The sequence below is a fragment of the Agelaius phoeniceus genome, chromosome 5 (genome assembly GCF_051311805.1).
Source record: "Agelaius phoeniceus isolate bAgePho1 chromosome 5, bAgePho1.hap1, whole genome shotgun sequence".
NCBI lineage: Eukaryota > Metazoa > Chordata > Aves > Passeriformes > Icteridae > Agelaius > Agelaius phoeniceus.
The window spans coordinates 28,824,646-28,934,501 of NC_135269.1; the positions used below are offsets into that span (position 1 = coordinate 28,824,646).

Sequence of the window (109,856 nt, forward strand, 5' to 3'; positions counted from 1 at the left end):
TCATTACAACTGTTAACTGTGAAGCCTTAGTTCTGTCCTCAAGCTATGAAAATCTGAGGGTTTAGCTTTGGAAATTGTTGTTCCTTGCTCAGATTTGGTCCAGACAACAGCTGTTGTACTCCCAAAGGACTAAGTTTAACTGAGACAGCTCCCTTCAACCAGTAAGGCAGGTTACTGCTGCTGAAAGTCCTAATCTGATGGGTTCAGGCAATCCTTGAACAAACATATGCACCCAGGATGTCTCTGTTTACCTAGAGACAGTGTGATTTGTAAGAGAGCCTGTATTTATAAACCACTCCTGCTGAAAAAATTGCCCCAAAGCATTCCTAAGAATAGTGACTATAATTCTGCCTCATTTTATTAGATTACATCAATTAAGAAACCAGGCTTTGTCTGTCTTTTCAGATTGTTTCTCCTGCATTTTTAAACTGTTCATAAATCTCATGTGCTGCTGTAATTAAACAATCTGAGAGAAGGAAACAAAAAAGTAAAGGTAGATTTGCTGTCCTCTAGATCTCTGTTTAAAGCTCTTCAGGCTGAGACTCATAAAGGGGTTGGCCTAGGTTTTAGTCTAATTTCACTCTGAGCCTTGAGTCCCTCCATAATAAAATTATTAAATTAAATTATATAATTGTAATGTCACTTTGTGGTACACAATTTTCCTTAAGTGTACATAGATGCTTATAATCACATGTAATTATCAAGAACAAAGTTGAAAGCAGTTAGAAAAAATTGTTGTTTCATTTAATATTTTAAGTGCTAATATATTTAATGAATGTATACATTGTTTCATCTTCTCTATGATTTTTTTATTTCTTTCTAGATTATAGGCTCTGCAGTGAAGAGGCTTCAGATTTGTGTCTGCCTTTAGGACAACAAACGCAATAGTTCTGTGGGAGAAACACTCCTAACCATTCTCCTCTCTTATTTTCTAGCAATTCTAACTTGGATAACCACCTGACAGGTTACAGGAGGCTTTCCAGGGAATTTTGGAAACTGGGTAAATAAAAACAAATTGCCTGAGCTGAAATGACAGTCTAATTCATGTAAGACTCTTGGTTGCCGTTCACAACATATTATTTAAATGTTTTGCAAATGTTTCATCAATACTGATGAATGTTGCTCTAGGAGGTTTGGCTTTTCTCTTTCACACTCGCCTGTAGCTGAACCAGCACAGGCTTTAGAGCCAACAACTTCATTCTTGCAAAAAGCCCTGGGGGATCCACACTGCTCACAAAGTGGTCAGATCCTCAGTTTTATCTCATCTCACTGGCAGCTTCACTGGCAGGAAAAGTGCTGTGTGCAATACTGTAGCTCCAGCATATAACACTGACTCTAAATCCATGGAAACTCAAGGGACAAGGTTGCACAGTGTTTCCCACAAGCATTTCTTCCTGGGCTTTTTGCTGAGCTATCTAGAGTAAAATTGTGGGCTTTAGAAGAGGTGATGGCAGACATCAACCGAACTGTGCTTGTTCTTGAGAAACCTCTTGTTCAAAGTTGGTTCAGATTAGTGGGAAAAAATTTGCATGTTGCCATCAAAAGCTTCAAAACTTAATGTCACGTTTTCTGAAACAAAGAAATCCTGCAAGTTTTAACCTAAAATATTTCCTGTCAGAGTCAGGAGAAGGGCTAAGTGCTTCTTTACACTGTGAAACAAGTATACTGTACAGATGGTAGGACTTAGGCAGGGAAGCAGGAGCCTCTTCTGTCTTCCCAGGGACTTCTTTTTCCCTTAGGGAGCATGGTCTAGTCCCTCGTGACTGTCTGTGAATGAGAGTTATTGTTAGGTTGCAGTTAGAAATCTGCCTTCAGTCTTAAGAGAATGATGTTTTAGAGACCCCAAGGTTTTCCTCTTCTCCCCTGTCCACCCCCGGAAGGCTGTGGTGCTTGATCAGGAAGGAGTGTTTGAGGGAAATGACTGCTTTTACACTCCTCTTCCTCTGGCACATGTTGCTTTCCTGAATGTTTTGCTTTCCCTGTGTGCTGAGGAAGAAAGCACATGACCCAACATGTTTCAAGTAAAAGCATCATTGCGTGTGCAATTTCATTAGGTTTGCCTTCTTAGTGAAAGGTTTATAAGGAATTACATCCTGTGTGCAGTGTAATTGCCTATGATTTTTTTGTCATTTAAGGAATGTGGTGTCACTCTGTATTGAAGGAGCCTAGAGCATCTAATGAGCAACCCATGAAAACAAGGAAAGAGGATTCCATGAATCTCTGACTAACCATGAAGTCTAATCTAACTGCAAAGATTAACTATTTCAGGTTTCTCTTAAATCTTCCAATCTTTTCTACAGCAATTTCTTTTCCAGCTAATTAATTAAAGGTCTGAGCTGGAACTATAGCTGCATTTTACTGGTCTCTTCCCCCCCTCCATTTCCCATATGTCTATTTTATCCTAATCTCTAAATATAAGGGATACAAGGTAATTCTACTGACAAATATCACCATAGCGTCTGAACATAATTAAACTGCTTTTACTGCTCTCAAATGCTTTTGGTCAACTGGAGCACAACTCACTGCCACTTCTGGTCAGCTCACACTAATTCTAAAATTTTTAAATGGTGGATGAAATCGAATATATTTTATCTTCAACATGTGACCTTACAGTTTTATGTTTCCCACTATGACACACACTTTGGGACACAGGTCTACTTCAAAATTTCAGATAGGTGAAAATTACAACAATTAAACAATTTGTTTATCTTCTAATTACTGTGTATTTTATGATAATGTTCCAATTAATGTATTTTTGTATTTTATAGTTACAAAGTTAATTATGCATGTTCTTGGTGATGTGCATTTTCTAATATAATAACTGATGTTTTCTTAAAGCCCTTCCTGTTCTCATACTCCATAGCCATAATTATAAACCTCATATAAAAGACACTTTGGAAAAGCAAAGTCTTCAAAAATGTTCAGTTTTTAGAAGTCAAAACTAATCCTTTACCCAGTCATTGGTGCAGACCATAAAGTACACAGATTATGTGTTTCTTATGGGAAATGATGGCTATTAGCATAATTGTAGCTCCATTCTGCTTGCTAGAAAATCCTTTTTTTAAGTCATGTTACACAAAAAAGTGTTTAAAATTTAATGTGTCTTAATACCTTTACTTTGCATGTTCATGTGCACTCCTTTTTCTTGAATGGTAATGGAGAAAGATTTTGGAAAATAATTCAAGGCATGTAATTTATGACCCTGGTATGAATGCTCCAGGGTGCCTGCTTCTCCCTACTGACCATGCAGGGATCCTGGAAAGCTTCTCTAGATAACTCAGCCACCCTAACTATGTGCTTAGGGTTAGAAGACATTGGTAAATCTTTGTTTCGTATTCTGCCTTCTGTACAGCTGAAATGTGGAATCACTTTTCAGCTGTTAATGCGGAGATTTCATTTGCTATGCATTTTAACTACAAGTATGAAAGGTTTTCAGTGTAGACAAACTCACATCTAAGTAATTTTAAAGTGACAGCATTTTGATCCTTCTGAAAACTCAGGTAATGTAGGTTTGCAATGCAAACTTGATCTTGTTCCTCAAAAAAATTCCCAGTTGATACATCTTTCATATACTCCCTTGCTCTGTAATAGACCATGACTACTGTCCTACCTGTACCTGAAACAGGCACACTGAAAAGCTGATACCCATTATCCCAGCTGGTACCCTATCATCACATGCTTGTGGTAGTTGCAGTTCTAAGAGAATTGAGGATGTGCAGCCAAATCTACAGTTGTATGAATATTGCCTTGGGTCTTTTGTGCTCCTGACTGGGCGCTGTCAAAAGATGCCCCATTTATATGGCAAGCTCTTTTGATGCAAACCATAGACTCCTTCCTAGCCAGACTTAGCAAAAAGCCATAAACACAAGCCAAAGTCCATAATTACTAAACAAATTCTTAGGAGCTAGCCACGTGCTCTGTGTTTTGCTTAACACAAAATGTATTCAAGCAACAACATGTTGAGGAATGCATTTAATGCAGGTGGCTCAGGGTGCAGCTGCAGCAGAGCTGTGGGTTGAGCTCTGGGTGGCTGGAGCCCCAGGGTGCATTACAAAGGGACCAGAGGCTGGGAGATGCAGCAGGAACCGACGACCCTCAGGCTTCTCAGGCTGCGAGGGGATAAAGGCAAAGGGGCTCCTTTTTCGGGGTCCCTCCTCAGAGATGCCAGCTGGAGTTGGTGTTTTGTTAGTTAGCTATTGTACCACGATTAAATTATTTTAAGGATTAAATTATTTTAAGGATCGTCTGAGACTCTGCCAAAGGAAATGTGGGGTCCAGCTGGTGTGTGTGTGGAGAGTGAGGCTGGGAAGGGGCTTCAGTCCCAGCTCAGGAGGTACAAGCATCACTGCCAGGGTGGCTCCTGGATGCTCAGACAGGGACCTTCCTGTACATACAAGCCTGTGGGAACAGCTAACATGCATGTATCCCACCAATGGCACCATCCCACCGTGGCTGCTGCAGGTGATAGGACAGGTCTTTGTGTAAACCCTCTCATACATATTTCAGCTGCCTGCAACGCTAGATTGAGGCACGCTCTTAAATTTTGCTGAAGTAAGATTCCATCCTGCTGGAGAAGGTGTTGAAGTTATGTTAGGTTTCTTTTGACTGTGATGGATTTCAGTCAGGGGTCCATTGAGGAAGTGGTCTTCAGGGGGACTTAGGTTAAACACCCAGTTTCTTCAAAGTTCTGCATAGATTGTAGTAAAAACTTGTTAGTCTGACATGAATTCTCCAACAATTCATGTCCATCTTAACTTGCTCATTCTGTTAAAAAGAGGATGCTGTCCCAAATAGATTATTGCATATGTTACTCTTATAAAGCTTTCACAATTCATCTTAAAAATTGCTTTGAGATATTATCGCAATTAATATTATAAGAGAAATTGTAAAAATGCTTACACATACAAATGTGTAGTAAACTATGCTGTAATGTAACTGTCCTAAAACATTTTAAAAGAAGAAGGAAATGTTATAAAGTGTTGGTAAATTTTTTGGATACTCTTTATGTTTGAACTTTTCTGTTTTCCTGTAGTAACTTCCGTATCCTCTTCCTGTGTCCCTACAAAGTTTTGTACAATGCAGAACAAGAAATGCTACAGGGATTGTGCTCCACCTTTCTCCTTCCTGCTGGGATATCCTTTCTGTAGAGAAATGTAAAGTATGTAATATTCAAGTAAAAATGTTTTGTAATTCTTTATCTCAGTAATTTTCTGTAATCTACAACACATCAAGCTGAGTGGCAGAAGTGCACCGCTATTTTTATGTTTTTATGACATATTAATTTGTCAGCCAAAGGTAGCTAAAATCTATTACAAAGTTTCTTGTTTTCCAGAGTCTTATCAAGGGTTCATGTCTAAGCCAAACAAGACAAGGGTGGGTTGCGTTTTTCTCTTCATTGTTTCGACTGAATTAACAGGAAGGGGGGAGTGCTTTACCTGTCTGACACTGGAGCAATATTCATTAGCTCCCACTTTGCACTTGTCTGTCTGTCCAGACTGTCTGCATCCTTGTGGGAATTGTAGGGGAATTTCCTAACTCCCAGTAATAAATAAAGAAATTAGTAAAGGCCTTTATCCAAGTTCCACTTTTAATTCATTCTAAAAGTTAATGCTTACAATAAAATAGAGGAACAGGACTTTAAAAGTGTAGGCAATGCTAATGGATAATGTTCCTGAGCAGTCAATGTAGGCTTTAACCATTGTACTCTTCCTCTGTATGTTGGAAACCTGTTTTATAACCCTACACACATATAAATGCAGATGTATATATTTATGTTTCTCATTTGGATCATTCAGCAGTTCCTTCCTAGCCATAGCAATAAGGCATGATGCTGGGTATGATGGAAGAGAATTTTTCCATCATCTGGTAGACAGGGAAGATCAGAAAACAAACATTTAAACTGAAGTACATGTATGTTAAATAATAAAAAATCCATGGGGCTGCCAAGCTAAAAACAATGTAAAAAGGCATAAACTTTAAAAAATATGTGAAGGTTTCAGACAATTTGTTGAAACACATAGCAAACAGTAAGTAGATGGTTTGCAATTTACTTTTAAAATAATACAAAACCCCTACCTCTGCATGCATAAAATCTGCTGAGTTAAGTTCCCTATAGCTATCAGTCTTTTATTTTCTCTCCATCTTTTCTGATAAGGCTTATATTTTATTGGGGAGCTTATCTTTCTTCTTCTGCTAAGTACAAAAACCAAGCAGAAAAAAGGGAAATGTTTTGACTTGCAGGAAATAATTAGCATGAAGAGCAAAATAACGATGTAAGCAGCAAAATTCATTATTTCATGTTTGTGTCCTTGCTTATTATACATGATTCAGAAGTATACATCAATTTAACCTTTATTTTATTTGCCATACCTATTTATATGATAATGTTCTTGTCTGGTCTTTACTTCTATAAAAATTATGCCTTTAATAATAAGCAATTTAGCAGAAGGATAATACATGGCAAGGAATGGTCCCTAAAAAACCCTTTTGCTTAAAACTGATAAAACGACACTGTAAATTTGGGAGTGGGTTTTTTTCTAATCAAACACAAGATCACAGTTAGCAGTGGGAAGTGTAGTTTTGCATGTGGCAAATATTTATGATTGTGTTAGAGCATTCTGCTTCTGTGGATAATGGATTTGATTCCAACTCCTGTTCTGCCCAGGCTCCCTCACGTCTAAATTAACAGAACACTACTAAAATCATTGGTGTTACTCTGAATTTTCATTGAGCTAATTACAAACAATTTCAGAGCTCTGTTGATGTTTCAGAAATAAATACTGGCTTCCCAGTCCCAAAGAGACTGAAATAACTTTAACCCTTTTTTTTTAATGAGTCTTCTCTGAACATAGACTATGTGAGTGCAAGTTAGAGAGCCAACATGTGTGTGGCTGATTTGCACACTTTGAGGAGTTTGCATGGTGTCTGTCAGTTCTCCCTGCTAGCAGGTAACCCATGCTTCCCACTTCAGCCAACCCAACCAACATTAGGTTCATAGAATCATAGAATGGTTTGGGTTGGAAGGGACCTAAAGATCATGTAGTTCCAACTCCCTGCCAAAGACAGGGACACCTCCCACTAGACCACGTTGCTCAAAGTCCCATCCAGCCTGGCCTTGAACCCTTCCAGGGACAGCGCATCCACAGCTTCTCTGGGCAGCCTGTGCCAGTGCCTTACTGCCCTCAGAGTAAATTCTTAGTAACGAATCTTTTCCTAACATCTAATCTAAAGCTACTCTCAGTTTGAAGCCATGCCTCCTTGTCCTGTCACTACTGCTCCTGATAAAGATTTCCTTTCTAACTTCCCCACAGGCCCCCTTCAGATCCTGGAAGGTTGCTATGAGGTCTCCACTCAATCTTCTCTTCTCCAGACTGCACAGCCCCAAATTTCGCAGCCTCTCTTCATAGGGAAGGTGTTCTGGTCCCCTGATCATCTTCGTTCCTTCCTCTGGACTTTCTCCAACAATTCATGTCCTGCTTATGTTAGGGGCCCAGAGCTGCGTGCAGCACTCCAGGTGAGGTCTCTCCAGAGTGGAGCAGAGGGGCAGAATCCCCTTCCTTGACCTGCTGCCCATGCTCCTTTTGATGCAGTCCAGGATTCCACTGGCTTTCTGGGCTGCAAGCTCACAATGCCCAGTCATGCTGAGTTTTTTGGCAGCCATCACCCCAAGTCCTTCTCTGCAGGGTTGCTCTCAATCATTTCTCCATCCAGCCTACAGGTTTTTCTGGGATTGCCCCAACACACCTACAGGTTGGGCAGAGATGAACATTACTTTAAACTCCATCAAAAATCTGTGAAACTTAGTTCTTAGGAAGAAGACCCTGTTAGTGCTACAATCAGGAGGAAATGTAATTGAACTCAACAAGTCACAGACACCAATGAGTCCACATGATGATAAGGTATAAATGCCTTCATCATGTGATTAGAGTCAATTGGAGTTTGCACTTATTAGGCAACAAAGAACCCCAGTCAGAAAAGGTAAAGCCATATGAAGCCAGACATCACTTTCTCTTCCTTTCTGGAACAACTTGGTTTTTTGCACAGCTCCACAGAGATATAAATTCCTCTCTTCTTGTCTAACCCACACAAGAGGCTATTAGGGAAGACCAGACTGTCCTCAGGACCAATGTTACGCCAGTTAAACATAGACAATCTTTAACCACCGCCTTCTTTGGTCTTTCTGGTTGTCTTGCTAATCTTGGTTTGCCTATCAGAGCCTCAGGAAACCTCATATCAGAGGGTTCAGATAACTTTAGTCTGCTCTCTGGATTAAGCCTAAAACCAGTGCAAATTGTTCAATACCTTCCCCTAGAGGTTGCAGGCATCTTTTTTCCTTGAGAGCACCAGAGTAAAATCCCACATGTGATTCTAACAAGAAAAAGTTTTATTAAAAAAAAGGTGAAAACTCATAGAAATGTGTCTTTTACCCTAATTTATTAGTTACATTTCTGATCAGCTTTATTAGATGAGACAGATAAGACCTGGGCTCCATGTAAATAGAAAGGGGCTGCTCTAGTGAAAGACTTACTGAAGGTAAAGAACACTGTCTTGAATGTTTAATAACTATTTCAGAGCCTGCATTTTCAGGTATATTTGTTTGTTTGAACCACATTATAAGCAATTCTGAACAATTATTTCTTCACCCCAGAAAAACTGTTTCATCACTTGATTCAATTAAACAAAAAGGCGTGTGTTTCTATGAGGAGCTTATTGAGGTAAAGACAAAGGAAAGATGAGTGCTCTGTGTAATTCTGGAAACTGTGAAGTCAGAATCATGACCTGTGTCTCCTGTGCAAGGTATCCAAGTTGGGCATTTACCATGATGCTAAAAGACTTTCTTTCCCCTTCCCTGTGCTTTCTCAAGTAGTATGGTCAGCAAGACCTCCATGCACTCAAGGGGCCACATCATTAAATCATGGCTCTAAATCATATTTAAAGCAGGGCTGTCTCTGCCCCTTCAAGTTCCACAGTCTTCCCTTCTCTCCCACAGCAAAAACCTTCCTTTAAGGCTGATACTTTCCCTACTTGAGCAGAACGCTGCCAAGGGAGTTTATGTTTGTGAAAAAACAAAAATGAGTCACAGGCAGAAGATTAATTTAATAATCCAGAAACAGATGCCCTCAAGGATGTGTGGTATGGAAGAGGAAACAGCAACTTCCATGATGCCTGTCTTTCTCCCAGCAAGAATCACCTCTGTCTTTCCTCATTGCAGCTTTGCCAGCTACTTTTAAGGTAGGACTTGTAGCTTAGAGATGTCTACACACAAAGCAAATCTGGAATTGCAGCATTTTGGCCCATCTTAATGAGTTTTTCCTCTCACAAGACTGCTTCATTTTCATGGAACTGTCTGGAAATAGAGGTGGTGTCTTTTTCCAAGGTGCTTGTTGTTTCATTGCCTCTCTTCAAAGTTCTGCATAACGTTTGAGTGGGTTGAAACAGGAAACTGAGATGTTCTGGGTCTCTTGGCAAGGGTTCCAGGAAGTGATAAACAGTTATTGATAATGATCCTTTGCTTCAGGAAGGGAGAACTAACTTAGCTGTTTCAAGATCTTTGCCGATTGTGAGAGTATTTTATATCTTTCAGGAAATATTACCTTGCAGTGAGTTGTATTGTCAGCCTTCTGAGGTCTGGAGAAAAAGGTAGGTCATCTGTCTGGAAAATATCTGTTTGAGAAGGTAGAGCCCCAGATGTTGAATCTAAGGCTTCTGGCATTAGCTGGGGGAGTTTTGGGTGAAATTGCAAACTCTGCAGGTAAGATATCAATCACACTGTCACCCTGCAACAGGTATTTGCTATTTAAGTGACTTCAAGCAAGGCTTACACAGAGTCATCTGTCTGGAGATGACAAGGAGTCATCTGTCTGTGAGGTGAGGACTGGATTCTTTCAGGGTATGGAAGAGAAGAAATAACAAAGATGGAAAGGAGACTAAAGACATTTCATCTAGTATCAAATGCAGAATGAAAAATGTCTACTCCAGAGAGCTGTAAAGCAAACAGCACATGGGCAGGGGAGGGGAGGGGATATACACTCAGTGGATATTCTATGTGCTCACTAACATTAATGCTAATGTACAGGGTTGCTCTGTACTGATTGTGCTATTGTATGAGATTACAGTGCATTACTGGTCTAACATTAGAAGTTGCAGAAAACTGTTGGTCTGTGAGATATGAACTGAAGAAATTTTAAAAGTGTCTGCTTTGGGCTGTCATCATTGCTTAGGAAGTTTCATAAAGACATTGCACTGATGTCCTAATTTTAAAAGTTTGGGGGGTTTTTTGTCAATTGTTCTAATAAAATTTCTGCAAGTAAAATGATAACTGTTGTAGCTTTGTTTTCCATTTTTTGGCAGTTGATATCTTGCATGTTATCAACCAAATTAATTTAAAGAATTAGAATCTGTACCTGTGTGCACAACATCCTACATATCTTAAAATTATGAAGAAGAAAATCAACCAAATCTCTGTTTTCTGTCAGACACATACTTGGAATTTTTGAGTGAGCCTGTATTTTAAACATAAAAAATTCACTGAGGATGAGGATTCATCTCCTAGCGGGAATAAAGATTGTAGCTGTTTGTGCTAAGTGTTCAACAGATATGGATGAAGCCTCTAACCCCACAATTTTTCAGGTGTGGCTTTTACTGTTCTTCCTCAAAATAGTGAGAAAATTAACAGTTTATGTTATTATATTAAATTGATTAACTTACAGAACTGCCTGGGATGAATTTTCTCCTTAGGAGTTCAGTTGTACATCTTTCTAAACCTTTCAGCCTGGAAACAACCCACACACCGCAAGGGAGTGTACGTGGTGTTACTGTCTGGAAACTTCAAAGTAGCCTTGGTCTCTGATTTATAGAAAATAAACAAACATCCTTTTAAGTAGCATGCAGAAATTATTTACTACAGCCTGTTTAGGGTAAGAATTTAGGAAATTCCTGGTGAAGATAATGGACCATCTTTTGAAGTGTCATCTTTCCAATTTTTTTTCGGCTATCATGCAGAGACTATCTTTTCCTAGGTAGGATTATTTTATTTGCTCTCCTCCAGTCCTGTCAGCATTTATTTGGCTTGTCCAAATCCTTACTCACTTTGTTCTTTTCATTGATTTTGGTTTTTAGGCCTATAATGCTGTATTTTCACCTTTTCACTTTTCCAAGTAAGTTGTTTCCATATCTTAATGATATGTAAAAAAAAAAAAAAAAGTATTTACAGGTCTGGCTTTTCTTTTGTATTCACATTTAAGTTTTTTCACATCTGTTTCTTTTTTTGCAAGTATTCTGAGGGAACCACTTTTCTTGATTTTTTTTTTCATTAAAATAGATCTCCAATTCTGTTCCTATGGATTTTAAATATTTTCATATTCAGTTATCTGCAAAATAAAATTAGTCTTCAACTCAATATTCTTTCAAAATAAAAAAGACCATGGCTTTAGGAGGCAGACAGGAAGTTATGCCCTTTTCACCCAAAGAACTAAGAAGAAGGTTGGGAGGAAGATGATAAAGAAAAAGCAAAGGAGAATACAATTTGTATGCACTGGTCATGGATGTCAAAAGTTTTAAATTATCCCAGTAGGAGGTACTTGGGGAGCAACCCCAGGCAGAACATGGAAGCATGTTGTAGTGCACCACACTGTATTGACTTTTTCTCCTTGTTCCCTGGAATTGTAACTTGGATATAGCTATTTCCAGACACCTCACAAAAGACTGGGTTTTTGTGATCCTTTCAACTGGTTATGTATGAAATCAGTGTTTATGAGGACAAATTACTCCTGCACAGTATTGTCAATCTAGGAAGTGCACATTACTGTGGAAGTGAAAGCCTCAGCTATGCAAATATTTGGGATCATGATTTCTTTTCTGTAACGTTGTTTTTTTTCTCTTTCTTATTTCTTACTTTTTTTCCTTTTTCCCCCCTGTATTCTTCTCTGGTTTGCAGGTTTTTATCTTTTGTTTTTAATCTGTTTTTCCTAAACTATTTATATTTATGCTTTTTTACATCCCCCAGCCCTCCTCATAATTTTTCAGTGCCTGTGGGAAAGGAAAATGGGGCAAGGTTTATCTTTTTCCATTCTGCAGATGAAAATCCAGAGGTTGCATACAGAGAGATTCAGAGAGATAGGGGAAGGAGTGAATGAGTGCTGTTGCTATGGGAGTCTTCTTTGCTTCCTCTCTTCTGCAAGAGCTTATCCTTAGTGAGTCCAGGGGACTCGAGACAGGAAAGGGCTCTGAAATTCTTGCCAGAAATAGAAAACAGGTAACTTGATCCTCCTTTTATCCCGCAGAAACCTGAGGACAAATGGGTGTGCCCAGTAAGAGTGACAGCAAGGCAAGAAATTAGAAACAGTCCTGTGGATAAGCAGGCTAAAAGAGAAGAATGGGCAGAGATGCCAGGACCGCGAATTTGACATCTTCTTGGCATGTCAAAGGACAGGGGAAGGCAAAGAATTGCTCTGACACCCTGTTGCAACATGTCCAGGGGGATGGTGGCATAAAGCCAACATGTACAGCTGGATGGTGAGATAAATTGCTCCCAGAGCCAAGCAGATGAGTCTCACTGTCAGTGTGCCCCAGTGCTCCTCCTGGCCTGGGGCAGCTGAATGCAGAGTCCTCCTGGAACCTCGAATCAGGCAGAAGGGTGTAGCTAGTAAAGCAAAGTGGCAAATGTAGATGGACATTTCTGGTAAACTTGGCAATATTTTCAACATCTGTGTCGTGACATTTTATGCTTTGCCATAGATACGTGTCAAACACCTTGTACTAGCAAATCATTAGCTGCTGCACAGTGCAAAGCTTATCTTTAATTAAATGGTAATCCACACATACTGAACATTTGAATTTGTCACCCTTACATTTATTAAAACAAACGTTCTTACATCTGTTGGGTTCGAGTGTTATTGGAGCTTATGTTTTCAGGCACTTACACCAGGCAAATCTGAGCTTAATAAATGTCTGAAGACTGATGAAATTGTGACAGAGAAGAATTTGGTCCAGTCTCTTCAAAATCAGGATATCTATAGATGGGTGTAATAGCCCTGCTTCATTTTTGCATGGAGAGATGTACACGAGTTTCTCTTAAGTTTAATTACTTCATTGTCTTTATAATATTTGGAAACTTTTACATACACTTGTCCTCTTAATATCTTTCCATTATATCTAAAAATGAGTAAGATGTAAAGCTGCTGATAAGCTGAATTGCATGTTTCCACTTAAATCTGCATTCCTTTTGGAGATATTTCCTTTTTTTTTTTTCTAAAAATGTCCCAATATTCTGCCTACCACATTTCCAGTATACCTGTACTTAATGCTCTTTCATTTCCTTTGTCTAGCACAAGATGATGTTATTCCACAAAGTCCCATGGAGAGTAGGGAAGAAAAAAAAAAAAAGAGAGAGAGAGAAAAATGTTAATTTAGGAAGTAAATCTGCTCAGTGCTTTATCCCAGCATCCTCTCCTCCTACTGCTTTTCATATGACCTTTTTCAATGCTCAGAATTCATCACTATTGTAACAACCATGGTTATGTTTCTTAAAAATTTTCAAGAAATCCAAGCCCTATTTAGAGTAGATGGGATTCACAAATGTCAAATCATGGTCTTTTTGAAATCCTTTTCCTTCTGGAGCAGCTCCAGAAGTTTGCTAATTAGACCCACTAAACCAAAACACCACATCAACAATGCTGCGTAGAAGGAAAGAGAAGACATCATTATCACTCTTTTATTTACCATTTCACTTCAGAACAGCACAGGAGCCCTAATCAGCTCACAACTACGTTGTGTCAGGTGCTGTACACAATAAATAGCAGTTCCTGCTTCAGGAAATGTGAAATTTGTGAATATATTTGTAGCCAGGCTTGTGGCCCCCTGGTAACTCCTTTCATGGTTACCTGTACAAACACTAGTGTTGGAATCCAGAAATGTTTGCTGCAGGATACAAACACCTGTGGTTTTCTTCAGGCTGAAGCCCAGTATAGTTTCACTTCCATGGAAGAGTAAAAGCACCTTAGTGTAAACAGAGAGGAATAAAATCCAAGGCACTTTGTGCTCTTTAAATGAAATATGCTTTATACATAGATATGTTCACTGAAAGGCCTTCCAATGAGGCATAATTCCATGGGCATCTTTGTAATATACCTGGGTCAATGCTAGTGTTAGAAAGTTCTTATTCTGTGGGTCAGCATTGCTGCTGTTTGCAGCCCTGACCTGTTAGTCTGTAATGAATCAATCTGCAGAAGAACTAGAATAACCTGTATGTGTCTCAGCTTTCTTAATTGCAGACCACAAACACTGATAGAACCTAACATGATTGCTGAGTCTAGACTGAGCAGGGAAGTGAAGGAGCACATTGAATGTGCCCTTTGGGAGCACCTTCAGATCCTTTTAAGGAGGCAAAGTCTACCTATGCCATCAGAAATTCAAACTGCATACCAAAGCAATAAGTGCTAATAAATGGCTCCTTAAAAATAATTTAAATTAATACAAAATAATCAGGCTTGTGTGTGTTAAAGTTTGGGAGTGCATTTAGCATCTCTGGAAAGTGCTGGCTAGACTGTCCACCACAAATACAAGCAACAGGTGAGACATTGCCAGCTCCCTTGTCCCATCCTGGAGGGGACAGGTTGTTTGCTTGCTGAAACGACCCCAGAGCTGCAAAGGGTGGAATCAGAGACACATAAAGTCATCCTGTCCCCAGTGTCCCTTCCTGCACCTCCAGCTGCTGCAAGGAGAGGCGTGCAGGAAGAGCCATCCCAGCTGACTGGCCAACAGAGGTGAACCCACGACCTGAACCTGTGATCACATCACCACCACGAGGTGTGCTCCTGCAGACAGGCAGGAATGCAATCCTCCAGAGAACAGGGTGAGAAGAGCCCTCTGGGCTGCAGTGGGACAGGGCTGTGGCTTCTCTCTGCTGGGAATCTGGGCACTCCATTTTACTGCAGCTCCATTAAAAATGGCAGCCGAGGCCAAGTTCTGGGATATTCACAATCCAAGCAGTGGGAAGTGTGCTGCCTTGTTGAAAATGAGGCGTGCCTGGAGCTGAGGTTGCTCATGGTTTTGCCTGGCATCCAGCTTGGGCACATATTTTGGCATGGAGACACACCTCTGGCCACCTGTCCTTTTTCCTGTGATTTCCACATGGGGGACCTTGAAAGCCTTTCTAAGAGTCCTCAGAGCAGTTGTTTCAGGGCAGCACCAGCAGCAGTGGGAAAGCACCTTGATGGGAGCATTACACTCAAAGCAGGAAGCCTGGAAGAAGGATCCTTGCAGTCCTGATGCTCCCATCTGTGCCAGCCACCAGCACTAGCCACTATGGGGGCCCCTCATGCTGCAGCGAAGCTGGAAGCCAAAGGCAGGAATTCCTGACTTGTCCTGAATCCAAAAATCTAAGATTTAAAATAAAAAAAAAAAAATTAAAAAGCGGTTAGCTCATCTCAATTGAGTTAATAATTGATGCATTTTCCAGGCTTGTCTCATCTGTCAGAGCGCAGGAAGCAATGTCCCTGAAAACTTCAATTTTCACGTGTTACCTTGGCCCATGGGGGTTACAGAAACAGCCTTCCACCTGGGATAACCCAGGGCTGCTCATCCTGTGCAAACACGAGCAGCCAGCTCCCCTGTGTCCCTCTGCAGCGCCTGGGCTCCATAGGCTTCACTCTGGAGAAGGCTTTAAAGGGTTACCAGGCAGTGAGAGGGAAGGGTGGGGAGCGGAAGGAGCAGGAAGGCGCAGGGGAGCCGCAGTTCTCCTACAATCATCAGATCAAGTCACAGGGTGGAGGAGGATTTTCCAGATCCTCTGACCTTAAGGTTGGGGAGTGAAAGGAAGAGGAAGCACATTTGCACAGATCCTCTGTCAGAGCTTCCTCAGGGAGGGGATCGGCCCTTCTGGCCCTTTGCTACATGCAGGGCCATGCACACACATACTCACAGCTAAATAAACACAGGAGTGAAGTTCAAAGTAGGCCCATGAGAGAAAACATAATCCGTGGGAACCTGTAATTAACCCTTGTGCTCACCAGCCCTTCAATTCATAAACATTAAGTGTGTAAACATAAAAGAAGATTTTTGCTGGGTAGCGGGAGTACCTTGCGGTCCTGCAGCACTTCCTAGGATCTTACAACCACCTTGTGAGCCATTAAGCCTGACTATGCCTTTGGGCAGAAACTTTAGCAGAAAAGGAAAACTGAGGCATAAAGCACAAATTAATTGCTGGGATCACTTGGAAGTCCTGTGGTAGAGTTGGACAGGTGGCAGAAACCCCACAGTTCCCCACCACCTACTTTGTGCCTGATTCAATGCCTGTTGAAAACACCAGGAGATTTTTATTGACTTTCATTTGTTTGGCTTAATCTCCTCTGCCACAAAGACACGATCATTTGTGTTTTATTAGGCACCTGTCCTGCAGATATCTGAGTCCTCAGCATGGGTTTCTGAGACAGTAAGACATACTAGAAATAGACCTGAGAAAATCTTTTTTCTCAAAAACTGATCATCAAAACCAGCAATTCAAAGGTTTGTTAATAATACAACCAAATCTCTCCTATGTTTTTCTCCTTTTTCTCCTCTTGGCCATGTTTTATTTTTTTCCCTCTTCATTTTGTTTTCAAGCTACAGGAAGTTTTAGTATGGACCATTTTAGATTAGACACAGGATTCAGTGGGTGAGACCTTCCCTTCAGCAGATTTTGAAGAATGTTATCACTGTGAAGAGGCAGTCAGAGCTGCAAAATTGACCAGTAGTTTCTGTTTCCTAATCCTGAATAATTCCCCTCCTGAAGAACATAAAAAATAATAACTGAGCATGCAAGCAATTCATCTTCTTACAGTGGCAAATGAGCTGCCCAAAGTGTGAAATTCAGTAAGAGTTCTTTTCAACAAGTTTTTTTTTTTTCTGTTCCACACATCATAATTGTGTGTGAATGTCTGCAGCAGTGTGGTCTACTGGTAAGTGAGCCAGCTGAGGTAGCTGGAATGTTTTCTGGAGTCACTAAGATAGCTTACTAAAGGTAGCAGCCATGTTGGCATCTCCACTGATTCTGTGGCTGGATTTTCATCTTAAGTGGGAAGGCAGTTCAGCATCCTTTACTGTTAGTCTGATCACTTCTCGGCATTTGCTCATTGGTTGTCAGTCTTTTTTTGACACCTCTAAGCCATTTTGTTCCTAACCACCTGTACTCCCACATCTCTTTCTTTTATTGCTCCTAAGATGGTGGTACAAGAAGATAATAGAACTCTTCTAGCGACCACATATTTTAATCTTTTGGCACTGGGTGATGTTTTCACAGCATTTTGTTCACCATACTAGGGAAGAAACAGACCTTTAAACAGTGATTTACAAACCCTTCAATCTGTCATTTTTATATCCAAGAACCACTGGTTCTGACAAATGAGCCAACACATATGAACATTGGTACATTCTGTATTTTTGATGTTTCTTTTCTTCCAATCATTAGCTTTGATTTAGACTATGTATTTTTTCCCTCTTTATTTTGAGTACTTTACTCCTGTGAAATAGATAATGATATCCATTGACTATTACCTTCTGGAAGTCTAAATTTTTTTTCCCACAAGCTAACAAAGATGGCAATACATCAGTTGTGATTACATATCACCTCTTCCCATTATCCCAGAAAAAAATGCACAATTTGCACAGATAAAGGGACCTAGACAGAAGGAGAGCATTGAATGCTGTCTCCTTCAGAGACAGCTAAAATCTCTTGCTTTTCTGGTTTACAACTGAAAGGGCTTTGCCATTAGGAGGTCTGCTGGTACGGAAACCCAGGTGCCAGCACACCCTGCTCACTGCTGGATTTCTGTGAGCCATGGTGTTGATAAAGCACTTGAAACGCTGGTGAGTGGCCTCTTCCAGGTCATCCCATCCACGTGGGGATCTTGCAGCAAGTCTCCAGGGTGTTCAGTACAGGTCACCTACAGGAGGCTCCAGAATGAGGAAAAAATGGCAGGAATTGGCTATTTTAGACTGAACTCAATGCATGAATGGTGACATTCACACAATCTGCCTGGAATATGCAGCACAAAAATTCATCATCATCTCCCAATTTCTGATAATGCCTTGATGCCATCATGATAAATGTTGTACATATGACCTGAGTATCTATTATTGAATGTCAACCTATTTAGACTCCTGGATTCTTCTGAATAACCCCAATATTCAAGACAGCTAAAACTTCATGTTCACTTTGTAGCTGCTGAGAAAATTGCAGCCCTGTAATATTCTGACAGCTGGTCTTCTGGACACAGTGTCAGAACATCTTTAGCACCAGCAATTCATCCAGTAGGTGCAATTTGTTGTAGGTGTACCTGTACTTGCACAATGGTAAAAAAGCTCCCTTCAGTCCTTCCTGATCAGGTCCTTCCCTTCTGTCTGTAACATCACCCGGCTTTAACATTTGCATCCTCTTGGAGCACCAATGTTATTTCCAATAGGAGGAAAGAGCCAGGACTAGATTAAACCATACCCCTGACTACACCAGAGACAGGAACAACTACAGGGTTTGCAGGAGGAAACCAAAGGCAAATCTAATTTCTTTAACTCAACATTCCTTTAGTGGCATTTTGGGCATAGAACAGGGAATTTCAAGCAGTAATACCTCATTGCATACTCCAAAGTTTAGTCCTACAGGTGAGGGGAGGAGGAAGAAGGTCTTTTTTTCTGGAGGTTGGTATTCCTCCTGCCTTCTCCTGGGGAGGCTTTCCTGAACCTGGTGTCACAGGCTCTGCCATCAGCAGCCTCTGCAATGATGCTGGTGACAGCTTCCTCTCCCATCTCCATTCCCACCTGGGAGGGGACACAGCAGGATGGGGTTCTCACAGGAGGACTTTGTGATGTGAACAATCTGCTGTGAAAAGCGAAAACCTTAATTTTTAAATGCAAAGCTAAAAGGAGCTCAGTGCTTTCTCTGCAAAGTGAGGAAGAAAAGCTTCCAACATGTCAGTTGCATGTTTTTGCTCTGCCTTGTGTGAATAGAGTAGTCATATTGGTCTTGCTCAAAGGCTCCCAAGAGAGGCCAAAACTAAGTTACAACCAATTTTTACATTTCAGGAAGGACAGGTGGATTTTCTAGGAGACAAATAAACAGTGCTGCTGTTCACATCTTGAGCTGCCACTGGAGCAACATGGCAATGTCTTTTCATAAACCAGCCTCTCTTTACTTACTAAGTGGACCAGTGCTCTCACAGGAAATCAGACATCTTGTGCATTGGGCTCTGTGAAGCTTGCACAACTACCCCATCTTGTCACCTGCCAAAAGCACTCCACTGAATATGGTCACGGTTCCTCTGCATGGGGTCCTTTACTTTCTACCAGTTCATGAGGATTTTAATGCTATGCAGGCAGAGATTTGAGGCAAAATCCCACATCACATTTTAGAAATTATTTGTTTGCCACTCCAGCGTCAGATGTCTGCTGCTACCTGAGCATTTTGAGTTACAAAAAGTGGTGGATATGGCTTAGAGGGCTTGTGTTTTTAAATAATTAGCAAAAATACTATTATGGTATTGAAATTTTTTTTCAATGCTTTCTGCTTTCCACTTGATTCCCATATGACCTATCTCAGGAGGGTATAGAGCAATCTTCTAATAATGAGGTAAAAATTGAATAGTATGGTCAAATCTTCTAGTAGTCCAAGCTCTGTCATAGTGGTGTACAATCAATTGTAGCTATCAATATGGATATCTGAGATAAGCCTTAACATTAATTTGGGCATAATTTCTGAGAGGAAGAGGGAAGTGTCTGGGGAAATTCATCTCTGTGAATCCTCATTACTCCTAAATTTTCTATTCTTCTTATAAAGAAGTATTGTGACCTGGACTTGACAACAATTTTGATTTTCAAATTTCCATTCCTAGTAGAACACCTGGCTAGTGGCTTACTTTTCAGGAGAGGCTGGAAGCATTTAAAGCTGTTCCTGATGAAGGAGCAGTGCCTGGCACCCATGTCAGTGGGTAGAACTGGTTGGAGGGTGCCAGCAGAGGTGCAGAGGAGGGACACAGGCCAGCCCCACTGCTTGGGCTCGCTGCTGGGTGCACTCACACCTAAGTAGGAGAAGGCAGCAGCAGCCCCAAACTGGGAGTGCGCTGGCAGACTGTTTTCCTGCCCAGCTCCTGGAAAGGTGGATGTGATGAAGCAAACTATCCTGCTCATTAGACCCACTGGTATAACAATTGCAGAGTGAAGGTCAGCCTGAGCCACAAAGGTGGGACACTTGGATGTCATGGATTTGTTTACCTCATCACGGGAGTGGAGGATAATGTTAAAATTTGAAGTGTACTAGTCTCTGCAAACATTACAGTTCTTAGCTTGTGATTTCCATTAAAAATATCTTTCATCCTCCTATTGTTAGTTCATTGATTTGGGTTTTTAACAGATGGGAGCACTTGTATACTGGCATTGGAAAGGACAGGGAATTATCCTGTAGCAAGAGCCAATAATGAATGAATTGATCAATTTTTCTTTTGGAGAGGAGGGAACAGAGGGTAGGGAAACATGGGAGGAAGCGCTATATGTTCAATTAATCAAATGAACTAGGAGGTCAACTTTGGGGAGTGTTTTATATTATATATTACCATTCAATTAAATGGCAGTATGGTGTGTTTTGGGTTATGTCAAATTCAATTTAATTTCCTGTAAGCAGTCGTGATGAAAATGAAGGCAAAAGCTGATTCTATTGATCTCTCTTGCTCTAACTGGACTGCTCTCTTGTCTACTGGACAGCTCCTCAGTGGAAAAATGACAGTTTTCCTTAGGATAGGTATATATGAACATCATCTAAACTTAAACACTGTGAGGTAATGACTTGATAGTGTAAATGGCTTCACTGCATGCCTTTGGAACATGTTTAGGATGTCATCTGAGTGCATGCACAGTGTATATAACTTACTGTGTGATGCTGAATTTTTGTTGCTCTTTGGTTTTGTTCTTCTTTTCTTTTAGTATTGCCAAAATCCATGATGATGACTGGTATTTTTCCAAATGCAGAAGTGAGTCACTTTTTAAAGTGGTTGAAAACTAAAGATGGGGTGGGGGTGTATGTGGGTGTGGGAGAAATTAGCGCTGCAGGCTTAAACAGGTTCATTTTACCACTTTGTAACAGTTCAGTCACTAACACACCCCTCATCTGAGGACTGAATCTTACAATCACATTCCCCTAAAGCATAAACAACTAATATGGTTGTGCGAATGAGGGGGCTTGAGCTAACATAGGAATGCATTGCAAAGTAGGGATGTACCTAAGTATATTCTAAAATGCTTACAGCTTTAATGAAATTCTTGATTGTTGGCCAGTTACTACAGCAATGAAGTATTATTACTTCATATTCCTCTCATTATAGGAAACTTAAGTGGGTTCACTTGCCTTAAATTACACAAAGTGAGTAATTCTTCAGTTCTTGTAGTATCTTAGTTTCTGTAGTGCACCACCCCTGTCAGTCTGGAAAGGAGCATAACCTGGAGAAGGGAAGGAGCACAGCAGGTCAGGGCTGAGCTGAGAAGAGCTGGAACAAAGACTACTCGAGATACACTGAGACCACATTAGCTCCTACTCACTGACATTAATTTGTAATTTTCATGAGTGCTATGATCAAATAAATTTACAAAAATATAATCCAGATTGCTGGGGCAGAGGAGCACTGAACACAGGGCTGTTCAAACATCCTGTGTATTATTGGCCCAGAGCCATTGCCAGCTGCAACATTTTTCTGTTAGAGAGATGAAATTGCTGCTCCTGAATGCACACAAATGTTTAAACAACCAACACAATATAAAGCAATGGATATAAAGATGTAAAAGTAAACCAGCCTTTTGGCAATATATCTTGACAGGAGAGCAACAACCTAGTAAATCCCATCTAACTTTTGGCAGAGCCTTAGTCCTAATGCTGGCCTCTAAAAATACATTTGTGCATAGATTTGATAGCAATCCCAACATCTTGGGTCTTGGTTTTCCTTTCACCAAGTTATTACTAACACGGCACATTTCACATTTTGTCCAAGACCTGCAAAATCAAGATTCTCTTCCATTTACATTGAGTAATACCTAGAAATAATTTACATTTACAGCACCTTCTCTTGAAAACTGAAAGCACTTCATAAGTAGGAGGATCGGAGCCCTTTAATACTTCTGAGAGGCAGTGTATTATTTTCCCTATTCAAAACTACAGAAGCTATTGCAGAGAAAGTGTCACATTTGGTGTTACGGCTGAAAGAGAAGGGCAGAGCCTTGAGGAGATGTTGAGCCCCTTGAGTGCTTTTGCTACAAAACCTCCCAGCAGTAGATGAGAAAACTGCACGCACCATAAAAAGCGCAGTCACTCTGAATGAAGTCAGTGGCAGTACCTCTGAAATACTAAGCCATATTAGAGTCAAAGGATTCTTATGGCACCTGTTCATTTGAAGTACTTCTCATGAGGCATTTTGTGTCAGATTCAGCCGCTAAACAGAGGGAAAAAGCGCTAACTCACATTAAGGGAAAGGTCAAAACTGCACAGAGTAGCAAATGTGGGAAATAACCAGGCTGTCTACAGCTCAACCCAAGGAATGTTGATAACAGCAGACCGCAGTCCTCCCACCCCGTGTGCCTCAGCAGACTCCTGCTGACTTGATGCTCCTCACAGTGGCAAAGATCTTCTCTCACAAGGGCATTTATGGCCCCAAAGTGTTCACAAGGCTCCCTCTTCTGCCCCAGGAGGGTGGAGGGAGCCGGGCTGATGCGGAGCTGGGTCTGTGCCGTCTCTGTGTCTTGTGACGGGAACCACAGCAGTACGTTGCCTAGTAATGTTCTTTCCAGGGACTCAAAGGCTTTATAAATTTTTAATGCTCCAAATTCATTTTCTGATAGCCTTAATACAGGTTTATGATTTCAGTCTGTGAAACAATAGCTGGTGCATGTTCCCATTTATTAAGGTCCTACATTTTTTGTTTGATTTTCAGTAGTGTCTCTATTTTGTGTGAAGTCGCTTTTTTAGCAAGAGACTTGGCAAGTTTTGTCAATCTCAGCTCACTGGCCACAACACAGGGTGATTCAGGTCTTGTGCAAATGAATTTTAGAGAGGGTTTAACTTCTGAGCTCACTGTGGAGTGGCTCCTCCTTTACACCACAGTAAGTGCAGGATAAGGATCAGGCTATTGATATTTACAATTTATATTCCCTAGGAAGCGTGCACCAGAGTCTGCCTCTGTGATATGGGTAGTGAATATATCCATTCTGCTCCACTCATAGGCATTCATTTCCTGTAATATAATTTTTAAGATAGTTCAGTGAAAAGAGATTTTTTTATTTTCTTTCTGATCTCTCTTAAAGCCCTATTACTACTTCTAGTTACTGTTGTTTAATTTTCAAGGACAGAAGGCAGACTGGTTGAGCTGCTTAAGTCTCTTATTAATCACTCCAAGTTAGCACAGCTTGTGTCAGCTGCGAGCCTAATGCAGAAGAGGGCACCAGAGGCAGGCACCAGGCATCTACCCACGTGTCTCTTTGTGGCATGCTTGTACCTCCTCTTCCCAGGGTTTTTGTCATTTTAGCCCTGCTCCCATTGCATCATGGACTCACTGGCACCATAAGGTCTGCAAAATCAAGAGTCTTTGCCTCTGTCTGTGGCATGTCAAGACTCCAGGCCCCCACCATGACCCACATGGGCCAAGTGAGCAAAGTTAGATACAGTGCCAGAGAACAGAGCACACAGGAGCAACAGAGTACACAGGTGGGGAAAAAAAGGGCTTGTCTTCACCTGCCTGGCTGCAGAAAGCTGTGAAGTGGGTAAGAACACTGGGAGAGCATTGGTGCTGCATGTTTGCAGCACAGCAGGTTTGCTGCTGCCTCCTACACAAATCACGTGTGGTGACAGTTTTCCCTCTGTCACCAACAGCCTCTGGTCATCATGGATGAAAACTCCTTCTATTCCCCAAGGAGGAGCAGTTTGGATACTCTGCCATGGGCAATAAAATGCTCATGGAGATGATTGGTCTTCTCCTATCTGAAGGGCATACATTGGGGTGCCCTCTGCAGCTTTCCTTTTCCTTTACACTTCTTTTTTTACATCTCTTCCTTTCTCCTCATAAGAAAACTTTACAGAGGAAAATATATGTGTTAGGCAACTGCTTATTTCCATCAGTGCTTCTGAAAGAGCTCAATCTTCCTTGTTATTTATCTGGTTTGTGTAAATTACAATGTGGCACTTGTGTTTGAATGGAGAGAACAAAATAAGTAACATTATGATGTGTTAGGCAGTTTTTCCTCTTGAAGACACAAGGAGGCTGTTTACTGCTGGGTCATTGTTTCTTATTGCAAGCTCTGTTGTAAAACCTCTTGCTGCCACCATCAGGACATCAAAATATAAAATACTTCCTTTTTTTTTTAATACATTTAAGCATCAAATAAGTCAGTAGAACCAATAAAAATGTCACTGAAATATAAATCTTTGAATGTACACAATAACGTATACTGGATTGTTGTCTCTCTGGGGAGACATCCATAAGGAAAAGTGTATGTGTCTCAGGGGTATGTCTATAATTTGTGTAATAGTCCTCTGATAAATAAAAATATAATAACTTGCATTGCACATATTTATGGAATGAATTAGAGGGATATTTAATTATAACATTGTAAAAATATTAAGAATATTTTTGCCTGCACTTCAGTACATCATTTATGACTCATTGAATACTGTCTTCTTTCCATGTTGATACCAACAGCATTCACGAATAATCAGAGAGCTTTTGCCTACAACGCAGAAATCTAAATTCCTAAAATATTCTTTCTGCCACTATTCAAATTCAGTCACCATTTTCTATGAAATATTCAACTATCTGACAGCAAATATAGCTAGGAAGTACCATGTCTACATGGTATCACATGCCTATCATCAGGAAGTGTTGCTGGAGGCTGGGCTGGGCAGGATGTCAGGAGATGGAAATGGTCTCCTTCTAACATGATGCATCTAGCAGAGAATGTGGTATTCTCTGGATAGGCTTGTATAGTAGCTTTGTGTAGTCCAAACAAAGAACCACTAATACAACAATAAATAGTAAAGGCATTTCTGAGAACATTGCAGTGCAACACACCAGACAGCTTTTGCAGCCAAACATGTGGAACAGCATGTGCTCTACTGCCCCACCTGCATTAAATTTTTGTTTACTTCTATTCACTAATAAATTATATCTCAATCCGTATGAATATGGTTTGGGTGTTTTCAATTAAAATTATTAACAGCAGTAAATCAAACTGTCTTCCCTGAAGAAGTTAAGCTACTGTCCTTCAATATCAGTAGCTCTCTGCCTACCATGCAGTTGCTCCAGTCCACTGCTGTGCTCTTGCTGCTGTGGCTAAGGACTCCAGGACCCCCACGGGTGTGCAAGCAAAGCAAATACATAAAGAATTTACAGGCACACTAAAGGTAAGTAGATATTTACTGTCAGCAATTATTTGCATATCTGCATCCTCACTGTCTGATGACATCACAGGAAGGAATGCCCTCCTGCATTCTCAGGAAAGCCCTCCTGACTTTACTGCTTTAATGCTTTAACCCAGCACCAAAAAATATGTAGGAAGAACCTTAGCTTTCCTGAATGAAGATGGCCTAGTCTTAGATAGCAAATTGTTTTGGGACAAGTTTGTTCTTTGATGACTGTCTCAAAAAGAACTTTCTGTAATTCTCAGTAATTCCTTTAAAAGGAGAGGTGCATTAAAGCAGAAAGCAGTGGGAGTGGAAGAGCCAGGAGAGTGAAGAGCCACTGGCAGAGGTATTCCAGTCTTAGGAATGGGGCAGGAAGGTTCCTGGGTAGGGAACTCTTATAGCAGAATTCTAACTTTGGAAGAACAAAGGAGCATAAGGCACAACAGCAACTTCCCTGCCTGCTTAGGACAGCTGATTCAAACGTGGAAACAAGGCATGATATCAGTTAGGTGAGTGTTACTGCACACCAGCAAGGACCATCAGGCTGCTGGGAGGGTGGTGTTGCACAGCTGCAGTCATGCTGAAATTTACTTGTGTTCTGGATGAACATTTACAGACTTTCAGGAAAAATACTTCCAATTATCTGAGTTTCCATGGAGGTCTGTAGAGGAAGACGTGGTCCTTCAAGACCAGCCTCTAAACCATTTACCATCCATCCACTTCTACACAGTGCTAACAGCTCAGATTACATCCAGATGGGCACATGGTGTGGCTGTGCCATTCCTGCAGCCACTTCTCCCCACTGTGGAAACATGCTCTGCTTGTGCTCTGCTGCTGGAACAGGTGACTGGCTTTGCTGCATTGTCACTTACACTTGCACCAGACATGGTCTGTTCAGTAACTAAATGCAGGAGGAGTAGTTTTGTGTGAGGTAGACCTATGAAGGTCTGGTACTGTCTCATGTTTGAATTATCTGGAATCTAAGGACACATGAACTCTAGCAAATTATTTTCCTCTACTTGAGAAGAAACGTTTCTTCTCCATGATGCCTAAAGAGGGCAAAATGTCACAGCCTTGCCCTCAGTAGAGGCACTAGCAGGATTTTTCTTCCCTCCCCAGTTACTTATTTTCAGTTAATTGTACTAAGCATCATTTTTTCAACTCACAGTAGCTGGGCTAAACATAGTTGGTTGCTACTCCCCTGCTTGTGACTGGTCTCAGACACACTGAGAGTGGTTTCATCTTGTGGGTGCTCACCTCCAAAACAAACAATAAATCTGTCTGCCTGCAGCATAGCATCTGCTAGCCTTCCAGCAAAGAGATAGCAGAAGTCAAGATTAGAAGAAAGCTGCATTCCTGATATAGCTGAGTAACAAGAGCTGGAAGCAGGTGTTTGTGACCCTCTAAGGATGCTCTTGGCAGGAAAGGCACCCACGTCATCAGAGTACTGGGGGTCCTACTCTCAGCTCTGGAGAACATGTTGGGAGTAAGGCTTTGGAAAGCTGCTATTCTCTGCTCCAAGAGCAATACAGGACAGCCTGAAACAAAATTTTAGTGGGAACAACCACTCTTGTTTTGTGCTTTCCAGAACCAGAGGCAAAAATGCCTCTTTCTTTTATTAATGCACTGGGTATGTGGATAGTTCCCTTTGCTCTCTTTCCACATTTCAGGTATGTTTGTAGTTTGTATTACAATTACATGAAAATGGATTTGATAGGGACAGATTCCAGACCTGAATATTTAAATAGACAGATTAGATTGATGTATATCTTTGTGCAAAGATGAGATTCTCTTTTTTTTTTTTTATAAGCAAAGACACAGAAGGCCAGGGGGGAAAGCAAAGGGGAATGCAGGAAAGGCATGAAAAATGAGGAAAAAGGCACCTGGAAAGGGCAAAGGGAAATGGAAAGTGCTCCACACACAAGCCTTCTTTGGCTCATGAATTTAACATGTGTGTAATGTTTCTTATAAGGAGTCATGTGAGCAATTTAAACTAGCCCCTAGGCAAGCCTAATCTGAACAAGCTGCTCTGAGACAAGCTACAAATTGCAGGATTTAATAAAAAGGGTTAGCAGAACAGAGGATAACACAGGAAGGGAAAGGCTAGTATAATATCAGGACTAGAAATGAAGTCTCTATGAGCAGATCTTAAAAATACATTACATTGAGGTAGCCAAGGCTGAAAAAGAGATATTGCATCAAAATTCTACACAGTTGGAGGTGTAAATTGCATAAAGTATCCTGCCATTGACTTCCTGTCCATGAAGAGTGACACAGTTCTTTTATCTCATTTTCATCCCTGCTGTGTACTTGTCTCACACTGTGTCACTACCATTAGGTGTCACCACTCCACAGCAGCAGATTCTGAGGAGGTAAACCAGAAACTCTCATCTAATATGCCAGATGCAGTCTTTCTTTCTTAAGAAAGAAAGGGCTCCTCTACTCCTACAAAAGGATTTTCCTGGCTAACAAGCAGAATTACTGCAGCAGACAGCAAGAGTGGCACTGGCTGAAACTGAGCAGATCCTGCAAGTCCCTAGCATTGTTGGAAGTGTTTGATTTCAGGCTCCTAATATTGAGGTTCAACTTCTGTGTAGGTTCAGCCTCAACACTGCAAAGCAAGGCTCCCACCTGGCCTTCCCAATGCCTCACTTGCCTTGCTCGGGACTCATTTGGCTGGAATGAGATGGGTCTGAGCCTTTGCCACTGCAGCTGCACGTGGTGCACCCAGCTTCACATCACCCATGCTTGTCCTACAGGCCCAGAGGCTGTCTGTGGGTTCACAGCAGCCACAGTGGCAATGGGGCTAAGCTGGCTAATTGTGTTTCAAGAGGAAAAAAGAGCTGGAAATGTGTTCTTTCCTCTCTGCCTCACATATCATAGTGCCCTACACCTTCCCCATGCGAAGAGATTGTACAAAAGGGGATTGAACACTGGTACAACACTGCTCCTGGGACATACAAGTGTGTGTCTGTATGTACATCTGCTTGGCAAAACAGATTTTGGAAATGCCAAAATTATTTGTTAACTGGTCACAATTACAGGGATAGCCAGCAAACTTCACCAAAGTTTTCATGGAGTTAACTGTTTAAGCAGAAGTTTTTATAATAAACTGTTAGCAGTAGCTGAAATGTCTAGTTCAACCAGATTAGGTATGTGCTTGGCTTCCAAGCAAATCCCCAAACAAAGACAATAAGTTTTTGGCTCCTACAGCTGCTGCCTAAGCCCATTCCTCAAAGAGTGGGAAGACTCCAGGCCCCTGAGCACAGTGGCCACAGCAGGGCATGAATTGCCAGACTGCAACAGCAACATCTTACCAATAAATTCAATACCTTCAAAAAAACCAAAAATTGTTTTGGAAATTGAAGGTTCAACTTTTCTCCTGTAACTGATACTTACTTAGCAACATAAACAAGTGACTGAATGAGAGAACATGAGTCACAATGTGAAATTAATACTATTTGTAATTTTTGCTGACAGGTGAGTGCTCTGTTACACTGACTGCCACTGCCAAGTTCATTTTGGCTGGAGACCATGCAGCCCCATTCCTTGGATGTGACAACCTCTTCTGTTCTATTAGGAGAGTAACACCAACTGAGCCAGGTGTGAGGGCCCTATGGCAATAACCTTCTTTTCCTACCTTTCACCCTTCTCCCATCAGGGGAGAAGCTAGAGGGGTCTCTTTCCTTTACATGTTCTCTTGCTCCTATATTAAGTTGCATCCAAAGAGGTTACAGGGACTCTATGATGATAGGCCCTGCAACCATATGCCTTCCCCAAAAAAGCTTTGTAGTCAAAATCACAAGAGAGATGAAGGGGAAACTACTATCATTTAGCAAAAGTTTTTAAATTAGTCACACAAAGAGCCTGTGGCAGAGCCCAGAGGAGCTTGATATGATTTTCTCTGAAATCCCAGTCAGGGTCTGCGACAGGATCCGCACTGAGCAGACCCATACCCTTCCAGTCAGACACTACACTCCTGAGCAGGACATATGGCTTGCCAGGGACAAAAATTATATATCTAATCAGGAGTACAATTGATTAAGAAAGTCCAGAAGAAGGCTGAACCAAGGGCTCACCTCTCTCAGTACCTTCATCTTGTTTAAGGAGAGCAGCATAAGATGTATGGAGTGATTTTTACCCCTATATTGGAAACCTGCACTTTATAGATTTCAGGAGTTGGAAGCTGCATCCACTCAGAAGTGTTTTAAAACACTGTTAGATCTAGACTTCACAACTGTTTAACTCTTTTGAATCTGTTTATAGTCTTAGTGCCCACACATCCCATGACAATGAGTTTCATAGTTTAAATGGCTGCATTTAACTGAACTGCATGGAAAAACTGGGGGGTTTTTCTTACCTGCTCGCCAAAAAGTTCATTGTATGCCTCCTAGTTCTCCTTTTATGAGGAATAATAAATAACCATTCCCAGTTCATCTTCCCCAGACCACTTGTGATTTTATAGACATCTATTTTAAAAATGTTTAAAAATACCTTCCCTGAGCTTTCATCAGTGTCTTCACAGAAATATAAAACCTGTTTCATATTACTTGAGTTGAAGCTTACTGTGGCTATTGTCCAGCTACATATTTTAGCAAAAAAGTAAATATGTTCTGCTCAGACTCTTGCATAATTTTGTGTATTTTTCTGGCAATACTGCTTCCTCCCTTTTAGGGCTTGGTGGGAATTATTTATTTAAAAGCAAAACTGGACAAATACTTTCTTCATTGGACTGTCTCAGACACTCAAGCGTACTCCAAAGATCAACTGGAGGAAAACTTGGGGGGCGGGGGAATTCCCCTGGATACTGGCAGTGGAAGAAGGGCAAGCACTGCAGTTCCCATGAGCTGGACTGATGGCTGAAAAATATTACCTGTCAGTGGGCACCAGTCCCCAAAGGGTGACTTAACTTCCAGCATCTCTTTGTGTGCATGGGGATTCATCCCATGGCTTGAGGTTTGCTGTCGGCTGGGGATATGAATGTGGTGCAGTTATGCATTACATGCAAGCACAAGTCAAAACCAGGTGTAGCTGCTTACTTCTAACAAATTTTGAGAGAGACGTTGGGCAGTGTGAAAGTTTATACACAGGATTTCCTTTCCTTTCCTTTCCTTTCCTTTCCTTTCCTTTCCTTTCCTTTCCTTTCCTTTCCTTTCCTTTCCTTTCCTTTCCTTTCCTTTCCTTTCCTTTCCTTTCCTTTCCTTTCCTTTCCTTTCCTTTCCTTTCCTTTCCTTTCCTTTCCTTTCCTTTCCTTTCCTTTCCTTTCCTTTCCTTTCCTTTCCTTTCCTTTATGTTCCACTACTGCCCTAGTGGAAAGAGAGACTGCCCAGCACATCTGTCCTCACTTGTTTTTTCATTTCTTTGAGGTGCTTGGCACACTTTTAGCCTCCTTCTGGCAGCCCATACACTGGTGTAAAATTTGCTGCCAGGAGATGCTGGTAAGTTAATGAGGGCAATCAGACAGGAAACAAAAGTTAAAAAAAAAATAAAGAAATACTCCATAACTGAAAAGAGAAATCTATTCATCCTGGTAGAAATGGTGCTTTTCATTTTTTGTGAGTGGAGTGATCTTGAGAAGGCTTTATGCTGTACTTTGTGAAAGTACAGCACAAAGACAGAAGGAATGTTGGGAAGATTTAAGCTGCTATACCTGCACCAGACCATATGTGGTCTGTCTGCACTGCTTCTCAGAACCATGTTGGTGAGGATGGCCAAGACTCAGTGGGTCCATGGGCTCCTTGGAAAGTGGCTGGGTTATCCCATCAGCCTTGCACAGTGCTCCTTACAGCCCAGCCCTGGCTAATGGGGGGCAAGAGGGTGAAAGGTGTCAGTCTGGGAAGCTGGGTTGCTATGTTCCTCACAAAATGACAAATCCTTCATCCCTGAGTGTTGGCTCTCCTGGCTCACAGAGGGCATGGCTGAAGGAAGGTCTCACCACTGATCCTGGCAAATACCAATTCCCAGAACTACAAAGGGGATGCAGCCCCCTTGGCCACCAGTGAGTGCCTGAAAACAGATCCCAGACAGCTAAATATGCTCCCTGGGACTTCAGCCAGAAACCTGCAGAGGTCAGGCTCTTGCAAAATAAATGTATTTAAACATGTCTTCTGCCGAAGCCTTTCAGACTTTTTATTTCCCCTTAATGAGATTTGAGCCAAAATTACTTCAGCTTCTGCCAAAGAGCGCTACCTATGCTATTTCTCCAGTCCAGGCTGCACAGTGTTTGCCCAAGCACCCTGGTGTGTGTTCAGGATGAGAGGATCCCACCCCTCTGGGAATCCCAACAGTTACAGGAAGTATTTCTCGACATGCCTGAGGGACTGCCTGTATCTCAGTGCAATACTTGTTCAGGCAGACTTCTCAGCTCTGGCCTCCTGGGCTCTCTTGAACCTTTGTCTCTGCTGAAGGTGGCCTTGGACAACTCAGCAAAGACTTTCCTTGAGGTCATGTGATGAGTAAAGTGAAAAATCCACCCCTGGTTATCTGAACTTAGGGAGTAAGGATGCAGCCCCAAGGTTTTGCCTTGTGCTGGGGATATTCCCCACCTATTTCAGCAGAAAGGGGGAGAGTGGAAAGGTCTGCAATTCATGGCCCTGAATGAAACCTGCACAGGACTTTTCCTCTTGGTCTGAGGCCTTTCCCAAGAAGGTCCTGCTTCCCAGGTCTGGAGCTCTCTGTGCACAGAAAGGGCTGCAGGCATGCAATGTCACATGGCCGAGGTTATGCACAGTGGGCCAAAAAGAGTAGATCAATGCCTCCACTGAGAGCACCACGTGTGTGGAAACCTGGATCTATGGGATGTTTTATAGGCTTTTAGGGGAGAGACTTCCACCTAAATAGCACATTTAATCAGTTCATATATTATATTCCATGTTATGCAATAAATTGTGGAAGAAGCTGGAAGACATTTTTGCCTTGTGAAATAACCATGGCAAAAAATAGCTATGCAAGAAGTATGGAAATTACTTCCTCTGTTGTGAACAGCTGGCTGTGCCTGTGGTAAGGGTCTCCAGTTGTTCTCAGACTTGGGGCACCCACATACAGACAAAGGGGGAAGTCTACTAGTACATCTATTTAGGGACACTTCACTTTATGGCCAGAACACTGGGGGCTTTGTGGGTATTTCTGCAAAGGAGCTGAGACATCCGGAGCAAAGAAAAAGCAGAGACAACAAATGAAGAGCATTGCAGGGAGCAGCTCATGCAGAGTAAACAGTGGTACTTATTGACAGCAACTGAAATGAGGATAAGGAAAGGGTTGCCTGGGTTTGAGAAATGGAAGACAGCAAACTGTGAACAAGCAGCTGCTGTTCACACCCTTACAGTGCTTCAGTGAGGAGTCATAAAGATTCCCATTATCATTCAGTGATTTTGGAGAAAGCATTTGTCTTTGATTCTTTTGATAATTCTTTTGCTTCCTTTCTTTTTTTTTTTTTCTTTCTTCTCCTCTATAATATTGTCTGATCAAACTTCTTTCATTGCTTATTGTGAAAAAGCAGTTTGCTCAGTACTGGCATAGAATAACTCCATTTTTTCAGCTGTAACTCTACAAATTGAGGCCAGTGCTGTTGCCAGGCAAAACCTAGCAGAAAAGTCACAGAGGGAAATTCAAGCTTAAAAATATTAAATTCTTATGTATCTGATACAGAGCTTTTGAAATTTGGAGAGACTGACAACATTACATAAGGTAATGGTAATATAAACTTGCTCTAATGAGTAGTCTTCAGCTCACACTCCAAGTCTATGCATAAGAAGGGGCAGGAATATAATGTCAAATGATTTGCAAAAATTTCCATTGGTTGGTGCTGCAGCAACAGCAGAATGCTGCAGATGGTGTGACCGTAGTAAACCAGGCAGAAGAAATAAGCAACACCTCTGCAACCTCAAAAATTACAGAGATACTATTGCCCTAACTGAAAAGAGAAAAGCACATGACTGAACTTCTCATACAAAATTGTAATAGAAGCTTTTGCTGTTTAGTACATATTTCTTCTCTGCTCCCACTCTTGAATAAATATGTCTCTAATTGAGATGTGTAAGACTTATGGTTTTTGATTAAGTCTTTGAGTAATGAAGTATTTTTCTGCACAATTTCTTTGTTTCTGCTTGTGTTTTTGCTCTGGTTTGCCTTCATGCTCTGAATATGGATATGAGGGACAAATATCCAAATAATTACTTGCACCGTTTCCCTGAAAAACCAAAGAAGGTTCCAAGAAGTCAATCCAAAGGCAAAAAAATATTAAAGGTAGTTTAGAGAAGTCCAAGATACTGAAGTAGGCCTGACAATGAGCTCAAGAGCGGCCCAGTTGCTGAATGTTACAGCAACCAGATTGCATGGTCTGGTGCAGGAGCAGGAGGTGATGGATGCCTTTTGTGCATCTGCTGGTGAAAGTCAGCACCAGATCTGTGCAATTCCATAGCACTCCTGTTAAAGGAGAAGGCACTGCCTGAGCAGTCTCACACCTTTCCAGGAGCTGCACACATCACTGAGATTGTAGCTCCTGGGACTGGAGTCCCATGACAGTGAGCAGTTCCATGAGCATTGGGTGTCTCTTTCAACTCACCACTCACACATCCCCCCACTCTCAGATACACTTCCTCCTCCTTGGGCTGGATCCTAGATTTCTCATGGGAGAGTCTCAGCTATCAGAATTTATAAAACTAAACAATTTCATTGAGGGGTATAACAGCAGATCAGCTTGAGCTGGATGCTTTTAGAGACAAGCCCCTGTCCCCCTATGCTCATCACATGCTTTTCTTGGTCCAATTGTAATTTTTGTTCTGGGGTCTTCTAACACCTTTCTGGATTTTTTCTCTGTGTCCTTGCAGGCAGGCCATTCACTGCTCTTACATTGTCAAGTTGTGGCTTCTGCTGAGAGGTGTAGCCTCCTTATCTTGTGGATTATACTTGTGGGGCATCTGCTCGCTGTCAGAGCATGAGAAACAAAAAAGTTCTACACTTAGGATACACATTACTTAGCAACAACCAAAATATCAGTGTGTTATCAATATTCTTCTCATACTAAAACCAAAACTCACCTCAGTACCAGCTACTAGCAAAATAAGTAATAAAATTATCAACAATTAGTATCTTTCAATGCTTCCAACTCTAAAACAATATCCCAAATTTATCCAGAGGCCAGTTTGTATTCATCTCCAGACTAAAGGTCTCTCAAAGCTGAATCCTCAGTAAAGAAGCATGAAATCTCCTCTTGGAAAGCTTTATATATTAAACAACAGAAAAAACCATCCTTTTTGTGATCATTGAGTTTACTCTGCATGAAGATGAACATCTGCAAACTACTCAAGGGAGCATACTTTGTGTGAAACCTATACACCATCTCTTTTGTTTCAGTGCTAGATCTTGGATGCTTAAAAGTTAGTATGAGCTTGTTTGTTTGGTTCCTCATGGAACTGAAAGGACCCAATCATCCAGAAGCAGAAGTTTTTAAAACTGATGACTGAGAAGATTGTGAAGATAGCAACAGCTATAGAAAAACATATATATGATTTCTTCATATACCACAATTCTGTCTGTATAAAAACTTTTGTATGCACTGGGGTTTCAGAAAGAGAAGGATATTGTAACCCACTGCTGCTACATGCAAGTAACTTGACCAGAAAGAGGAAGTGCTGTCATCCATGGTATTTCAAAATATTTGGCAAAGAAAAATATGAGACAAAGCAAAGTCCTGAATAGGCAAAATAGCGTAATAGACATTTAGCATCAAATTAACAGAAGAGTTAACTGTGCATCATCTAGATTTTTGGGTTTGGGGCAGGAATTATCCTTTCCTGAGCCAGTCATGATGACATCCTGAGGCTGCCAGATTTCCATGCACAGTTAAATAACATCCTCTGGAGAAGAAAACACACTGAACATCCTGAAGTGGTAAAAAGGAATTGTGCCATAACTGTGTAGAAATATGAATATAGTCAGTTCATGTAGCAATTTTTAAGTTAGTTACTTAATGGTGTTTTTCAAAGTTGTAGGTTAATGTTATCAAATGAGTATTGTGATTTTTGGATGCTTTCCTTTTGAAATAATATGTGTGAATCTGCACATCAGATCTCTCTAGTAGCTTAAACATATCCTAGAAAACATAGCCTAATAGCAGAGACTAATTTTTCTGGTGGTATAATCTGTGTGCATATCTAGCAACATGGAAATTATATTTAACAGACATTCTGACAGGTAGAGATAGAACTCTATGTAGTGTTCGATCACTTCTACCAAGAAGACAGCACTGAGGAACTGCCTTGCTCAGGAAAAATAAAAGAAATAGAATGGACATTCTCAAGCAGTGTAAAAAATAAATAAATGGAGAATAAATTACTACTAAAATATTGCTTTAAAGTATTTTCCATCTATATGTCCCAGGAAACTGGATCCATTAATGGTCATTCACCATGAACAGCTCCTTGTACATCCTTATGCTCAAGTGTTAAGTGCTTAAGATGTTAAGAGCTACTGGAGAAAAACTGGACATCTAATGTACCCTTCTTGTAAGAAAATGAAAAAATGGAAAAATGTCAGGGTAGTCTGGAGGAGCCATAAAACCACAATGCATTGGGGTTGAATGCCTGATGGTGGCCTGGGTATATTTTAGTTGACAGGTGGGTCAGCATCCCATCCAGTTTATATTGTTGTTGTTCCAGTGACCCAAGTTGACCCAAGTGGAGCTGCAGGAACATGCAGCACCTGAATGCCCAGACCTGTGTGAAGACATTGGAAATTCTCAATGAGAAGACTCAAGTGCCAGCTCCTTGGTGGCATCCTGTGTTCACAGCCCCACATGCTGCTCTGTGATTGTTTGTGCGCCAGGGAGCTGCAGGAGTGGGCACTGGGGGCACTGGGGCCAGGCTGCCACCAGCAAGGGCACAGACCTCAGCACCTGCACATGGTGAGGGGGGCAGGGATGGCAGCAGAGCCTGGGGACAGCCATGGCCCAGCTGTCATCCTCACACAGCTCTTTTCCCAGGAGATGATCCAAGGCTGGCACCATCACAGAGCTGCCCAGAGCCAGACTCCTCAGTGGAGAGAGAAGATTGCAGAGCAAATTGGGGTTCTTGGGGCCAACAGTTTGTGGATACTAATGGTGACAAGCCAAAACTTCTCCAATGAAGATTAAATTCTTTTACATTGCTTACCTTATTTATATGATCCCCTGGTTCACCCTGTGCAGCAGCTACTGCTGCAAGGTGTTTCAGCACCTTCTGAGGGGCCAAGATTCCCCTCTTCTCTTAGCGGCCAAAAGGTTTAGCACTGGGAGTCTCTGTAGAAGAACCAAGGTGAAGTAAAGGGCTTATATCTTCCTAAATGGCCAGTTCATCAAGTTTACATTGGATGTCCTGACCTGCAAGAAAGCTTGCAAACAATTTGTCATTGTCTGTTCCTGCTAATACCCCTTGATGAGCATTTATAGTGACATTTTCTGATCTGTTCTTCCTAATCCCCCTACTTACCAATTAGTTTACTTCCAAGTGATATGCAATTAACATAAGTCATTAAGTTTGAGAAAGGGTCCTATCTTCTTTTCCTTGTCCTTAGAGTAATCACCAATATAAAACTTCCAAGATACTCAGTTCTCCTAAGTTTTTGTTTCATCATTACTAATGACATAAAGTGGTCTTTTAACATTTGCAAGCAATATTTTGCTTTTCAAAAAATCACCTTGAAAAAGGTTAATTGAAATATTTGGCAGAGTTAAGGGTACATAAAATGCGCTTAGTAAATACACCTACGAATACAACCCTCAGAGGACAAAATGCTAGAAATTACACAGTCCCCAGGGCCTGAACACATTTCAAAAAGATGCTTTAGCAAGATGCCATTATCATGCTTTTGCTGACATTCCAGCCCACACCTCCCTATAGTGTTGTTTAGCTACCAGCCTATGAATTTGGCAAGACTGGAACTGGTTATTTGCTCTCCAACTTGCTCTTGTCTTGCTGGTTTGGCCACTGACCAGCCATAATACTGACTCTCCATGAGCTTTGGATAAATTGAGGGTGATAAATCACAAGTATGATTACATGACGGCAAGTAAGTGGGAGGATTAGAAGCATCAAAAGACATGAAGGTTAAAGCTGTGTGTAGATAATTAAAGAGGCATTGGAGAAAGAATTCTAGTCTCAATACTGAATTGTTTGCTCCTCCAGGTTTCACTAGTGCTCGTTCAAATTGTGCTTCTGCAAACAACTGCAGAAGTCTTCCATCCAAGGGATCCCTCGCCTTGTGCCTCCTGTGGACACAGCCCATGAAGAAGCCATCCTGAACTGCACTCACATTCTCAGGAAGGTCTGAAACCTGTGGGGAGCTGTGTCTGGGCTTGCTGGCATTCCAGCTGTCCTGGCTCCACGCTGCCAGCTGGAGAGTGTGCGTGCAGGTGTGGGGGAAGGATTTTGTAGCACAGGAGAAGGGAAAGAGGTTGAGCTGACCTGGGTGACCTGTGTGAGAACAAAGTACCCTGTAGGTGGAGAGAGGCTGACCTTGTAAAGCCCTGCTCAGTGCCCTGAGCTCCTTGTTCTTCTTCCTTTCACCTTTGCCCATGCACCAATGAGAGTGTCTTTCTGGGACTTTAGAAGCTGTGGGTTTACAGCAAAACTTTGCCTCTTGGGTAGTGGCTTAAGCACTGTGAAAGCTAAATCTGAAAACAAGAACCACGACTAAGCAGGTATGAAATTGCTTACAAGACTTTTTTTTTATGACTAAAAACACTGTCAGCAGAGTTCTGTTTTGAATTAATTGCTTTTCTTATCCCTTATTGTTTTATGACAGCTGAAATTGCCTGACTGGATGCCAACACATGTGAACAACTAAATGGTTCTTGCATCTTATTTTATTTTATGGTCTGACCTCTGTTTTGAAATAAACTTCCTACTCAACAAATTAAGTTCCCTTGATTTTCTGATGACATATATATGTGGATTTTGAGAACGAGAAGTGAGTGTGGCAGGAAATTCAGAAGTCACGAAAGGGAAAGAGGGAAAGTTTTATGGTTATTTTTTCTCCCTTCTATAATACAGACCTACTGAAACTCCTTCCCAGTCCTGCCCTAGTTTGTCTGGGCATGTGGCTGTAGTCTAGGAGTTTATACAAAGCTCCGGGGTATCACTGGATAGTGCTCACATCCCCTCTTCTTCATGTACTCCTCACATTGCCATCTCAGATTCACATCCAGGTGGGACAGCTGGGGTGGTGGGATGCTCTTGAGGGGCCCATGGGCTTTGCCATCAGCTATGAGCCCACACAGAAACCATCTCTTGGTTTTGCACAGTACATCAAGCCTGGCATTCCTCCTGTGCCCTCAGCTCCCCACAGCTCTTGGTGTGGTGCTACCATGGCTGTCCACACTAGGGCTGAAGGTGTGGAAACCAATTTCTGAGGGTGACAGGGGTTAGATTCTGCATCTGAAATTACGTGTCCATGGTTTCCAGCAATGCTGTGTTAAGAGTAATTGCCCTTTGTTCTGAACTTTTCTGTCAAGTTGCCTCTTAGCTCTTATTACACAGAGAAAATTTCTCTTGTGTATATTCTCCCTTGAGTGCTTGCTGCTGGTTGGGTGGCTGATGCAAGGTTGCTCATGGTACAGAACTATCTGCTTTCAGTGTGCAGTTCAGGACATCAAATTAGTTTTACTGAAACTGCCAGAATGCACCAAGCCAGGGCCAGAGCAGGGCTCGCCAGCCTCCTGCTCTGAACACCAGACACATGCATCCTCACAGCTGGGTGTCTTGGCCTTTTGCGTTGGGTCCTAGTTCCTTACTCCTTTTATGTGCAATTGGCCATAGAGCTATTTCCTGACTTGGAAAAAGAGAAATTTGAGCAATCATATTTACTGCTCAGCATCTGCTAACCTCCCACAGACAGGAGGAGACCTCTCCTAGTACCTTTGTGCTGAACCGTGTTATAAATAGATAGATAAATTTCTGGCAAAAGGATTAAAAAAGAGGAGGTGCCTAACAAAGCATTTTCAGTGATACTAAGTAAAGGTAGGCCGGGATGCTGGAGTCTCACAGCTGTTCTGCAAGCTACTCTTAGCTGGTGCATATAAGTGTGCTCTGGGCAGGATCCAGTGAAGCCTCAGGGCTTTCCAATCGCTGAAGTTCTCACTTTAAGGACAAAAATGCCAGGCTGTGTTACTGCAAGCCGGGACATGGCCTCTGGCCTTCCACCTTCCCCTTCTGTGCCTGTTTGACCGGTCCCCTTCCCATTGTTTCTGACACAGGTGAGGAGGCTGAGTTAGGTTTTTTCCAGTTTAAGAAAAAGGGTGAATGTTTCTGAAAGGTTTAACCCTTTTGTTCAGCTGTTTGAGCCATTAAAATATGAAAATACTTCACCTGTGCCTGCTCTCAGTTCTGCAGCTGATCTTGTGAGACTCTGCCACTACTTCATCTCTGGAGCAGATAGGCAGCCAGATCCGGATAAGTTTTGCTCTGTTCTCCCTGCTTCAGAGTCGGAACGTTTTTACTACGGCTGTCTGGGAACAGCTTTTATTTCCCAAAATGATTTTGCCTTTACAGTAGAGGCAACTAGGGAAAAAACATTTCGTACCTCCCCGTCGGGGAATCGAACCCCGGTCTCCCGCGTGACAGGCGGGGATACTTACCACTATACTAACGAGGAACTGTACATTCATCGCTCCTCCAGTAGAGCTCATATTCTGTTTGTTCTCTCGCATTCTGGTGAGGGCCATTCATGCTGTTCGGTTCGTCCGCCCCCTTCTCTCGTAATGCACTGTGGGTTTTGTAGTTCTCACGCCTCTCCCCCGCCCTCTCCGCGGGGAGGGCGGCACTACACCTCCCAGGGGCCTCCCCTCCCCTCTCCGCGGCGGGCTCTGTGCTGCACGGGCTGGCACGGCAGGGCGGGCAGACGGTGCGCGAGCGATGGCGGACCCGAGCTCCTTCGCGTCCCCCGCGTGCTGCCTCACGCGGCACCTCCACCTGCGCTGCCGCGCGGACTTCGGCGCGCGGGTGCTGCGGGGCACGGCCGCCCTCACCGTGCGCGCGGAGCGCGAGGCGCTGCGCTGCCTGGTAACGGCGGGGGACGGGGGGCGGGGGGTGCGAGGGGACCCGCGGACCGTGAGGGGCGAGCCCGGAGCCCGTGCCCGTGCCGCCTTCCCTCTCCCCCGTCCTTCCCTCTCCCCCGTCCTTCCCTCTCCCCCGTCCTTCCCTCGGCCGTCGCCCCGGTCCTTCCCTTCCTTCCTTCCTTCCTTCCCTGCCGCCGCTTGGCCCTCCCCGGACCCGCCGCCCCTGGCTGCTGCTCGGCTGGAGGCTGACAGCGCCTCGCAGCCCCCGGTTCCCGCTTATCCCCGGGAGCCGGCGCGGTGCGCAAGGGAAGGGCAAGGCTGTCTCTTCCCTTTAAAGGGGCGAAGAGCATGCTGCCGAAAAGATGGGAATAAATCACTGGAAATCTACATTTAGGGCTTTTTCGCCTGTGTGTTTCGTTATGCCAGCTGCTTTCTCTGTTACCTCTGCATATAGGCATGTGAACCTCTTAAACTTCGCATTATATTCGAAGTTCTGGGCTTTCTGGGTTCTGGGCTTTGCTCATGCTGACTCCATAAAATTCTTTTGTGGCTGGCGCTTATTTTTTTAGGGAAAAAGGCCAGTCCTATTAGTAACAAAGAGTAACGCCTCGTTCGTGCTAAAAATGAGTGCTGCACTATTTAATTCACCTTCCATCGCATGAAGGTCTGGATTTCCAGTGGCGTGTTCCAGGACTGAAGTCTTAGCAGGGGCTTTTATACCGTTCTCCTCACTTCATAGCAGTACTGTGGAGTGGTTACCTGTGTAGTTTTTCTTGATAAACTCACTTCTATGGTCAGAAGTTGGTTTTCTTCCTCTTTTCTCTCCAGCTTTCCCAGTTCAGTGCTGCTCTCTTAAAATGCTGGTTCCTGGTGGTCAACACAGTTAGTCAGCTTTTCTGGTTTTACTTAGAAAATACTTTTTCCTTCATAGGGACTTGTGTTTAAGATTTCATAGTGCTGCATTTATTATTTTACACTATTTAACTGGTATGCAATATGTTCTTTATCACAGGTCCTGGATACAAAAGACGTACAGGTATTTAAAGTGACTGTAAATGGACAGGATGCACAATTTGCTTTTGGAGAAAAGCACAGTTTCAAGGGGACCCCTCTAGAAATCACGTTTCCAAATGAACTAAGAAGGTACATACTTTTGCCTGCTCCTCTAGGTGGTTTTGAAAATGCACTGTATAAGCTGCTTGTCTGCCTGTAGGGTTGCTGAGTAAAGCTTGCAAAGAGACTTATAAATTAGAATGAGGGTATTGCATTCGTTTGGTATGATCTTGTAGATCAATGTCACTCCAAAACTTCGGGAGTGCTTGTACCTGTCCCCAGACCTTATATCACGTCCAAAATTACTAAACTGAGTAGCAAAATGATGTGAAATGTATCACAATTTTCCCAGTGCTTCTCATCAGTAATACTGTTTCTGCTTTAACGGCCTGGTTCAGAATTGTTATACTGTGGAGCACAAGGAGCAGCAGCCCCTGTCGGGTCTCCTTTTATACAAGGGCTGGTTCTGCATTTTTGTAGAACCTCAGGTTACCACTATGATTAGATAGGAGCATGTTTTCAAATAATCAAAGTTTTATTTTGTTGGCTATGCTAAGTCCAAGTCCCTGAAACCTGGAACTTGAGTTTTGGCAGCATGATGGAGAGTGAACTAACCGTGGTCTACCTCTTAAGGTGCATGAATTAAAAAGCTGTTGCCAAATTACAATATGTTTTTTGGCAGTTTGCTTTGTATGTTGTAACTCGGTGGTATCTCAGTCCTCCATGGTGCCAAAACTGAAAGCTGTGATTGTATGAGGAAGTTCCCTTTTTTGAATACACTTGAATATCAAGTTGCTTCTTACTTATTATTGTGTGGTTTTTATGACTCGTTGCTACTTCTAAAAACTCTTTCAGTTTAGTCTGGTTTCCAAATTTTTTTTCTTTTTATTGTTGTACTGTGGATTAGTGCAGTTAAGAAATACAAATAATGAGGAAGAGAAGGAAATGTCATTAAATAGTTGTCCCTTCTGGAGAAACACTTCTGGTCTCTTATGAAATTGAACATTAAGTACTTGAAATAATTGAAAATTAAGTACTTGAGCAAACAGGCCACATCAGAAATATAGGCCTGTTTCTTTTATTTGACTTTCAGCTGTCTCTTTTTTTTTTTTTTTTAAAGTGCTAAATTTCCTGGTAAGAAAAAAAAAAGAGGGAGGTGTGAGGTGTGACCATAGGAATTCACAATCTAGTGTGAGACGTAGTCCCCCATGTAACTATCAATAAAACAGCAATAGGAAAGGGTGAGAGTTACAACTGGAAGTCTGATTGTTCAGAAAGCAAAGTGCCTTATGGTAATGACAGTTATTTTCTCTTTTCTTGTCTAATATGTACTTTGGAATACTGGTTATTAACCAGATTAGTATACCTGGTCAGCTTATCTAGTGTGCAGCTCCTCTGATTAGCTGAAGTTTGTTCTGATTTATGGCTGGATTGTTTATTCCAAGAGTTGCATGTATAATCTGGAACTTTCTGAGAACAGAAGCAAGTACTTCCATGTACTTTGGGCGTCAGTGATGGTTAAGATACATTTTTAATAAATAAGAGTATGAAAGTGTCAGGTTGGTGTGTGTTCTCTCATTAGCAAACTGATACCTGTCTTACACATAACTGTTAGTTTTTACTTGACACCAGTTCTGAAACCCTGAATAAAATCTGAAACTGTTTCTTTTTCTTGTTAACCCCTACTGTTCATAGGAATTGATTCTGTAATTTCTGATAATTTTCAGGGTGTTATTTTCTTCTTAAGGATAATACTTACAGAACATTAATGTCAGACACAAAAGTCTAAATTTTTTTATGTACAGGATACTTTTTCTATGTTAGTAAATCATATATCTTCTTATGCAGGGTTTTGCACTTTTTTCTTTGTGTATTGCAGAGGGTTTTTTACACTTACATGTACAAGGTTACTTAGCTGTGACAAAACTATATACATGTAGCTGGCCCAAATAGTTTAAAGAAAAGGTCTGTGCTCTCCTTGAAGAGAAAAAGTTTCTGGTTCATAAGGACAATAATAAAAGTGCCTTGGGATGTAAAAAAATGAAATCAGCTAGCCATTTTTAATACCATAATTGAAAGGGAATTATTGCTTTTTAATATGATACTTGTTCTCATTTTTAATGCTTTTGAGACGGTGCTGCAGACCTGTTTTTCAGACATCTTTGCAGAGGAATTTCAGTGTGATCAGGATTTGTGTCAAAACAGTCTGACTGTGTTCTTTATTATACAGGGGACAAGAAGCAATTGTTGAAATCTCTTTTGAAAGCTCTCCACAGTCTTCAGCTCTCCAGTGGTTTACTCCAGAGCAAACTTCTGGAAAGAAACACCCATTTCTCTTCAGCCAGTGCCAGGTTGAGTTCATTTTTTCCAAACTTCTTGACATACCACTGTAATTTCCCTTGGTTTCTAAAGAACTGGAGAGAAAGGTTGGAAAAGGGAAGAGCAGTAGCCTGTAACTCCTAGCTGTGTGTCAAAGGTCCTAAATGAAAACACTTAAAGTCAGGATGTTGTTAAGATTTTATTATATGTTTACAGTTTGGTAATTCTGGGACTGCTTTACCCACTCCAGTATCCTTGTTAAAGAACAAATGGTTCTTTACAAGCAATACTTGTGTCTATTAATCTGCCTTACCTAGTATTATTCCTTTTACAGAGGCCTGTAAGCTCTCAGTGATAGAAGTACTGGATTATAGATAATGAATTCTCTGGAGGAGCTGTATGGACTTGCGCTATGGTGTATTAATTGATTTATTTCTAGTCCTCTGCATTAGAAAGACACTTTTGTTTTATCTTCTTTTCCTTTCTCCCTCTCTAGGCTATCCACTGCAGAGCCATTTTTCCATGCCAAGACACGCCTGCTGTGAAACTAACCTACTATGCAGAGGTAGATGAACCTAAGTCATGTGTCTTAACTCAAGACAACTGCTACAATGGGTGAATTTATATTGGGCAGGGTTTTTGGTAGCTGCCAGCATGTGGCCTGATATAAAACCAGAATATTGACCTTCACCTTAATATGAGAGGAAAGAACTCATCTTCCCTGTGGCAGTTCTCTAACTTTACCATTTCCTTTTTGTATATGTCAATTCTTTTTTCATTGTTATGTATCTATTTGCAAAAGGACGTAAAAATGCAGTAGTAAGAAAGAAAGATGCTCTAAAAACAGGAAAAGCTGGCAGTAAGACAGCAAAGAGTGCTGTGAAGTAAAAAACATTTGAAAAGGCTCTCATGTATGCCTTAAGTAATATATTCTGCTTTATAGCTAGGGGATATTTGCAGTCCTGTGTGGTGGTGTTCACAGGGGTCCCAGGAAGAGCAAAGAGACAAGAATGTTGACTCCATGTTTCAGAAGGCTTGATTTATTATTTTATGATATATATTATATTAAAACTCTACTAAAAGAATAGAAGAAAGGATTTCATCAGAAGGCTTGCAAGGAATAGAAAAAGAATGGAATGATAATAAAATCTTGTGACTGACCGAGACAGTCTGAGACAGCTGGACTGTGATTGGCCATTTATTAAAAACAACCACATGAGACCAATCAAAGATGCACCTGTTGCATTCCACAGCAGCAGATAATCATTGTTTACATTTTGTTTCTGAGGCCTCTCAGCGTCTCATAAGAAAAAATCCTAAGGAAAGGATTTTTCATAAAATGTGTCTCTGACAGTCCTGGTGTAAACAGTTTTAAGGAAGCACAAAGGATAGATGTGCACTGTGACATTACAATTCAGTTGTCTGAAGCAAATGAGCCTTTTAACTTCTGTTGGAGGTACTCCTCTGATTAATTCAATATTGCCTGTCTTCATGATAACATTTTCCATATGCCTTGTGTTCTACTTGACAGAGATGACCTAACAACAGAACAGATCTGGGCTGCTCTTTGCTATCAACTGCTTGTAGTGTGGGGTGTAACGCTGAGTGCCAGCTGCATTGTTTATGTGCCTTGAACTCCTGCCTTGACAGGAGTCTGCTAAGGAAGGCAGGAGCCTCCCCTGAAATGGAGAATGTAAACCCTCCCCACCCCTCTGAATTGCTATAAATTTTAAATTAAGGGGCTCTCAGGCAAAAAAATATGGGAGCAGGAAATAACACTTCTTTAATAGGGAAAGGAAAAAAATAAAGGATAAAATAAACAATGCAATACACTAAAAGAACACTGACAGAGTCAGAACCCAACCTGACACCCTGTTAGTCAGGATGTTGGTAACAGTCAAATTGGAATTGTGGCTGCATTCCTCCTGAAGTGTCAGGTGTGGTTCTGTTGGAGCAGGGATCCTGTAGAAAAGGGTGTATTCTTCCTCCGAAGATCCAGTGGAAGAAAAGGCAGCTGCTGTTCCTCTGGGAAATCCAGTGGAGAATCTGTGCTGGTGTCTCAGAACCTCTGGATTATATCTGGGTAGCAATGCTTGGCTCCTCCCTCTGGGCGGAGCATCTCACAATGGGATGTTATAGCTCTTATCAGTCATGCAGTGACATCCAATAGTCTGTTATCAGCAGGTGTCCCCTCCCGAGGGAGGAGTGATTGTGGTCACTCAGAGAGAGAGATAAGGCAAACTGCCCACTTGACAAAAGACAACTGCCATACAGATGGTAATAGAATACATCTTGCCTTGCAATCTGGAGCAATATGCTTGGGTGCCCTTTCAGATTTCCGTCCCGAAGGAGCTGGTGGCTCTGATGAGCGCCAACCGCGACGGGGAGGCGCCCGACCCGGAGGACAGCACGCACAAGGTTTACCGCTTCAGCCAGAACGTAAGTGCTCCATGCTGGGAAAGGGCTGCACGAGGTCTTACTGCTGACCTGTGCAGCTCACAGGTGCCTCAGGTAGGGTTTTGAGCTCATGGATAAATCAATCATGTGACTCCCATGGGTTTTTGCCACTCCAGAAATCGGAGGCATTATGGAACTCCAGCTCTGAGAAGACAACCAGTAAGTGCTGGTGCTGTTTACTGGTCTTTTTTGGCATTCCCAGAAAAGCCAAATTCGAGTTTTGAAAATGTTTCAATACTCAAAACTAGTTCTGTCACAGCCCTTTCTGTCTGTACTGATTTTTAGAAAATAGTGCAGATGCAAATAATATGTGAGGAAGTTTTGGAAAACAGACCCTGCAAATTTTAAGCTCATCAAGATCTAAGCAGTGAAACTCAGCATCAGAACCAAATTTTAGCTTGAAGTTAGGCAAATTCTAACAACAACTTTAAAAAAATTTTTTTGAATGTGAAAACTTTGGTTTCTACGGAAAGAAAGCGTCTCCAGCCAATCAAAGATTACTGTTCTCTGGAAGTTTTAGTAAATGGTGCAGCTAGTTTAACGATTCCACTGCTCATAAAGCAGCAGTCATGATTTACTCTTCTGGCATTTTTGTTCTCACAGTTTTTTGGGTTACGGTTCTGGTGTTTATGAGCTCTTCTGGTGAGCCCAGTTCATTTTGCTGGACAAGCAGATAAAATTAACATAAGATCTGGGCTGTTGACACTGAATAACTGCAAGGAGGAATGGTATGATGTGGAGGGGGTCAGAGTATGAAATGGTATGAAATGGAGAAGAGGAGGGGGTCAGAGTACTCTGAGCTGCAGCAGCTGTCGGGTTTGATTTGGCTGCTACATGAAACCTGAGAGAGGGGAAAAAAAGAGTTCCCTTATCTGTGAGTTCATCAGTAGACAGTGTCCTGCCCTCTCTGTGGAGCCAAAACATTTGCCACTCTCAGTCGAGTACAGAAGACTTCTGTGTTTGTGTAATCCAGAGATGAATGTTATCTAGGAATACACTGTTGATAAGCATGATAGACCTATACAAGAAATAACATTTAGTGTAATTGAAATTATGCTACACTTTCTGAAACAGAAACCATTACTTTTTTTTAAAAAAACTTGCTTTTCTTAAAAAAACCCCCACATTAAGCACAAAATACATAAATGAAAGAAGACATGAAAAAGGACACACACATCGCCTGACGCTGACAGTGATTTGTTAGAAGAGGTGTCTGTTTCCTCAGATGAAAAAGGCATCAAGCTCTTGGATATGTATGTGTGCTGAGCCTTACCTAAAACTACTTTCTCTGCTCCTGCATAGCCAGGCTGGAAAGAAGAATAGTTGAGAGCAACCTCTGTAAAAACAGGTTTACAACCCAACAGTCATTGACATTTCAAAATGTCAAATTAGTAAGTTGGACGTCAAAATGTGGAGGTGTACTAATAGTTTTTTCTTAACTCATCTATAACATAAGTCAAGGGACTTTGTTCTTTTCAATAATATGTTCTGTGGGTTAATAGGTAAAATTAAACACAGATGATGATATGGGTATTTTGATAAACAATATTTAAACGGTTTGTGGATTATAGTAGAATAAAATTTTCTGAAATTGTGTCTCCAGCTAATTATGATTTAAAGTCTTACTTATTTAACATTGTTTAAATTCAGATGAAGTGAAACTTTTACAGGGGTGGCTGTATGATCCTCTTTTCTTTCCAGAGCACTTGGAGAAAGCAGTTCTCTATAAAGATACTTCAGTTAGGAGTTTTTTCATTGAAATAAAAAATATTTAGAGTTTTTTTAATTCCAAACATGGAAATCAAATACATACATTTTGATTTTTTTCCTGAATCTTTTGTCTTTAATGTATTTATATCCATAAATATTCTTGTTTACTTCATTAAAGCTCTTCTTGCATCCTTCTGTGTGATAAAACTGCCCTTTATCTGAGCAGTATCTCTTAACTTCTCCTTCCATAAAATGTAATGGAACTGAAATGAATATGGAAAACTGACTTGCTTTTGAAGAGAATCCAAACCAGCAGGAATTTTGTATGCAGATTTTTTCAAACAGAGATGATACTTACAGTTTTGTGGGTTTTGCCTGAAACACCTATGAAGCAAGTACATCCTGTAGATAAAGGAGTATCATTCAGGAAGAAAGAACAATGTTTTTGAAAAGACAGTGCCTGCCTTTAAGGCAGGAAACTCTGGAGGAAAACTTCTTTATTTATATACTTTTGTTCTTCTTCTGATGTCTGATAACTGACATTACAAATAAGATTTCTTTATTTTTCCTATGTTCTCCACTAGGTTCCCATACCTTGCTACTTGTTTGCTTTAGTGGTTGGAGCCTTAGAAAGTAGGTGAGTGAATCTGTACTATGTATAAATATTAATAACAACAATAAATTTTTGAGCTTTTTAAAAAATTGTTTCTTGGTCTTATTTCTAAATTTAAAGGGTCTTATAGATTCAGTTAACCTGTTTATTTGTATCAAAGTGCACGTATGTTGATTTGCTCTTGGATAATTTTTTTACTTGTGCTGTAAATTAGAGAAACAGCATAAAGAGTTGGGACCTGAAAAAGCCCTTAGTGGTTAAAATTTAGCACAGGGACTAGATGTTTTTTCCTAGTTAACAGATAAGCCTTGTCTGTTAACAGATAAACCTTTTCTGTCAAAGGCAGAAAAGTATTGTTTCAGCCTCATTTCTCATTGGCAAAAGGTTGTGTTAATCTAGGCCACAATAATGTTTTTATATTAGGGCTTGATAGTGTTTAAAAATCCGTAAGTGGTTTTCCTGTTCCTTTGTGCTGAATAATGCAGGCGTGTTGTTTGTTTTGTTTTCTAAGCCTTTGCTTCAGCAATGGAGAGAAAAAGCAGACAAAGATTCTCTAATGAGTTTCCTCTGCAATGTGGGTTACTCAAGAGCACAGTTACACATATGCTGTCTGTATTAGTTTCCCATAGAATTACTTCTGGTTCGTACTTTTTTTACTTTCAACAGAAAGATTGGCCCAAGGACACTGGTGTGGGCTGAAAAGGAACTAGTGGATAAATCAGCCTATGAATTTTCTGAGGTGAGTAATTAACTACAACAAAAAACAGTGTTGTAAGATAACTATTTCACATAGTATTGGAAAAGAAACAGACTACAGTTCACTGTTTTGGTCATCTTTAATTCTCCTTTCTCTTCCTCCCATCCCACAAAATGCTATTATTCTATTGCAGTACAAACTTAGTACTGAAAATACATATTGATACAGTCCCATACTTGTTTTACATGTGGGACTTGTCAAGGTGAAAGAGAATGAAAAATGGGATCAATAGCTTATTATTTGTTCAGTGTTTGTAGTCAAAAATCATCTTAGAAACTAATGTGAGTTCTTTTTTCAGGCTGAAGCTATGCTGAAAACAGCAGAAGATTTGGCAGGACCTTATGTGTGGGGACAGTATGATTTGTTAGTCTTACCACCTTCTTTTCCTTATGGTGGTATGGAGAATCCTTGTCTTACTTTTGTAACTCCAACACTACTGGTGAGTACAGCAGCGATAAAAGTCACCTCTTCCTTAGGGATTGCATTATCAATTAGGAGATGGATATTAATGCACAAATTGGATTAGTCTTCTTCCTAGAAAGACCTGTAAATGTTCCTGCCTCCTTTGGAGTTAGGGATCATACAAGAAATTGCATGAAGTGATCTATTTTGAGGCCGACTTAAACCTAACAACTAACTTGTCTTTCCCTCTTCTTTTTAGGCAGGTGATCGATCTCTATCAAACGTAAGTCAAAAATATTCACCTCTTCAAGTAGAACACAACTTGAAGATGTATTTGAATTCCTTTAGTATAAATACCTGAAAACTTGATCTCTTTTCATTGGGGAAATTAAAAGTTAAGGCACTAAGTCACGAACTCTTACAAAAGTGAGTGTTAATTTTCAGTAAACTCTGTAAAGTATCTATTTTGTATAACCAGCAGATGGAAGTGTCATGAGAGCCTGTATACACAGGGGGCTGACTGAGGTTAGCTGCTCCATAACTCTTTTCCTGCCCCGTTAAACCACAATATCTACGTACAGATATGTTTAAAAATCTCAACTGAATCAGCCTCATCAAAATCGTTAGGCGATAACTTCTTCCTCTGTGTCTTTTTTTTCTGCAAAGTTGAATACTCTGAATGCAATTTTATTGCCTGTCTTTTTACTAGACTGATGTACTGCTAAACTTAAAAAAAAAGATTGTCTTAAACAAAGAATACTGAAATATTTGACATGGATACTTTTTAATGTATCATGCGTCATTAGCTTTCCCACTGTAGAAGTTGCTTAGGTGAGAAAGCAATACTAGTCCATCACTTGGTATTCTGTATTCTGAAATGTGATTTCATGAACAACTTACCTACACCAAGCTGTTGATCAGTATGGCTCTGTGGCTTGCAGGCTGGATGTTGAAAATTGTTTCTGTCAGCTAGGGTAGCATTGGTCCTCTGCTTAAAATTCATATGGATAGGTCTACAGAACTGTGAATGCTAACTGACTTTGTGAACATAACATAGCAAATGAGATCCCATCAACATTTTGTTCTTTCTATTGGGATCTGGTGTTTTTTCCCAGAGGAGTCTAAAATGGTGGATCTGGTTTTGTGTTTTAGGTTATTGCGCATGAAATCTCTCATAGCTGGACAGGAAACTTGGTAACCAACAAAACATGGGAGCATTTTTGGTGGGTATGATTTCAATGCAATGCAAATCATATTTTAAATTTAATCTGTAAAGAGACTAGTTAAATTGATTTTACCATCCTACCAGTGCTGAGTTCATCAGTGTCTTTGCAGGCTGAATGAGGGTCATACTGTGTACCTGGAGCGCAGGATCGGTGGCCGGTTGTTTGGTGAGCAGTTCAGGCACTTTCAGGCCCTGGGAGGTTGGCGAGAATTGCAGAACACGGTAAATACTTTTCAAGTCATCATACGTGTTTCCCACAAATAAAATTTTTCTTCTCAGCTTTCCTAATGCTTTCTTATTAGAGGATGAACAACTTTGATTCCAAGGTGTTTGATTGCTACCCAAGGGAATAGCTTCATATACTCAGATTAGATAAAGCTTTTTGAATTGTTTTAAGCTTTTCTGTAAGGATAAACATCTTTCCAGCCTCTTCTGGTTGTTCTGGGTGTGACTAAATTGCACTATTACCTGTTCACATACTGGTAAGCAGCTGAATGTTAATCAAAATTATCCTCAGCCATGACCATCAGAATTTCCAGTGCCTCATGCAAACAACTGATTTCTTACTGTCTAAGAGAGTTGTTTAGTTTTGTGTTTTGTTTTTAGTTTTCACATTTCTAGTCTGTGATATCTTACTAGTTCCCTGAGCAGCCTGAAATTTGTTCTACCTATATCCAGAGCTGAAGTTTTTCTGGCACTTCTCCTTCTGTCAACAGAGGTTTTAAATTCAAAGGCTTAATGATAGTTCAAATCAAAGTAGTTCAAATAGTTGGTTAATAAGGGGATAAATATAGCCAGACTAATAGGTGCTCATGGTTATGACAGACATGATAGTAATTAACTGCTTTAAGACAGCTGAAGCACAGGGTGGTTGATTCTAAATTTTAGTAATTTAAGGTTTGTTAAGATTCAGAACTTTGGAAAAAGAAGGAGAATGCTTTGAAATGAAGCTGTCTCAGTTTTGGATGGTTTATACCTTTATAAATACAATTAGTACAGATCTGCAGGAGTGCCAGTTTTCCTAGATTGATTTGTGTTCTTGTGTCTTTGACACAGATAAATACTCTTGGAGATAAAAATCCTGTAACTAATCTCGTCATTAATCTGGATGAAGTAGATCCTGATGTTGCCTATTCATCTGTGCCATATGAGAAAGGCTTTGCTTTACTTTTTTACCTTGAACAGCTCCTTGGAGGACCAGGTAAGCATTAGTCAGATTTTATATGTTTTTGTTTTCCACCTTAATTTCAAACACTAAAACGTTTTCTTTTTTGTTAGATGTCTTCATTGGCTTCTTGAAGGCTTATGTTCAGACGTTTGCTTATAAGAGCATCATAACAGAGGACTGGAAGAAGTTCTTGTACTCCTACTTCAAAGATAAGGTTGGGTAATACTTAAAACTGATTGCTTGAAACCTTTTAATTATGTGAAATTCACACTTAGGTCAGAACTCATTTAAACACCAGTTCTTTATATTTCTTTTCTTTATTTCAAGAACTTAATATGATGTAATCTGGGACCTTGTGAAGGTGGGTTTGCATTAAGATGCCTTTTATTTTGTTTTCTTTTTGTAGAGGGGAATGCTTTGTTTTGAAGTAATCTGTGTAGGATTCTTTGGGTAATTGGAGGAGTGTTATCAAAACAAATAAAAAGATTGAAACTAGATTTCATTTTAAAACTCACACTCAAAAAAACCCCTTAAAATCAGATATAAAATTTAATAAGGTTTTATGTTGCTTTGTAGGTAGATATTCTTGATAAAGTTGACTGGAACTCGTGGTTTCATGCTCCAGGAATGCCACCAGTCAAGCCTACGTAAGCTGCACTCTTCTGTAGTTCATCTTTTCCTTCTCCAGATTGCATGGGATTTTCCTAAAAGTCATGAAGCAGTTTGTAAACAGGGTGAAAATCTTATGTTTTATTGGAAAATGCCCTAGTACTATGTAGGTGTATATAGCAGTAAAAATAGTCACTGTTAATGTTTTCAGTCTTTTATTCTGTGGTTATTTCATTACGTGAACCTTTGTTTTTAATATTTGACAGGTATGATACGACACTATCAAATGCTTGCATTGCCTTGAGCCAAAGATGGATCCAAGTGAGTGGTTAAAGAATGCTGAAGTGTCTCTATTTTGAAAAGCTAGTATTTTTTGTTATACAAAGTGAGCCATTCTCTTCTAAAATCTCATTTGTTGAGAGTGTGTGTATTTATAGTCACAGTATGGCTGCCAGGGATTTTGCATTTCCCAGACTAGATGTTCAATGTAGAGTCGGGGATTAGCTGTGACTTCTGTCTGTGAAGTGCCGTCCATATTTTAACAGGGCACAGAGCCAACTTCTTGTTATACATATGTAGTAACCAAATGGAAAATACTCTTTAAACCTTGATATTATGGCTTGATTTAAAAACAAATGCCAGGGTACCTCTACATTACTGATTATATTGTATTAGCAGTTGTTCCTCTATGGTATACTGGAGTTAGTATGTATTTCCCATCAAAAACTGGTACATAAAGTATATTAATTAATACCACATAATTGTCTCCTAGTTTGAAGCATAAAAGTCATACAACTAATAGAGAATTCAGCATACCCTGCTTTTGTTACCTCTGTAGCTTTTCACTGTACTTGCATCCTATCTTTTAACTTTCTTTTTCTGAATGTTACTTTTTATAAAAAAGTATTTGATTTTTCACTTAACTAACAGAAAGACAGTGGGGATAAAAAGATCAGTGGAGAGAAATAAGTGAAAAATATAAACATCAGAGAGCAGCTGAAGTCCCTCCCTTCCCCTTATTGCACAGATACAAATCAGTATCTTCTTTAAGTGAAATGGCACAACAGTGTGGACATCAAAACAGAAAATTACACCTGATTGTATTTTGAAATACCTATTAAAAATTAAGTACCTGTTCTCTTTTAGGCAAAAGAAAGTGATTTGGGCTCATTCAGCTCAGCAGACCTGAAGGAAATGTCATCTCATCAGTTAATTGAGTTCCTGGCACTGTTGCTTCTGGAGGTAAATGCACACCTGGGATGACTTGATTCTGGTATCACAAGAGCAGACATAGAAGCTCTAACGTGCTTTGAAATTAAGCTACTCTTTTTCTTTTAGGTTTTGCTAAATTAATCTGCTCTCACCATGCATAGTTATTGAAAACTTCAGCCTTGCCTTTCTTATTATGTCTGGCTCTTCAGCTACTGAACAGCACACAAAGTGTTTTGGATTGAAAGCTAAAACCAAAACCATGAGGTGTTTGAATTGGTCTGTATCAAATGTTATAGCAAATAAGCTATAAATAAAATTGAACAAAAATACTTTGTCTTGAATGTTTCAAAAGTACAGAATGTGGGAATTAACTAATATTTATTCCTTGCCCCTTTCCATACACTGGAAAGATAAAAGGAACAAATAGAATATTTATCATGGTAGGACTTGAGTTTCTTTGTAGCACCAATCATCCTGAATTACTCTGTTTATTATTGAAATGTCTGGCTTGAAGTCTTCCTCTGGCTTATTCTGACTGTGGAATTTCTTTTTCAGGAACCTCTTCCATTGTCACATGTCCAACGCATGCAGGAAGTATATAACTTCAATGCTATAAACAACTCTGAAATAAGATTCAGGTTTGTTCTAGTATGGGCACTTCTAAAATATTAAATGTTTTCATAAAACAAGTTGTCCTGCTTCACCTAAGACATCCTGGTTTAGAGAACTGGGACAGGGTTTGGGTTTGGGGTTTTGTTGTTGTGGTTTTGTAAAAGCATGTGCAGGCACCGTGCTTGGTATCCTGTTATTCATGAATTGGGCAAATACAGTCTTCTAGTAGAAGAACTCAGTGGACAGCAGATAAGCTGTTCTTTATTTTAATCTGGCATGCTAGCAAAGGAACTTGATGACCTGATAACAAAGGTTAAACATTTTGTATGGTTTCTACTTCTTGTAACATGATCAATTTCCTTTTAAAGCAAAATAATAGCTGGTTTCAATTTCATTTGGTTGGTTGGTTGTTTTATCCATTGGACAAATGGAACAAGTGCTGTACAGTTCAGTTCTGAGTGATGCAACTGGACACTATTGTAATATAAAAAATACATAGCTGCAGAAAATAATCCTCCATTTTGGAGGAACTTGGCTGCAATCTTTTCCTGTTGTACAAAAAAGCTGATGTATGTAATGTGCTAGTCAAACACTAAATATTTGATGTTGAGCTAGAATCTCATTCCCATGATGACACAGCAGTGCTCAAAGCATTTATGGGAACAGAACCGTTAGATAACCAACCACCACACTACCATAAATGAAATTATAAGTGCAACCTTTTTCTTCCACCTCCAGATGGCTGCGCCTCTGTATCAGGTCCAAGTGGGAAGCAGCTATTCCTCTGGCTTTAAAAATGGCAACAGATCAGGGCAGGATGAAGTTTACTCGACCATTGTTCAGGTAAAAGTAATCTCCAAATCACAGGAGCTCATGCTGTTGACATTTCTAGTATAACGGAATGAATAATGCTTGAAATTGTTGAAGTAGCATAACACAGAATTCTCTGTATACTGTGAACAAGATTATCTTCAGAGGCGCTTACCACTTGCTGACATTTTTTTGCAGAGAAAAGAGCTTAGTGCCAGGATGCACATTAAGGCAAGGCTTTTGAGGGAAAAGTAAAACCTTAGGAAAATCCCTGTTGTATTATTTTCCTGGATTTTTGTAATGGTGCCTCCCCCCACTCCTTCTTTTACAGGGACCTTTATGGTTTTGACAAGAGTCGGGATCTGGCTGTCAAGACATTTCTGGAGCATAGGGCCTCTATGCACCCTGTCACTTCAATGCTTGTGGGCAAAGACTTGAAGCTGGACCAGTGACAAGTGTACTTATTTCTTTGAGATTTTTGTGTTGCTGAAAGAAGAGACTGATTGCCCAAACTGTTGATATGCGTGCTTGATTATACCATAAAATGCTCTGCTGCTTTGGTACTTCTGTAACTTAAAATTAATTTTCCAAATCAAGTTCAGTACTGTTGCAGTAGATAGCACTGCCAGCAGACTCCAAGTACTCCCAGACTCTGACTGCAGGCTTCCCTTGCAGACTCTTGACTGCAGCAGGCCCCATCAGCAGCCCCTCACAGCAGGGCCAGCAAAAAAAACCCCAAAAAAAAAACAAAACAAAAAAACCAAAAAAAAACCAAAAAAAAAACCCAAAAAAAAAAAGGAAACAAACAAAAAAAACCTCTTCCTTTTCTGTCTCTCTCTGCCTCTCCCCCTTGACCAGCTAACCTACTCTTTTATAACATCCATCCTCATTGGACACAGCCATATCCCATTAAGGGCAAAGCAGCTCCTCCTCTTTGATAATTAGCACTGCTGGAATTCATCAGGGGCAAGGTTGCTTGCAGTCCATTCTCTTACACTTTCTATTTTGCATTTCCAACTAAATCAGCAAAATTGCAACATCTCTGGAATTGAGAGAATGTTTTGATTACAGGCAATTTTTAGAATACACAAAAACTGTTCTGAGATGTGGTCATTTGTCAGTGATAGAATTGAAGAACTTGGAAAATTAATTGGTGGATGGTATGGCTCTTTGTGCACAGCATTCTTTTCCATAGCACAGTGGTTGAAACTTCAAGTACCTAAAGAATAAAAAATAAATCTTTTCATTCCATACTTGTCTGTCTTGTCTGTGTATTGATCTGTACAAAAAGTTTTGATTTAATAGTTTTGTTTTATTTATTCTTCTTTGTTGTGGGAGAAATTTTTATTATGAGTCCAAGAGGACAATGAAGGCCAAAATGTTTTTTCAACCCACTATTTATTTTCAAAACTTATTATTGTAGGGGGAGCTAAAGCCCAAGTCTTTCCTTACCCAGTTTGAGTCTTTTAATATTTGGATTTTTTAACTGGTTCTGGGCACTACCCCTTGTGCTCATATAACAACTGGAGATTAGTTCAAAAACAATGGGAGAGCTCTTTCTGTTTTTCCTGTATTTGTTACAGCAGTTCCAGCCAGTGGTTTAGATGATGCTGTGGCAAATGCTGCCATCTCTAGGCTGAGTCTTCCAGCGAGTTTGATAAGAACAGTTTGCATAAATTAAATCTGTTGGCATAGGGATAACCCATATCAAGGAGTGACAAACAAAACCAGAAAGTGCTGGTTCAGGGGAGAAGAGTGGCAGTATAATCCTGGCAAAAGGCTTGGTTTAAATCTAGCACTTAGGATGAGAGGGGAGCCTGTCAGCTGATTTACTGCTGAGTTTTGAGCTGTATAAGGTTTCAGCTTGTGGTTTAAACCCAGACAGTGACTAATCCCCACACAGCCATTTGCTCTCTCCCCCATGGGATGGGATGGGATGGGGGAGAGAATTGGAAGAGTAAAAGTGAGTAAACTCATGGGTTGAGATAAAGAAAGACAGTTTAACAGATAAAGCAAAAGCTGCACACACAAGCAAAGCCAAACAAGGAATTAATTCAGTGCTTCCCATGGGCAGGCAGGTGTTCAGCCATCTCTAGGAGAGCTGGTTTACTTGGGGAGATGAATTCCATCACCCCAAACATCTCCCTGCTTCCTCCTTCTTCCCATAGTTCCATATGTGAGCATGAGCTCTGGTCACAGGAGGGGATATCTGATGTTAGCAGGCTCTGGTTGGAGTTATCAAATTGCAATGAAAACTGTCCTTGGTTTATAAATGCCTTCTGTCACTAGTTTTGGGGTAACTTGCATTTTGTTGTAAAGCCTATGTATCATATACAGTGCTTTGTCACTTAGAGTTCCTACTGCCAGATAATCCTGGTTTCTTGCTGTCAGAGTCAGAAAAAAGAAAATTGTGTCAGGCATGGCTTTCTCCAGCATGGTCCTAGGTAGCTTTGCAGAGACAGTGTCCCTGACTGATGGATCCCAATATAACATTCCCTGCAATAATTAAATCTCTAGGTAGTCCCTTTGTTTGGGACCACCAATGTGGGAAGCATAGACTGTGAGCTGTTACCATTTTGCCTTTAAAACCAGAAGTATTTTCAAATTCTGTGTGTTCATGGTTATTGCTAAACTTTTTTTTGGCACCATCTCAACAGCTATCTCCATATCTTTTTTTCTTTGCATCTACCTGCAAAGGAAGCATGACACAGCAGCACCAGGCTTAGTGTGCAGCTGTGGCCTGGTGTTTGTTGATAACTGTTCTTGTAACATCTTCCACAGCATAAGGGAAGAGGTAGTAGAAATTAATTCATCTTTTTCTTACCTACAATAAGAAAATATGTTTTCAACTTGAGCATGGGGCTGATTAAAGCAGGCTTGCTGCCTCTACCTGCTTTTATCCTGCTCTGAACAGAGCTGTAAAAGTATAATAGAATCTTCTTTCAGTCCTAGCAGTCATGAGCAACCCATATTCCTAAGGTGCCTCTCTTGCAGCTCTGCCCCTTAGTTTTTGTTTGTGTGATTTGCTCCTGGGCAATAGCTGTTAACTCTTATTAAACCCATACATTTTTAGAACAGTTGCACTGCATCTTAGTCCAATTTATCCATTCCTGGTACATAAGCTTCAGCTCCTGGTTTTTCATTTCTGTATCATTTCTAATCTTTGGAAAAAAATTCCTGTGGCAATAGCTAGGGAGGTGTGCCATTTCTGTGAAATGGGTGTGTTCCCTGGGTTTGGTTTGATTGGACAAAGTCAGCCAAACACATTGATCTCGTTTATTTACAAAGATGAGGATGTTGAGGGTGGTTTTTGCCTCTATCTGATTGCAACACTGGGCTCTAGATAGGCACAGCTCTTCAGGCCATCATCACATGGTAAATGTGAGGCTGCTGCACACTGCAGCCCTTCTTGGTCAAGGAGCAATTTCAAGAGAGAAAGCATGCCGAGGTACACGGTGCACGTCCGAGGAGAGTGGCTGGCAGTGCCATGCCTGAGCTCCACAAACACCATTGAGTGGCTGGGAAAGGAAGCTGTGAGACGGTACATGAAAAACAAACCCGACAACGGGGGATTTGCCTCAGTGGAAGAAGTCAAGTTTTACATTCGAAGGTGCAAGGGACTTGGCTTGCTGGATCTTGATGATACTGTGGGGGATGCTCTAGAAGACAATGAATTTGTTGAAGTTGGTAAGCAAAGCCTTAAGCATTGCATTGTAGAATGTCTGTGTTGTCACCTGAGTCAGCAAACTGTGGCTTTATCTAGATTCATCTAAAATTGCACCTGAGAGATTGTCTACCTTTGTAAATTTTGTGAATAAATGAGCTTTTATGGAATAATGCCCAATAATTTAAGAATATTTAACTTTTAAGAACAGAACTACATAAAAGTTAAAAGGTACAGGATTCTATGTACATCTTCTCTATCTGCTGTCATATATAGTGTAAGCTGTTCTGCCTTAGCCTTTGGAATATCTTAAATAAATACACAGTTCCTTTTACTTTTCCAGAAACATGCAAGTATGCTCAGGCTGATAACTGGAAATCAGAATTCTTATTGCTGTGAATTGTAATAAATCGCAAATTAACTTATGTCAATAATGCAATTTAATCCTGTATGTGTTTATTCTGCATATTTCTTCTAGTTATAGAAGGAGATATAATGTCTCCAGATTTCATACCATCTCAGCCAGAAGGAGTTCATTTGTATCCTTTTTGAGTGCTTTGTGAAGTTTTTACAATTACAGATTTATAATTTTCTAGATTGCCTGCATTTTTTAGATTTCCTTCATTCTTAAAACACATTGCCAGCTGTAATTGAGTGGTCACTGCCTGTGAAATCCTGTCTGCCCTTTTTCCTTTACAAAACTTTCAGATACAGCAAATATCGAGAACCAGAACAGGTAAGAATCACCAATGATTTTACAACTCAGTAACAAATCCTGCTACTCACCAGAAAATGCTGAGAGTTCAGCCAGCATTTCACAAAAGCAGGGGCTGTTAGATTGGCTGGGTCTAGGAAACTAAACTACAATGTGCTTATTATATGTTTGTTATCCGGGTTCCTGTCTTATGAATAAGCATGAAGAAGCTTCCTGTCATTGCTGAGTTGTGACTGTATTTTTTATTTATAGTGATTATTAAGTAACTTTGTATCTATATCCCAAACTAAAAGGTGGTTCTTTGGTGTAGTATATTTCTTTAGATGGCAACAGCTTAACAACGGAGGACTTGGTCAATTTAGGAAAGGGACTCTACAAGATAAAGGTAAAAATTCTGGACAAATACAGCTAAAAATTACATGCTTATTTTTCTACAGCTAAATAATGATCAATAAGCTAATATTTAAACTACTCTTGTTTTAGCTCACACCTGAAGCTGAAATTAAAGTCAAAAAATCACGAGAAGTGATTGAAAGGATCGTAAAGGAACAGACAGGTAAATATTTTTGCTTTTAACTGCTAATTGTTTAGAAGACTTCATCAGGTTCCCTCCTTAACCAGCAGTGTACATTTCTTGCAGTTGTTTATGGAATCACCACGGGATTTGGGAAGTTTGCCAGGACTGTCATCCCAAACAGCAATCTGAGGTATGTTGTGTGTGCAGCCTGCTCTGTTCCTTCTTTTCAGGAAAGGAAGAAGAGGGAGCAGTTTGACCCTGTAGTTGGGGTTAAATGAGAGAGCTGCTTCACAAATTCCTTCTGTTTTGTGCAAAATCAAACCTGATGAGACTTTTTTGAGGTTTAACGTATTTTCTTTTTTTCTGTAGGGAGCTTCAAGTGAACTTGGTTCGTTCACATTCTGCAGGTAATGAGAGATTGCTTGGTGTTTCCCTTTTCTCTGCTTGTTGGTAGCGGGTGAGTAACCGAGAGGGTTCTGTTACTGTTTCAGGTGTGGGGAAACCTTTGACCCCAGAGAGAACTCGCATGCTGTTGGCACTGAGAATCAATGTCCTAGCCAAAGGATACAGTGGAATATCCCTAGAAACCCTCGAGCAAGTTATTGAAGTGTTTAATGGTAAAAAGATGTTTAAAGAAAATCTTCCTTTCCTTTTTTTTTCTTTTAACTGTCTTGTTAAAGAGTGTGGGTCCAGATGCAGATGCTGGTCTTTCAACTTGGTAGTTGTGAGAGATCAGGACTAGAGCTGCAACAAGAGTAGTCCTGCTGGTACCATTGTCCATGATTGTAGGCTGTTACTGTGGCCACACTTGTGAGCTGGCTTCTCTGTTTTCCAGGGAGTTTATCAAGGGAAGGCTCTAAAATGAGTGATTTTTGTTTTCTTTCTAGCATCCTGCCTTCCTTATATCCCAGAAAAAGGGACAGTTGGAGCCAGCGGAGACTTGGCCCCTCTCTCTCATCTTGCTCTGGGATTAATTGGAGAGGGAAAGATGTGGTCCCCGAAGAGTGGCTGGGCTGATGCTAAATATGTAAGATTTGTGCAGCTGATAGGTTTTTTTTTTAGCTTGCTGAATCATTTTTCAAATTGCATGCAGCTTTGAGAGAAAGAGAGCTTTTGCTCAGATTAGTAACATGTACAAGTCTTTGGATTTTCTCTCCCAGTTTGAATTGGGACTAGGTTGCCTTTAGCTACTCATCCTCTAATTTGAGAAAGGTGGATCCATGGAGAATACAAGAACTGACTCACATGTCACTGGAGCAGACATAAATAAGCAGCATGTTATTGACCCCTAAAGAAATATCATGCCACAGTACTGCTATACAAGATACTACAGTGACATCATTTATGAACTGGAGAAATGGAGAGGATAGTTGGATGTTACCAACTATGAAAGAACTATTGTTCTATCTTCAGTTCCATGAGCATCAATACTTTTCTAAAAAATCCAACATCACCTCTCAAATGCTGAGTGTACCTGGAGATTTACTGGAGACAAGATCTTTGCAGTAAAATTTCTACTGATTTTATAGTGGCTTTAAGCAAATACACAGGTATGGATATTTCATTTTTGATAAATTAGCTAGGGTTACCTTTATATCATTCTCCTTCACAAGATGGAGATGTTACAATGAAATTAGTTTTTAATCCATCGTTGTTCTGCCACCAACACACCAGCAGATTGATCTTGTGTTAAGTATCTCCAAGTCCAGCCCCTCTAAAGTCTTTCATGGTAGTTTGTTCTGCCTCACCTATAACTCCTACCCATGAATATTTGAATACCAGACTCATTGATGGATTGATAGGTGTACATCACTATAGACTGGAGAAAGATTGAGGACTACACAGGGAGAGGAGTAAGGAGGAAGCAGACCAGTGTGTCCTGGACCTTCTAGACCAGAAGGTATAACTGTACACTTCTGAAGTGCATTACCTCTTCCATTGGACAGGGTGAGAGGATTAAATGAGAAATAGGTTATGCTGTTTCTCCATTTCCTGCAAGAGCAATTGCCCTATAGAATAGACATGTGCAGAATAAACTGGATAGGACGCTTCCTGTCACTACAGATTTTCTATAGAAAGGATTAGGGATCATTTAAAAAGGAGTAATTTATGCCAAGCCAGAATGCTATGAGGCAGGGTGTAGGCAGAACTGCCTTTCCAAGAGGTTTCCAGCCTTCTTTCCTATTGCCCTCTCCCATCATCTAGAACATGGTAGATGTTAATGGGCTGTGACAGTGACATATATCTTGCTTCAGTGCTCCTGCTACCTTCTTGTATTGGCATTAGGAAGTGAGGTGCTAGTTTGGAAGCCCTTTATTTAGCCCAGCAGAAAAAAAATATGTGTGATGTAAAGCTCTTTTTCTCCCATCACTTAAGAAATTTGTTAATATTTCTGTTCATGGAAACATTTAAGTTTTAGTGACTTAATTTTGTGACTTTAGTGACTGAAAAGTATTTTTCATTAACTGCCTTGGCATTTAACTCGTTCACAGGTCCTGGAAGCTCATGGACTGAAACCAATTACCTTGAAACCAAAAGAGGTAATAAAGTATAATGATGCCAGCTGATGAAAAAGAGCACAGTCAATCACTATTTGCTTTATAGGTACAATAAAAGCATTACATTAATTAATAATAATTTTAAATCAAACTTCAGAAGGATAATGATGAAGTGTTATCAGGAGTGGGAGTCACTACTCCTAGTGTCACCTTACTTGACTTGAAATGTCAGACCCGAGCTTGGTGTTCCAATTGGCTCTGTGGTCAGTGGAGACAGAGAGGTCTCTTTCAAAAGCACTTTAAACCATCCTGAAACAGCTGTCTAAGAGGCACCTTCAAGGTACCTCTCTGCCCTTTGGCCATAACAGGAGGTCAGATGCCTGACTTGAAGCAGGTATCTGACTTACTTGCAACTACCAGTGCTCCAAGGGTGTCTGCAGAGACTTAATGGGGTCATGAGCATTAACACTTTATTGTAGCAAAGATGCTCAGCTGTGCATTTTATGATTTCAGGATGGTCCAAAAAGCTAGGCAAAGATCTTTAACTCCTTCATGTGAGAAGGAGAATTGTCACAGACATGGGGAATTGTCACAGCATGTGGAATAGCTGCAATGAATTTGCTTAACATCTGCTCTCCCTTGGAAGGGTCTGGCCCTCATCAACGGGACACAAATGATCACCTCGCTGGGATGTGAGGCGGTGGAAAGAGCCGGAGCTATAGCGAGGCAAGCTGACATCATTGCTGCCCTTACACTGGAAGTCCTGAAGGGTACAACGAGGGCCTTTGACACTGGTGAGTACTGGGCCCTTCCTGTCTGTTTGCTAAACAGTTCCTGACAAGGGAGGCACAGCCTGACAGTCTAACTTCTCTTACTAGATATCCATGCGGTGCGCCCGCATCGAGGGCAGGCTGAAGTGGCCTTCCGATTCAGGTCCCTTCTAGATTCTGACCATCATCCATCAGAAATAGCAGGTGAACAATCTGAACCTTCACCCTCTCAGGTTACCAGGACAGGCTGGGTCCTTCAACAGGACACAATGCTTTTATGTAAGCAATATTTGGGTTTTGCCCTCCTTCTGTCTTCTAGAGAGCCACAGATTCTGTGACCGAGTTCAGGACGCGTACACAATGCGCTGCTGCCCTCAGGTACAGACTGACTTTTAGATCCTTCTGTAACAATAGATAAATGATGGTGAAATTTCCACCTCAGAAATACAGTCAGTAGGGTGCTGTCTGACACTGTTAGAGGAAGTGGCTTTATTTTGCCTCAGTAGTGTTAATGGAGACATGCAATTTGTTGCTCTCATGTGTGTACAGATCAGGCAGCATCTAACAAAGCCATGTCCAGATGTGGAAGAGGCCAGAGGTCAGAAGCAGAGGGAAAGTGTTGATTTCCATGCTTGCAGATTTTGCAGGGATTTTCTTCTGCATTGGTGTTAGTAACATGAACTGGGTGTTTCCAGAAGCCAACAGAATGTAGTATCTCAGATATATTGGAATTCCTCGATCCTATGCATTTTAACAGGAGCAAAGCTATTAAATCAGTGTAATTAATGAAAGTTAATTAATTAATAAGAGGTTTTGTTTTCTGTGAGTGTTTGTAAGGCTACTTCTTCCCTCATAACTCTTCTGCCACTGAATAAATACCTTCCATTTAGGTAAACCAACCCAAATAAGTAAAGAATGTCATATTCAGATTACTCTTTTGGCAAAACTGCCATAATAATAGTAAATACCATGTTTGAAGTGTCTAGGATTGGCAGTGATGCTCCTGATGTTAAAAGCACATCCAAGACCGTCTTCCATGTGTGAAAGTCGAGTGGAATAGTGGGAAAGAGGGTCCCTGCAGCTCAGCCAGCATCCTGAAAGTGAACTGAGTACAGATACTAAGCTCAGGCACTAATGTCTTTTGTTCTAGGTCCATGGAATTGTAAATGATACAATTGCTTTTGTGAAGGACATAATAACGACGGAAATCAACAGCGCCACAGACAACCCTGTATCTTTTTGATTACGTTATTAGTATATAAAATTCTGCTTGGCCTTTTTTATTCTTTTGTTCTGTACAGTTACACTGGAGGCAAAAAAGTCATAACTGGCTTTGGTCAATAACTGCCATTGTTTGCAACAGCAACCTCTCTTCCTTTCCCCATGACTGCACTGAAGGATTTCTGTCAGCTCTGTAATGTAGGGCTGCTTTTCTGTCAGCACTATAATGATGCTGTACATAGCATCATATCAATTGCTGATAAGCATTACTGCTTCTAATCTTATAAACATCTTTTTACCTTTAATTAGAATCTAATCCAATTCTTCTAATTGGAAGTAGTCCAATTCTAATTTGGACTAATTAAGTGCCAAAAGTGTAACTGTCATGGAGAGAATCTATCAAGGAACTGAAAATCTATGCTAGGGTCTGAACAGCTCGGGGTTTTTGCACCCTCAATCAAAGACCTTCGTTTATGTAGCTTATTTGAAAAAATACATGTCAAAATTGTACCTACAAATTTGAAGAACTGAGATTGTGTCTTCATTTCCTGAAAAGTGGAAGTGTGGATGCAATATAATGTGCTTGCAAAAAAAAGCCTATTGGCACAAACACTCCTTCAGTTAACTGGCATATATCACTCATGTAAACTGTATTTCACCCACCTGGGCCTTAACTTCTCCATAAAGATGGTGTTTGCTGAAAGAGAAGAGACCATTTCTGGAGGAAATTTTCATGGTGAATATCCTGCAAAGGTAATTCAGCATTTGAAGAAAGGAAAAAAACCTTTTTCTGGTTTGTTTTTTTCATCTGGTTTAATGAGATCTTCTTTTGTAGGCTCTGGACTATTTAGCAATTGGTGTGCATGAACTCGCTGCAATTAGTGAAAGAAGAATTGAGAGGCTCTGCAACCCCTCACTCAGTGAACTGCCTGCATTTTTAGTCACTGAAGGAGGTCTGAACTCAGGCTTCATGATTGCACACTGCACAGCAGCTGCCCTGGGTGAGTGCTTGAGCAATGCCATAGAGAGAGCAAGCTGGAAAGACTGATTTTTTTCAAGACAGATGCAATCTAGCAGCAGATACAAAGGTATCTGGCTCCTGTTTTCTGTGTCCTCTCCATGTGCTCTGTGCTGTCTTGTAAAGTATGAGCATTGGTTGTAGCTGCAATTATTTCACTTCAGGCTTCCTTATTCTGCAGCAACCCTTGAGCATGCAAACTCTGAGTGGACTTTGGTGGGAAGGCTTGTCCCAAAGGTGGCCTGATGCCCTCAGTTCTGGCTGTCTCCATTTGGCACATCAGTATTGGACCCCACAGTCCTCAGAAGACTGGAGTTTGCAGGGCTGGCTATTGGGGGAGCACACTTAAATTAAACATCACTTCAGTTTTTCCTCTAGTACTCATGGCTAAGGCAACAAGAAGCCTGCAGTTCAGAGGTTCAGGAAAACATGAGCCAACATTAAGATAAACGTGCTGTGAGAATAGAGTAAATTTTAAAAGTTACAACAAACACAGGAACAGAGGATATCAGTTAAATGTGTACATAAACATTCTGGAGAAAAACAAATAAATTAACTAAATCAGTGGGCTAAAGGAACCCTGCCTAGAGGCTGGTTTGGGAAGTGGGTCTGGAAGAGGAGCCTGAATGCTCATCCCCTTGTTTAAGGGCTGAAAGCTTTACCTTTGGCTGGGAAGAATTTAGGCTTCAGTTGGTTGCATGGCTTCAGGTTTCACTGCACACTTCTGCAATCTGGGGTGACATATTCTGGGGTGTTTGTGATTTCTGCGGTGGGAAATGAAATTACAGCCCAGCCTCTGCTGACACTAGAAGTCCATGGATCAAAATTGCTCATCCTGATCAAAACAGCCAGCATTTTATCTGAATTTTTATCTGAAGTTTGAGTTAGTTTTATTTTTCTTAACTTCTTTTTTAATCACCAATATTTTTCAAATCACTCTGCCAGTTTCTGGGTTGTTTGTGTACCAGCTAATGTTTTTCACTCCCAGGGTTAATAGATAAATCTGAAAAAAATTTGCAGATATTTTGCAACACCACTGGATGTGTCTGTCTGTCCCTGCTCCAGCAGCTCTGTGCCTGCCAGACTGAGCTGTTTGCAGTGATCACATGCAGCCTCTCTGGGACCTGCCATCACCTGAATGTGCCAGCTGGGCTCTGGTCCTAGACTGTCACTCCAGCCTATTTTCAATTGATGTCACCACCTCTCTGTTGCTCCTGTGGCTTTTCTGAAGCTGCTAATTTGGCAAGAGCGTTACACAGCATCCCGCTGGGCTTCAGAAAGAAAAGGCCAAGTGCAGCCAGAGTGCTGTGAATGCAGACTTCATTTCTTCTCATTTAAAGAGCAGTTCTCAACCTCAAATTGTCATTGAGTGGTGCCTAAGGCCTCTTCTGCAACCATTTGCCTGTTGCTTTTGGATGCAGCATGAGAATTTATTCCAGATCTTGCACCTGGCTTTCAAAGCTGGAGTGTGTCACCCTCAGGGATGTGGGCAGCCTTGTAGTGAGTGAGGGAGGGAGAAGGTTTATATTGCATTCCCCATCTTTCTAGAGGAAGTTCTGAAAGCGCCTCAGCTGCAATGAGCAGACCAGATGCTGATCTCTCGCTGTATTCTTGAAAGCAGGGGAGGGGTGATCTTTGTGACCAAACCAGAGGGAGCCAATGCTCTTTACAGACAGTTGCCCTAGAGCAACAAGCAGAACCAGGCTTGTGTTTCAGTTATGCTCTTTGCTCTTCTGCTTTAGTTTCCTCCAGGCCTTTGAGCCACAGCAACTCAAACTGGACATAAGAGAGTGAAGAGTGAGCTGTCATTCTGTATTTGGTTAATATTTGCATCTAAAGACTGCTGTTGGCTAGTGTTTTCAGAGGCAATGGTAGTTTTCAAGGTGGTTAATACAAATTACTCAGTCCAGGTAAAATACTGACGCATCCTCGAAAGAGGAGCAGTAGTTGGATCCAAGGTGGTGGACATGTCCCCCACGTTGTCCATTGCTTCTGCTGTCTCCTGCCTATTCTGTCCTTCATTCATTGTGCTGGGTTTTTGCAGTGTCTGAGAACAAAGCCTTGTGCCACCCCTCTTCTGTGGATTCTCTCTCAACCAGTGCTGCTACAGAGGATCACGTGTCCATGGGAGGATGGGCTGCAAGAAAAGCCTTGAGAGTTATTGAACATGTGGAACAAGGTAAAATTAAAATTCTGATTTCCAGACAGACCTTGAATCATGAAAATGAGGGGCTAATACCAATAATGATCAGGTGTAAGGTAGGCAGATACAATGCAAACGTCTCCAGACAGAAGACTCTCTTCCAAAGTGTTGTCATTTTCCTGGTGTTTTCATGTGAGCTCTGGCAAGCTTTAGAGGGAGAGCTTTTTTTTTTTTTTTTTAGCTCAGGCTCCTCTTTTCTCAGTGCAAAAGAAGCTTTCTGATTTATTATGAACATTAATTTGAGTATTCCAGTTACCCTGGAAGAGATTCCTAGGGATTTAAGACTCTGGTGACCAGGAGTTCCTGGACACTTGAAAAGTCTGTACAACAGCACCCAAAATCTGCTTGCTGTGGCTGGCACTGCCCCCAGCATCATCTGTGGAATGATCCAGGCTCTGGGCTGGCTCTCTGGGGCTGTGTACCCACTGGTTTTTCACCTTGCCTGAACCATATGATATGAGTGAGCACAAAGGCCAGGGGTAGCTTTAGACAGGAAACCTCACCTTGAGCTGTACCTGCCAAACATCCCTTTGGCTGCTCTGCCTTCCCAGTCCTGGCCATCGAGCTGCTCGCCGCCTGCCAGGGCATTGAATTCCTCCGCCCTCTGAGAACCACCACCCCATTGGAGAAGGTCTACGACCTTGTGCGCTCTGTGGTGAGGTAAGAGCAGGCAAACACGTTCCCCAGAGGCTGCCTGTATGGAGAGCAGCTGCTGGCAGTGGGGTTAATGTTTGCCCAATGTCTCCTCACAGGCCCTGGATGAAGGATCGCTTCATGGCCCCAGACATTGAAGCAGCTCACAGGCTGCTCGTGGAGCAGAAGGTGAGTGCTGGCTTTTGGCTTCTGTGCAGGATTGTCTAGAACCCTTTTTCTTTGTCCATGCCATCTGCTGTTTTTGCTGCCCAATCCTCTTCATGGTCAAGTAGTTTTGTAGCAAGTGACAGTGACTCTCTCCCAACTATTGCACACAGAGCATTAGCCTGGTAACATGGAAGGACAAAGTATTTTTGCCTTGAATCCTTTCACCTTGTCCCCTTGAAGCTGTATCCTTTCCTATCCCTTGTCAACTCTCCCCACATACTCTTCCCTAAGCCTTGCTCTATCTGCCTCTCTGGTTCTGCTCCTCCCATACAGCATATCCCACCCAATAACTTTTCTTCAGGGTTTCCTGAACTCATGCATTGCTGTCTTAGCTGACCTTTTCTTTGCCTCTGACGCTGCTGTTTCACATTCTTTTTCCACAGGTGTGGGAAGTGGCTAACCCTTACATTGAAAAGTACAGGAGGGAGCACATCCCTGAATCAAGACCCATTTCACCTACAGCTTTCTCCCTGAGAATGAGTGCAGACGATAGTCATGACCACAGGCATCAGAATGAGCTCTGAGTTGTGATCCTCTGGAAGAGAGCAGATCCTTTCCAGAACCTTACCTGAGCATGGCCATTCTACTCACACTCAATGTGGTTTCTCCAGGCGAACCAGAGGACCTGACTGTCGAGCTCAGAAGCACAAATAGATAGTCAAGAAAAGTCTCACTGCTTTCCTCATGTGTAAAAGACAACTTTGTCATGATAGTGTGGTTTTGGCTGAATTTCATGAACTTCTGAATACAAATCATTCAGACTCCTGATGAAACCAGTATTTGTTTTGTCAACATTTTGTTTGTTTTCTCTCCATCTGTGCCAATGATACCAAACAGGCCAAGTTTTATATTCTTACCTTTTTTCTCCCCCCTTGGGTAACTGCTGTGATCCCCTTCATTTTGCCACAAGGAAGATTATCTTTACACTTATTCTCTTTTGCAGATCATATGTGAGGTATAGGCTCTTGTATAACAGGAGCATTTTTAGAGCAGGTGCTTCACAAATCAGGAAAGCTGTGTGCATAGGAATGTGCTATGGAGATCACTGCTCCAGAACAAATATTTTATATTCTGGTGATGGGCTACATTTAATGCAGCTTTCCAAGAGCTATGGGCCCACACCTGCAATCAATAAACTGAAGCTTCACATAAGGTTGTAGCAATCTATTTTCCTGTCACTTGTGTGATGATGAAAATGTAAAGCAAAAGCTTAATTTGGAAGTAGGACAGGTGACAAAGGGGCCAGAAAAGGGAGAAGAGGAGGTGTAGGACTAGTGCATGTGAACCAGTGCTGAGGTAATACCACCAAGGCCTACACTCCCATGGTTCCCCAGGTCTCTGCCTGTCTGCCAGGGGTCCTGTCCCCACAGATGGGAGCACAAGTCAGTGTGCTCTGTGTCACAACACTGACCTCTGGCACAGGCTTTGTTTTGCACGGGAAGAATCAGGACATGGATTTCACCTCATGGTGCAGTGCTGACAGGGCAGTACTGATGTGGCTGAGGGGCATTCAGCACAAGTTGAAAGCCTCCCCAGGCTGTTGGCTATGCTGCAAGGGGCAGCCAAAGCACCACTGCGGGGCTGCCTTTGAGCATTGACACCTGGCATGGTAAATGCACCCTGAGGAGAGGGCTCATGCCTGCTGGCTACCTAGCAGGTTGCCAAATGCCCAAGCCAATGCCTTGAGCACTCAGAGAAGAGATTCTGGGCCCTGTTTCCCACTCACCTCTGCTTTTGGCTGTTGGGACCAAGGGACCCCCAGCACACACTGCAGCACAGTGGACTCAGGTTTTGCACTGTGCCTGTGCAAAGCTGAGAGGCACCACTCTGCCTGCACCCTGCGTTTAAGAAATGCCTGTGCTCCTTCCCTGATAGCCTTCCCAAATCCCTGTATAAACATTATTTATGAAGGTTGTCTTGGCCAGAATGGACTGTGCAATCACATACTTGGGATGTTCTTTCAAGCTTCATAAAAACAAAGTTCCACATCCACATCTGGTACAACATCTGCTTGAAGGAAAACACGTCAGGTGGCAGGAATACTATTACATTGTTTTAAAATCTGATTTGGTTGGCTAGCCTGGATCAAATAAAGCATGAAGAAAGATACTACAGAGGATGGCTTGCAGATTTTGGGTGTTAACAGATGTGCCCAAGGCTCAGGGAGATCAGGAGGTCAAAATAATGCTCATGCATGTTCGTGATGGCTTTCAAATACCTGCTAATCAGAATGAGACCATTGTCCTTCCTCAAGGGTCTGGTTCACTAAAGCACTCTGCTCTGTATCACAGGTTATGTCACTTGCTTATATCAATAACTATTTTTGATGTGAAGTTCTTCATGCTTGTCAAGAGCAATATCATTCTTTACTTCAGAAAGTAAATCCTTTTTGCTTCTGCAGCCACCATCCATTTGAAAATTTGAAGAAAATACTTAGTCCATGGGTATTCAGAGACCCTCCTACCCCAGACCCTCTGCTTAAATACTGCAAAAGTTTAAATTATCCAGAGCTGTATCATCCTTTTTTCTACATACTCCATTCCTAAATGATGTTACAAGCTGGGGAGGCGGGGGGAAGCAGCAGTTGAAAGATAAATGAAAGAGCACTTTTTAAAAGTTAGGCTCCTAAGTTTCAACACAGCTTTGGGTAAAAGTTATCATACTTAATTTACCAGAATCACATTCAAACTTCCACAAACAAATATATCGTATGTTATTTCAGATTCAACCTAGAATAAATAAAATTAGTCTTTTCTGGAACATCTGTATGACACTGCATGTGATCTTCTGCCTACACAGCCAAGGGCCATCCCAAATGTGCATGCCTGAGCCCCTGGCCTCTGTCACAGGTTACTTAGCATCACATTCCCCAGTAAATCTTACCTGGATCCAAACTCTGTTTATTCATTGCCAGTTCGTTTGGGTTATTTTCAAATATTATAATATTATAGATTAATTGTATAGGAAAACATATTTTGAAACTGTCTTATTTAAGGATACAATTAGAAATTATTTAGTGTGCTGGAGAGAAGGACAATGGACATGGAGATGCACCAAATGGGTAATGCTTGGTAAGGTTTATTTGAATAAGAGTAAGGTGAGCAGGCAAACAATTTACCAGTAAATACAAATCTGATTTGTCTGTTGCTTTGAAATACTCCATCCTAATTTGATTTTAGTAGCTCACTAAACTACTGCCTTCACTCAGTAACTGCTCATTGTCTCACACCTCTCATTTTCATAGATGACTTTTCCTTTAACTATAACGTAGTTGATCAATGCTTCATGTCCACCAAACTGGTAAATCAAGTGTTCCCACCTAAAAAGACAAGATGTTTAAGAATATATAAACTTGCATAAGAACAGGTCACATGCCCAGCATACCCAGCAATTTTATAAGATTTGCTTGAAAATGTGGAAACACTATTCCATATCTACATGTTGTCTCTTACTGCATGAATACAGTGAGTCTATCAGTAGAGAATTCATCCCACAAAATAAACACATATTATCTCTAGGTGATTTGTAGTTAGGCATGGATCACTTGTAAAAACAGCCCCAAAGGTCTTAGGCTTTATTTTCCATTGGAGTAATTAAGGAAAATGAAAGTGGGCCTGAAATGCTACCTTAGTTATCTTCACTTTATTCAGTGAAGATAACTAAGGTTAAAGCACATTTCAAATGCAGAAAGAAGAACAGAATAGAGAAGAACAAACCTTGATGAGTTTATGATAAGAAGATCCCCCTGCTTGCCGACCTCCAAGGAGCCATGTGTGTCTGATTTGCCCAGAGCATAAGCTGCATTAATGGTGGCAGCTGCCAGTGCTTCATTCATTGACATCTTCATGTTTACACAGGCCAGGTGCATCACCATAGGCTAGCAGGCAAGGAAGGGCACAATGGGAGTTACCAGGAACACAAAGCTGTTCATTCTTCAAATCCCTAAGCTCTCGCCTTTTTCCTTGCACAACAGCAGGAGCTATTCTGTACAACATAAATTTTGCCAAATCCAAAATGAGAACTCTAAAATCAGTAGCTTTGAGAGCATTTTGAGTAGGCCTCTCAGTGCATATGAAGGACAGAACCCATTCTGGTTCAAGAATTTCTGGCAAAAACTACCAATACACACAAACAAACACAGACAGCTGTCTGCATGGGGCAGGCAGCTCTCCTTGTGCACACGAAGCCACAAAGTGTACAAGACCTACACACAAATTGTACTAGTAAGAAATTCCATAATTCTATGGTTTCAGTATTAGGATTATCTTACCATTGAAAAACAGTATGCATTAGGATTGAAGTCACTGCCAAGAGCAACTATAACACCTTCTTCCAACATTTTTCTAGCTTGAGGTTGCTTCAGTCTAGTGGGAAAAATAAACTTATCAGTACAATTTGCTTACTTATCATACAAAGATTTACAAGGGCAAAAGTCATCTCTCAGTTTGGCTGCATTCATGCATCCATTTACACTGATCCTTATGGAGATAAAAGCCCAAACTCTCCTCTTGCATCCCTACCTGTCATCCTACGAAAAACATAAATGGGAAGTGTGAGCCACCACTTTTGCAGTAACTGCATGTGGCACCAGCCAGTGTCAACCATCAGGCTCCAGACCACTGAAGTTCTGGTATTTAGCCAGATCTCAGCCACTTAAGAATTTACAAGATGAAAATCTTCACTTCTAAAAAAAAATGTTTTTCTAGTTCTTATAGCTTCAAAGACAGGCTCCAAAATATGAGCAGTGGCACATGCAATGCAATAGTCCCTTCCTGTTTTTTGAGTCTGCGAGTTTAGTCTGCATACATTAGAGACCTTTTCACTTAGCAGCTATAATGCAAAAGATGTTTCCAATAACTTCAATATCTGGAAGAGCCATTTCAAAATTGTTCAGCCCTTGGATTAATCTGTGTAGGTGTTTGCAGGGGGAGGCACTTGGAAATACACTCTCTAGGAAGTTTTAGCCAAAAAGCCACTCTGAATATACTGTGAGACTTCTCAGCAGTCTCACAGAGTTTTGAGGATTTCCAGCATAAATAAGACAAAAGGAGGGAGGCTCATTCAGCTCTCTGTATATGTGATTGCCTTCACTGACCCAGACTGATCCTTAAGGCATAGATACACACTTCTGCTTTTAGATTAAAAGCCCCTCAAACCACACACATGGATTTGCAGTTACAGAAGTTTCCCTCAATCTAGGCCTTACCTTAGCATGTAGGCTGTTGTTGGCAGAAGGACAGCAGCACACTTGGCTCTTGCCATTGCCACAATACCTTCATCACTAACTTCTTCCAGGTGGCTGATGGCCCGGGCTCCCAGCTCAGCTCCAAGCTAAGGAAATTTTCAAGCAAATTACTCACTATTCTCAATTAATTCAGTTTAAAAAGTTGTTTCTAAACAACTGGAAAAGACAATTCACTATTAATGTAAAATATACCAGAAGAGAATAGTAAAGATTTTCAAGATTGCTTGAAAAACAATCAGAATACAGAGACAAAATATTTGTTAATTTACTGCAGGAAAAGTTGATCACTTTATCCACCCATGGAGCAGAAGCACACCTTCAGTGGTGTTTTTACCAGCCTAACACATATACTATGTGAGAGCCAAGGATGAAAACATTATCAACTCCTGTTCATAAAGGATCCATCAGAAAATAGTTCACAAAACTGAATGCTGCCTTCAATGGGGAAGTCAAATAGACTTTTATGATCAACCAAGTTTTTGGTTTGGTTTGGTTGGCTTTTTTTACATACAGCTTGGGCAGACCCCACAGGAAGGAAGCAATATTTAAATGATGGTGAAACATGGTGTCAAAGGGACTTTCTTTATCAAAATATTTGGGAACCTAGTCTTGACTAAACCACCTCTCTGAGCATGCTCAGATAAACTGATATCTGAGTAATGAGACCGCTGAGTGTGCTCACTGCAATTTGGCTTGTTGCTTCTAACAGGACATTTAACAAAAAAATATTTTTCAAGTTTCATAGAAACCATGTTTTTGTCATTCTTGGGTGCATGGATATCCACCTTCCCAATGTGTATCCCATGTGGAAGATAAGCAAAGTCAATGTTTGGTTAGCCAGTGCACGTTAGTCCCAGAGGTCAAGGCTTCCTCCCATGTCCTTCCCTCCAAAGCTGCACATGGACTGCTCTTCCTGGCATCTGTTTCTATCTGATGGTCTGTTTCATAAAGTCCTAGAAAAGACAACCTCAGTTTTGAAAACTCCAATTCCTTCACAGATTGGGCTCTCACAGGAGCCAAAATGAATGTTAAGCAAGACGTACCTCAGCAGATTTCATCGGATGCAGTTCATCACCATGGAAGTTAATCTGTAACCCCATATCTTTTCCAGCTTGAAGGATTCTCCTTGTAGACTCCAGATCAAAGACTCCCTTCTCACAGAACACATCTATATTGTTAACATGTATTTCACCACTTAGTTTGAGTTCTTTCAGTTTAGGAAGGTGGTTATTGATAATGTCATCTGTGGCTTCAGTAGCAGTTTTCCCTCTAACAAAAAGAAAGTGTTAAAGAGTCCTATGAGTAACATCCTTGAAGTCTGGCACACACTCTAGCCATACATGCAATTACTGAATTACTTAGGAAATTATGTAAATATGAATCCCTCAAAAAAATTCGAATCAAAAAATTAAGCACCATTGTAGTAATTCATGCATTCTCCAACATGAGTTACTTTCCATTCAAAGAATATTAGATTGTATTACTGAGTGTTTTCAATAAAATTGGCATCTTGGATGCTAACAAAGATTTGGGGTACTTTAAACCAAATTTTTCTGCTTTCCTATTCATATATTCTGACCTCTTAATACTGTATCCTAAAATATAACTATTTAAAATATGTAAGTGAGCATTTAAATATGTTAAGTGGCATTAATACAATATTTTTATGCAAGTATCAAAGCTCAAAGGGGATATGCAGTGTAAGTTATTATTTTTAATTTACTTCTCCTCCTTTTCTATCATTCAGACTGATGGACAGATAACTGTTTCTAATCAGAGGGGCTTCCCAAGATTTGATTTGCAAAAGTCAGAACCATTTATAAATCCTCTGTTACATAAAAATAATCCAGGAGAGATCACTAAATGCCTCAGAAAGAGCAAATAATCCCAAAACATGCAGTTGAGTTAGCATTTTCCAATTTAAATGTCTAAGGACAAGGGATGTACAGCAGCTAATGAGAATCTGAATGCTCACTTCAGGCACTGTAAGGCATGCAGACACTGGCACTATGGAGTGCCACACGAGGCTGAGTCAGGAGCCAGGCAATGGAATCAATTCAAGAAGCCAAATTCTGGCTGAATTTATAAACAAGGCTATAAAGCAGAGCCCCTCTTCCATTCCCTTCTCACTGAAAAGGCATTGGGGTTGCTCAGCCTCTGACCGTGCCCAGGCTTCTCCCTTTTCTCTGCCTACTCAGCAGCCTTTGGAGGAATTTGGGCTGAAAGATTAGAGCCAGAGCCAAGACAAAACACAGGGAAACACTAAGAAATATAATGCCCCAAAATGCAAAACAAAACTGCTGTTGTTTTAATGCAGAAGATTTCTGCTCAGGAAAATACTTTGAAAATTTCTTGATAAAGTGGAAAATGGCCCAATAATAACTTACTAATAAAAAATAATGATTTTTAAAAATCAGACATTCCCAAATCATGAGTTTGATTCAAAATGATGACTGGAGGGACCAAGGAAGAACTGCAGATTTCCTCCTGGTCAAAATTACAACCCAAACCAGAGTCTAAGTTTGAGGGGTAGCATAAAATTCAAGCAAAATAGTCTAGACACAAACATTTGATTGAAAACAGAAGAGATTATTCAAAAAGACCCAAACTAAAAAATACAGATAACTCAGTATTTCCTTCAAGAAATTTCCTCAAACTCCCAACTACCTTTTCTCTTTACTTAAAATACAATATCCTTACTACTACTACATTTGGTTATGCTTGATGTGCATCAGTGGGGACAGAAATGTGCAGAGAATGAGAAAGCATAACTATCTTCCTAACATATGAGAGTTAGTATGTTTGTAAAAACACTGGAAATTATTTCATTGGTTTATAGAAATGCTCAAAGCATTTTCGTGGGAAAGACTATTTATCAGGATTTTGACTGAGATCCTGCCAAGGCTTTTTAGAGGAAGGAGAAAGGAAGGGCTAAGAAATATATATATAGATATAGTTTGGGGTAAAAGGTCTATTTTATTTTACCATTAAGTCCTCTAAATTTTAGTAGAACTTCCTGAAAGAAGCAGTTGCTGCCTTCAGCCAATTTTAGTTACTTTATTCTTAACCATCTCCCAGTTACTGAAGATGATACAGGATTCATTTTCCATAGTTAGATTGACAAAAGATAATTTACCATCCTACTCCAAACACACAAAATTTAGATTGCAAAAAATAGTTTCTGGGTCATGTTTTCTTGAATGTTAGAAAAGGTGGGGATTTTTTTTTTTTTGGAGTATGCTTTTTTTTCTTCTAACAAACATATCTTGAATACTGCTACATAATAAGCCTGCCTCCATCTCACATGCCTTGTCTTGCAGCAGGTTACCACTTAGTATGTCAAAATATCCAGCTAAAACTCCTCATTAGTTCCTTCATACACTGAAATCTAATAACATGAAGATTATTTGAATCACAGCGAAATCAAAATCAGAAGTGAGAAAGGATTTTTATGACATGTCTACTTGAACCATCAGAATAATTGATTAAACACAGTTTAATTTCATCTCATAGCTATAAGATGCATGCAAGTCTTCATTGCATGGAAGCATAATTAAACTTTGTTTGTGGAGCTATATAAAGATTAAATATGGTATTTTCTGTTGTTATTTGGCCAAAATAAAATCTCATGGCAGAAACCAAGCTTGAAGGATAGCAGCAAATGCAAGCAGAAGAACTTTCTGTGTAATGTTCAGCGTGAGCATCAGCTGGAGACACGGATTCTGAGCTGAGCCTATGCTGGCATTTAGGAGTCACTAAATAATGCTGCCCTGAAATCCAGGAGAGCTTCCTACGAACACTGGCTGTTGCTTTTCAAGCATGTTGTACTTGAGGAGCGAGGCAGAAGAAGGCAGTGCTCAGTGCAAAGCAGCAGTACTTTAGAAGAGAAAGAGAAGCCCGTTACTTGGGCACGGCGTGAGCTCCGCAGTAGGTGGAGGAGATGCCGATGGCCACGGATTTCCGCGCGCGCTCGATGGCCCGCAGCATTTTGAGCTCAGTGTCCAGGTCCAGGCCGTAGCCGCTCTTGCACTCCACCAGCGTGGATCCCGCTCGGAGCATGCGGCCCAGGCGCTGCTGCAGCCCGGCCAGCAGCTCGTCCTCCGTGGCCTTCCGAGTGTGCTCCACCGTGAAGTGGATCCCGCCCCCAGCCTGGTGGATCTCCATGTAGGATGCACCTGCCAGCTTGGGTGAAAGAAAAGAAAACAAAAGCCACCCCAGATACAATTAGCAAGTGCACGAGTGTGTTTTCCATCCAAGAGATACTGCAAAGTGCCTTGAGGTCTCTTTGCAGTGAGAGAGACAAAGAGAGGAGAAAAAAATCCCCCTGAATTCTTCTTCCCTCCCCCTTTTCTTCTCTCTCCCTTCCACTTAAGTGAAGGAATGTTGTAAGAAGCGGTGTCACAGACATATTTTATGAAAAGTCCTTTTGTTAGGATTTTTTCTCCTGAGAAGCTGAGAGGCCTCAGAAACGAAATGTGAACAATGATTATCTGCTGCTGTGGAATGCAACAGGTGCATCTTTGATTGGTCTCATGTAGTTGGTTTTAATAAATGGCCAATCACAGTCCAGCTGTCTCAGACTCTCTGGTCAGTCACAAGATTTTATTATCATTCCATTCCTTTCTATCCCTTGCTAGCCTTCTGATGAAATCCTTTCTCTATTCTTTTAGTATAGAGTTTTAATATATAATTTTCTTTTAATATAATATATATCATAAAATAATAAATCAGCCTTCTGAAACATGGAGACAAGATTCTTGTCTCTTCCCTCATCCTAGGACCCCTGTGAACACCACCACAAAGCGGCATAAAGAGAATTATTCTGAAAATTTGCTTTCCCCCGCGTCCAAGGGGAAAACCAATCTCTAGTTCAAAATTCATTTATGTGGAAAAGAAAAAGGAAGGGAAAAAAATCAAGATTTAGACAGTAATAGAAGGTGGCACTCCTGTATTGCTTCAATTAATGCAAAAATATATCAAGGGTAGCTGCAAAGGATGCAGGCACACTCCTCTCTCAGCCTATCAGTATTCAAAAATCATCCCTCCTCCCTCAGGTAGATTATCTGACAGAAATTATGTATTTTTCTATAAAAGAAGGATGAGAGTCACTAGGAAGTAGAAACAGTTATACATTAAAAAAAAAAAGGAGGAAGAAAAATCCATCTGTATAATTTTATGCTGTTACCTTCATTGCAAACTCATGAACCCTATCACCAGCCCACACTGGATGTGTATGTGCATCTACCAGGCCTAAAGGAAACAAAGTAAATGTACACTTGAGTTACTTCACTGTGTAAAAGAAAATATTATGAACATGCAAGCAAATTAAATAGACAGCAGAAACTCCCCTAAAAAGTCTCTATTGGTTAGAGAAACAAAAATCCAACCAGCCAAATATCTAGGATTTTCTTCAGAGGCTATTAATTTTCTTTTAATTTTTTTAGGTCTGACACATTAGGCAAAAGGTCTCTAGGTAAGTGCATCAGTTGCTGAGTTTGTCATGTTATTTTGATAAAGTTTTCAAACTGTGGAAGAAAGGATAAATAGCAAACTTTAAAAGAATTCATTCGATTTTAAGCCTGTACTCTTTAAAAAAAGGCAGACTGTTTAGGCTGGGCTTAGCACACTAGACTTCGTCTAGCAACACTTATTACTGTGGGAGCCTTTTCTACAAGCTCTGAAACTGTCACTGCTGAATGGCAAGGCCACTGCAAGAGAAACAGATCTGACAGCTTATGTACTAACACCACTTGGAGAGTTTAACATGCAATAGACTTGCCCATCTTTTGGGGATTTTTTTATCAGGCAAAGCTGCAGAATTTGTGACTTAAATCCCTTTTGCCTTCACACAGCTGTGGGCAGGATGGACAGACTGAGTCCTGTGGCCAAATGGCTGATGGGCTAAGAGAGCACAGAAAAGAGCAGTGAATCTGAAGAGTCCTTCTGTGGGTCAGCTACATTCCTGTTGTGATTTACAAAACAGAGGAACAGATCCACAGACAAAACAAGAGGAGACAGAGCTCCACCATGAAGCCCAAGAGAACCCTTGAATATCTCCAGTGAGGGAGACTCCACAACCTCTCCGGGCAGCCTGTTCCAGTGCTCAGTCACTTGCACAGTAAAGTTTTTCCTCGTGTTCAGGTGGACCTTCCTGTGCCTCAGTTTCTGCCCACTGCCTCTTGTCCTATTGCTTGGCACCACTGAGCAGAGCCTGGAAACCTCCTCTGGGCATCCCCCACATCAGATACTTACAGATTTTGATGAGGTCCCTTTTCAGTTGTCTCTTCTTGAGGCTGAACAGACCAAACTCTCTCAGTCTCTCCTCATAAGAGAGATGCTTCAAACCCTTCATAATCTTTGTAGATTACCCACTCCAGCAGCTCCACGTCTCTGTCATACTGTGGAGCCCAGAAGTGGACACAGCACTCCAAATGTGTCTCACCAGCTCTGAGTAGAGTACCAGGATCATGTCTTTGACCTGCTGGCAGTGCCATTCTTTGTATCACAAAAACACACCTACCTGGCAACACACACTTCCCAGAGCAGTCAATTATCCTTTCAAATGTTGCTTCTGAAAATTCATTGCGAATAACATCTGCCTGGCCCACGGCTTTGATACAGCCATCCCTGCAAAACACAGACAATGACCAAAGAACATGTGAGCCTGTTCAAAAGGCAAGTGCTCGACGACAGAGCTCCTGGAACAAGAGGACTGAAGATGCACGTGTGGAGGTGGTTCGCCCATATTACAGATGCACAGCAAACACTGGGCTGATGCCATGCGTTTCAAGCTGTTTTGTCCTCTCCTTAGATGCCTCTGGATGACACCTTGGTACTGTTCCGCTCTACTTCCTGCTAGGTAACACTGCTTTCCTCCTGCGGATCAGAGAGCACACAGCATCTATCGGCAGGGCACTCAAATCCAGCTGCTACCGCCTGCACCTGGATCCCGCCCCGGGAAGCCGCAGCCCTTTGGGACTGCTGTCCCATGGAATTCGAGGACGGTCCCGGGGAGCCGGGGCTGCGCTCGGGGCACGCCTCCCGCCAGCCCCCCGCTGCCAGCCGTGTCCCGGGAGCACTCACAGCCCCACCACCACGCTGGCGGCCCGCAGCAGGGCCAGCCTGGTGGCGCCGTCCCGCCGCAGGTACGGCTCCCGCCGGCCGCACACCAGCACCAGCTGCTCCGCGTTCTCCAGCAGCAGCCGGTGCCGCTGCCGCCCCGCCATGCCCGCGGCCACCCGGGGCCGCTGCCGGGGCCGCCGGGCTCAAAGTCCCGGGGGGCGCGGCCGAGCGCCCCTCCCGCCCCCGGCCCGCCCCGCCTCGCCCGGCACCGGCCCCAGCCCCGGCCCGGTCTGCCCTGACTCGGCCGCAGCCCGCTCCAGGCGCGGGATGCTCTGCTGGATTCGGTCCGGATAGCCTAACAGCATCCGTGCATCGCGCCGGTTCCTGAGCAGCTCCCAAGCTCCCAACCGAGTTTTCCAGCTGGGGCTTCCCGGGGCTCTCAGTCCTCGCAGCACCACCTGGAGATTTCTCTTTGCCAAGAAAATAGGAGCCTCTGATTTGGGAGCGTTTGTTTGCCCACCTGCCCCCTCCCCGGCGTCCATTACCTCTCCAGTTAATCCATCATTTTGCCCGCGCCAAGCACCCTGCCCGCATCCCAGCAAAGACCCCCGAGGGACCACAACACCTCCCACCGCGCCAGATGTTCAGGCAGACATTCATTTATCCAGGAAGATATCAATTCATCCGAGTCCAATAACGAAATGTTTGTGCGATTCTGCTGCCCCCTGCAGAACGAGGGATGGGAGAATCAGGGAGCAAATATTTCCTCCTAGCACGGAATTTTTGGTATTCTTCTCTCTTTACATATTCACAATGTCTCAAGGAATCCAGTATTCCCCAGCTGGAAAATGGAGTGTCTTTCTAAACAAGTGGTCCCTCAAATACTTCTCCCGGGGTGGCAATCTTCTTTAGACACCTTCTTTTCTTTTAGAAAGAGAATAGATTTAAAATGCTGGTGACACATCTATGTGCATACACATATTCCTGTTCAGCAGAAACAGTTGGATATGTTGGCTCTTGGAATGAACCTTTCTGGTGAACTTGTTTGCAGATGAGGCAAGATTTGCATCTAAAGCACAGTAACTTGTATTTAATATGAAACCTGAAAAGTGAGTAAAACTACAGTAAAATTGGGTGTTATCTTGTGATTCTTCTCCACTGGCATAATGCTGCACCACGACAGAACCTTTGTCTTCCTCCTGAACTCCCACGTAGGCATGCAGAAGATTGTCAGGAGAGCTGGTAGAGGGTGCTTTACCACTCCCAGGAGCTCCTGCTGCTGACTGTGGCGCTCCCCAGCAGTATCACAATATATTTGAAAGCAGAAATCAAAGAGGAACCTGGCAACAGCATCATAACAAGCACAGAAGGACATCCCATTGTGGGAATGCCTAAGCAGTGGTGGTGGGCTGAGAGCTGTTGTGTCAGGAATGAAACACAGCATGCTGCAGTGGAGGGGGGGGAAAGGGAAGATCAACACACCTGTGAGCTGTGCTGTTACACTTTAAAAGAAAAAATCAGTTTTGTGCTCTAGGCTTCTCTGAAATTCAAGGTCAGATCCTGATTTAAAACCTGAGAATCTGTTAAGATTTTATGTTTCATAAGCTAGGAGTGTATTTTGTTCTAAGACTTACATTCTATTTGCAAAAAACTTACAGACGTGCTTGTGTATTTCTATATGCCCTGGTTCTCTTCTGGTGAATAATTTTCTCTGCAATACATCAGCATATGAAAAAGGTCAATCCACTGCAGTCAGGTTTCTGATATGCTGTGCCTCATCTATTTTTAATAATACTGTCCAGAAAGGTAAGTGCAGGAATGGTTTTTAGGTTGCATCCTCAGGAAATTCTAGAATTTGATTCAAACAGTACAGATTCTAAAATACTCGGCTGTATTTTGAAAATCTTGGCAGAATTCACTGGATGGAAATAGAGGACTCTAGAGTGCTAAAGGAATCCTGCCAAAATTTCTTAAATCTAGAGCTTTTCAATCACCTTAAAGTTCCAGTGAAAGGTTATTTTTGAAAATAATTTTTAAATGTGGCATTTTCAATGGGAGAAAAAAAATCCCAGGAAAAGTATAAAGAGATAAAAAAGTTGAGTATCAGGTTATTGATTTAAGGTATTTCATCTCTTCTTGCTGGTGCTTTACATGAGAATATGATATGCTTATTCCTCAAGGACACATATTCAAATACACTGTCAGAGCTACATTAGAATGCCTGTTTTTGTAAACAATTTGTAATTAAAAACAAAAAGCCCAAAGTTAGAGATAAGTCAAGTCTCAAATCAAATATTGGCTACATTGTCCTTAAATTTGTAGATTAGCTTTTTTCATCCACTAACCAGACCTTTCCAATAATACACATATGTCCTGAAAGGAGACACTATGCATGCCTTAACACAAGTTAAATTACTCGTGAAATTTACTGATTGCTATTTCCCTGTTTACAAAAGCAGCAGAGGTCAGTAAACCCTCAGGATCAAACACAGAAAATGCATCATTTGGGTGAAAGTGACTTGCAAATGTGGAATAGAGCCAAACTAAATTGCAAATCTGTTACTTTGAGTTCCCCCATGTTGGATTGAGCTAACATCACATTTTCAAATACTTCTTCCATAGTTTTGCAAAAGTGAAAGTGAATTCTGCTTTGGTTTTTTTTTTTTTTTTCTCTGTAGAAGAACCTTGCATCTCTCAAACCATGGAAACATTGCAATTGCTCAGATGAGCTTTCTGAATCTTCTGTTCCCAGATCTGTCTTTGGCAAATTCCATAATGGCCCAGGGAGGTGGAGACCTTTTGGGGGCACCACAATTTGCCTCAGGGGACACAGTTTGCTTCTCCCTGAGCACAGTGCAACCCTGCCAACCTTGGTTTCCTTTTCACACAACCTGCAGCTAAGGAAAAGGAGAGCTTGTGTGCACCTGAGTGGGATGTGGGCACCTGGTACAACTCCAGCATCTGGGCTTATGGGCAAAGCTTGTCCTCCTTTGCAGTCTGTGAGCTGCACGACACAGAATTGGAGTGTGCAGCATTTTTCCTCTTAGCAGTGATAAGGATTTAGGGTCTTCTCAGGTAGGTTGTATACTCTTTTTTGGGTACTTCTAGGAATGGGAAAGTTTCCAAGTAAAAAATAAACAGCAAACAACCTAATACCCAAATGAGAAACACAAAAATAAGCTCAAAACTACATGTGGTGTGTGTCATGCCTCACTATTTCTAGGCTCTTTTTGACCAGCTTTTCACCATATTTAATAAGTGGTTTTGCAGGGCATAGTCTTTTCCTGAGGGTCCTGCTACTTTATCTTTGATTTCTTTTATCCTATAAACAATCAGAACAACTTAATCACATGAAAGCAATTTTTTTCTTTTTAGTTACTTTATGTACCTTGTGTTTAACATGTAAAAATCACAATTATTTTTGTCTTTAATACACACCTAAGTGAATGTTTCCAGTTCTTTTGCATTTTGGACTCACTCCAGAGATGAAAAAAAAAATCTGCATTCATGGGCTTACAAAGGACCAGCTCAAATTACTCTGATATATTCAGAGCACCTTATCTTCACTTGCATTGCAATTCTTTCCACACCATTTAGGACAAGGATCTAAGTTAAGCACATGTTTAAGTTGTTGTCTGACTTTATCTGCATGGGTTCTTCCACTGAACTGAATGGAACACTTGATGGTAGCAAAGAGAAACACATGCCTTCATTTTTGGAGCGTAACTAAGATCAGTTATCAATTTATCCACCAAGGTATTATTTTGTCAAAGTGTTTGATGCCTGGTGCTATGCAAAAGTAAAATGGTCTGAATTTGAAGTCTAAGGAACGTAACTGTCCAAAAAAAAGGCACAACTAAGCATCTGAAAAAAATATTAAGCTATATGAAAGGATCACACTTTTGTTGAGGATGAAAACTCAAGACTCTATAAAGCAACTAATTTGTCAGAAAGAGGGAGATAGATTACACAAGAAAAACATCTTTGTTTTCTTAGTTCTGAGTTCTTGCTTTTCCAAAATGTAAGCCCACTTGTCTTTCCTATTATTCATCTTACTGGAGATTTTTTTTGTTTGTTTGTTTTGTTTTTGTTTTGGTTTGTTTTTTTTTTTTCCTAGACAGTGGTTTAATCTAGATATTCACCAGCTGTGTCTATCTACTTTGATTTATTTCCTAACAGCTCCCAGCAAAACCAGATGTGGCTGCTTTCCTGATGATGGGTACAGGCTGTCTGTCCTGGAATATCAGCAGCCCATTTCTAAGTTAGGAAGTATCTGCCACATTAAGGCTGTTATGCACAAAATGCTCCCTTGCTTCTTTTGTGCTTTGACTTGTTTTTTTTTATTTTCTTAAAAAAGGTTTCTACTCATTTTAAACTGCTACAGGACTTTCCTTGTGGGAAGATTCTTCCTAGCACAAAACCCAGCATTTCACCAACAACCACTGGTGTCCTACATTGATGAATTCTCACCCTGTAGGAAGGGAATCAGAGGAAGTGCTGTGAATTACAGTAGGTAGCTCTCTCTGCAAGGCCAAGACATTTTCTTTACCCTCAGGAAAGGAAGTGAGCCCTCTGGCTGTACAGCACAACTCCAGACATCCTTCTACAGATACACCTGTTTAACTGAGGAACAGTCACATCCATCTCTGCACACAGAAGGGGTTCAGCATAAGCTTGGTCTTCCCAGTTACTCTGCAAAGCTGAGACTCAGTGAGGTGTCACAGTGATGGCCCTATCTGCTGATCCAGTGCTCAGATAACACAAGACAAACTCACCTCCAGTCCCACTCCCCCATGAGGAAGAGCAGCTTTCAGATCAGCGCCAGCCCATTGCAGAGAAGGAAGTGACTTAGGTACCAAGGTGACAGTCACAGCTGTCCCTCCTCAGTACTGGCAGCACAGTGACAGGGAAGGGCACTATTCTGCACCATGCAGTCCTTAACAGGACATGCTGCATCACAAACAGGGCAGATGCTTCTCTGCCTCTCATTCCTGCCACCACTCAGAACACATCTAGTTGTTCTGAGGTTTCCTAGGCTCATTGCCAATTTTAAAGTACTCAATCATCCTTATGATAGTGCTGATTTTAGCTTAAAAAGCTTTTTTCCCCCTTCCCAATGGGACTGCAGGAACTTCAGCAGAGCTGTGAAGCCTCCACACTGCCAGAAAGGGTCTGGTTTAAGCAATGAAACACCTGTACAAGTACATCCAAAATGATTTTTCACTCTTTATGGAAACTTACGTTTGTAAATATTAAAGGAACACATGGATAGCTCCAGGGATGACTTCCAACATGAAACAGGGAGGAATTTCTCTGCAGGATCTATGCTGACAGGCTGGTGTCCTTCCCACAGTTCTCATAATTCTGTGTTCTACCCTAACACAGCCCCAGGCACCCAGCACTGCCCACTCCAGCTGTGTCTGACAGGATGTGTGATCCCAGGCAGCAGGGCTGGAGAGCTGCACTCCACATGCACCTACTGCAGCCACAGCCTGTGCAGCTTTTAGACAGAACATCTCCTCTCCACAACATGCTGAGGAGGACCACAGCACCCTTTCCATTCTTCAGCAGAGACTCACAAAGCACATTCCCATTCTGCAGCCTCCTGTCTCAACTTCAGCAATGCCACTCAAGTCTGTGGAGCTCTGCAGCTGCCAGGAGGTTTTGTCTCTGTGGCTGCTAAGGTGACACACATTTGTCCTCCCTTAGTGACCATGCAGCCACACTTTAAGCTTCCTGACTCCAAGCAGGAGAATATTTCTGAGAGAAACTGGGGTCTAACAGATCTTCACACCTCGCTTGCAGTGAAATCTTTCCAGCTAATTCCAAATGTTTTAAGACAAAATGTATTTAAATAGTCATGACATACATGCTGTAAAATACAGATACTGCCAACTCTTCCTGTATTTCAGATGGGAAGATAACTGGTATTTTTAAGTACTTGCTTTTCATTTCAGTATTTTCTACTTTAAATCAAAACTATTGGAGAACCTGTTGTTCCTCCAGCATTAGTTTTCAGACACCAATAAAATATTAAAGACCTTTTAAAGGGTTAATTTTGCCCATACTAAAGCACAATGGAAATAAACATCTTACTACAAAAGTATGAAAAACAGAAAAGGAAAAAAAAAGGTTTATTTCCAGAAATACAAAACACCTATTCTCTCATTTCTCCATCTTCTTCCTCTTCTTCCACACCTCTGATGTACAAAACATTATTGCACCTGTAAATAGAACCAAGAGTTCCCTTAGCTATAAATATTATCATTTTCCCCACATAAAACATGCTTTAAACATTTGTCTGCTTGAAAGTAGCCTGGCAACAGCCAAATTCTACAGAACAAAATGCTGCTTTTGACCTTGTAGACCTTTTCCACATAGTACATTTAATTGTGCAACTTCATAAATGTAATAGCTGTTTGACAATGCTGCACAAAAAAATTTTTACTTTTCGGTGAACAGTTACAGTCAAATTTAACTTCCAAGCATGTGAAAAGTTTCCAGTTGCAGTGCACTAGTTTACAATGCCAAAGGACTCTCAGATATACAACAATGTGGAAAACAAAAGTATTTAGTCACCACAAAGGGGATAGTAAATACGTCTTTTAATATATTTAAAAATTCATTTTTCCTCCTCTCAGAAGGGACTTTGATATAAAAGACACATTCATAGCCCTTCCTTTAAGAGCTACACTGGGCATCTTAATTAGGCAAGAAACACAACATCCACCAGTATAAGCTTTAATGCAAGTGGTGAGGTGATTTAGAGCCTTCCTCCACCATAAATAAATACCCCAATTACCTTATCAAAACTTCACCCAGGTGTCCGGACAGCGCACCGTCTATGTACTCCTCTGTGTTTGCAAGCTTGAGAGGAAAATGATAAAAAAGTCAGAACGGCAGCAATAAAAGCAGCTCCGCAAACCCATCACGGTTCTGGCCCAGCCCCGGGCCCGGCTGCAGCGACCGGGGGTGCCCGATCGGCCCCGCTCCCGCTCGGTACCGCATCCCCACCGGGACATCGCCCGCGTCCCGGGCACGCAGCGGCTGCGGCGGGAAAGGTCCTGACTCGGGCATCATCCTCATCCCACTGCGAGCCCCGCCACGGCACCGACCCCTCCCGCCACACCGGGCTGTTCACAGTCCCACCCAGCCGGGCCCCGGGCGCTCCCAGGGACGGGCATCCACAGCGCCGGGGGCCGGCACGGCCCGGGCCCTCACCTGCATGTTCATGTAGCCGTCCACGGAGACGAGGTAGCCCTTGTACTCCATGCCCCACTTCAGCTTCACCATCACCGGCTTCCCCGTCAGCCCGTTCAGGAACGGCTTCGGGTTCAGGGGCAGGCTCTGGTGGGGAAGCACACGGTCAGCGCCGCCCGTCCGCCCCCCGCTCCGCCCCGCCCGGGGCCGCTAACGGAGCGCCTCCCGCCCCTCCCGGCTCCCGGGCCTCCCGGTTCCCACCCCGCCGCCCGGGGCCGGTAGCGGCCCGGCTCCCGCCCCTCCGGTTCCCGCTCACCATGGCGGGAGGAGCGCGGGCCCGCGCGGGAACCCCTCGTGCACGGCGCGGGACAGCGGGAAGCGCTGGGAACCGGCTCCGCTTCCCGTTCCGGGGGCGCCGCGCTCCCACCTCCGACCTCTCACCCGCGCCGCGCTCCCATTGGCTCGCCGGTGCCGCGGGCCTCTCTCATTGGCCGGTCAGTTTTCCCCCCACTCCAGTCCCAACCAATCGCTGTTGCCGCGAGGCGCGCCGTGGTCGCGCGGCCGTGGGCGGCGCGGGGGTGTGAGCCCGCGTCCCGTGCGCGTGCCCGGTGCGCGTGCCCGCGCGCTGTGCCCGTGCCCGGTGCGCGTATCCGTGCCCGTGCCCGTGCCCCATGCGTGTACCCGTGTCCGTGCCCGCCCCGCACGGCGTGCCCCGCTCCGCGCTGCTGTGTACGGGCCGGTCCCCACGAGGTGGCAGCGCTTGCCCGGCACCGGCGGCCGGGCTCTGACAGCCTCTCCCGGTGGTGCCGGCGAGCCCCGCGGGCGGCCAGTCTGGCGGCGTCCGTTTCCGTCCGTCCGTCTGCGAAAAACAATCCACAATCCAGCACTTTTCCGTGATTCCACACACAAGGATAGAAAATGTCAGAGTTTATAGGACACATTAGGTGCGAATTCCCTGTCGGGTCTTTTTACTCTTTGGGTATAGAGACAGTCGTGAAACATCAGTGCTAATTTATGGCTTAACCTTTGACAGGCAAATATGTTGAACCACCTGTACCCTTTAGCAGTTTGTCACATCCTCATTAATGTCTTCTACGGCTCCATGTATAAATTCCTCACATGCCACAATGTGTATTTCTGTTCCAGCATACAGCATATTCCCTTGGTCTTCAGTGTATTGGGTGCTGAATGTGGGAAACACACGTTCAGGAAACTTGACCTTTCAGTAACAGAACTGTGATGGGTTTTGTGCACTTCACCTTCCACAAGTGACTCTAGTGCCCTGGTATTGAAGGCAAAACCTTCAATTCTTGCCTCCTCAAATCTGCACGTTTAAAGCTGTTGATGCAACAAGCCACCTCCTGCAGGTCCAGACTGTCCTTACACACCGGGAATGTGTAGGAGTGGAACAGATGGAATTGTAATTCCTGTTCACTAGCATGTATCACAAGTGCAGTCACAGAACCACAGAGCTGTTAGGGTTGGAAGGGACCTCTGAAGATCATCCAGTCCACCCTCCTGCCAAGGCAGGGTCACCTTCAGCAGGCGACACAGGAACATGTCCAGGTGGGTTTGGAGTGTCTCCAGAAAGGGACACTCCACGACCTCCCTGGGCAGCCTGTTCCAGTGCTCTGCCACCTTCAAACATGAAGAAATTCTTCCTCATATTGAGGTGGAACTTCTTGTGAAGATATCTAAACGTGCATTCCCATGGCCATTAGAAATAAGTGTGATTTTCTTTTAGTGTGTAGCGGATGGATAACAGAAACAACAGCAAAATTACGCTAATTATCTTTCTGATGGCAGGACTCACTATAGGCCAGCTGAAAGAGCAACTAACTTATAAGATTTTTTTTTTGTAAGGAAGTCAGTGTTTTGACTATGAAGGAAAAATATTAACACAATGGGAAATGGTGTATATATATAATTTTTCATGCCATTTGCAATATAGAACAGCTGATTTCACATGATACCGTGTATAATGTGGCAGAATGCAATGAACTTAGAGTGAGTATCTTGAATAAAATCATACTGTAGGAGCAGTTTTTGCCCTGTTCTGACAAGGATAAACATGTATGTCTGTGAATGGCAATATAACAGGTTTGGTATGCTATCTGTAAATAGCAGTAGTTATTTTTACATATGAAACCAATTTTGACCACAGTGTCTCCTACTCATGTTGGGAAAACTTTTTGTGTACCAAAAAATAGGAGCATTTATATTTCTCTTTTAATACACTCTGTTCTTCAGGTGACTAAATATTCCAACCCAGTTGTTACAAAAAACAAGCATTTCCCAGGGTCATGGATCCCAGTGTAGAAGTCAGAGAGTGAGAGTGCTTGACTTCTACTTTCACAGTTGTTCCATGAATTCACACGTCAGTAATCTCATCAGCTGGAGACTGGGTCTGCAGCAATTTTGTGCAGTGGTAGGGTAGGAAGGAGTACTGGAAGCACAGAATTGTGTGACCACATCTGATGTAGTTAACTGAGTAAGTAAGTCAGATAATCAGGAAATTAAATAGCTGATTTTTTCTTTCACCCTTGTGAGGAATTTGCTGTTTACCCTGCTGCCTGAATCATTCTGACTCAGAGACAGTCTTCTTAGGGTGATCTTCAGACCTTCAGCACAGGGGTGAAGTTCACCTTTTGTCCTCTTTGTATTTCCCACGTAATAGGGGAAGTAATAGTTTGCATTCTTTTCTGCCTTTGGGTCAGGGTATTTAGGCTGTTGCTCAACAGGAAATGACCAGGAAAGAGTTGTTGTAATAGAGTAATCCAAACCTTAGCTCCTGGGTGGATGGATAGGATTTTCTCCTACAGCTCAGGGGTGGAAATTTAACACAAGTGCCTCCTCTGTGTTCCTAAGGAAACATATCAAGCAGCTGGACATTCAAGGGCAGCAGTGTTTCTGGTGGAGGGGCTGGTTAGATGGTGCTGTCTGTGTAGGTGCAATTGCTCACTGACATCACCAATGCACTGTGTTGCCATAAAACCAGGCTGAGAGGGTCCCTGTACCACCACACTGCTGAGAGAAACCTCAGCAGCCCAGAACTCCCTGATTCAGCCGAGTTTGCTGGAACAGGAACTCCTTGCAATAACCTGTTTCTGCCTGCCATAAACACTTTATTAAGGAAACTTTCAGAGTTGCCCCATGTTCCAGCTTCTAGGCTGTACATTTAGTGACCATCCTGTGCCTTTTCCCAATGATATGCCACTGTCAGTGGGGGTTTCCTCCACTGCATTCTTATTCCACATCAGGCAAACTACTTCTGATACCCCACAGTCATGTCCACCAGGGCAGTAAGAACATCAGCTTTGCCATCACCATGCCATGGGCACCAGCTGCAGTCAAAGAACTTAAAGAAGCCATGAAAGCATAGCCCTGAACTGCAAATGGGCAAAGCTGAGTTAACAAAATGGAAGCTCCATCAGAAGACAGCACCTTCAAAGGACAGGATTACATCAAAAAGGATCCAGTGTAGCAGCACAGAGTTAGCCCTGCTGTATGGCAGATGAACTTCTGCTTCTGCTGGGTTCAGAACTGACAAAGACATGTAAGATCCTGTTGCTCTGTCCATACAACCTGTCCTAGGTAAAGACACACCACCCTCCTTCCTCCTCCCTGCCAGACTCCCAGGCCGAGTCTGGTCCTTGAACCTGTTAGGTGATACCTCAGTCTAAGGGGTTGGCAGTGGTTAAGTAGGCTTAAGTAGCCAATTCCTGACAAGCTCTCTGTTCTAACTTCTTGGGATGCAGTGGTTATGACTCTTGTGCACCTGGGAGGATTTTGAAGCTCTGTGCACCCTTGGGGAGTTTTCCTGTTGTAGCAATGTTGTTAAAACGTGAACAGGACCTCGGACTCAGACCAAGTATTGACATGAAGAACATCTATTTTTCCTTCAGGAATAGGCATAATGGAAGATTTTCCATTAGATATCACGCTGGAATGAAAAATCAGATCTTTCCCACAATTTGTCTGTAGAGAGTATCTTGTCTAAAAATCTTTTTCAATAAGTAATGCAAGATTTTCTCTACATGCAGAAAATCTGTGTCATTTTTCAGCTCTTGGTGACTTGGGAACTGCTGTAGCAGTATTGTGTGGACTGTTGGCAGAACTAAACCTCATGTGAGGTACAGTCCTGACTTTATGGGCCTTTGCCAGAGTAAAGCAGTTTTGCTTCAAGCAGTATTTTTTCAAAAATGTCTACCAGTGAAACACCGTTCCTCTCTGCTGATTGTCATTTGAATTAGACCATCTTTGATCAAATCTCCCTGTGAGGCCATAACCATCCTTCACCGCAGGTTGTGACCGGGAGCTGGGAGGTGGTGACATCAGACTTAAGAAGAACAGGGGGCTGTAATTTCTCTCTGAGATTCTGATCAAGTGAAGCAAAGCCACACTGTGCTACCAGGGTGGATATACAGGATCCAAGTACTAGGAGGCACAAAACTGGTGAGCCTGTTTCAGGATTCATCCAAGCAATAATGCCAATTTCCACATGCTGGCAGACTTTCTTCTCAGTGTAAGACTGTAGCCCAGAAAAGAGGCTCAGTCTTGCTGAACAGCACTTGGAAACAGCCAAAAAGAAGGACCCAGGGGAACCACTAAAACCAGGAGACTTTCCACTGGCCCTACATGCCTGGCAGTGTCTGCATCAGTAATGTGAGGGAACACAAACAAAATGCAAAAGTCTGTTTGGGATGGACTTGCCCAGTAAGCAGGAGACCATGCTGTGAAGGACTCCCAGGGCAGGAGGCAGAGGTGGGCCTGGGAAGATAGAAAGGCAGGGTTTCTTCTTGGGTAGAGGATTTATGTGCAGTTTCAGATCAGTACAATGTCTTTTTTCTCCAATGATATCAGTACAAAATGAGACTGAGGGTGGAGGTGGGAGCAGGTATGTCCTAACAAAAGCCCAGATCTTTTGTCCACACCACCAAAGATCTGCCAGAGTGGCTCTTCTGTGAACCTGTCACAAGGCCAGGCTGTGCCAACAAGAAGGGGCATGGGATGGGTATTGTACAGAAATTATGGGCACATTAAAGCCTCCTTTTATCCGTATTGAATACCTTTATTTTTCTGTGCAAATAGTGTTCATGCAAATTATGCAGCTACACTAAAGAGAGGCCCTTTAAGAATGTGTCTCTGAAAACACAGTCTCCTTTGCCAAGAAATAATGGGACTTCCTTAATTATCAGCTGTTATCTTCTGGGTTTAGCAAACTTTTGTTGCTTTATGTGCGGTTGCTTCTTTTATGCTGTGACATTAATGAATTGGAATTGAAATTATGTACTGAGGAAAAACAAAGTGATCTGTACAAATAATAAAATGGTGTACTTGTGTGTGTCAAAAAGAAGGAGATCAAGTATTGTGCAGAAGGAGTTTGGAAACCAAGCTTTCACACAAACATCTTAATAGATATTAATAACTGGCTCCAAGTCACAGAAGTGTGTTTAAGGGTTGGTGTTTTGAGAAATCTGTCAGATCAGAGCTCAGAGTCTGGCTGGTGTTGGAGGCTGTCTGTGTAAGGTGGCAAGCTCTGCCACGACAGAGGACCTCATCTGCTGCCATTTTTAACAGCAAATCTTGTGGGCAGGGAAGAGAAAAAGGAGTTATTAGGCAACAGGCACATAGGTCAACAGAGTGTTGCTGGTATTGTACAGATTCCCTCACCCTTTCAGAGAGAGAGAAGGAAACTAGCTTGACAGGAGAAAGTCAGAGACATAAATGATGCTGGGTTAAAAGAAGCAGCTAAATCTAGGATTCCTGAATTTGTTAGAAAACTCTGTCTGAGCCCAAGCAATATTCTGGAGAGATGAGGCAGAGAAATAGGAGCCCAGGTCCCAGAGAAACCATCCTGAGTCATCAAGGGTGACTGGCAGCTGCAGGTACAAATATATCCAGATCTCCTTCTATTACACAGTAGGGCTTTAATGTGCTGTGGTTCTATTCATTTGGTCAGACACATCCACTCTTCTGATAGCCAGAGGGAAGAGTGATTTGGAGTTGGAGCCTCTGCAAAGTCTACTAGGTTATTTGCACCCCTCCCAGGAAAGCCAGTGCTGGTCCTTAGGCAGCTGGGCCAGAGAGGAAGGATCTGCAGACAGACAAAATCCCCAAGCCTCCTTCCTGTGCTCTGGAAATGTGCTGGAAGTGATGTCTGCAGTTTGTGTTTGACTTGAACCTGAGCCCAAGGCCCACATCTCATCTTGGAGGCAGCACTCACTGCCCTGCATCTGAGACCAGTGGCTTCCAGTGGCTTCTGCCTCTCTGCTAAACTGGCGTTCCTTTGTTAGGGCCCCTCTGGGTGAGGGACTGCCAAGGGTCCACTGTAAAGGCAAATGTGTGTGTACAACCTTCCCCAGAGGGGAAGGAGCAGAGTGGAGGAGAAGCTTTCATACAGCCAGTTTGGGGTCAGCTACCAGAACCCTGGAGCATCTCATTGCCTGTCTGAAACAAGCAGAACTCTGAGCTTGTCTAGGTGGACAGGCTTTTCTCAAACCCTGCAACCCCAGTGGCTTAGCCTGCCCAAGGTAGGAAGGACTGTAGGAACCAGGAATTAACTTAATTAGGACCAAATGACCAAGGCAGACAGCACAAAAGACTGCAGTATGCTCATAACTCAAAATCCCATGGTTCAACACACATCATCTGTTACAACTCCAGGAGAGAGAGCGTGGCTGTAGCTGTTTACACTGGTTATATGCCAACCATCCCCAAATTACCACTGCCCTGACTTTCATACTTGTTGGGGCAGTGCCCAGCTGTATGTGCTGGGTGCAGTGTGGAATCACAGAAATGCCTTTTTTGAGAGTTGTCTAAGAGCTCAGTAAGTTGGAGTTTGGGCCAGTGAAGTTTCCACTGCATTATGTCAATGCCAGCTCACAGAGACCAGCTCTATCTGGTTCATTTTTAGTCAGGAGTCCATTGATGTGCTGGTGTTCCCTTGACACAACTGCTTCCTGTAAAGCTGCAAGTTGTCATTTAGTTTGGCATTCCTGCTTTTGTTTTGCTGAGTACTCTGTGAGATCAATTATACAACTGTTAGGTTTTCTCCAAAGTCCACAGAGGATGAGAGCTGGCTTCCCTTTGCCCGGCAGGTGTTTCTGAGGAAGCAGCTGATGTGGCCTGGGCTTCCCTGCTTGGCCCAAGAGCCTGGAGAGATACTGTGAGTAATTTCAGTGCTTCTGACAGTCACTGACAACTCCTGATGCTCCTTGTGCGCCCCAGATAACCTGGCCCTACTGCCACACTGATCCCTTTGGGTTCTTTTCTGCACTTGGCCTCAAGGGAGTGGCCTCAGCAGCATAGCCCAGTCTCTTAGAGGCATTCACATTCATTTGGTGGCCTCCTTCTCCAGAGCAGTGTCTTCCCTGTGGCAATGTGCAGGTAATGGGAAGGCCCAGGTGGTGAAGCAGTGTGTTCTTGCAGTAGGACCCAGAGGTGTCCAGCAGGGATCCACTCTTGTGCCCAGGAGTGCAGTGAGCAGCACACTTGCACTGATAGGTGCTGACCAGGCCAGCAAAGGGAAGATCCTGCCCTGATTGCATTGTTTACTGCAATGCAGGATAGAGACACTTAGCTGCTTTGGGTAATAAAAACAATTGGAAAAAGCCTGCTTCTCTGCCAGCAGACATGTTGTGGTGTCTGAGCTGGCTCTCTCCAGCCACTGTGTGCAAGCTGGGATGGTTTGGAGGATTAGGGTATGTTCAAGGGTTAGACCATGGCTGCATCTCACAAGCACAGCAAAAGGTGCACCCTTAACAAAGACCATTTGCTGCAGCACTTGTCTTTGCTCTAAAACTTTTTTCCAGAAGAAACATTTTTTCTTTTTTCCTTTTTTTTTTTTTTTTTTTTTTTTTTAAGTAGAAGGAAAGGAACCTGTGTTTTCCCAAGCATCATTCTTGGAAATGACCTTCTGAAATTTTCTCGAAACATATCAGCTTGAAGCAGATATTTCCTGCTTCCAGGGAAGCTTTTCTAGAGATCTGCCTCCTGTAAATGTTTATACAAACAATTAAAGACTGCCAGAGTTACAAGCAGCAAAGACAGAGGAACTTAGGATGGAAAACATTGAAACCTTAATAATAGCTTTGCCAACTGCACTTAATAAACAGATGCATCTGATATGGATTTTGTATAATAAACACTAGCTTTGACATTAAACTTTTGTACCCATTTTATTTTGCTGCACAGCAAGCAAAAATGTAGCATAGCCTTACACAATGTTGAGTATTTTCTGGCAAATGATGCATTTTTAAAACAATTCTTAAGGTTTTTTGATCAGTTGTGGGTTGCAATGGACTGATATTGGTGTTCCTTTCCTGTGACACTTCACGTAAGGCAAGTGAGTACTTGTTTTGACAGGCTGTAAAAGATAGGTAATTATAAGGGGGAAAGGGCTATTTCATTCCTCTGACACTTTATGGATTTACATACTTCTGTGCATTGGACATAAAACACATCAGCTCATCTGTGGTTTTGTGGGGTTTTACTTTAAATGCTCAGGAAGAAGCTCTTATCATGTTTTATCTCAGGGAAAGGAGATCTAGAGGATTAAATGATACAATTAAAGATTTATTGGAAAACAGGCACAAAGTCCAATGCTAAGTAGTCTTGTTTAAGCTTGATTCACAATAGTGCCATGTTGAGACACCAAGAATTTTAATGGAGCTATGACTTTACATTAAGTGTTTGATAAGATAATTCCCAGTAGAGTGAAGTGGCTGGCAATTCCCATTGTCCCCTGGACTGGTCTGTCTGAGGTGAAGTGTGATTGTGGCCATGGGTGACACTGCTCCTGTCCCAGCATCCGCACACCAGCTCCCACTGGAACACCCTGGCAGACACTATACCCATCCATAAGAGTGTCTGGAAACATGAATGCCATGATACTTTATCACCATTTAATAACTATCTGAATTTAGGCCTGGGAAGGGGCTTTCCCACAGGCTGTGTAGGCAAAGATCTTTATTATAAAGTTCTACTTTTTTTGTAGTGTTTAGAGGGCAACATTTACCAGATTTAAGGACCTGTGTTTTATGAGGTAGCTTTGAGGCTATATGTGAAGAAACCCCATTCCTCTAATGCACTATTCATACAATACAGTTTTTTATGGGTCACATAAGAATTTCAGGGAGTTTATTCTGAAAATTTGCATGAAATTGGATTTTTTTTCCATGAGTAGTCAACATCAGTAAGCTAAGTATAGATTGGAAATACTGCAGACCAGTTTTTCTGGTGCTGAGCAAACATATGAATATATAATTGCCTATACAAATGAAAAAGACAACTTTTTTGATGAGCCAAGTTGACTCCAACCTCAGATAATGGACTAAAAGGTGCAAGCTCAGCACATTGCTTGGAGCTGTAATGTCTTTAGCAAATGAGGGAAGCTGAATACCCTTTGCCTACATAACCTTTGCCTTCACTGGTTTTGCCTTATTCATGTTTGGAAGTACACATCATCCTCTAGTGTGTTTAAATAGCAGCAGGATGGAAGTAATGACTGTGCTTTCAAGGGCAGAATGCTCCTGAGTTCCATGGGAACTGGATGCTGAGTTATACCAAACAGTCATAGAGCACACATGACTCAGACCCGAGCTGCACATCTGAAATGTTGCTGTAATGAAAAGCATCACTTAATTTTTTTTTTTTATTTATAGCACAAGCAAACCTATTTTATATATTTTTAATATGTTTTGCTTTTCATATTTTGTGTGGTTAATATTCCTATGTGTGTGTGTATATATATATATGTGACACCACAGAATGTGTGCAGACAGTACCATGCATATTAATATGTATTTATGTGCTGGACATTATATGTACATATAGTCTATATTATTTACTAACAACCACTTTATTTGAGACATCAGAAAAATGTGGGATTTCACTGTGTCTGAGAGCACTGATTACATTCACAATGGTGAACAGATTAACCATTTAGTTGCAGGTATCAAGGTTGTCACTCAAACTGGCAGCACCTCAGAATAGCTAAAGCTTATCAAAAATTGTCTGGATTGGAAATGACAGCCATACATGCATGAATGCGTCTGTATGGCTGGAAGATTGTTGAAGTGTGAAGTGAAGAAGTTCACTTCGGTTTATTTTTTATCATAATTACTGTATTTCATGGAGAAACATTGACTTGCCTCATGATAAATACAAGGGGAAACAGAAAGAAACTTCTTTCTCTTATCGTATTTCACCACATTTGAACAAAGCGTATTTATTTCATTCCTTGTGCATTTATGTAGCCATTTACTGTACTCTGTATAAGTGAAGCAGAATAATTTTTTGCGAGACTAATTAAAAGTTGCATGGTAGAAAATGTTTTTGTGATCACACCAGCGTAACGAAATTGAGCTGTCTTTACTGACGTGTGCTCCATTTACTGGGTTTTTAAAAACATATTTCCCACACTTCCAGCAGATCATTATTTTTTAAAAGCAAAAACATAGTAAAGCTTTTCCTCGTAAGTGAATTCATATCCTTACTGAACATATTTAGAAAAATAAAGTGGCAATTTATCTCATCCTTTTTTCTATATTGTGTGGCTTTATTCTGCTTCCCAGCTCTATAGTGTCTTACAAAACTTCCATGTCAAATCAAGAACAACTAAATGACCTCTAAGTCAAGAGGATTGATGTGTAAAGTTTATTTGTCTCCAGCCTGGTGGTGTTGCAGTCTCATTCAGTCCCAGCATGAAGTACCAGGCAATTTTACCATGTTCTATATTTTGGATCCCATGTGGAATAAGCCTGTAGTAAGTGGAAAAGGCAAGTAATTTAGTTATATGATTTCATCATATACTGTTAACAGAGTTGAGGATTGCACTGAGCAAGTCTGGAGGTTTTACCATGACAAGTGGACAAACTGAAGGTATTATTCTTTAAAAAATGCATATATATTTTTTAAATCCCCCAAGTTGGTTCAAACCACTGTTAACTCTTCCCAAACACTGCCATAGGTGGGGAGGGGACGGGACCTAGATCTGTGGCTGATGCTTTTGAGGAGAAAATGGTCTACTGAAGAAAGGGAAGGATCCGATTTTAACTGGCATATCACTCCAAAGTGCCCATTTGGCTTCCTCACAGATTTGGGAAGTTTTCTTCTTCAGGTGCTATGTGCCAGATTAAACTGGAAGCATTAATACTCTATACACTCAAAGACAACTGCTGTGTCTGAACAAGGCAGTGGATAAAGTGTTGAGTGTAGAACAGAATTTCACGTCATGCTCAAAAAGACTAAAACAGGAGACACCTTGGATGCACTTTATCATTCTGGGGTCAGGGATCAATCTTACCCCTACTACTGGTCCAGCAAGTGGCCTTTAGCAAGTTGTGAAACTGCTGTTTGCAGAGCAGGGGTGTTTTGTGTCATTCTGGCCCTTGAGGTTATGATGGCACCCAGAAGACTTGTGCACGATGGATCTCTGTGCTGTGGGGCGACCGACAGTCATGAAAGGGTGCCCTGCAGAGATATCAAAGCATGGGTAGGGAAAAGGAAGCATTGTTTAAAAGCTGGAGGATGAAGGTAAGAAAGATAACCCCTACTGCTCTACCTGCCATTAAGTGAAAAAGCCATTGCCAGGTTATATTATTTTTTGTTGCAAATCTGTGACTGCCTGAAGCAGAAACCCATCCATACATTATTTTCCTTTCCCGGTGGCTGACCACATGAGCAAAGACGAAATGCCTCCCTTTCCAACTGTGTGGAAATGGCTCTGAGATATGGATAGATATGGGATTGTCAACTCCAATTAGTTGGAGCAATGACCTACTGTACTTCTCTTCTATAGGTATGACAAAAGCCGTTCCGCCCATGAATTAGACATCGGTGAGAGGCTGAATTTAAGCCCACTATTGTATGGGAATGTCCACTCCGCTTTGCCACACTAAAGACATTCAGGCAGGCAGAACACCCTCCGCTGACTCATTAGGGCATACATTAGAGGCGAGCTCGCTGGCTCGCCATGAACCCACGGTGCTCTCTTGAATGGTAGCCCTTGGTGGACGCTTGCAGGGCAGGCCGGTTCCCACAGCACCCCGCTGATCCCCTGTGAACAGATTCGCAGCTCCCCGCTGGCTGCAGGAATGGATTGCTTGCCCCATCCTCACCCGCCACTGACAGCCCTCATAATAATAACCTGCCCGGGAGGCGAGGCACGGGGACGGGTTTGTGACAACTCATTAGCCTGAGACACGGCCGGGTCCTGCCAGGGACCGTCACCACCGCTGCAGAGGGAGCAGGACAATGCTGGGCAGCACCGGCCGGGCCCTCTCGAGGCCATCTTCTCCCAAAAAACATTGCTTTCGTCCTCAGAAAGGAGTGCCTGCAGGAGGTGACACCTTGGAGATCCCCGAGGAGGGAGAAACCAGAAAAATTGGAATGCCAGAAGTGCTGAGGAGAAAAATGAGGCCAGCAGGGGGTCGTATGATACCGCAGTGAAGCTACAGCTGCTCAGAGGGATGGGAGGCAGCCCTGGGCTCCGGCATGCACACATCAGCTGATTTCCAGGCAGCAGTTCAGCTCTGAGGTCCTGGGTCTGATTTCTCAAGTGCTCTCTCTTCCTCCGTTGGCTTCCTCATGACATCTCGATCAAGGCATCATCCTGGGATGAAATCAAGAAATCAAGAAAAGAACTGGGAATACTATTAATTGTTGCTTTTCACTGTTGTCTGCAGTTTGTCTTTTAAAATCCAGGTGCACTGTGACTGAATTGTCCTGTGACTTTTGTTCCTGTCAGGAACTACACGTGAAATCCTGTCCACTCCCCATGTCACTGGAGCGGTGGGCAGGGAACCTCTGGGTCTGGCAGAAATGCTCTGGATGTGACTCGTCTGTGTGTGGAAACCAGCAACTGGAACTTCCTCAGGCTAGTTGGGCAGGAGGGGTGTGGAGGGCTGTCCATGATGAGCTGTTCTTTTCTGGCAGTCATGGAATTGCATTACCTCCAGCTTGGAGAGCGGTGCTTACAAAGAAGAGATCTTCGATCAAAGCCCCCAACAAGAGCAATGTTGAGTAGATTGGTCACTACACGCAAGAGATGCCCCTGCTTCTAATGAGACAGGAGCAAGACTTGGGGAATCTTATTTCACCTTTGCTGCATATATCTTGTGTGATATCTGAGAGTTTTCTATGCAAACTGAAGCCCTGAATTGTATGTCCTCTAAGTGATGTTTTCACATTTAATAATTTGACTCAAAAAGAGCAAAACCACTTATTTGTAAGGTCTTTGACTGGCTGCATACTGGTAGACAATGAAAATTTAATGAGGTTTTTTGCAAATTTTAATGCAGAAACATGAAATGTTTTCATTAAGAGAAGCAATTTTCAGCACTACTGCAGAGAAATGCCACCTATCAAGGCTGGAAACAGTCACTCTAAAGCAAATGCCAGCAAGACCTAATGTGACAGCAAAGAAAGAAAAAACAACTCAGACCATACATAAGTAAATAAATAAAAAGAATTGTCACAGCATGCTGTTCCCATAGCTCAGCTGCTTTAGAAATAAGAAAGAAGACTTTCTGAACCACAGCTCTCTAAGTACTCAAGTGCTGTGGTCAGGAAAAGCTCACTGCCATTGCTGAAGTATTGAGATGTATGTAAAATCACAAAGAAGCAACTTCTGTTTCAGAAGGGAGGAAAAGGCCATGGTCTAAAACTGTGTTATCATATTGTTTCTATCTTCTAAGCCGCTTGTCTTGCAGGCAGGACTTCAGCTATGGAGACAGAATATTTCCAGGCACACTGGCAATGTTCCAGACCCACTAATAGCCCCCCTTAGTCATGAGAAGCAGCAACACATAGTAAATCATGCTGAGGACCAACAAAAGGTTTCTAACAGCTTTGTTAATGAGCTGGAGGTAAGAGCATGTCATTGACATTAGCAAAAAATGTTAAATTTGGATCTGATGCAGGCAGAAAAATTGCTCCAAGACAAATGTGAAGATTAAAATGATCTGGGCAGAACTGATAGCAAATCAGTCCATTTCAGGAACTACAGCTGTTGAAAAGGTCAGATATATTGCTCTAGGTTTCAGATGCAGTCTAAACTGTGTGGTCTGTCTAGAGATCCAAAGGAACTTACCTCTTGTGAAAATAGAGGCCCAGCAAATGTATGTGACAGTGACATCATCTGCTGGCAAGTGACAGCTGGTTGTGTCCCAGTGGCCTCAAACAGAGCTATTGATGGGAAAAGGTGCAAAGAGAGAGAAAGAAACTAAATTAATCCAAATTAAAAGACTGTCTGACATGGTCTAAGGCTGCAGTAAGATACTGCTAAGTGAACAAGGCACATGTTTGTTCCCAAACTGTCTTGAGAATTTTGTGCAAAAATCCCTAGATGCAGAATTTCATGGGAGACTAAACAGCAGAGGAATGAAATGGGTATGGATGTAGATGTGTGCTTTGTCAAAGACAATGAGAATCAGAGTCTGCTGTTGGGGTAAACCACAGAAGTGTCTTGTCCTTCTCACGAGGAAAGTTCTGTTGCTGAGGGAGAAACTCTGACTTTATGAAGAAGAAGTTATGAGTGGTGGTGTAGATAGGAGTGCAGCTGGGGTTTGGATACAGCAAAACATCCCTGGGAGGGAGGCAGCCACATTCCTCTGGGAGACTCACCAGTGACACCAGGGCCCAGGTTCATATTCCTGAATTGCTTTAAGCACACAGTACATAGCAGGGAACAAGGTTCATTATCTATTTTTAAGGAACCCTAGCCTACCAAACTAATATTAAAGAAGCTTTCCTCAACTACAAAAAATTTGCTTCTGAAAAAAAAAAAAAAAGAAAGAAAAAAAAAGGCATGACTGTGAAAATGCACATTCAGTTTATTTTCTCCCAAGTTCATTTTCAGCCCTGAATTTGAATTGAACTCAGCAAGACTAAGAAAAAAGGAAGATAAATCTGGACTGGGCCAAAAGAGACATAGTCCAAAGGAGAAAGGTTTCAGTGTTGCATCTCAGAGCCACTAACAGAGCTGTGCTGGTCATAGCCCCCAGTGATACATGTCTTAAATTCTCAAATAAAATATCTGCACCAGGATTCTCCTAAGTCTGGTCCAGACCACAGGTTTGCAAATGAGTTGAAGTCTGATGTTTGAAGATAAAAGTGACTGGTGAAATGCAGGAGTCTGGAAGGAGGTGAGTGAGGAGGAATTCAGAGAGGAGTGGAGGAACCTTTAGAGGACACTGATGCTTAAGGGCCACCACCTCTGCAAACAGAACAAACAGCTGCTTCTCTGATATTCCTTGGGGCAAAGGAAGGAGCTGATGTTGCTTTTCCTAGTGTGTGAAGAGTTCAAGTTTCTATGTGCATGTTCATTTGGAAATATTTAAGACAAGGAAAAAATGGTTTCAGAAGATGAGTTTTTCCACTTTATGATATGGAGGCTGTATATAAAGTATTTCATAATGTCTGGAACACCTTCATAGCAAGCCATTTTGATATGTTCCACTGGAACTACTTTTCAATGGGAAAACAATACCTAAAGAAGAATAGAGGATGTTTTTCAGTCTCCAGAAGATGTTTTTGGCTTTAGTACACTTTCTTCCAAGCCACTGAATATACTTTCCAAAAGTCAAAGCACTTCTTTCGCTGAAGCAGGCTAAATGAGTCCAGAAAGCAGCCAGTCCTGAGTTCACAGTGCCATTTCTCTTGTAATATTTTAGATACCTCACATATTTCTTCATCAAGTTCTCTGAAGGCAAGGACTGTTAAATCACATCTGTAAACTGAAGCATGGAGAATTCTTTACATGTGTAAAATTCCTTCTCATTATATAGAGAGAAACAGTTTACAGACTGCTCTAAGTACAAGGCAAATAATTTACCAGAACAACACGAGCCTCTTAGCCTTGATGATCTTGTTAGGCTACAAATGTCTGAATGGCTTGCCTGGTTTACTTGAAAGTGACTAAATTAAATGCTGTCTTTTGTTCATTAGCTGGGAGATTTTTTTCCTAAGCACTTTACTCCAATTCTGAAACATCTGCACATAAATGAGAAAAAGAAAAGAGGGCAAAATAGCACATAAAGGGGATTTAATTCTCTCTTAAACAGAAATGCAAATTAAGGAATTCTAGCTAGCCTGGGAGATGCCTGCTCAGGGATGCTGGATATTGGGTGGGAACAATATGAACATACATTTCTCAGAGCATTCATGTTACGCAGAGCTCCAAAACTGGAGTTCATCCATGGTCATATTCATAAGACATGATAAATTATTGTTTAATACTTACATTGAGAAATGTTGAGAGATCAGACCAGAATCTGTATTTCAGTGGTCTAGACTGAATTTACACACATGAAGACGTTTGTCTGGAAAAATTGCTGTGCTGCCTAGAGCTTGAATTCCCCTCATGGAGCTGTACTTCAGATAGATGAAACATGCTGAGTTGCATACATCCATCAGTGCATGGGTTTCAGTACCATCTGACATATTTTCAAACATATCAAGCTCCATGTATTCTTTGTGCACTCCTGCTGAGCCTGCAAATCCCCAGATAAATGCCTGCACCACAACACTGAGGCAAAGGCTTTCATATTTTATTTCCTTCAGTGCTCACTGTGTCAGCACTGTACCCTGGCTGGAGGCAGTGGTTGCCTGGTCGGTGGTCTCTGCAGTTCAGCAATAGAAGATCTGGATGCAGGGAACAACCTACGAAAGGTTCATAGGGTGAACCTTACCAGGTTCTTTACCTGGACGGTTTCTTCATTTTCCACCTGGAAGTTTTGCACAAGTGGCTTTTGCCAGCTCCTCATAACGGCTGTGGATGTCCCGATGTCCTCTCAGCAGGGAGGCTGGATCATGGTGTGCCTTCACAGGCTGCTCCTCAGCACTGCCTGCTGCAGTGCAGATGTGCAGATGTGCAGATGTGCAGATGTGCAGCGCCATCCCATGGGATGTGCCTCCTGGTGTCACAGCCAGGCCTGTGCTCACAGGGGCTGCAGGCAGGCTCCCCTCCTGCTGCTGCTGAGTGCCCCTGCTTCCCAGGCACACCGTCCCACCTGCGAGTGCTGACACCCACCACAGGACCCCAGGCACACCAAGTTCTTGCATGCTCAGAGACAGATGTTGAAAGGGGTGTTTTTAGAGTTGTAGCCATTTTTGTCTGAAGCATCTGCTCTACTGCATGCTTTCCTGCTGTCTCTTATTCCCTCAAATAAGGGAGAAGGCAAGGGTTTGGGAGCCAAGTCTAATCCTGTTTACATGATGCTTTTAACTTGTGTATTACTAGTTCAAAGCATGTGTCCAAATTTAGAAGCAAGACTAATACAACCTCAGGCTTAGCACTCATCAGATCTCACTAATTAAGCATGTTCAGGCCTGGTCAGTACCAGATGGAAAGTTGTCAAAAAATTATATGCCTTATCTAGGAGTGGTGTCAGAGGCTGCAGGTGATGCACTTCTCTCAGTAATCAGCTACTGTCCCAGCCACACTTAGCTTGGCAGTCTGGAACATCCGGAGCAAAGTTGGATTTCATTGCAGGCATAGCACTTCACACCCATTTTTCCATGAGGAGAGAGAAAACCAGCCTGATTTTGAAGACCAGCACAGAACTACTTGGCATTTCAATCCTGAAAGTCCTATTCAGAGAACAGAGAAGCACTTTGATGCTGCAGAACACATGTGCTGGCCATTGGCATGGTGCTGTCTCCTAGTGCCATCCCCGCGTATGTGTACTGAAAATTAGGGTGGTTTGGTCTGGAGTCCTGCAGGTGCTCATTTATCATCAATAAAATACAGATTTTTTTTTTTTTTTTTTTTTTTTTTTTTTTTTTTTTTTTTTTGGAGATAGGACATTGATTGAGTATCAAACTCCAAAGAGGAGAACAAATCTCTTCTTTCCTGCATTCTTTGTCCTGCTTATCCATCTGATTCCCACACTCATCTGGCCATGCTGTTGTTACACACTTTTCAGATATGAGTGAAACTCGCCCTCAGTTTAAATGTCTTGCATGGGACTCCCGAATGACCTTTGTAAGACTTCAGTATCAACCAGATTTATCAGTATACCTGAGAGCTGAGTTTAGCCCTAAAGAAGGCTTTGCAGAAGCCTAGGGATGGTCATTGTGACACAAGTGTTTTAATAAACCACTTTACATAGAAGACACAATTCTGACAGTGGCAAATGCTCTACAACTTGAGAGTTACTAGATATACGTGCAAAGCTTCACTGCAGACTTTCTGCTACAAACTCTTTAATTCCATAGCTCTATTGCAGAAACAAAGCTTAGTCCATGAGGTGACAGAAGTGCCCACAAGGTTCATCATATTTGCCACAAAAGTCATATGTGCTCCAAAGGAAGCTGGGATCAATACTTTGAAGCCATGGTGTCTTTCCGATTTCACATGTTTGTCAAGAAGAAATAGAAGGTAAAGGGACAATTTACAGATTTAAACATAAGACAGGTTCCTACCTACAACTTAGTACGATTTTTTAGCTCTTTGTTTAGAAACATCCTCACATTCATCATGCATTTTGAAATGTAAACCAGCTTGGCCTTTCAGTAGCCAGTAAACAGCAAAAAATACGAAGTGAAAATCCAGGGTTTTTGCCAACAGTGTCTAATTCTGTTTCTAATGCTGTCAGGTTTAGAAATATCACTGCTTCCCTTGCAGCCCTTCTCTGTGGGATGCCACCAGCACAGTGGGATTCCCCAGCTCCGTGGAATGCCCCTGGCACCCTTTTGACCCACAGGAGGTGCACACATGGAAAGGTCCCTGCGGCCCAGTCCCTGCCCAATCCCCTCACCCCTCAGGTGGACTCCCCTGGCCTCTGGAGCAGCCACACATGCTGTCTCCTTTTGTAGAGCCGTCAGTCAGGATAACGTCCTTGACCAGGCAAATCACAGCCACTTTTCAGCTGGAAACAATGCTGGAGCCACAACAGGGCATTGTGCTCAAAGAGGATTACACAGGCAGGGCTGTCTGCCTGGCATGATATTATTATATCAATAGGACTTTTCTTTCTCCCGGAAAACGTAAGCTCTGTTATCTTTTAACAAAGAAACCCAATGCCAACCTGCTGCCAGTCGGCACATTTAGCACAACACTGCTGCTTTTCTTGGAAAGCACTAACAGCTATGGCTTTTTGTGACAAAAGAGTCAGGGGCTCCAGTGGGGACAGAGGGGAGAACTTCATCAGTGGTCTAGATTCCTCTTTTCAAATCTAGCAGTGAGCAAACCATAACACCAAGGTCACGCAATTAAAGCTCTGCCCTGATACAAAATCCTGCTCCAATGTGTGTCCCCTGTGTGTCAGTGGAAAGCCCCCAGCAAGTGGGTGCATGCAGTGGAGACAGCCATGGATGGTGGGGTTCCTGTCCCTGTGGTATCAGTGGGGTCTGCATCTGGAGCTGAGGGTGAGGCAGGAGGAGGAAGAGTAGGCCAGTGGAGGTAGCAGTGGAAAGGTGGCACTTGCCAAGAAAACCCTTTTTCTGTGTTTTTCACTGCTCCTGAATGATGTAGAGACCTCATTGCTGGTCTAGGAGAAGTCAGTGACAGCTGAAACATTCCCTCAGGTCAGCTGATTCCTCTCAGTCCTTGGGTTTGTTACATTCAACGATTTCTGGATGCTTTTTTCCCCTTAAGCAATTTTGCACCACCATTGTCTTACACTCTCTGTTATCTCTGGCTCCAGCTGGGCTATTTATTTCTCATGACATAATTCCAGTCAAGTTTCAGAGCACTTGATTCCTGTAAAGCAGCATTAAAAGGCTGTCACTGCTGTGCCCACTGATTGTGGATAAAAACAAACATTATTCCATCTGCCTACATCAATCTGTCATGTTCACCCATCTGTGGTTTTGCCTGACAGTTAAATTAATTTATCATTAGAATAAATCCCTTTCAAAAAAAGGGAAAGGAAAAGTGAGGCCATGTGTTGGGTTGAGTTTATTTTAGTTTAATTTGAGATGTCTGCTTGAATATACCAAAGGAAATTTGTGAGTAACATTCCCAGTCCATGCTGGGAAATGTGCCTGTCTTTACCTATACTGAATGTGTCTGCTTGCAAGGAAGGGCTGGAAGACAGGCCTGATACATACCCAGCTATCTCAGGAATATTGGCCAAGGTATGGTTTGGTCATATTTGTCTCTGTGCATGTCAAAAGGAACCCTATGAAATCAGTGCAGGGCTTTGGCATAAATCTAGCATTAAAAGGTGACCCAGTAGAAGACACTGGTTTACTGGTGCCTGTCAGCATCTGTAAATACATATGTTTGTGACATAGAATCCATGCTCTTTAGTGTAGGTTTTTCCCATCCTTCTCTATTAATCATCTGTGGCTTGTATTTCCAGAGAATAATCTTCTTTCCAGTTTGAAATTATCTAATCCTAAATTGTTCCCATCCTTGCTGGCCTCTGAATGACAGTCATTCCATCTCCTTCATCAGCTTCAGTCTTCACTGCTCTGTTTCTTGTACGAGATGAAACATTTCCTAATTTAATGCTCAGTCTCTTTCTTCCCAGAAGTATCTACTCTGCCTGGGCCAGGATTTGTAGAGCTGCTTGTGCACCTTGCCTTGCAGGTAGGAAGGGGCTTGGAGCCCTCACACAGGCCAGAAGCCCTGGTTGCCTTGAGATGGAGCATGTGTGCAATGCAAGCAAGCATCAGTACTTCAGTGGGTCCCCATTCCACTGCAGTGCCTGCAGCATCCCTAGGCATGCACCACCTTCCACACAGGAAAAGGTGGCCCAGAACTGGGTCAGAGGTGCTGGATGTGTGCTGGAATAAATCCCTGAGCCTCTGAACATGAATGAGCCAGTCAGCTGTAGTTCATTACCACCTTAGTCATTACTTTGCAAATATTTGGGCTTCTGCCAGAATTCATCAACATATTTCTGGATTCCAGGAGTGTCAGGAATTCATACCAGCTGTTCATTAGTCACTGCTAACCACTCAACTTATTCATGCTAGGGAATGTTGGTGTTTGCTTGGAGAATTAGAAACCATCCTGGCTCATCCACAAGGCACCCCACTCACAAAGGTTCATTAGTGTAGCATATTAGTCAACTTTTTGTAGGACACCCATAGGTGGAAAAGTATTTGCCCAGACAGTCAGCTAATGTTTGAAAAAAATACCCCAAATGCTTCAGCCTCATTTCCCAAAACTTCCTACTCCCTGCTGCGTGACTGCCCTGAGTGGCTCTGACCAGGGGATCTGCAGGGGGCTGGTGCTAGGCTTCTGTCTGTCACTTAATTGCTGCTCAAAGCTTTTTTGAGTGTCTGCTTGTCATTTCAGGGGTACCTCAGGCCTAAAGTCCACATTGCACAAGGCCCTGGAGCAGAGCCCAGAATCATCTCCTGCCTCATTGCACTGCTGCATCCAGCTCTGTCTCATGAGGTGACCTGACAGCCTAACTCAGGTTCACTTGTCCCTCCTGAAGAGGAAGTTCATACACTGAGGTTGTTCTGAGCGGGATCCAGCTGCTTCTCCATGAGGACAGGCTCCCAAGGGAAGTGGTCACAGCACAAGTCTGACAGAGTTCAA

At 42.1% G+C, this 109,856-nt stretch overlaps 4 protein-coding genes and 1 non-coding gene across 6 annotated transcripts; 2 read left to right on the plus strand and 3 right to left on the minus strand.

Annotated features, from left to right (window-relative positions):
* Positions 1-39,955: 39,955 nt before the first annotated feature.
* On the minus strand, positions 39,956-40,027 carry TRNAD-GUC (transfer RNA aspartic acid (anticodon GUC)). Its single transcript has one exon. It is a non-coding gene; the product is annotated as a tRNA-Asp (tRNA).
* A 173-nt stretch (positions 40,028-40,200) lies between these two features.
* Positions 40,201-56,628, plus strand: LTA4H (leukotriene A4 hydrolase). Its single transcript, XM_054631620.2, has 19 exons — positions 40,201-40,434; positions 41,443-41,573; positions 43,714-43,834; positions 44,299-44,367; positions 46,137-46,241; positions 48,554-48,606; positions 49,249-49,321; positions 49,638-49,778; positions 50,001-50,024; positions 50,894-50,964; positions 51,077-51,188; positions 52,023-52,167; positions 52,245-52,348; positions 52,711-52,781; positions 53,010-53,064; positions 53,890-53,985; positions 54,511-54,593; positions 55,306-55,410; positions 55,709-56,628. Exons 1-19 carry the CDS (start codon positions 40,288-40,290, stop codon positions 55,827-55,829), a joined length of 1,827 nt encoding a protein of 608 aa, XP_054487595.2. The 5' UTR covers positions 40,201-40,287; the 3' UTR covers positions 55,830-56,628.
* Positions 56,629-58,675: 2,047 nt separating this feature from the next.
* Positions 58,676-70,282, plus strand: HAL (histidine ammonia-lyase). The gene is made up of 20 exons (XM_054631972.2): positions 58,676-59,064; positions 59,520-59,580; positions 59,750-59,777; positions 60,067-60,141; positions 60,240-60,312; positions 60,397-60,463; positions 60,643-60,680; positions 60,765-60,890; positions 61,161-61,300; positions 62,766-62,813; positions 63,418-63,565; positions 63,650-63,745; positions 63,861-63,919; positions 64,692-64,772; positions 65,450-65,515; positions 65,598-65,763; positions 67,825-67,959; positions 68,535-68,643; positions 68,736-68,805; positions 69,228-70,282. The coding sequence occupies exons 1-20, from the start codon at positions 58,818-58,820 to the stop codon at positions 69,366-69,368; spliced, it is 1,974 nt and encodes a 657-aa protein (XP_054487947.2). The 5' UTR covers positions 58,676-58,817; the 3' UTR covers positions 69,369-70,282.
* Positions 70,283-71,902: 1,620 nt separating this feature from the next.
* On the minus strand, positions 71,903-82,144 carry AMDHD1 (amidohydrolase domain containing 1). Of its 2 annotated transcripts, none has more exons than XM_077178736.1 (9): positions 81,777-82,144; positions 80,610-80,716; positions 79,275-79,339; positions 77,994-78,271; positions 75,133-75,358; positions 74,051-74,175; positions 73,115-73,208; positions 72,561-72,721; positions 71,903-72,163 (listed from the first exon to the last, which is right to left on the minus strand). In XM_077178736.1, the coding sequence occupies exons 1-9, from the start codon at positions 81,809-81,811 to the stop codon at positions 72,049-72,051; spliced, it is 1,206 nt and encodes a 401-aa protein (XP_077034851.1). In that variant the 5' UTR covers positions 81,812-82,144; the 3' UTR covers positions 71,903-72,048. The 2 variants fall into 2 exon arrangements, with proteins under 2 accessions (XP_077034851.1, XP_054487945.2); XM_054631970.2 differs by lacking the exon at positions 81,777-82,144 and adding an exon at positions 81,173-81,684.
* A 5,111-nt stretch (positions 82,145-87,255) lies between these two features.
* SNRPF (small nuclear ribonucleoprotein polypeptide F) lies at positions 87,256-88,821 on the minus strand. Its single transcript, XM_054631879.2, has 4 exons — positions 88,668-88,821; positions 88,373-88,498; positions 87,954-88,018; positions 87,256-87,375 (listed from the first exon to the last, which is right to left on the minus strand). The coding sequence occupies exons 1-4, from the start codon at positions 88,668-88,670 to the stop codon at positions 87,309-87,311; spliced, it is 261 nt and encodes an 86-aa protein (XP_054487854.1). The 5' UTR covers positions 88,671-88,821; the 3' UTR covers positions 87,256-87,308.
* Positions 88,822-109,856: the final 21,035 nt, after the last annotated feature.

Bases quoted from the DNA above. Each gene is read 5' to 3' on its own strand.
- LTA4H (XM_054631620.2), top strand. From the start codon at position 40,288: ATGGCGGACCCGAGCTCCTTCGCGTCCCCCGCGTGCTGCCTCACGCGG. The intron at 50,965-51,076 runs GTGGGTATGATT...GTGTCTTTGCAG, and splicing joins AAAACATGGGAGCATTTTTG to GCTGAATGAGGGTCATACTG. The intron at 53,986-54,510 runs GTAAATGCACAC...TTTCTTTTTCAG, and splicing joins TGGCACTGTTGCTTCTGGAG to GAACCTCTTCCATTGTCACA.
- HAL (XM_054631972.2), top strand. From the start codon at position 58,818: ATGCCGAGGTACACGGTGCACGTCCGAGGAGAGTGGCTGGCAGTGCCA. The intron at 61,301-62,765 runs GTAAGATTTGTG...ACTCGTTCACAG, and splicing joins GCTGGGCTGATGCTAAATAT to GTCCTGGAAGCTCATGGACT. The intron at 63,746-63,860 runs GTGAACAATCTG...TCTGTCTTCTAG, and splicing joins TCATCCATCAGAAATAGCAG to AGAGCCACAGATTCTGTGAC.
- AMDHD1 (XM_054631970.2), bottom strand. From the start codon at position 81,315: ATGGCGGGGCGGCAGCGGCACCGGCTGCTGCTGGAGAACGCGGAGCAG. The intron at 80,717-81,172 runs GTGAGTGCTCCC...TGTGTTTTGCAG, and splicing joins GCCAGCGTGGTGGTGGGGCT to GGATGGCTGTATCAAAGCCG. The intron at 78,272-79,274 runs GTAACAGCATAA...CTTTCACCCAAG, and splicing joins TTCATGAGTTTGCAATGAAG to CTGGCAGGTGCATCCTACAT.
- SNRPF (XM_054631879.2), bottom strand. The intron at 88,019-88,372 runs GTGAGGGCCCGG...TTTCCTCTCAAG, and splicing joins ACGGCTACATGAACATGCAG to CTTGCAAACACAGAGGAGTA. The intron at 87,376-87,953 runs GTAATTGGGGTA...TTCTATTTACAG, and splicing joins CTGGGTGAAGTTTTGATAAG to GTGCAATAATGTTTTGTACA.